This window comes from Dendrobates tinctorius, unplaced genomic scaffold (assembly GCF_039654945.1).
Source record: "Dendrobates tinctorius isolate UK_male_01 unplaced genomic scaffold, ASM3965494v1 ptg000125l, whole genome shotgun sequence".
Taxonomy (NCBI): Eukaryota; Metazoa; Chordata; class Amphibia; order Anura; family Dendrobatidae; genus Dendrobates; species Dendrobates tinctorius.
Genome location: NW_027361793.1, coordinates 3269682 through 3413860, shown reverse-complemented (window position 1 = coordinate 3413860; position 144179 = coordinate 3269682). Strand labels below are relative to the sequence as shown.

General features: G+C 44.3%; 1 long non-coding RNA gene across 1 annotated transcript; it reads right to left on the bottom strand.

Moving 5' to 3' along the window:
• Positions 1-27006: 27006 nt before the first annotated feature.
• On the bottom strand, positions 27007-132471 carry LOC141047015 (uncharacterized). The gene is made up of 2 exons (XR_012219727.1): positions 131991-132471; positions 27007-27367 (listed from the first exon to the last, which is right to left on the bottom strand). It is a non-coding gene; the product is annotated as an uncharacterized lncRNA (long non-coding RNA).
• Positions 132472-144179: the final 11708 nt, after the last annotated feature.

The following is a 144179-nucleotide window of genomic DNA, read 5'->3' as shown; positions in this document are numbered from 1 at the left end:
TGGGCCCCCCTTGCTTGGGCAGGGCCCCAGCATTTGCAATCTTTACCTCTCCCTGCTCCTCCACTGTGTAATCTGGGCCGTCAAATCCATACTGTGCCTGACACCGTCTGAGCCTGCCTCCTGATGTATAGACATATATTTTGAATGTGTACGCTATCCATACATGTTATCCGGGGATACGGTACCCTTTCTAACCTTTGTGCAATCACGTGCAATCCATACTGGGCCTAACACCGTCTGAGCCTGCCTCCTGAGACATATATTTTGAATGTGTACACTATCCATACATGTTATCTGGGGATACGGTACCCTTTCTAACCTTTGTGCAATCACGTGCAATCCATACTGGGCCTAACACCGTCTGAGCCTGCCTCCTGAGACATATATTTTGAATGTGTACGCTATCCATACATGTTATCTGGGGATACGGTACCCTTTCTAACCTTTGTGCAATCACGTGCAATCCATACTGGGCCTAACACCATCTGAGCCTGCCTCCTGAGACATATATTTTGAATGTGTACGCTATCCATACATGTTATCTGGGGATACGGTACCCTTTCTAACCTTTGTGCAATCACGTGCAATCCATACTGGGCCTAACACCATCTGAGCCTGCCTCCTGAGACATATATTTTGAATGTGTACGCTATCCATACATGTTATCTGGGGATACGGTACCCTTTCTAACCTTTGTGCAATCACGTGCAATCCATACTGGGCCTAACACCGTCTGAGCCTGCCTCCTGAGACATATATTTTGAATGTGTACGCTATCCATACATGTTATCCGGGGATACGGTACCCTTTCTAACCTTTGTGCAATCACATGCAATCCATACTGGGCCTAACACCGTCTGAGCCTGCCTCCTGAGACATATATTTTGAATGTGTACGCTATCCATACATGTTATCTGGGGATACGGTACCCTTTCTAACCTTTGTGCAATCACGTGCAATCCATACTGGGCCTAACACCATCTGAGCCTGCCTCCTGAGACATATATTTTGAATGTGTATGCTATCCATACATGTTATCTGGGGATACGGTACCCTTTCTAACCTTTGTGCAATCACGTGCAATCCATACTGGGCCTAACACCATCTGAGCCTGCCTCCTGAGACATATATTTTGAATGTGTACGCTATCCATACATGTTATCTGGGGATACGGTACCCTTTCTAACCTTTGTGCAATCACGTGCAATCCATACTGGGCCTAACACCGTCTGAGCCTGCCTCCTGAGACATATATTTTGAATGTGTACGCTATCCATACATGTTATCCGGGATACGGTACCCTTTCTAACCTTTGTGCAATCACGTGCAATCCATACTGGGCCTAACACCGTCTGAGCCTGCCTCCTGAGACATATATTTTGAATGTGTACGCTATCCATACATGTTATCTGGGGATACGGTACTCTTTCTAACCTTTGTGCAATCACGTGCAATCCATACTGGGCCTAACACCGTCTGAGAATGATAGATGGGGCCCACCATACACTGGAACATTCCAAAGGTGGACATCAGACACTGGAGCAGCATTTACAGGGCCCATTATACACTAGAGCATTAGAAATGGGGCCCATTATGTTTGGAGCATTATTTGGGCCCATAAGACAGTAGAGCTTCATCCATGGGGACCAACATATACTGTAGCATTATGTGGAGCTCATCATATAATGTTTCAAACATTATATGGGACCAATGATTCTGTATGGAGAAATAGATGGGGCTCGTCATGAGATGTAAAAAGTGAGGTATTTTTCATTGTACTATACCGCTATTTCTCTGCCGTATCGGAGCATGATGAGTTGTGGTATGTGTTAAAGGGGCGCTCTTTCGCCCAGGGCACATGAAAACCTGGAGCCAGCCCTCCCCCCCCACAGTCTGTAGCCAAATAACCCCCATTTTTCAGTGCGTAACTTGTATTATGAAGTTAATTAAGGTTGACAAGCTTAAGTAAGAAGAATTGATGCTTTTGGCATTCAAATGGGCACTGTTGGTGTGTTTCCTGTCCTCCTCTCACTGCCGACTTTTATTCCCCATTGACTTACATTGGGTTTCGTGTTTCGGGACGACCCCGACTTTTCCCTATAATCGGACGATCTTGCTCGACCCGACTTTTGGAAAAGTCGGGTTTCACGAAACGAAACGCGACCCTAAAAAACCAAAAGTCGCTCAACTGTATTGACTACTAATAATCTAGAATTACATTCATGATGGGGTTTAAAATGTTTAGGGATTGGTTTAAGCGTGGAATCATCTTCACAATTTTTTGCTTCATCAATATCCCTTACAGTTGTGGCCAAAAGTATTGACACCCCTGCAATTCTGTCAGATAATACTCAGCTTCTTCCTGAAAATGATTGCAAACACAAATTCTTTGGTATTATTATCTTCATTTAATTTGTCTTAAATGAAAAAACACAAAAGAGAATGAAGCAAAAAGCAAAACATTAATCGTTTCACACAAAACTCCAAAAATGGGCCAGACAAAAGTATTGGCACCCTCAGCTTAATACTTGGTTGCACAACCTTTAGCCAAAATAACTGCGACCAACCGCTTCCGGTAACCATCAATGAGTTTCTTACAGTGCTCTGCTGGAATTTTAGACCATTCCTCTTTGGCAAACTGCTCCAGGTCCCAGATATTTGCAGGGTGCCTTCTCCAAACTGCCATTTTTAGATCTCTCCACAGGTGTTCTATGGGATTCAGGTCTGGAATCATTGCTGGCCACCTTAGAAGTCTCCAGTGCTTTCTCTCAAACCATTTTCTAGTGCTTTTTGAAGTGTGTTTTGGGTCATTGTCCTGCTGGTAGACCCATGACCTCTGAGGGAGACCCAGCTTTCTCACACTGGGCCCTACATTATGCTGCAAAATTTGTTGGTAGTCTTCTGACTTCATAAAGCCATGCACACAGTCAAGCAGTCCAGTGCCAGAGGCAGCAAAGCAACCCCAAAACATCAGGGAACCTCCGCCATGTTTGACTGTAGGGACCGTGTTCTTTTCTTTGAATGCCTATTTTTTTCTCCTGTAAACTCTATGTTGATGCCTTTGCCCAAAAAGCTCTACTTTTGTCTCATCTGACCAGAGAACATTCTTCCAAAACGTTTTAGGCTTTTCAGGTAAGTTTTGGCAAACTCCAGCCTGGCTTTTTTATGTCTCGGGGTAAGAAGTGGGGTCTTCCTTGGTCTCCTACCATACAGTCCCTTTTCATTCAGACGCCGGCGGATAGTACGGGCTGACACTGTTATACCCCTGGACTGCAGGGCAGCTTGAACTTGTTTGGATGTTAGGCAAGGTTCTTTATCCAACATCCGCACAATCTTGCGTTGAAATCTCTTGTCAATTTTTATTTTCCGTCCACATCTAGGGAGGTTAGCCACAGTGCCATGGGCTTTAAACTTCTTGATGACGCTGCGAACAGTAGACACAGGAACATTCAGGTCTTTGGAGATGGACTTGTAGCCTTGAGATTGCTCAAGCTTCCTCACAATTTGGTTTCTCAAGTCCTCAGACAGTTCTTTGGTCTTCTTTCTTTTCTCCATGCTCAATGTGGTACACACAAGGACACAGGACAGAGGTTGAGTCAACTTTAATCCATGTCAACTGGCTGCAAGTGTGATTTAGTTATTGCCAACACCTGTTAGGTGCCACAGGTAAGTTACAGGTGCTGTTAATTACACAAATTAGAGAAGCATCACATGATTTTTTGAACAGTGCCAATACTTTTGTCCACCCTCTTTTTTTATGTATGGTGTGGAATTTTATCCAATTTGGCTTTAGGACAATTCTATTTGTGTTTTTTCATTTAAGACAAATGAAATGAAGATAATAATACCAAAGAATTTGTGTTTGCAATCATTTTCAGGAAGAAACTGAGTATTATCTGACAGAATTGCAGGGGTGTCAATACTTTTGGCCACAACTGTATATGCTCCCGTGTCCTTACCTTTAATTGTCTCGTTGTCATGCCAATATAAACTTTCTTGCAAGACACTGGGCATGATAAACCACATCCTGTGAGCTACATGTAAGATGTTTTCGTATAGTATATGAACGAGATCCATCATAGTTGGCAAATGTCCCTGATTTCACGTGGTTAAGGCAGGCTTTACAAAAACCGCAGGGAAAGAAACCTGGCAATCTAGGCTGTCTATTTCTTCCTGTAGCTTCGAAATGACTGTGGACCAATTGATCTCTCAAATTAGCGGATCTTTTTGTAACAAAAGAAGGTTGTGCTGGTAAAATCTGTTGTAGCATTGGATCAACTTTCAAAACCTCTCAATGCTTTCTGATGATAGATTTTAATTCATCCCACTGACTGTTGTCCGTGGAGATAAAACGTACCTCATTTGGGGAATCCTGCTTAAATGGCTGAGACGGTCCATATAGAAGCTGATTTCTTCAAGTTTTCTCCGCCCTAAGATAACCTCTCTTGATTGATCTTTTACTATAGCTTCTTTCCATAAGTCTTTATTGTTTGCTGGGTGATCCAAAAGTCACAACTAGCGATGAACGGGTATACTCGTTGCTTGGGTTTTTCAGAGCACGCTCGGGTGATCTCCGAGTATTTTGGCGTGCTCGGAGATTTAGTGTTTGTCAACACAGCTGCATAATTTGCAGCGGCTAGACAACCTGAATACATGTGTGGAATTCCAAGCAAACAGGCATTCCTCACATATATTCTGCCTGTCCAGCACCGCAAATCAAGCAGCTGCGTCACCAAACACTAAATCTCCGAGCACGCCAAAATACTCGGAGATCACCCGAGCGTGCTCGGGGAAACCTGAGCAATGAGTATACTTACTCATCACTAGTCACTCACAACTCAACGTAAATCTATGGGGTGTAAAACAAGGCCAGAAAGAGGCTCTCATAGATTTGCACCGCAAGCTTGTGACTGTTACTTCTGACTTCCGGTCAGTCAGAAGTTATGGTCACAAGATGGCACAGTGGGATGCCAGGAACAGCTCAGTACAGAAGATAGTAAGTATAACACCTGGCACAAGAACCTTTGTTTAGCAGCTCCACTCCAGGACTCCAATAATAAAAACAAATACTGGAGTGGTGCTTTAATGGCCTCTGTCAAATACTGTGTAAGGCTAGTTTCACACTAGCATTTGGAGGCACAGCAGACGCTCGCCATGAAGCTCCGCCCCCCTTCCACACCACCTCCGGTCAGCTCTGCCTATGGGCGCATGATGCTGCATGCGACCTGCGTACCCTATTTTTAGCATTGGGTATGCAGGCCATGCGCAGGTATGCTTTTGCCGGCGCATGCACCCTTTTGAAGGTGCGCCGACCTGCACCAAACGCATCATGTTGCATTTTGGTGCGGCCGGCACACCGTCAAAAGGACACATGCGCCGGCAAAAGCATACTTGCGCACGGCCTGCTAAAGTTAGGGTAAGCAGGTCGCATGCAGCGTCATGCTCCCATAGGCGGAGCTGACTGGAGGAGGCGTGGCAGGGGGTGGAGCTTCACAGCAAGCGTCCGCTGTGCCTCCAAACGCTAGTGTGAAACTAGCCTAAGTACATCAGCCAGGCAGTTTGGTAGGATTAAACTGTGCATTTGCTTGGTGACTTCCCTGACTAATCAGTCACAATGCTCAGATATGGTATGAAAGGCTACAGAGTCCTCAAGCAGCTGGCTCTCTCTGCTCCTGGGAAGTTGCTGTGAGTAAAACAATTGTTTGGTTGGGAGCTGTGCACTAGGCCAAGTTTTAGTGAAAAAGAACTTTAACTCATAACTTAGCAGCCAGCCTAGGATTTATTATGTGCCTTTTGCAATTTGTTTTGTTGTTGCATGGAAACAATAAAGCTGGTTGAGACCAGTTTTACCAAATTTGCCTGGTGTGAACGATGTCTTGGAGTGCGTTCTAGCCCAGAAGATGGTGATCCCATGAGCTAATTCTCTAACCCTTTCACACTATATATATATGTAATACTCACAAAAAAATGTATTAAAAGTAAAACTTTTAATCTGATTCAGAAGAATTTTTACGAGGGCTATGTGGAATATACGAAAGTTGAATAGTGTTATTTTTTTCTGTGGTATAGCATTTGCTGCTTTTTAGTTTTCTTTTATTGTATTAACCCCTTTGATACCTGAAACAATGTAATACATTTACTGCAATATCAATAGTGTGCATGCAATACAGGCAATTTTAAGTGTTCAAAATAACATCTAGTCTATACATGTGACTTTTTATGGCTTCATGCTTCAAATTGTTTTCTACAACCTCTTTACAGATCATCAGGATTGCCTATCTCTTAGATAGTCACTATTACACTAAACTAAGGTCTTGCACCTGACAGCCAATTAAGACAAAAATATGAAGCTACAATCCCGATATTAGAGGTGGAAAAACAAAATCTGTCTTCACATTCTGTTTTGACCTAAATTCTATATTGTTGGACAAATGTAGGCAGCAGAATAATTACAATTACTACTTCACATGAAAAGTATTAGTCAGTGTTATTTGCTGGAAGAACAAATACAATAACAAGACAGCTAATTTTACTAGCTGCGTGCTGCTGGAAAATGCTGAATTTGTTAAAGCATCATTATGGTTTCACAAGTGTGCACAAAGTGTGATTATTATGTTAGCAGCAAACTAGATCCTTTGTCAGCTCCTGACACATGAAGCTAACAGCAGCTAAGCAGGATGTATTTTTAAATAATGCCTGACACAGACAGAGATGTCAAGGTACCTTGAGCAGAATAAAATAGCATATTAAAATCATAATTAGGAGCGTTTGCTGAAACAATAAAGTGTTCCGCATAGCAGTTTATTTCTAAAGACTCTGTCACTGCAATTAGTCATCCTAGCACTTATAAAGACATACTAACTTCAGGAAGTTACAAGTTCAGAAATTTTGAGTTACTGTTGGTTTATACCATCGTTAAGCATTTTATGCCAGAGTAAGACAGAACGAAGATTTAGGCATCCATGAGGCATTTGGTCAGAATTAACATGTTAGTAAAAGTGGAGAGTTCTCATTCTGTTTACGGAAATCTGGAGGGAATTCCAGGGTTGCCAAATATCAAGAAATTCCTCAATAGTCCATGAAAATAGGGCACTTTTTTGCCTTATCCGTGAAAAACATTTAAGGCATCCATGATTCACAGAGACTCCGGCTGATGTCTTTAAATCAGAATTATGGGTTGTAGAAATGGATCACTTATAGTCATAATAGCTTTTTCATATGTGTCCTTAAAATATATTGTCTTTCTGTGATTTCTTTTGATAAGCTTTCCAGAAAAAATAAAAAGTCATGGGGAATGCTTCCTAGACAAAGTATGTCAAAATGGTGTTTTGGTTCTGCTCTTAGTTCTCTTTCATTGTCTCATTTACTAGCTTTCCTTCTCTCTTCTTTCCCTTACTGTGGAGGTTGCTCAGATTTCAGTCCAAGGTTCCCTCCTCTTTTCTCTACACAGCCACAATTGCACAAAATATCAGCAGATTTGGCTTTCAGTGCCATCTCTATGCTGATGACACCAAATTGTATACATCTTCCTCTTATATCACCCCCCCTCACTACTAAGAAATAATGAAATAATGTTGATTATCTGTCAGCTGATTTTTAGCATCATGTCCCCTGTCTGAAACTAAATCTGTCCAATTCAAAACTCCATGTGTTTCCTCCTTCTAAGCTACCTACATTTAAAGGGCAATAAAAAGAGAGAAGAGCCAGCACTGCCAGTGGTCAGAACGCATAACATGAGGTGCATATGCACATATCTTACTGCATTCAAAATGAGACATTTAGCAAAATATTGATCAATATATTGAGCCACCCTGCCATGCCAAGGCAATCTCATATGGGGGGTCCTACTCTACATTTTTATTTATTCACTGTGCCATTGCGGCCTCCTAAATGTTTTAAAAGCAAGACCATATCAAATGCAATCCATACCTGAAGCATATCTGCATCACTCCCGTGCAGCCAGATGGAGCAGGTGCAGATGAAGGCCAACCAGGTCTGAACACAGACATCTCAGGTTTGACCTCCACACACTGCCTGACCAGCAAACACAGATGAAGGGCAATGCAGGCTCAGACATGGATGCAAAAATAAATAAAGCCTGGGGCAGGGCGGGGCTGCCATGAGTGTGCACAGCAGCCTAGATCAATCACAATAAACACAGAAAAGATGGCGAACATGACCCAGCGTGCACAACAGTGGTGGTCAGCCACAAAACCAATTTGCAATAAAAAGAGAGAAGAGCCAGCACTGCCAGTGGTCAGAACGCATAACATATATGGTCTTGCTTTTAAAACATTTAGGAGGCCGCAATGGCACAGTGAATAATAAAAATGTAGAGTAGGACCCCCCATATGAGATTGCCTTGGCGTGGCGGTGTGGCTCAATATATTGATCAATATTTTGCTAAATGTCTCATTTTGAATGCAGTAAGATATGTGCATATGCACCTCATGTTATGCGCTCTGACTAGAGTTGAGCGATACCGTCCGATACTTCAAAGTATCGTATCGGATGGTATCGGCCGATCTTTAAAAAAAGTATCGGTATCGCCGATTCCGATACCGGAAGTCCCATTCAAGTCTATGGGACTTCCGGTATCGGAATAAGAAAAACCCTTTCCTGCCCTTGTACAGCCTCTCTGGGGTCTGTACGGGCCTTTCGGGGGGCTGTGCCGGCCTGCCAGGGGGTCTGTGCAGGCTCCGGTGGTCTGTGCCGGCCTGCCTGTGGTCTGTGCAGGCTCCGGGGGGCTGTGCCGGCCTGCCGGGGGGCTGTGCAGGCTCCGGGGGGCTGTGCCGGCCTGCCGGGGGGCTGTGCCGGCCTGCCGGGGGGCTGTGCCGGCCTGCCGGGGGGCTGTGCAGGCATCGTCCGATGGGACTACAAGTCCCATCGGGCGATGCCTGCTACCATGACAGTGATTGACACATTAGCCAATGATGGGACAGTAGTAGTCCCATCATCCGGCTAATGTGTTAAATGTAAAAAAAAAAAAAAAAAAAAAAAAATTACATGCTACATACATACAACATGCATACTACATACATGCTACATTCATACTACATAAATACTACATGCAACATACATACTACATGTATACTACATGCATGCTACATACATACTGCATGCTACATACATACCACATATATACTACATACATACTACATGCATGCTACATACATACAACATGCATACTACATACATGCTACATTCATACTACATACTACATACATGCTACATTCATACTACATAAATACTACATGCAACATACATACTACATATATACTACATGCATGCTACATACATACTACATGCTACATACATACTACATATATACTACATACATACTACATGCATGCTACATACATACTACATGCTACATACATACCATATACATACTACATGCATGCTACATACATACTACATGCATGCTACATACATACTACATGCTACATACATACTACATACATACTACATGCATGCTACATGCATGCTACATGCATGCTACATACATACTACATGCTACATACATACCACATACATACTACATACATACTACATGCTACATACATACCACATATATACTACATACATACTACATACAATACATTCATACAATACATACATAGACATACAGTACATATAACATAGAGTAACATACTTACCAATACTTGTCACATTGTTCCCCGAAGCCATTGTCGTCTACGGAATAAATATTAACATAACAAACCACAAAAATACTCACCCACGATCCGAAGCAGTCCACGAGTGTGTCCCACGACGATCTTGGGTAGAGAACTGCAGCATCAGCTGTTGCTGCCGTTCTCTATGGGCTGCAGGAATCCAATGACGGAAGGTAGGTATCCTTCCGCACTGTATTCCTCCGCCACTTAAAAAAAAAAAAAGTCCCTAGTCTCACTTTATGCCATTGCTGTGTGGGAATTTCCCACGCAGCAATGGCATAAAGTGAGACTAGGGACTTTTTTTTTTTTAAGTGGCGGAGGAATACAGTGCGGAAGGATACCTACCTTCCGTCATTGGATTCCTGCAGCCCGTAGAGAACGGCAGCATCATCTGATGCTGCAGTTCTCTACCCAAGATCGTCGTGGGACACACTCGTGGACTGCTTCGGATCGTGGGTGAGTATTTTTGTGGTTTGTTATGTTAATATTTATTCCGTAGATGACAATGGCTTCGGGGAACAATGTGACAAGTATTGGTAAGTATGTTACTCTATGTTATATGTACTGTATGTCTATGTATGTATTGTATGAATGTATTGTATGTATGTAGTATATATGTGGTATGTATGTAGCATGTAGTATGTATGTAGTATGTATGTAGCATGCATGTAGCATGCAGTATGTATGTAGCATGCATGTAGTATATATGTAGTATGTATGTAGCATGTAGTATGTATGTAGCATGTATGTAGTATGTATGTGGTATGTATGTAGCATGTAGTATGTATGTAGCATGCATGTAGTATATATGTAATATGTATGTAGCATGTAGTATGTATGTAGTATGTATGTGGTATGTATGTGGCATGTAGTATGTATGTAGCATGCATGTAGTATGTATGTAGCATGCATGTAGCATGTATGTAGTATGTAGCATGTATGTAGTATGTATGTGGTATGTATGTAGCATGTAGTATGTATGTAGCATGCATGTAGTATATATGTAGTATGTATGTAGTATGTATGTGGTATGTATGTAGCATGCATGTAGCATGCATGTAGTATGTATGTAGCATGCATGTAGTATGTATGTAGTATGTATGTAGCATGCAGTATGTATGTAGCATGTATGTAGTATGTATGTAGTATATATGTAGTATGTATGTAGTATATATGTAGTATGTATGTAGCATGTAGTATGTATGTAGCATGCATGTAGTATGTATGTAGCATGTATGTAGTATGTATGTAGCATGTATGTAGTATGTATGTAGCATGTAGTATGTATGTAGCATGTAGTATGTATGTAGTATGTAGTATGTATGTAGCATGCATGTAGTATGTATGTAGCATGTATGTAGTATGTAGCATGCATGTAGTATGTATGTAGCATGTAGTATGTATGTAGCATGCATGTAGTATGTATGTAGCATGTATGTAGTATGTATGTAGTATATATGTAGTATGTATGTAGTATGTAGTATGTATGTAGCATGCATGTAGTATGTATGTAGCATGTATGTAGTATGTATGTAGCATGCATGTAGTATGTATGTAGCATGTAGTATGTATGTAGCATGCATGTAGTATGTATGTATGTAGTATTTTTTTTTTTTTTTTAACATTTAACACATTAGCCGGATGATGGGACTACTACTGTCCCATCATTGGCTAATGTGTCAATCACTGTCATGGTAGCAGGCATCGCCCGATGGGACTTGTAGTCCCATCGGACGATGCTTGCACAGACCCCCGGACATCAGCACAGCCCCCCGGCAGGCCGGCACAGCCCCCCGGCAGGCCGGTACAGACCCCCACAGGGTGCACAGCCCCCCGGCAGGCCGGCACAGCCCCCCGGCAGGCCGGTACAGACCCCCACAGGGTGCACAGCCCCCCGGCAGGCCGGTACAGACCCCCACAGGGTGCACAGACCACCGGCAGGCCGGCACAGCCCCCCGGCAGGCCGGTACAGACCCCGGGCAGTCCACACAGCCCCCCGGCAGGCCGGCACAGCCCCCCGGCAGGCCGGCACAGCCCCCCGGCAGGCCGGTACAGACCCCCACAGGGTGCACAGACCACCGGCAGGCCGGCACAGCCCCCCGGCAGGCCGGTACAGACCCCCACAGGGTGCACAGCCCCCCGGCAGGCCGGTACAGACCCCAGGCAGTCCACACAGCCCCCCGGCAGGCCGGCAGAGACCCCCGGAAGGCCCGAAATGACGGCGCATCATGATGCGCACACACCGCGCATCATGATGACGTCAGTCTGTCAATCAACTTTGAACTTCCGATTCCGATGCCGAATTCCGATATTGAAAAAATATCGGAAGTCGGTATCGGAATTCCGATACTTGCGGTATCGGAATGCTCAACACTAGCTCTGACCACTGGCAGTGCTGGCTCTTCTCTCTTTTTATTGCTACATTTAAAGGGGTATTCCCATCTCCAAGATCCTATCCCCATATGTAGTAGGTGCAACAATAACAATATTAGCAAACACATCCAATTACATGTAGTATAGTTGTTCTGATTCTCTATGTCTCTTTCTTCATGTGCAGGCATCGCAGGACCTTATGTATCCATGGTTATGACTACTGATATGACAGTTAGTTAGCTAATTGCTAGTGGTCATAACCATGGATTCCTAAGGTCCTGCAAAGCCTGCACATGAGGAGAGAGACTGCCAATCAGAGAAACTCTGCTACAATTCTAATTGGAGATATTTTCTAATATTATTATTATTACTACTACACCAACTACATTATGGGATTGGATCTTGGAAATAGGAATACCCCTTTAATATTTCCATTTCTGTGTGTGATACTGCTATAATTATCAGGCTTGCCTTGGGGGGTTTAATTTACTAAGATCTTTTCTCCAATCCCTCTATCCAGGCAGTCACACACTCATCTCACCTGCACCACAAATCCATCTCCAGAATCTGGCATTTTATTATCATCAAAACTGCAAAATGTCTTACTTCCACACTGAGACTAATCTTGACTACTACAACTCACAACTAATCCGTCTTCCTTTCACTAAACTCTCCCCTCTCCAATGTATCCTGAGTGTAGCAGCCAGAGTCATACACTGTGTTCCAAATTATTATGCAAATTGGATTTATGTGTCATAAAGATGTAATTTTTTGTTTATCAAATAAACTCATAGATGGTATTGTGTATCAGGGCTCTTTGGATCACTGAAATCAATCTCAAATGCCTGTTATAATTAGTTTACCAGGTGAGCTCAATTAAAGGAAAGCTACTTAAGAATGATGTTCCACATTATTAAGCAGGGCACAGGTTTCAAGGAATTTAGGAAATAAAAAGGATCTCTCTGCTGCTGAAAAGCATCAAATAGTGCAATGCCTTGGTCAAGAGATGAAAACATTAGATATTTCCCAAAAACTTAAATGTGATCATTGTACTGTTACGAGATTTGTGGTTGATTCTGAGCACAGACATGTTTGTGCTGATAAAGGCAGAATGAGGAAGGTTTCTGCCAGGCAAGTTCATTGGATTAAGAGAGTGGCTGCTAAAAAGTCATTACAAACCAGCAAACAGATATTTAAAGCTGCTGGTGCCTCTGGAGTCCCTTGAACCTCAAGGTGTAGGATCCTTCAAAGGCTTGCTGTGGTGCATAAATCTACTATTCGGCCACCCCTAAACAGTGTTCACAAGCAGAAATGGTTGCAGTGGGCCCAGACATACATGAAGACTAATTTTCAAACAGTCTTGTTTACTGATGAGTGTCGAGCAACCCTGGATGGTCCAGATGGATGGAGTAGTGGATGGTTGGTGGATGGCCACTATGTCCCAACAAGGCTGCAACGTCAGCAAGGAGGTGGAAGAGTCATGTTTTGGGCCAGAATCATGGGAAAACAGCTGGTAGGGCCCTTTAAGGTTCAAAATGTTTAGAAATTCTACTGTGCCTAATAATTTGGAACAGTGCAATTTGAGTTTTTATTCATTTTGGAGATTATACTGTTATTATTGGGAGGTTTCTTCAATAAAATTTGATGTATACTCTAACCGGTGATGACTTTTATTAGACTGACTGTGATTTGTACTGACTATTTAGGAAAATCAGAGAAAAACATAATTTGCATAATAATTTGGAACACAGTGAATTTCTGTCCAATTGCTACGTTGATGCCTTCATCCTGTGCCAGTAATTGCAAGTAATTGCACTGGTTGCCCATTCACTATAGAATGCAATACATTTATCTTATACCCCCAGAAAGCTCACCATAGTGCTGCACTACTCTAAATCTCCTCCACCATCTCTGTCTATCACCCTACTCATGCATGTTAGTTCTGAAAATGATCTAAATCTAACATGCTCCATAATCTCAACCTTAGGATTCATTCTACAAGGCTTTACTTGTGCTGCATCAGTTGTCTGGAATGCACTATCCCAGTCAATCATGGTATTTCTCATTGTCCACTGATTTAAGTGTGCCATTAAATCACCTTTTTAGGTATATCTATTACACTACTTAACTAATTCAGCTTCTTTCAGTGTCTCTCTTTCTACGTTTTTCCTCAAAGTCTAGGCCTTTCATCAATTTCCCACAGACTTCATTCACTCAGTAGCATTTTCTATCTGTACATATACAGATACTGGCTGATGACTGGTTCATGTAGCTTTACATGAATACCTTTATAAATCATGAAAGATGACTGTTTTCTAAATTTTATCTTTCGGTTGAAAAAACTGTTACTTTGTTTCCCCAATGTTTTGCTGAGATAGACTAAGCTTCATATATTTATTGCTGTAAACCCAAAATTGAGTTCATTCATTATTAAATATGGCCATTAATTCACACTCCATTTATTTCAAATACTGAGGTACAGTGATGGAAGATGGATGAGGGAATGCTAGGCTGTGTAACCCTTTCAGGATCATAGTTCTTTGATGTGTTTTTGAATATTGCAATCTAAAGGATAATACTTTGATTTCCTATTCATAGAGTGGCAAATAATTTTGTATTCTGTAGTTTTTCGGATATTTTTTGAGGAAAAATTTAACTGTTCCACTTTAATGAGATTATAAAGTGATTATTAGACAAAACAAGTTTTATTTTCCAAAATTAGGTACACTCCATTTATCTATACTTGCACCCTTACTAGTTAAAATGACAGTTATTTGCTACTAAAAATGTTACTGTTTATATAAGCCTTTATTGCAATCTTCTGCAATATTTAAAATGGCATCCACAATTTTTTGGTGATTCAAGTGAATGAGTCACAGACTGCACAGGAGTCAACAGTGTGATACAGCAGCAAAAAATAGGCAAAAACAGTTTGGGGAAGTATTAAGAGAAGCATAGAGTCTAGATCACGTGAAGCAATTATCCCCCTGTACTACTTGGACAGATCTCATCTGGAATACTGAGTCCAGTTCTGGGCACTACATTTTAAAAAAGGCATAAAAAATTGGAGCAAATTCAGAAAAGAGCTACCAGGATGATAAGCGGACTGCAAAATATGTCCTACAAGGCAAGGATAAAGGATCTGGGAATGTTTAGCTTGCAAAAAAACAAGGCTAAAAGGAAACTTAAAAACTGTCTACAAATATCTGAAAGGATGTCACAGTGTAGAGGGATCAACCTTATTCTCATTAGCACATGCAAGCACAAGAAGCAATGGAAGGAAAATGAAGGAGAGAAAATACAGATTAGATCTTAGAAAAAAATTGACAGAGAGGGCGATCAATGAGTGGAACAGGCTGCCACGAGAGGTGGCGAGTTCTCCTTCAATGGAAGTCTTCAAACAGAGGCTGGACAGACATCTGTCTGAGATGGGTTAGTGAATTCTGTATTGAGCAGGGGGTTGGATATGATGACTCTTGAGGTCCCTTCCAACTCTAACATTCTACCATACTGTAGTTCTATGAACAGGCATCATGATCCTAAGCAGAGCCTAGCAAATTATCAGTAACAAAATAGGGAAAGCCTGAATGAGTATAATAAAGAAGCCTTTTTTGCACCAGAATTATGATCACAAATCCAGCGGTGTGATAAACTAAACTATCAGCATTATACAACCCTATGACCAGTAGCATATCTACCAGGAGAGCAGAGGGAGCGGTGGCCCCGGGCCCCGCGTTCTGAGAGGGCCCACCCAATAGCTATGCTATGTAACTGTATCAGCAAGCACATTGCGCCAATACAGTTACATTCTGCTGGCAGTGCAGGGAGAATCGATCTCCCTGCTCTGCCACCCAGCCGCTATGAGGCCCCTGAGGAGATGGAGGGGGGCCCTGTGCCAACAGTGGGCCCCCGCTCATCATCGCAGGGTCAACTGTATCGGCTATATGCCCATACAGCTGACCGCATTGATGAAAGAAGGAGCATTATGCTCCCTCTCTCATCATCCCCCTCTCAGCGTCTGACATCACCACAGCTGACACTGACGAGGGGATCGCCATCATGTCAGTACTCGGTGCCCACGGGCCGGAGATGTGCGGGCACTCAGAGCACTACGGGAACAACAAGGAGGAAGTGAGGTGAGTATTGGATTTATTTTTTTTATCTGGGTGCAATATACCATGCAGGCTGCCTATGGGGGTGTATTACACCATACAGGCTGGCTATGGGGGTGCAATATACCATACAGGTTGACTATGGGGATGCACTATACTATACAGGCTGCCTATGGGGGTGCATTTGTGGTGCCCCTGAGGGTCCAGTCGCCATAGAGGTACTGCACCTCATCCAGAAGTGTGGTATCCCACCCTCAAGTAAGGAGGGAGCACCACCCAGGACTCCTAACACTCGCACCCAACACACACTAATTTAGTCAGGGCATCTGGGTGTACCCTTTGGGAGGATGGCCTCATCCCAGGCTGGCTAGGAAAGGGTGTTGGGGAGTTTGTGGGGAAGGTAGGTAGAAGGGGAGGAGCTTAGGAAGTGGAGTGATTGAGAGTATCCAATCAGTGACTGTGAGGTGCCAGTTATTGTGAGGTAAACGGAAGATTGCTCTGGAAAGATCCAGTCAGTCAGTCGGTGGCAGGACAGCAGAAGAGCAGGACTGATGTGAGAGAAGTGAGGGTCAGAGAAGCGAGAAACATCTAGAAGAAGCTTCTAGGATAAAAGAAAGGGTCCTTGGGGCATGGGTAGTGCGATAGCCAATCGTGGGTGTTGTGAGTTCTCTCTCTGGCTTCACTCTGGTGATTACTGAAGGTAATGGAGCTGGTCAGATTGACAGAGGGGTTGTGAGTTCTCTTTCTGGACTCCCTCTGGTGGTTTCTGGATATAGTGGAGCTGATCTGATCGACAGAGGCTTGCCACCTGATAATGAGGAAGATGATTGGAGATCTGGGGTTTATAACTGGGATTTAAGACAGCTGACTCCCTCCATCCCTGCTGGTGATTTTCTTCCTGTGCCCTCTGAGGTCTGATGTCTCCTGCTCTTTCCTTGCAGTGTTCAGCTAAGTGGATCATTTGTTATTCTGTTTGCATTTGATCTGGTTTTGTTTATCTCTGCTTTGTGCGGGTCAGCCAGCTCCGGCTGGGGCTGTGCTGAATCACCGCCCATATTTTACTGCATGTGCCAGTTTGTTTTGTCCCCTTTTATATTGGTCTCTTTTTGCTTTGCTTTCAGAATATGCCAGAGTGCTGATATAGTGGGGGCGAAGTCGTGCGACTTCAGTGTTATTTGTGCATCAGACGTATTGCACTTTTTGCAGGGTTTTTTTGCGTGATTGAAGACAGTGTCTTTCCTTTCCTGTCCTGTCTAGTCAGTGTGGGCCCCATCGTTTGCTCAGTCTATTTTTCTGCCTGCGTTTGTGTTTTCATCTAGTCTTACCAACAATATATGTTTGGGGGCTATCTATTCCTTTGGAGTCTGCTCTGGGGCAGTTTAGATTCCCCTTTCTTGCTTTAAGCTTAGTTAGCTCTCCGGCTGTGCAGAGGCATCTAGAATCATCGTAGGCATGTTCCACGGCTACTGCTAGTTGTGTGGACAGGATCAAGGGTCTGCAATCCGCTTAGTTAGCAACCTCTCTGGTTTTCTGTGGCTTAGCTTGGGCCTGTTAGCCTCCTCGGTGCCCATTCATAACACGTGGGGTCCATATCCCGGAAGGGAAGGTCCAGGCTACAGTGGGGGAGCCGGCCTCTGAGGCTAGTGGAGAACTACAAGGCTCAGCTAGAAAGCCGGAGGCTGAGGTAACTTTAAGTGCCTCAGCCACAACCATAAACATTCCTCAAAAAGGCAGCCATAGAGATAAAGGACCCCGGGGCCTGGCCCACGTTGCTCTGCCCATGGAGAGCTTCATCATCTCTGCTGCCCTAACACCGTCCCAGAGGATCTGCATTGCAGCGTCGGCTACCCTAGCCGAATACTACGGGTGGTGTCACAATTCCCCTTTCCCTATAATTATCCTACCATCTTCCCCCTCATTGAACTTCCATCTTCACTGGACACCCAGGGCCACGGACCAGGTCACTATCACCACTGTGACACACTTCCTCTTTAAAAGAGCCTGACTGGCCCAGTACAGTACCGAGTATCCCCCAGCCCTGCAAGGCACTCCACATTATACCATACAGGCTGCCTATGGGGGTGCAATATACTGTACTGGCTGCCTATGGGGTTGTTTTATATTATCCTGGCTGCCTATGGGGGTGCAATATAAGGCTGCCTATAGGGGTGAATTATACCATACAGGTTGCCTATGGGGGTCCAATATAATATACAGGCTGTCTATGGGGGTGCATTATACTATAGAGGTCGCCTATGGGGGTGCATTATACTATATACGCTGCCTATGGGGAATGCATTAAACTATACAGGCTGTCTACGGGGAATACATTATACTATACAGGATTACTATGGGGAATGCATTATACTATACAGGCTGTCTGTGGGGGTGCATTATATAATACAGGCTGCCTATGGGGTGCATTATACTATAGAGGATACCTATGGGGGTTCATTATACTAGATAGGCTGTCTATGGGGTGCATTTTAGTATACTGGCTGCCTATGGGGGTGCATTATACTATAGAAGCTGCCTATGGGGAATGCATTATACTATACAGGCTGCCTATGGGGAATGCATTATACTATACAGGCTACCTATGGGGAATGCATTATACTATACAGGCTGCCTATGGGGAATGCATTATACTATACAGGGCTATGGGGTGTGTATTATACTATACAGGCCTATGTGGAGTGCATTATACTATGCAGGCCTATGGGGAGTGCATTATACTATATTAAGGACTATCTGGTACATTATACTATATGAAGGCTACCTAGGGGTCCATCATACAGAGTGGGGATTACAGTAAAGGGGTCATCAAACAGTTTGGGGGCTACTACGGGGTCAGTATGCTGTGTGGGAGTAAATTACAATGAGGAGGCATCATGTTATGTCATGTTATGTATAAGGGAGGATCATACTGTGTATAGGGGATCTGTATAGGGGAGATTTGGGACATTATTCAATGTTAAGTGGGCAATTATTGTTATAGGGGAACTCAGGTTACTGTCACAATTAGAGTTGATCGAAACGGGTCTGTCAAATTCAAAAGTTTCCGGCTTTAGCTAAAGTCGGGTTTCGCCGATTGAAACCCGACCATAGCGTGAGGTCAGCCGTGAGGTCGCCGACCCGAGCTCCAAAGTCGCATTTCAAATAATGCTTCCAGCGCCTTTTCTCATCCAATGATGGAGGACACACACTGTGGGCAACGCGATGACATGGGCAGCGGCTACCACGATCTTCGAGAAGGGCATTGAAGTGATTGGCTGGCTTTGTGTAGTGTCACAGTGGCTATAAAAGGCCGTAACCGCCGACCGCCATCTTACTTCTGCCGATCTTAGAATAGGGAGAGGTGCTGCTGCTGATTCTGAATAGGGAGAGCGTTAGGCAGGGAAGAAGAAAAAAAATTGCTTTTGCTGATAGCGCTTTTCACTGTACAGTTAGTGTGCAGTGAAAGGGGAGGATTTTTGTTGTGTGCAGCAGCTCTGGGGGTGATTAGGCTGCCTTTTTCCAGACCTACACCGTATAGAGCTGTCCGCTTTTCAAACAGTTTTGTATATCTGCTGTTTGATAACGGTCAAAACTATACAGAGACAGCTTGTGTCACTCAATATAAAAATAGACGGAGATTTAAAATTTTCCATACATGCACCGTATAGCGGTGTACGCTCCTCACACACTACCGTGTACCGGCTGGTATCACGGACAAATACAAGCTATCTGTGTGTGACTCTGGAAAAAAAAACAGAGGAGATTTTCCATTTTTCCAGATCTACACCGTATAGAGCTGTCCACTTTTCAAACAGTTTTGTATATCTGCTGTTTGATTACGGTCAAAACTATACAGAGACAGCGTGTGTCACTCCATATAAAATTAGACGGAGATTTACAATTTTCCATACAGACACCGTATAGAGCTGTCCGATTCTCAAGCAGTATAGTATATCTGCTGTTCACATTACGGTCACACCTATACAAAGTCATTGTGTGTGTGAGACACTCCGTAAATACATATATGGACATTTCCATTTCTCCATACACCGTATTGAGCTGTCCGATTCTCAAACAATATTGTATATCTGCTGTTCGCATTACAGTCACATCTATGCAGAGTAATAGCAAAAATCCCATATGAATAGCTAAAGTGCCCAGGGATGTTGCCAAAACCATTTGTTCACCCTGGGCAAAAGCCACATCTGCTCCAATAATTATTGAAACAGCAGAGAAAGAAAGGAGCAAAATGATGATTGCAAAAATATCATAATTTATTAGGTATATTACAAAAAGTGCACAAGATTGTAATGAGGTGTCAATATAAAACAGATGAATGCACATCCAACAAGCAACCCCTCACCCACCCAGATGGAAACAGTATCCTCCTGTATAAGATACTACTAACATGTCCATAATTAGGGGGCTTAGATATGGTGTCATCCTGCACAAATGGACTGATTGTATTGTCAGACAATGAATGACCAAAATTGTAGTTTCAAAATGAGATATAATAAAGTAATACAGTCCTAACATGCAGTAAAAATAGATATGCCCATGGACAGCTATCACAGAAGCAATGTAAGTGTGGTCAGAAGTCTTAGGCCTCTTTCACACATCAGGTTTTCTGCTTCAGGCGCGATCCGGCGCTTTTGACTAAAACCGGATCCGTCGAAATGCAATGCAGGATCCGGTTTCCCCCCCGTTGACTTGCATTAGAGCCGGATCGAGCCGGATGGCCATGCGTTTCATCCGATTTTCGCCGGATCCGGCAATGTGACGCGATCCGGCGTCTGGAAAAAACGGTGACTGTAACGTTTTTTGTATCCGTCGAAAAAGCCGGACACGCCGGATCCGGCGTGTCCGGCTTTTTCATACAATGAAAGCCTATGAGCGCCGCAATGCGCCGGATCCGGTTTCTTTGGTCTGAGCATGCTCAGTAGCTCTGCCCACAGGACATATATAAAAGCAAGACAATGGGACCCTCAGCCACACCCAACATGCCACCCAAGCCAAGAACCAGGAGCAGGAGAAGGCAGCAGACATCTGCAGCAGCAGCACCATCAGCACCACCCCAAATGGAGCAGCATGCTGAACAACGGGAGGGGAGTCCAGCAGCAGATGAGAGACGGTAATTATCAAATCCCCCATTCCTCCAAACTAGGGCTATGGAATATCAAGATATTCATTGGCCCTTTGTTTCTCTTTATTCAACAGCCGCCCAATAGATGCAGCAGCAGCAGCAGCAGCAGCAATGGCAGCAGCAGAAACACCACCCACAGCCATGGAGTCTGGCCATGAGGAAGACAGCACATCTTCTGGGAGCCCTCCCTCGCATCGTCAGCGTTTGACGGTAAGTTTTTATTTCCAAAATCCATCATCTCTGTAATATATGTGTATTCATTGCCTTTTATTTCAAAACAGGAATCACAAGATGAAGAGGAGCTCCCAGAAGAAGAAGGAAGGGGTGGACAGACACTTGGAGTGGGCTCACAATTGGTAAGTTTTTTGCATCAAACGCAGAAACACAACATCACACTACACACAACACATAGAAAACAATGTTCTGCAGACCACACACAGCAAACAAATGCCTACATCCAAAGACATAACATTTTTTGTTTTCTTCTCTAGTCTTCCCAATCTGGTGCTCGGCCAAGAGGTCCTCGCAGTGCCTCCCAGGGTCGTCGGCGACAGCAACGCGGCGGTCACCAGCGTGTAAGTATAAATATTTTTGCTTTGTTTTTTTTGCACTTTTTATTTCATTTCTTTTGTGGAGGCTAATTATGTTATTTTTGTCTTTTTCTTTAACAGCCTTCACAGCGTGCTCCCGACTCTGACGGTGAGGATGGAGGGATTGATGTGGACCGCCTCATCGATCTCGTCAGAGAAAGGGAGCCGCTCTGGAATATGGCTGACCGACGCCACGCTGACCTGATCGTTACCCGACGACTCTGGGAGGAAATCTGTTCGCTCCTTGTGGACCGCTGGGAGGACCTCGAAGCTCGGGCCCAGATTAAAGAGCGTAAGTATATACAGTACCGGTTGCTTGATTTAAACCAGTGTTTCCCGAACTCCAGTCCTCGTGGTCCCCACGGATCTTGTGTTCAGGATTTCTATTTACTTTGGAAATCCTGAAAACATGACCCCTGGGGACCATGAGGACTGGAGTTTGGGAAACACTGATGTTGTATACTAACCACTTTGTCCTTTCTCGTTTCAGGGGAGAGAATTGTGAAGCGGTGGCGGTCTGTGAGGGATCGTTTCAAGAAGGAGTTCAATAAAGAGATGCGGGCCCCGAGTGGATCTGGAGGACGCAGGAGCAAGTACAAGTACGCACGAGCCCTGTCGTTCCTCCGGGAGACCATGCTCACCAGAAGGTAAATATTACACACCACATGTGACAAAAAAATGTTTAGATGTAACTTTTTTTTTTCAGCCAGGGCCATACCATGTCACTATTTTAATTGTTTTTATTTCTCTTTATTCCACAGCACGGTGAGCAGCACTCAGGAGCCTGCACGATTGGACCCTTCTGAGGCGATCCCTGAGGAGACCGGCACCGAGGGACACTTCGACCGCCCCGGTACATCTGCACCTTCCCAGCCTTCCCACACATTCGACCCATCTGTCCCATCCACCAGCACAGGAGCATCGTGGCCGCCTACATTACATGAAGCTGCTGGTGAGGAGATCGCTTTCCCTTTACCCCACCCTTCTGCCCCTGCCACCTCTAGTACACCTGCGGGTACTGGGCGGCAGCGGCAGAGGGGTCAGGAAAAGACTTATGCGCCAGAGTTCTTGCATCTGAATGCATCTTTCCAGAACTGTCTCAAAGTCTTGTCAGAGCAAATCTCCGCAGGCTATCAGCAGATCAACTCCAGCATTCTGGAGGTGAAGACACTTCTGCAAACCATGCATTCAGAAGCAAGATCTTCGCCAAACCACACCTTTTTCAGGTCTGTTGTGGAGCGCATGGAAACGCTCTCTCCTGCCCAGCAGATGCATGTAATGCATTCATGCCACGCTGCTCTCCAGCAAGTTACCTCCCAACCTCCTCCTCCCACCACAGTAGTTCCTCCACCTGCACCCCCTCCAGCCACTTTCCATCCTCCCCCTCCTATTACATCTACACCCCCTCCAGCCACTTTCCATCCTCCCCCTCCTATTACATCTACACCCCCTCCAGCCACTTTCCATCCTCCCCCTCCAATTACATACCATCCACCTCCCCAGCACCATCCACCTCCCCAGCACCAGCAACCTCCCCAGTACCAGCAACCTCCCCAGTACCAGCAACCTCCCCAGTACCAGCAACCTCCCCAGTACCAGACATCTCCCCACTTCCAGCAACCTGCCCCGTACCAGACATCTCCCCACTTCCAGCAACCTGCCCCGTACCAGACATCTCCCCACTTCCAGCAACCTGCCCCGTACCAGACATCTCCCCACTTCCAGCAACCTGCCCCGTACCAGACATCTCCCCACTTCCAGCAACCTGCCCCTTACCAGACATCTCCCCACTTCCAGCAACCTGCCCCGTACCAAACTCCTTCCCCATACAACTTGCCATCAACATCATCTGCTCCTACAGTCCCTGCCCAACCCTCCACTCCACCACCCACCACCTCTTCTGCTTCCCACATGTCCACCCATTCTGTAGTTTTTTCCACACCTTCACCTCTAACTGTTCCTTCCCCACCACGATCCCAGTCCTCTCTCCATACTCCCAGTGTCGAAGTGTCCCGCAGCCCCTACAGCAGTATTTCCACCACACACTACACAGATTTATAATGTGTGTATTTAAATAAAAATGACCAGTTTTATGGTTTCAAAGCTTTATTAAACAAGTTTATTAAAATTTTAAAAAAGTTTACTAAAAAAAACATTTTTCAATAAAAGTTAAATTATTTTACACTGGTTGTCTGTCATTTCTTTCTGCGGCGAAAAAGGTTAAATACAGGGTATTTAAAAGGTGAAATGGTATTCAAAACTAGGTATATAACTGTGGGTAAATTTTAGCTTTTTGCCACAGTTGTGTTCCTGGTTGTGTTTGAAGCAAAGTATTTCACCTAAAAAGTTGTGTTTATTGTTGGTGATTTCATAACAATGTACACAACTTTTTTTAAAAGGTGAAATACTTTGCATAAAACACAACAAGGTACACACCTGTGGCCTAAAGCTTAAAATAGAGACCATGACAAGATAGCCAACTTTGGTTGGCAAAGGTATATACTGTTGGTACAGAAGGTACACAAGTTTGGTTGGGCACAAATCTTTCACACTCTGTCATCCTGCCAGTGTACTCTGCCTTGAGGTGACAAAGTATAGTGCAAAATTGTCCCTCATTACTGAAACCGTTACAGAACTTCTAGTGGTAATGTCATGGTAATCTTGCAAGGTGGTTTCTTCAGAAGTGTCCTCAATGGAAATGGGTTCCTTGCAGATAACAAAATTGTGGAGTACCACGCACGCTTTGATCACCTCGTCCACAGTTTCCGTCTTGAGGTTGATCGCAGTCAATAGGACCCGCCATTTGGCTGTCAGAATACCAAAGGTACATTCAACCATTCTTCTTGCTCTTGTGAGGCGGTAATTAAAAATGCATTTTGGTCTTGTCAATCCTCTGCTAGAGTACGGTTTCAAAAGGTGTTCTGACAGCTGGAAGGCTTCATCCCCTACACAGACAAATGGCATAGGTGGACCAGATGTTTGCGGCAGCGGTCTAGGTGGTGGGAACTGGAAGGTGTTTCCATACAGTTTACGCCCCATGGCAGACAGTTTGAAAACTTGAGAGTCATTGGAGCGGCCATAGGCCCCAATATCAACCGCAATAAATTTGTATTCCGCGTCAGCGATGGCCATGAGGACAATTGAAAAATATTTCTTGTAATTGAAATATTCCGATCCCGATCCAGCTGGCTTTACAATGCGGATATGTTTCCCATCCACAGCGCCCAAGCAGTTGGCAAACTGACATATCTGTTGAAACTTGTCAGCAATTTCAATCCACCTCTCTGTGGTGGGCTCTGGTAAAAACTCTTCAGCTAAGGAGTCCCACAGTGCACGGCATGTGTACTTCACTATTCCAGATATGGTGGAAATCCCGAGTCTGTACTGGAAATGCAGTGACGAAAGGGATTCTCCAGTTGCAAGAAATCTGTGGGGAATTAAAAAACAATAAATTAGTTTTAAATCACAGCATTACATACCAAAACTGAGCTATAACACTTGGAGATACAAACTACCACCAACAAGATTGCAGTGAAAGTGTGCTCTGATGCGATCACATCCAATAAATGTGGCTTACCTTAAAGTCACCATCAGACGCTCTGTGGGTGAAACAGAGAAGCGGCAATAGGTGTCCGCTTTTCTTATGAGGTGTGCAATGCGCTCCACCAAGTAATCAAAATTCTCCATTTTCATCCTAACATATCCAAAAAATGTATCCGGGTTTCGTCGAAGGTCCATGCAGAGTGTAGAATAGACCCCACGCGTCATTCTCTTGGCTGTGATGGGGTGGATCCACAAACGTCGTCTACGATGCCTGATGCGCTGCTGTCTTGCTCTCTCCTTCTCCAGAACAATCACCCTCAAACGATTCGCCTCCGCTATAAAATCCGCCAAATTCTTCAAAATATTTCCAATGACAACATCCATCTTCGCAAGTAACTTGCTCTTCTCTCCAACCTGCACTTTCTCCTCTACAATCTGTCAAAGAAGGGCTGTAGGAACATGCTATATATAGTTTTCCAGTAGCCAATCCCGTTCGGAAGGCCACAAGGGTCAATTTTAAAAACCGGATCCGGCGTAATCCGTCAAAAAACGGATAGAAAACCGGATGAACCGGATGAGACGGATCCGGTTTTGTCTGTCAAGAAAAAGACGGATCTGGCAGAAAACCGGATCCGTCACATCCGGTTTTACTAAACATTTGCCGGATCCGGCGTTCCGGCACGACGCCGGATCGCACCTGACGCCGAAAACCTGAAGTGTGAAAGTAGCCTTACCAGGGGATGCAGAAGGGGGAGGCGAGGGGGAGCGTCTGGCAGTGACCCCCAACGTGCGTTTCGCGGCACTGCAAGGCCGCTTTATCAAGGAGATGGTATTCATACCTCCACAGGACCTTGAAATACCCTATGACCGCAGTCACATGACCGGAATCGGACAATCAGCAGAGCATCGTCGGCGCATGCGCGCTGAGGTCGTCCAGCGCCGTCACACAGAAAAGGAGTCATGCTAAGAATAGATGCCGGTCAAAAAAGACACAGGCCTTCGTATGTAGCATAGAGTCACCCATCTGTCAACGGCGCAGTGCCCTCACAGAGCGACGCGCACAGCTCCCTGTGGTTCGATTCCCTATAGGTCTAGATAAATGTAAACATAAAAGTATACCGCCGTATAAGACGGACATGAAATGGCAGTATATATACAAGAAGTGATAGGGATTTCACATATTAAACCAGCGATAAAATAGTAATATATGGGCATAATATAATATAACTTTAAGGGGTTGCCCAAAGGGATCAACTAATACCCCACAATATAATTATGATTATATCGCCTATTTTTATGAAAGAAACCCCCCAGAATTGGTGCAGCTAGTACTCAGATATATGCAGGGATCACAGCCATAAGTCAATAATATATCCCACAATCAATGGTATATAAACCTAATACAAATGGCTATAATACCTACGCAATTAATATGCAATGGTATAATCACAATCTTGTCACATATCCATATTCAAAGATCCCCAAGAGTAATGTGAACAATGATCCAAATCCGAATAAATATTATCGCCGTATAGTCATATACACATACATGGAGAACAAAACAAGGGAAATTTTTCCCACATATCAAGTAGATTTAGTAAAGTAGTAAAATGTGGGCCTATTGAAGGCATAAGGTCATCAAAATCACATAGTGAGAGAAACGTATTATCATGACCATTACAGTTACCAAATACACAGGCACTACAAAAAATCCCCAAAATTGGTATAAATAATGCTCTAAATACATACAAAAACTATGGCCATAAAAGAAAACCTTATTCATATACACATATTACATTTAACAACAATAAAGAACTCCATGTGTATATGTATAGCGGCGATCTTCAACATCAGGGTGGTTATTGGGTTCAATTCCACATAGGCGCAAGTACAGGGCAAAGGTCCAAAGGAGATGTGGAGTCCTCAAGGTCACTAAATGAAAATAATAACCAACAAGACAAATTAGTGCAAAAATTAAAAAGAAAAATAAAAACAATAAAAACAACACACTGCCAGACCACACAAATTGAGTGTGATACGGGCATGAGGAGGAACAACAACAGGAGAGACTAATCATAATATATAGATATTCCCGCGCATCCAAAGGAGGATACACTCTAGAGGGAGAGTATATTGTCAAAGAAATGCACAAACGCATTTATCCCATGATGGAAAGGTCAAATAATCAAATCAATATACAGCTATAAAGTCCACTGAAGTTATAAAAATGGGGCGAAGCTCAATGTTTCATTGAGTCCATTAGGGGTCATGGTGTCCAATCGGACAATCCATTTGACTTCCATCTGTGATAAAGTTTTTTTATTATCACCACCACCCCTAATCCCCATATGTAAAACATCAATCCCTCTAATCTTCAGTAGAGTAGCGTCACTATCATGGCATAATCTGAAGTGTCGGGGAAGAGTCTTTAAATCCCCAATATCGGACACTGTCTTGGCCGCGCCAATGTCCCGCACATGCTCACGCACCCGTATCCTAAGTTCTCTTGTTGTAAGACCCACATATATCTTGGGACAAGGGCACATGGCATAGTAAATCACGTTTGAGGTTCCACAAGAGATCCTCTGTCTTTCTGCATCCCCTGGTAAGACTTCTGACCACACTTACGTTGTTTCTGTGATAGCTGTCCGCGGGCATATCTATTTTTACTGCATCTTAGGACTGTATTACTTTATTATATCTAATTTTGAAACTACAATTTGGGTCATTCATTGTCTGACAATACAATCAATCCATTTGTGCAGGATGACACCCTATCTAAGCCCCCTAATTATGGACATGTTAGTAGTATCTTATACAGGAGGATACTGTTTCCATCTGGGAGGGTGAGGGGTTGCTTGTTGGGTGTGCATTCATCTGTTTTATATTGACACCTCATTACAATCTTGTGCACTTCTTGTAATACATCTATACAGTCAGCGTGTGTGTGTGACACTCCATAAATACATATACGGAGATTGTTAGTTACGCAAAAAACGTATACAGCTGTACACTTGTGATACAGTACCGTATATCTGCTTGTTAGATTATGGTCAAATACATACTGGAAGAGTGTCTGTGACTAACAAAATATATACGTAGATTTAATTTTTTTAATACACCTTACACAGCTGGACGCTCCTCATACAGTACCATCTCTCTTCTGGTATTTTTGGTACATTTTCCCAAACATGAGGAAGTATGGTGGAAGAGGCCGCGGACGTGGGCAGGGGGACGCGGCTGGTATTGATGGTGGTGGTGCATTGGCTGGTTCTAGCAGCTAAGGCAGGAGGTGTTGAGCCTGCATCATCCTCTGGCTCAAGAAGGCCTGTAAGGTTCCCTTTTCTTCGAGTAGGAAAACCGCTTTTAAAGCCGGAGCATCAGGAACAGGTTTTGGCGTACATTGCAGAAACAGCCACCAGCTCTATTGCCTCCTCTTCTGAACGTTCGAAACCTGCAAGCACGGAGTCGTCAGTGCAGGGTTCTGGTCAGGAAAAACACCTTTCCTTGTGTCCTTTACCCCCACCAAAAGTTAAGGATGCGGCAGCCCACACTTCAGATTACTCTTTGGAGCTCTTTTCCCATACCATGCCTGGGTTATCTAGTCAAATCCTTAATTCCCCAGTCCAAGATGAATCTAACATGGAGTGCACTGATGCACAGCCACTGCTAGATGATTCTGCTGGTACATTGACCCAGAGCACTACATTGCCCTCGCAGTCTACTGAGCCAGAATCTGACCCTGATGAAACTCAGGTGCCCCTTCCCGCATACTATACCACCTTACACGGTGACACAGAGGAAGGTAAAGAGGAAGGTGCAGATGACTTTGAAGAGGAGGTGATGGATGACCCAGTTCTTGACCCGGATTGGCATCCATCGGGGGAGGAGGGTGGCGCTTGCTATAGTTCAGATAAGGAGAAGGATCCTCAGCAGGCATTGACATCGCAGCAATGGTTATCTGGCAGGCCTGTAGCTGTCCAAAAACGTAGAACTAAAGTAAAAGAGTTGCAGGACAGCTTGACCAGACGGTCAATTTAGCACAGCGTGCAAGGCCAGAAAATGTATACCATAGTAGGAAGAGTGCAGTGTGGCACTTCTTTGTCCAAAAACCTACTGATGAGGCAAAGGTTACCTGTAAGAAGTGCGGAAGGACCTTTAGCCGAGTTAAACAACTCAGAAATTTGAATACCAGTTGCATGCGTAGACATTTAATCAACATGCACTTGCAAGCGTGGACGGAGTACAAAACCTCAGATAGCACATGTGCACCTGCACCGACTGAAGGTAGTCAGCAAAGCTCCATCGCTTCCCCCACTGTAAGACCACCGCCACCATTAAGCACACCACTAGCACTAAATGTTGAGGTGTCGTCGCAAGGCCAATCTCATTAGAGATGATGCCCTACCGTTTGGTTGAAAGCGATGCTTTCCGCGAGCTCAAGGCCTACGCAGTCCCACGCTATGACCTACCCAATCGGTACTTCTTTTCTCTAAAAGCCATCCCAGCCCTCCACCTGCATGTGAAAGACCGCATTGTCCATGCACTCAAGCAATCAGTGAGTGGAAAGGTGCACCTCACAACAGATGCATGGTCCAGTAGGCATGGCCAGGGCCGTTACGTGTCCATCACTGTGCACTGGGTTAATGTGGTGGATACAGGCTTCACAGGGGACAGCGGCGGTGGAACAGTGCTGCCTAGCCCACGGTATAGGAAACAGTTGGCTGTAGGCTTTCGACCCTCCTCCTCCTCCATAAGCGAAAGCTCGTCCACAGAGCGCAGTCACATGAGCACTCCATCCGCAGCTGGCAGTGTTGCACACGAGGTGTCCCACTATCGAACAGCTAGTGGTAAGCATCAGCAGGCTGTGTTAAGGATGATGTCTTTGGGCGACAACAGACACACCGCGGAGGTACTGGCTGACTACTTGCAGCGACAAACTGAGTCATGGCTGGGCAGTCTACATTTTGAGCCAGGCAAGGTAGTCAGTGATAACGGCCGTAATTTTGTGGCAGCCATAGCCTTTGCAAAACTCACACACATACCTTGCCTGGCTCACACTTTGAACCTGGTGGTGCAGTGCTTCCTTAATAATTATCCGGAGTTAACATCCCTGCTCCATAAGGTGCGAAGACTGTGCTCGCACATCCGTTGCTCGCCCGTATACTCCAGTCGTATGCAGAAGCTGCAGCGATTGCTCCACCTCCTCAAGCACCGCCTGATCATAGACGTTGCAACAAGGTGGAACTCCACCCTGAACATGGTTGAGAGGCTGTGCGAACAGAGGCAGGCTGTAATGCATTTGTGGGAGGATTCACAAGCAGGCAGTTTGAGGGAAGACATGGAATTGTCGGGTGTGCAGTGGTCAAAGCTGAAGTACCTCTGCAAAGTCCTTCAGTGGTTTGAGGAATGCACACGGCAGGTAAGCGTAGACGATGCCATCATAAGCATGAGCATCCCACTTATGCGTCTGCTCATGCAAAGTTTGATGCACATTAAGGACCTGGCATCTGCAGCGGAGGAGGAACAAGAGGAGGAGGAGGAGGGAAGCCTTGCTGACAGTCAGCCATTGTCTGGTCAGGGAACTGTCCTGGACAAGGTGGAGGAAGAAGAGGAAGAGGAGGAGGAGGAGGATTATTTTGGGCAGGAGGATGCTTCTCAGGGGGCAAGAGAAAATGTTGGCGTTCCAAGGTCAGGTACAGGGTTTGTGCGTGACTGTAGGTATGTGGATTTGCCAGAAAGTGCTCCTCCACCCACCAGTGGCAGTGCATTATTGACACCTGGAACATTGGCCCACATGTGCGATTATGCCTTGTGGATCCTAAATAGGGACCCCCGCATTGCCAAAATGATGAAGGATGACGACTACTGGCTGGCCAGCATCCTCGATCCACGCTACATAGGCAAATTATACAACATCATGCCACAGGAGAACCTAGAGATAATATTGGCTAACAAATATGCAACTCTGGTAAACCGTTTGTTTGAGGCTTTCCCAGCACACAGCAGTGGTGCTGGTTCTCCCACGAGCCGTAGTGGGCACAATGGAAGAGGTGTTCGTGGTACACATAGCCGAAGTGCCGTTGGAGACAGGGATTTCATGACCATGTTGTGGACTGATTTCTCAAGTACCGCTCACACGACTGCTAATACTGCATCGATTAAAAGTGACAGGAGACAGCAGTTGTCAACTATGGTTACAGACTACTTCTCCCATATCAATGTTCTCCCTCACAGGTCATTCCCCTTTGACTATTGGGCCTCTAAACTGGACACCTGGCCTGAACTTTATTTTCATTTTTACCACATAAATACCACACAACTTTCCCCTATTTTATTACTGGACGCCTCTGGGCCACGGACCGTGTCGCCGCTGCCGTGACACTGTCTCCCATGGAATACGACGGGCCCGGTACCAAGTACCCACAGGTCCCGCGGGGTGCCCCAACTGGCATCATGAACAGGATTTAGCGAGCGTAGCAAAGTTGGGTACAAGGAGTCTGGCAAAGCTGGGTACTGTGCGCCATAGACTTTATTAAATTGAGTGCTAAAGACTTTAATGAGCTTTCAAATAACCGCCATAACTGTGTCACAGTGCGTGCGAGCAGAGAGGGGCATGCCAGTGAAGCTGGTGCTGCGCTCTTTTGTGAGCAAGTGAAAAACAGGAAGAAAATGCCCAACGCGGGTGAAGATTCAGCGGCGGTCACAGCCGCAGCCTCCATAATACCGCTATAAATGCCATATATACCAGGAGCAGCCTAGTTACCACAGTACTCAGGGGAGTCGCACACCCTGAGCGATTTTAAAGAAAGACTATGTAGTTTGTTCAAAATGTACCCCCTGTCAGAGAGCCAAAAAGTCAGTATCCTCATTGGCCAGTTAACTGATGCGGCCCAGAGGGAAATATAGTCCTGGTCGGACACTGATAAAGGGACTGTCCAGGAAATCTTGGCCAGATTGAAGAACACTTTTGGTACCCGCACTGCAACAGAGATAAAAATCAGATTCTTTGGGTGCAAACAGTGAGTACAGGACAGTATACGGGACTATGCCCTTAATCTTCAGGAGGCACTATGGGCCGTAAAGCAGGTTGACCCTGAGAGCGTGCAAGATGAAGATAGATTACTAGCAGAGCAGTTCTTAGTGGGACTCCAGTCTAACAATCAAAGGGCACAGTTGCGCATAATGGCCCTACAAAATCCTGAATTGGACTTTGCACACTTCAAGGATAGAGCCATCCGAGTGCTGCGTGAACTGAACCCTAGCAGCACAGAGCCCTCTAAGCATCCTGCAATTACATACCAGCAGGAGGCAGCATCCTTTCCAAAGACCTCTATTGAGACTGACAAGCAGTCCAAAGATGATGACTCTGCTGCAGACTTACGTCTCCAAGTCAAGGAACTAACCAAAAGTGTGGCTGCACTCACAAAAACTGTGCAGTCCCTGCAAGTGACGCCAAAGAAAAAGATCCAGCTGGCCTCCAGTCCAGATGATGTCCCGTGGCGACAGCAGAAGAGGATCCCACCGACCAGAGGGATAGACAGCGATCGTTACGACGAGGACGGACAGTCCCTCTTTCGCCGCTGCAACAAGGCGGGACACCAAACCAGATCCTGTCATTTAAACAAGCAACCCCTGGGGCAAAGGGCCAACCCCCAGGAGTAAGACGACCAGGCCCACCATATTGGCGAGACAAGTACATAGGAGAACGGCCAGTCCTGCCTGTCGTGATTGACGGTTTTCCGATGAACGCTTGACAACGATGCCATATGTTCTTTTTAAGCAGTACTGGGCTGATTCAGACATTACTCATAGCCCAGATAAAGACCTTGCCATTCTTGCCAGCAATGGTCAGCCCTTGCGTCAGATTGGATACAAAGAGATGACCATCAAGTTTGGCCGAGTAGAATTGCAATCGCAAGGTTTGATCATAGTAGTTATTGACAAACGAGAATGCCATCCTATGATCACTTTAGGCACTAATGTAATTGAAAGTTGTCTTGGAGAAATTATTGCTTTGTTACAACAGGTAGCCGAGACCGCCATCTCCAGTCAGCAACGGGTTCTGCAAAAGGAGATCAGAGCCCTGATGCAGAGACAACAGGTAGAGTTGTCTGGTGTAGAAGTCAGCAGTGTCAGAGTAAGTAATCCTTTCCCCATTGCAGTACCTCCCAGAAGTGAAATGTTAATTTGGTGTCGGACAACAATAGGCCTAAGGGGTCAAGATTACCAAGCCATGGTAGAACCCATGTACTCTGATAGTAAGCCCACTATCCTGACAGCCAGAGGGGTAGATGATGTCCGCAAGGGGAGAGTACCAATACGCATCTTAAATTGTGGGGAGAGAGAGGTCCAGTAACCCCGGTATGCCACCCTTGCTAAGCTGTTCACTGTCAGCAACAATGCAATAGAGGCACTAGAACCCTTGCTTCCATTTGACAAGGTGGAAGAGAATGGCTCTGAAGGGCAGCAGGAGGATTGGTGTCAGCAGCTACACGTAGGCACTGACTCCACCCCTTCGCATCAAAAACATGTGGCTTACCGGGTGGCTCGACAATTTGAACGGGTCTTCAGCAAGCATACTCTAGACTTTGGGCAGGCAAAAGGGGTTCAACATCATATCCCCACTGGGGATTATCCACCCATTAAAGAGAGACACCGGCCTGTGCCCCCAGCACACTATCAATGTGCCAAGAGTATGTTACGGGAGATGAAGGAGGTGGGGGTAATCAGAGATAGTTGTAGCCCCTGGGCAGCTCCATTAGTCCTCGTTAAGAAGAAAGATGGTACTATGAGAATGTGTGTAGACTACAGGCGGATTAACAGCATTACACATAAAGACGCTTACCCATTACCTAGAATTGAGGAATCACTAGCTGCACTAAGAACTGCTAACTATTTCTCTACCTTAGATCTCACCAGTGGGTATTGGCAGGTTCCTGTTGCAGTGGCAGACAAAGAGAAGACAGCGTTTACAACATCAATGGGCCTCTGCGAGTTTAACTACATGCCGTTCGGGCTCAGCAATGCGCCAGGAACATTTCAGCGGTTAATGGAATGCTGCCTTGGCCATAAAAACTTTGAAACCGTTCTGCTGTACCTGGATGACATCATAGTCTTCTCCAAAACCTACGAAGACCATTTGAAGCACCTAGCCGAGGTATTCGAAGCCCTGTCGAACTTTGGCTTGAAAGTAGAGCCGTCCAAATGTCACCTTTTGAAACCCAAGGTGCAATACCTAGGCCATATGGTGAGTGCGAAAGGTGTGGCACCCAACCCCGACAAAGTCACCGTTATCCGGGACTGGAAAAGACCCAGCACTATTCATGAAGTGAGGCAATTTCTTGGGTTAGTAGGCTACTACCGAAGATTTATCAAGGACGTCACCAAGATAGCAGCACCACTGCAAGATCTTCTAGTGGGCCAATCCAAGAAGGCCAAGAACAAGAGTCTTCTGTTTGAGTGGAACAAAAGGATAGAAGAGTCCTTCACCAAGTTGAAACTGGCCCTCACGGGAGATGAGGTCCTGGCCTACCCTGACTATGACCAAACATTTGTACTTTACACTCACGCCAGCAACGTGGGATTGCGAGCAGTGCTGTCACAAGTGCAGAAAGGCAGAGAGAGAGTGATTGCCTACACCAGCAGTAAGCTTCGTCCCACTGAGAGGAACCCAGACAACTACAGTTCCTTTAAGCTGGAGTTCCTTGCCATAGTCTGAGCGGTAGCAGAGCGCATCAAGCACTACTTGGCTTCAGCAAAGTTCCCCATCTAGACGGACAAAAATCCGCTAGCCCACCTTGAAACGGCAAAGCTCGGGGCACTTGAGCAGCAATGGATGGCCCGGCTGTCCAACTACGCGTTCACCATCAAGTGCCGAGCAGGACATAAGAACGCTAATGCGGATGCGTTGTCCAGGATGCCCAATTCACCAGACGGGGGAGAAGATCCAAAAGAACTCGAAGAAATTGAGTTACGAGCCTTCCACCGTCCAATTGCAGCCCAGCACTCCCAAGGAGTAAGGAATAAGTGCTTTATCATATGAGAGGTAACGTTGAACCCATTACCCCATCATGAGTGGGCAGAGACACAAGATAGTTACCCAGCTGTTCGCCTAGTAAACGAGTGGCTGGCACAAGCTGATGCACACCCTGGTCCAGATAACCCACAGGAAGCACAGCAGTTATGGAAGGAGAGAGGCAAGCTGTTCATCTACGAGGGTAAGCTGTCGGAGGAACATCAACTCGCGCACACACGCAGATGGTAGTCCCAAAGAGGGATACACCAATAGACTTGGAGGCGTACCACAATGGAGCAGGACACATTGGTTGGAAGAAGTTGGAGGTCCTACTTCGTGAAAGGTTCTACTGGGTTGGCATGAGGAGTTCCATTGAGAAGTGGTGCCGAGAATGTGGCCCATGCAACCTGCGCAGAAAAGACCGTAACAGCCAGCGAGCCCCATTACAGTCGATCATCACAAAACAGCCACTTGAGCTGGTAGCCTTGGATTACGTGAAGTTAACTCTGAGTAGGAATAGCTACACTTATGCTTTGACCATCATGGACCATTACTCTAGGTTCTTGGTAGTCAGGGCCGGCCCGAACATATAGGCGAACTAGGCGGCCGCCTAGGGCGCCGACCCAAAGGGGGCGCCAGAGAAAAAATAGAAAAAATTATAAAAAATCTTTTCAAAAGGCAAAACAAAGAAATATCTGCAATCATTAAGAAGCGATGAAGAGTTTGAGAAGCTGTTAGTTGATGCGAGGGAAATCGCAGAAGAGCTTGGCATACCAGCTAATTTTGAGTCAAGTTCTGCGCCAAAACGTTTAAAGAAAAAAAACAGACAGTTCTCTTATGAAGGGAAAGATGAGCCCATAAGAGATGAGAAACAGAGTTTCAAAATTAACTTTTACGTTGCGATCTTAGATACTGCTATAAATTCAGTTGATGAGCGGTTCACTCAGCTGAAAGAAATGGAATTGAAATTTGGATTTTTGTACCACATCCGTTCACTTGAGGGAAAACCAAGCAAATTTGTTCTGGATAAGTGTAAAGCTCTGGAAAAGTCTCTTACACACAAAGAAGTAAAAGACATCGATGCCATAGAGCTATGTGGTGAACTGCAGGCAATGTCAAGACGTGTTCCAGAAGATTCATCACCAAAAGACGTTCTTGAACTTTTGCTTAAATCTGACTTGAAAGAAAGTGTCCCCAACCTGGTGGTGGCTCTAAGAATTCTTTTAACTCTACCTGTTTCCGTGGCCTCAGGAGAGAAAAGCTTCTCAAAACTAACGCTAATTTAAACATATTTAAGGGCAAATATGACGCAAGAGAGGTTGGTTGGGTTGGCAACAATTTCGATAGAATCTGAAGTTGCTAAACAAATTAATCTCGGTGACTTAGTGTCATCCTTTTCAAAAAAAAGGCAAGGAAACAAAAATTTTAATTACCTATGGTCGTTTTTGTTTTGTGTTATTGATTACTTTGTATATATTTGTCCTATACAACTTCTCAGAAGATTAAAGAGTTAGGAGAGAGTTAATTAATCATTGTTGTTATGGTTTATTTTGCTCCTAAATTTATATCCCAAGTTTTCATCTACTGCCAAGAATAGTAGGGGCGCAACAAAATAGTTTCGCCTAGGGCGCCGTAATCTCTCGGGCCGGCCCTGTTGGTAGTCGTACCTGTTAAAGACCAAACAGCGAAGACAGCAGCCAAGACATTTCAGCAACACTTTTGTCAACCGCATGGATACCCTGAACAAGTGCTCACCGATCAAGTTCCAGCCTTTAAGGCAGAAGTGTTTCAGTTCTGTAACATGTACGGTTGCAAGAAAATCAGAACGACGCCATACCATCCACAGACAAATGGCATGTGTGAGAATATGAACCAGGTGGTAATTGACTTATTGAAGACCTTACCTCTGGAAGAACGAAACCAGTGGCCAGAGAAGTTGCCAGATCTGGTAGATCTATATAATGATATACGGGTAAACTCCACAAACTTCACTCCGGCCTACTTGATGAGAGCGAGACCTGGCAAGTTACCCATTGATTTGGACATGGGAGTCTTAACACCAGAGACAACATCACCAGATGCGGACTGGGATACAGAGCGGCAGCAACAATACTGCAAAGTACAAGAATGTGTGGAGAAAAGTTTGTCCCAAGTAAGACAGAGGCAGGAAAGAAATTACAACCAACACGCCCCTGCAGTTCCCTTGACACCAGGAGAACAAGTACTCAAAAGAAAGACGAGTTCACAAACTAGATGACCAGTGGGAGGCAGAGCCATACACTGTAATACCTTCAGACTTTAATAACACCAAGGTATGCCTCATCAGCAAAGATGGAGGAGAAAACTTAGAAGCAGTCTCAAGAGATCATCTAAAGGTGTGCCCTGATCAGTTGAAGGACACGAAAGAAGGCCAAGACACTCCACAGCCCATAGTAGAGTGGAAGAAAAGATTCAAACTATGCTTGGAGAATTTCCTCGGACGTGGACACAAGTAAATCATGCAATAGTAGTGTCAATCCTTACCTTTCATCAGCCTACCTTTCATCAGCCTACTGCACCAGATGTAGAGACTCTAAATGAAATGGCTCCAATAACAGATGCCACATCTGCAGAGGAATGCGGAAATCTGTCCTCTGCTAACAGAGAATCTGTCAATCTTATGGTGAGTCTAGGAGTCAAGAGAAGGCAGTCTAGAATACCAATCTTACACAAGTCTACTTATAGCATAGTGACTAGTGCACCAACAGTAGTCATCAGAGAACAGGTCAGGTCATCGGAAATACCTATACTGCATAGATCCACTCATAGTACTAGAGGTCAGATCCCTGCCCGTTATAGAGATTACATAATGTAAATAACGTAATAAGAATGTATAGTTGTAACCGTTAAGCATGAGAGCCTACAGAGACTTACTTTATGAACCTTTTTAAGTATTTGTAATAACCAGTTAAAGGACAATTGGGCCACAGGACTATGTGTGGTCAGAACTTTTCTTTGTAAATAGTTACCTCAACTAGGCCTTGAAAATAAGCCGCCGGCATGGCCGAACAAACAGGTCCATTACAGAGTGCCCTCTAGTCACGCCCAGGGATGACACACAAAGTGGGTTAAGGTGGTTCCCACCAACCAAACTCCAGGTACAAGCACAAAGACAATTCCTGGACAGCAGCGTAAGGACTAGTCGCTGCAGTGACTGTGCTATTGTTTCTTTTTCTTGTATGGTTTTTGATCATTTTTACATTTTTAAGACTTTGTAGATTTTCATTAATTGTTGTTGTTAACAATTCTTGTTATGTTTTCCTCACTCCAGGAGTACTGAACTTAACTGGGGGGGATGTGACACCCCAGAGCCCGGTTGTCACAGTGACATTGCCTCCCTCTAAGAGGTGAAGTCATGTTTGGAGGCAGAAAGGGGACCCCCATGCCAGGTAACATAGATTAAATCACAATTCCTGCTGCAGGTCTGAAAAGGGAGCTGCCTTACAAATTCTCGCCAGCAGAGGGGGTTGGTGAGTCAGCTAGAAGTGAGCTGAGGGAATTGTCATGGAAACGAGAGCAGCTGTGAGGAAAGGACAAGACAGTTAAACGTGAGGTAAAAAGATCTTTCTGGAAGATCCAGTCAGTTCAAGACAGAGAGGCTCTGGGGAAGCTAAAAAACTGCCTATAGCAGACCCCAGAGAGAAGCGCTAATAGAGAGAAAGGGACGCCAGAGTCCTGGGTGGGCAGGAGCTGTATGCCCTGCCGCCAAATCTGGAAGTACAGGGGATTTTAAACTCCTGAGCGACATTGAATACCTGAGGGCACGGCAGCAGATAAGGAGCCCAGGGCTGATGGTGAAAAGGATGGTACCCGTGGAATAGGCTCATGCTGACAGCCGTACAGGTTAGTGAAATCATCACACAAATAGAGGGTCTCAGCTTCGTTATAAACAGCAGAGACTCACACACAAAGCGCAGAAGGAAGGTCCTAAATCAACACCTCGCAGGGTGGATCCCCTGAATGCCTTCAGGCAAGCCGGTCTCAAGCCATCACCTATATGTGGTACTCAGGATTGCAACCAATTACCAGTAAAAGGTAAAGAAACTGCACCTCTCTGTGTCCTTCTCTCTTTTCTCTGCACCCCAACGTTCACAGCCATCTTAACTATTAATCAAACATCTTTGCCCTGGGACTACTGCTCTACCTGTGGAGAGCTATTTTCACCTAAGCAGTCTCAGGGGAACAACATCGCAGCTCTGGTCACCTCTGACCAGAATGCCACAGGTGGCGTCACATATTTAATCATCTATAAACTTTATCTTCATTTTTACCACATCTAACAACATCACCAACAACTCCTTCCCCTTTCATCATTTTATTTAATGGATGCCCCAGGGCCACGGACCGGGTCACCGCCGCCATGACACCGTCCCCCATTGAAGTCGACGGGCCTGGTACCGAGTACCCCACGGCCCTGCGCCTCGCACTCACGTGCCAGGGAGCTCCATCTGCAGTTTGTAGAATGAAAAAAAACAAATATTCTTCAGCGATTGACTAAATTTGCAATTGGAAAATGTGCCATATCTATTATATGTGAATGGTGGGAAAAACAGATGTAAAGCCAGTTGATTGATGATCTAATTTGAGAAGCAAAGTTATTTCACATTGCTAATACAAATGATTTCTACCACCCAACAGTCAGTCAGGATTTAGGAAAATGCTTATTGCCACAGCTAGGCTGGAGTAACACACAACGTAGAAAAATACGGACCGTATTGTACGTCCGTAATACGCAAAAATGGTCCCTAAACAGTGCTCCGTATGTCTTCCGTTGTCAGGGTGTGGCCGCGTATTTTTCTCATGTAAGCATCCGTATGTAATCCGTATGGCATCCGCATACCGTTTTTTTCTCGCAGGCTTGCAAAACGGATATTTAACGGTTTTGAGGCCTGCACATAATTTAAATCATCAGAACCAACCCTATTTATTGCCTCAACATCAGGTGGCAGCCTCCAATTTGCCCATTTTGGTGCTCTGCTTGTGTGGGGGTCTTGCTGGTTGTTAGCAAACATGTCTGACACACTTCAGTTCACCCCAACTGACCGTGTTCTATTCTTATGGGTTTTGTCCTTGTGCTTTGGCCAGCCTTACCCAGTGATTGTGGATCCGTGGAGGAGGCGACGTATGTGGGTCCATCCACTTTTGAGGCAACGACTCACAAGAGGTAATTTTCAGCCCCTCTATTCTTCTCTGCGGGATCACTCGGAAAAATTTTACAAATACTGTCGCATGAGCCTTGCAACATTTGATCTACTCTTGGAGACAGTGCGCCCTGGGATCCTGGGATAACCTTTCAGGACACAAGGATGCGCCAAGCTAGATCTGCAGAGGAGCGACTTCTACTCACATTACGGTATGTACTAAACAACCACATTCTCTATGTTCATGATGTGTTGCCCAAACTCTGTTTTTTATTTGGTCCGAAGTTTACTGCCCTCAACTTATTCCAGATATATATAAACTTACAGACCAGAATGTTATGTGTAATATGTACTGAATATCACGTAGTGATTGTGCAACCAAATATATGTGTGTTAGTAGATATGAATCACTAACAAGTTTGGTATTTATGTACCTGGGGTTTTGTTAATTTGTGCATTCTAAAATGTTCCATTTCTGTTGTTCTTCAGCTTCCTGCCCACTGGCCTGTCTTCTACCGCCCTCCACCATGATTTTCTCATTGGAAGATCTACTATTTCTGGCATAGTCAGGTCGACATGTAGTCAAATATGGTCAACACTACATCAACTCATCATGCCTCAGCCCAGGATGGAAGACTGGTTGAGGATATCAAGGGACTTTGAGGAGGAATGCCACTTTACTAATTGTATTGGGGCCCTTGATGGGAAACATATCCGGGTGCGTAAGCTGCCGAACTCTGGCTCACAATTCTTCAATTAGAAACAATACTTTTCTGTTGTATTGTTGGCTCTGGCCGACCCTCAATACAAGTTTATAATTGTTGACATTGGGGCCTATGGAAGGACGGGAGACTCTGGAGTCTTCAATACTTCCATTATGGGTCAGCAGCTACGCAACAACCAGTTGGATCTACCACCACCACGCCAGCTACCAGGATCCACTCAAGAATCAGTCCCTTATGTCCTTGTCGCAGATGAGGCTTTTCAGTTAACGCGCAATGTCACGAGGCCATATCCCTGGCGCAACCTGAACCACCGGCACTGAATTTGTAACTTGCGCCTATCACGTGCTCGGCGACTGGTGGAGTGTTCCTTTGGCATTCATTGGCCAAAATGGCGGGTCCTCCAGTCTGCCATTCAGCTGAGTGAACAAAATGTAAATGAAGTAATTAAAGCATGTGGCATTGGCCATAACTTCACCAGGATAACTGATTGTCTTCCTCTGCTGGTGTTGTGCGTGGGTCAGACAATGTACGTAGGGCAAGACCACCTATCAACCATCAACGTGGAACGTTCTCTAGGCTCAAAGTGCCTGATATTTTCACAAATTACTTTATGTCACCTGAGGGGGAAACTTCTTGGCAAGAGCATGCTGTGTCTATGTTTTAAATGTTTCTTTTTGGCCTTTGGGAATCTATATACAGTGGGGCAAAAAAGTATTTAGTCAGTCAGCAATAGTGCAAGTTCCACCACTTAAAAAGATGAGAGGCGTCTGTAATTTACATCATAGGTAGACCTCAACTATGGGAGACAAACTGAGAAAAAAAAATCCAGAAAATCACATTGTCTGTTTTTTTTTCATTTTATTTGCATATTATGGTGGAAAATAAGTATTTGGTCAGAAACAAGCAATCAAGATTTCTGGCTCTCACAGACCTGTAACTTCTTCTTTAAGAGTCTCCTCTTTCCTCCACTCATTACCTGTAGTAATGGCACCTGTTTAAACTTGTTATCAGTATAAAAAGACACCTGTGCACACCCTCAAACAGTCTGACTCCAAACTCCACTATGGTGAAGACCAAAGAGCTGTCAAAGGACACCAGAAACAAAATTGTAGCCCTGCACCAGGCTGGGAAGACTGAATCTGCAATAGCCAACCAGCTTGGAGTGAAGAAATCAACTGTGGGAGCAATAATTAGAAAATGGAAGACATACAAGACCACTGATAATCTCCCTCGATCTGGTGCTCCATGCAAAATCCCACCCCGTGGGGTCAGAATGATCACAAGAACGGTGAGCAAAAATCCCAGAACCACGCGGGGGGACCTAGTGAATGAACTGCAGAGAGCTGGGACCAATGTAACAAGGCCTACCATAAGTAACACACTACGCCACCATGGACTCAGATCCTGCAGTGCCAGACGTGTCCCACTGCTTAAGCCTGTACATGTCCGGGCCCGTCTGAAGTTTGCTAGAGAGCATTTGGATGATCCAGAGGAGTTTTGGGAGAATGTCCTATGGTCTGATGAAACCAAGCTGGAACTGTTTGGTAGAAACACAACTTGTCGTGTTTGGAGGAAAAAGAATACTGAGTTGCATCCATCAAACACCATACCTACTGTAAAGCATGGTGGTGGAAACATCATGCTTTGGGGCTGTTTCTCTGCAAAGGGGCCAGGACGACTGATCCGGGTACATGAAAGAATGAATGGGGCCATGTATCGTGAGATTTTGAGTGCAAACCTCCTTCCATCAGCAAGGGCATTGAATATGAAACGTGGCTGGGTCTTTCAACATGACAATGATCCAAAGCACACCGCCAGGGCAATGAAGGAGTGGCTTCGTAAGAAGCATTTCAAGGTCCTGGAGTGGCCTAGCCAGTCTCCAGATCTCAACCCTATAGAAAACCTTTGGAGGGAGTTGAAAGTCCGTGTTGCCAAGCGAAAAGCCAAAAACATCACTGCTCTAGAGGAGATCTGCATGGAGGAATGGGCCAACATACCAACAACAGTGTGTGGCAACCTTGTGAAGACTTACAGAAAACGTTTGACCTCTGTCATTGCCAACAAAGGATATATATCACAAAGTATTGAGATGAAATTTTGTTTCTGACCAAATACTTATTTTCCACCATAATATGCAAATAAAATGAAAAAAAAAACAGACAATGTGATTTTCTGGATTTTTTTTTCTCAGTTTGTCTCCCATAGTTGAGGTCTACCTATGATGTAAATTACAGACGCCTCTCATCTTTTTAAGTGGTGGAACTTGCACTATTGCTGACTGACTAAATACTTTTTTGCCCCACTGTATATTACAACCCCTTATGTGTTTTCTCTGTTTAGAAATCAATGTGTAAGCATATGGCAGCATGTCATGATGTAAGTGCATCATTGATAAACACAACAACAATTGAAAGTGAAAACTTTTTATGAATCCTTTTTTTAAAGTCCTTCTGAAGCCTTATGTTATTTATCAAAATAACCAGAATTGGCCTTAGAACACAAACACATTTTTCCTATGTTAAAATACAGCATTTAACCACAAAGACACACACAAAGTTATAAATTGTAGTATGTAGGGGGTGGAGAAGGCGGCAGCCCAGCCTGTGTTGCGTGATGGCTAGTGTGTCCACCTTGCCCTCGGCCTGTGTGGGAGCATCATCTTGCCCATGATGGAGGTAGTGGGCCGGCTCATGGGCTTGAGGTGGATACTGGGCACTATATTGGAGACGACTCTCCTGTTGAGGCTGGTAGGGCGTGAGTCTAAACCACCAAAATGGCCATGTCGTCCCCAACCAGATTGGGACCAGCCTCCAACATTGGCTGGGAACAAGTGGCCATACTGGTGTGCTGGGTTATACCCTGACATTTGGGAATGATGTTGCCAATGTTGGGTAGGGGGGGAAAGGGGTGAGGTGTAGGCCCACATGAAGGAGGATCCTCAGACCCTGATTGAGCAAGCACTTGGGGGTGTGGGTTAAGATGCATGAGATTCCAGGATGACAGCTGCCATCTCTCCAGAAACTCAAACAGCTCATAAGGGGTATTGGGGTGTGTGCTTGCATCAATTAGGATCTGAATGGATCCTCGCACACGTAGCCGCACCTCACGGGGAAGGGAACGTAGATAATGGGCAAGGCTGCGTGAGTACTCCTCCCCATCATCAGTGGCAACTCTGTTCCGAGAATTTTGGGCCCCTGTATCCACATTGGTCATGGCATCAGTGGCAGGGATATGGCGCATTCGTCTACATCACCTGGATGGCACAGCAGGCTGGGGGGAGCCCTCTAGGCAAACAGTTGGGCTGCTGATGTTGCCCTGTTCATCATGGATGTCGGGTGGTGATGCAGCTGACAGTCCTTGTTGTGGCTCTGTTCCTGGTGGTGGTGTTTCTGGTGGTGGCCCAGGTTCTAGGGCAGGATCAGGTCGAGCTGGAGAAGTGTCTTGGGCCTGGCTCCTTGGAAGCTCACAAGATGGTCGAGACAGCTCAACCCCTCCACCTACAGGATCGGTGGCCTCTGATTCAGACCCTGTCTCCCTTTCAGTGATGTTAGAGTGAGTTCTGTGATTAAATATAAAATGTAGAAAAAGGAAATTTTTGATCGGGTCCTGTAAAGCATTTGTGTCATGTGGTGTTTTTGTGTCATGCGGTGTCTGAGATCCATAATTGGAGCGAGGAATGAGAGGTGGTCGAAATAAACATATTTCCGCTTTGTGTGGGCCCCTGAACCACTTCTTGCCCGCTGTTGGCGCTCACGACAATACTGGTCACGGATGCTGCGCCAGCGTCTCATCACATCTTCGACTGCAATGTGACATAAAAGAATGAAAACTTAAAATTTGCGTAAAAAAAGTTTTTGAACTAGTATCAAAGTCATGTGGCCTACTAGGGTGTGAGTTCTACCCAGGGTGGCATATAGCATTGGTGCAACCAGGCCAGATGCACAGGGTCACAGTAGCTCATGTGGCAATTAGCAACTCTTTAAACTGTTTTTGCATGGCATTATGAGGAGCTTGGGTACAGGATAACATTCTCTCAGGGTCAAACAGTGTGCCCAAAAATAATTTACAAAGCACAAGAGCCCAATATCAGACGCACAGGATGTGGGGGGGGCCTACTTATAGCATTTTTTTGGTATGGCTGGTAATTTGACATACATAATTTATGTTCATGTACTTATGTTCTGCTGCTCCTCACGTGGCCGATCACCAAAATCAGGGAACATTTTACGACATATGCGCCTCCATGCAGCCTCCTTTTTTGTCCGGTCGGATAATGTGCATCCCGTTGGTCCCATAATTCCGGGCGATCATGCACAAGAACAATTAGCAGCTCCACATTGAGATTCTGGTAGGGTGCCATGATGCTGTACTCCGTGGAGGCGTACTTCCTGTATGTCTGGAGCGCTTTTTGAGCTAATTTGCATGTCTAAGCTTCCTGATGATGGATTGGCCCATTTCCTGTCACCAGGAAAAGTCTGGCGTATTCCTCGCAAGTCACACGGGTGGTCCGTGTGTAATGCAATGTTTTTGCGCACCCATAGACTTGCATTGGCATACTACGGTCGTAATACGCTGACAATCGCAGCATGCTGCAATTGGCACGGACCGTAGAAAATACAAGAGAAAAATACGGCTGATGGGTGCTACCCCATAGAGAATCATTGGTCCGTGTGCAATGCGTTGTTTTATCGCCTCTTACTCGTCCGTATTTCTCTCTAGTGTGACACCGGCCCTATGGTAAATGTTATCAACCTGATAATTACACATTCTAGATGCCAGAGAACTAAATTATTTAAAATTATTGTTCAGAAAATTATTTAAAAATTTAAATCAGAAATATTGCTGACTCTGGTTTTATGCTTCAACTATTTCACTTTTTTTTGTAAGAAAAATACTCTGGAAATACACAAAATGATGCAGTCATTTCTTCTTACAGTAATCTGATGGCTTGAATATGCATTTCGCAGAAGCATGGTGATGACTAGAATATGTATTTCACTGAAGTATGATGAGTGGAATATGTATTCAGTGATTTACTTATTGGCTTGCTAGAATCAGCATGATATGAAATGTAATACTGCCTGCATAAAGATGCAATTCAGAAGATGTTTGAATTGCAAAGTGAGTCTGCTAAAGTCAGTCAAAGTTACCTATGCTATATCCATGCATGTATGCAGAGAACTGTATTTATGTACATGTTCAGAAAATGGAAAGAAATCAGGGTGTTACTTTGCATTTTTATACCTTTCTTAATTAGACTCTTTTCATTCTTTAAGTTTCCGTCCCGACAGGTTGTCACTTGATCAGTACTTGGGAGCTGATTGCAGCATTTACACCTGGATTTAGCCTGATTGAACTGCAGCTGTTCCTCCAGAAATATAATACTTGTTCTTGGAGCTCAAAGCAAAATTTAACATGCGTCTGCTGTGTACCTGATTATAATACATAATTCTGAGATCACATTGCTGATGTTTTATAGAAATGTGCCTTTTTTTATCATGATATTGGCATTGAAGTGATCCTACCAAATGTAGATAGGAAAACAACATCGGTGAGCTCATTATTTATGCATTAATATCCAGAGGATTATTATTATTTTCATTGCATAAAATTAAAATAATGCAAAAATGAAAATTTTATGGCTTTTATTGCATTAACAACCTACAAGACCAAGACAGTTTTTGCTTTAAAAGAATGGTCCGGCATCTAAAATGCATTTTCTAAATTTCTATCCTTACACCCTAATCACTTTTGTAATTTCCTTTATTTCACAATGCCTTACATTTCTCCCTACCTATTTAATCCCAAAATGTGTTTATTTACTGCACTTTATGTGATGTTTTGTTTGAGAGGAGATGTCTCAGGAGGCTGGTGCTGCACCCACTGCCCGCATCGTTCATCGCCCCTCCTGGAACAAGATGTAAAAGGAATAGAGCTGCAGTTGCTCACTTGTTTGCAACCTTCTCTGAAGATGCCTTGAATCCTGGGTGATGGATTCTGTGGCTGATGTGAGTGCAGTGTCGGGACTCTACTTTTTTTATACACCGAAGCTGAAGGCAGTGCTAGAAGTTGTGGGGCAGCGCTGGTGTCACTCACTGCTTCTATTTTAGCCACCTGATGATGTCTTTTTGACATAAGCTAAAGGTAATCTGTCACCCCATTTTAGCCCTATCAGCTGCCGGCACCGTCTTCAGGGGCTAATCTACAGCATTCTGTAATGCTGTAGATAAGCCCCAGATGTAACCTGAAAGATAAGAAAAAAAGAGTTAGATTATACTCACCCTGGCGTACGGTCCGGTCCGATGGGTGTCTCAGTCCCGTCCGGCGCCTCCCATCTTCATACAATGATGTCCTCCTCCTTGCTTCTCCCTCAGTTCCTGCACAGGCATACTTTACTCTGCCCTCAACAGTGCAGATAAAGTACTGCAGTGCGTAGGCACCGGACCTCTCTGACCTTTCCCGGCATCTGCGCACTGCAGTACTTTACTCTGCCCTCAACAGGGCAGATAAAGTATGCCTACGCCGGAGCCGAGGGAGAAGCAAGGAGGAGGACATCATCGTATGAAGATGGGAGGTGCCGGACCAGACCACGAAACCCACCGCACCCGACTAAGCCCCCCGTTGAGTATAATCTAACGTGTTTTTCTTATGTTTCATCAGGGGCTTATCTACAGCATTACAGAATACTACAGATAAGCCCCTGATGGCGGTGGCTGCAGCTTATAGGTCGAAAATGGGGTGACAGATTCCCTTTAAGGAGATGGCAGAGACTAAAGCAGAAAGCCAGTGCTGCACTTACATCATCCACAATGTATATGACACAGGATCCAGAACATCTTTAGAGGTGTTATGCGCAGGAATAACTACTCTGTAGCGACTTGCATCGGACAAACAAAACTACAGTCACATATGCACTTTGTGCAAGACACCATTGTCAGGAAAGTCCTTAAGGGTCATACAGCGGGGCTTTACAGAGCCCTTCCCAGACTGCTGTTGCATGATGGCTGGCGTCTTGTGATGCAGCTGATGTAGAGTCAGGTAGCAAGAGTAAATCCAAAGCTTGCAGCATAAAACTCAAATGAAAATTAAATGGAAACCCCTAGACAAGAGATAATGAAGAACTAGTCAAGATCATTGGCAACTGCTGAAAAGAAACCAGAACCCAACCATTAAGCACTCACCATACCACTACTCAAGGTAACTGAATAAACAGCACTAGACTGGATAAGAGGCAGGCCTTAAATAGCCATCCCAAATCTAAAGATATCAGATGATGCATTCCTCCCAGTCATCTCCAGGGAGCCACTCCCCGCTCACATGTATTGCAGAATGCACACATTCCAACCATTGGCTAACACCAGGCAAGGCAGCATCCTGTGTTGTTTCACAGCCTGGAAGACATGGGACGCTGTGTATCCCACTTGTCAGGCAAGGTGGAAGCATGGCATCTCATTTTCCAACATCACTCTCCACTTCCCAACATAAGGCATCACTGTGAGTAGTCACACCACCAAAGTTTGTGATTAATGATGAGCAAGCACTAAAATGCTCAGGTGCTCATTGCTCGGGTTGAGCAAATTGGAATACTCGGGGACTCGGACAGAACAACGAGTCCAATGTAAGTCTATGTGAGACCCCAGCATTTTTTACGCGATCCCCCCAGGGGTCCCTTTGAGGTCTAAAAACATTTGAAAATGATAGAACCACTGCTCAAATGACATGGGGACATCATGTGGATCGCCCCTGGAAGCATTCCTGACTCCTAGTTCACAGCTTTAAACATTTTTCCCGGTGCAACAAAAAAAACACCAAAACAAAACCAAAATGGATTTTGCTGGGAAATATGTTAAGGAACATCCTTTGCAGGTTAATGACTTGCTTGTAAGGCAAAATAATTAACCCCAGACCAAAATGTTCTTCCCCCACTTTGGTTTCGTTCAGACGCAGCGTTTTTTAAGTGTTTTTCAACTTTAACTTTGCTTTCAACCACTACAAATGCATTCACTGGGAAATGTCATTGTAACATTTACCAACTCTAGCTGGCCATGTGGTGTTTGACACATAAGCAGGCCCATCTTGTTTCATTCAAGAAGGAGGGACTCTTAAAGTCACAGAGCCTATTTTTACTGGTGCATCAGGCGGCATTAATCTTCTTAAAGGGCCATTATTATACAGTGGGTCTCCTAATCTGTTGTAGACTATGCTGTGAATGGATGGGCTGCCAAGAATTATGATGCACCCCAATACCCCTTTCATAAGCTGTCAAGGAGTGCCTCTATAAAAAGGTAGCATTGAATGCAAGGCCTGCTACCAATTCATATGCACCCCAATAAGCCTTTGAACTCACATACTGGATGGTCCCATGAAAATCCACTTCACCATATTCAATTGGTACTCCCGTACTCTTTTGTTTACTCAGTGACAGCAATGTCTGCCCTGCTGCATAGTCATATGCGCCCCATTACGCCTTGGAACCCACATACAGTATGGACCCAGGAACATCAAGTTCACAATATTCATTTTGTAATCTTGTACTCTTTGTTTTACACATTGGCAGCAAGGCCAGCCCTGCTGCATAGTCATATGCACCCCATTACACCTTGGTACCCACATACTGGATGGGCCAAGGAAAATCAACTTCACCATATTCATTTGGCACTGCCGTACTCTCTTGTTTATACATTGACAGCAATGTCTGCCCTGTTGCATAGTCATATGCACCCCATTACGCCTTTGTACCCACATACTGGATGGGCCCAGGAAAATCCACTTCACGATATTCATTTTCTACTCCAGTACTCTTTGTTTTGCACATTGGCAGCAAGGCCAGCCCTGCAGCATAGTCATATGCTCCCCATTATACCTTGGTACCCACATACTGGATGGGCCCATGAAAATCTCCACTTCACAATATTCATTTGGTACTCCCGTACTCTTTTGTTTACACATTGACAGCAAGGCCAGCCCTGCTGCATAGTCATATGCACCCCATTACACCTTGGTACCCTAATACTGGATGGGCCCAGGAAAATCCACTTCACCATATTCATTTGGCATGCCCGTACTCTTTTGTTTGCACAGTGACAGCAATGTCTGCCCTGCTGCATAGTCATATGCACCCCATCACAGCTTGGTACCCACATACAGTATGGACCCAGGAAAATCCACTTCACCATATTCATTTTGTACTCCTGTACTCTTTGTTTTACACGTTGGCAGCAAGGCCAGCCTTACTGCATAGTCATATGCACCCCATTACACCTTGATATCCACATACTTGATGGGCCCATGAAAATCCACTTCACAATATTCATTTGGTACATCCACAAGTCGCCAATGATAGACATAAAAGGTCTAAGTTAATCTACCCAAGTGATGATTAATGGGCCATCAGTGCAAGATTTCCAACATATCAAAGTAAATGGCATTTCCACGCCAAAAAAAATTACTTACACTTCCATGCAAAGTGTGCGTTTTCTCCACAGAAACCCTTTAAAATCATTATTTTTTTTGACAGTTATTGTATCAGATAAAGAAAATAATGTTCCTTCCCTGAAATCGTCTTCTGATGGCAAAGAAAAGCATTCAGTGAACTGTGAAACTAGGCAAAGATCGTACATTGCAAAATGGTGGACGTTAAACAAGGCATGGTTCCTAAAGATTTTTTTCAAATGTCAGAAAAGTGCGTTTTTCCCCTACCAAATCCATTTCTCAATGTTCAAATAAAAAAATCACATAAAAAAATCACATGGAATTAAGGAGAACTGACTGCAAGGCAAAAAAAGGAAAGAATCTGCATCTCTTCCTAAAAAATTGCTAACACTTCAGAGTTGTGGCAGATTAAAATCTCATGAATTACTCCTAAAGCAAGTGAAATAGATTACTTAAAATCCTTTCAAGACTATAAAGTTTAATAATGTGACACAAAATGATGTCTGTTTTCAGTACAGTTTTTGAGAATAACCAACAATGCAGTCTGAATGACGTGATTGGAAATAGGAGACTGTCAGTTAAAAACAAAAAAAAAGGTACCATGACACCTGAAGCTGTCAAACCCTTTCTTTTTTTCAAATGGTAATGGAATTCTGACAATATGTTGAGAGCAGGATGCACAACATTGAAGGACGATCAAATTTGTGTATTTTTTAATGGTATGATGGCTCCCTCTTTGCAGAATTATTTACGGGCAAATTAGGCTATGTGATTTGACAAGTTTTTAACACTAAGGTTCAGGTACGGCTTTAAAGATGGCTAATACTTCAAATATAATGCAATTTTATTTCAAATTACAAAATTCAAGAAATAGTATGATTGAATAGTATGAATGTGTACACTTTTGTATATTTTAATATACAAAGGTTAAGTACATATAATGTTTACATACATCTAATGATTAAGTATACATAAAGATTAACTACATACAGTATACTTACATCATCACCAAGAGGCTTTTAAACATCATCCGTCTGGAATATCAAAGAATCAACACCAAGTCTGAGAACCCCTGGGAGATTCACTACACTGCATGGGCGTCCCCAATTATGCAGGTATGAACACACTGTACATGTACAGGTAACTCAGTTTTTGCTTCTGTCTTAGTCATGTTTCTCTGTTGATATATAGTGATTTATACTACGTACAGTTGTGGCCAAAAGTATTGACACCCCTGCTATTCTGTCAGATAATACTCAGTTTCTTCCTGAAAATGATTGCAAACACAAATTCTTTGGTATTATTATCTTCATTTAATTTGTCTTAAATGAAAAAAACACAAAAGAGAATAAAGCAAAAAGCAAAACATTGATCATTTCACACAAAACTCCAAAAATGGGCCAGACAAAAGTATTGGCACCCTCAGCTTAATACTTGGTTGCACAACGTTTAGCCAAAATAACTGCGACCAACCGCTTCCGGTAACCATCAATGAGTTTCTTACAATGCTCTGCTGGAATTTTAGACCATTCTTCTTTGGCAAACTGCTCCAGGTCCCTGATATTTGAAGGATGCCTTCTCCAAACTGCCATTTTTAGATCTCTCCACAGGTGTTCTATGGGATTCAGGTCTGGACTCATTGCTGGCCACCTTAGAAGTCTCCAGTGCTTTCTCTCAAACCATTTTCTAGTGCTTTTTGAAGTGTGTTTTGGGTCATTGTCCTGCTGGAAGACCCATGACCTCTGAGGGAGACCCAGCTTTCTCACACTGGGCCCTACATTATGCTGCAAAATTTGTTGGTAGTCTTCTGACTTCATAATGCCATGCACACGGTCAAGCAGTCCAGTGCCAGAGGCTGCAAAGCAACCCCAAAACATCAGGGAACCTCCACCATGTTTGACTGTAGGGACCGTGTTCTTTTCTTTGAATGCCTCTTTTTTTCTCCTGTAAACTCTATGTTGATGCCTTTGCCCAAAAAGCTCTACTTTTGTCTCATCTGACCAGAGAACATTCTTCCAAAACGTTTTAGGCTTTTTCATGTAAGCTTTGGCAAACTCCAGTCTGGCTTTTTTATGTCTCGGGGTAAAAGTGGGGTCTTCCTTGGTCTCCTACCATACAGTCCCTTTTCATTCAGACGCCGATGGATAGTACGGGTTGACACTGTTGTAACCTCGGACTGCAGGGCAGATTGAACTTGTTTGGATGTAAGTCGAGGTTCTTTATCCAACATCCGCACAATCTTGTGTTGAAATCTCTTGTCAATTTTTCTTTTCCGTCCACATCTAGGGAGGTTAGCCACAGTGCCATGGGCTTTAAACTTCTTGATGACACTGCGCACGGTAGACACAGGAACATTCAGGTCTTTGGAGATGGACTTGTAGCCTTGAGATTGCTCATGCTTCCTCACAATTTGGTTTCTCAAGTCCTCAGACAGTTCTTTGGTCTTCTTTCTTTTCTCCATGCTCAATGTGGTACACACAAGGACACAGGACAGAGGTTGAGTCAACTTTAATCCATGTCAACTGGCTGCAAGTGTGATTTAGTTATTGCCAACACCTGTTAGGTGCCACCGGTAAGTTACAGGTGCTGTTAATTACACAAATTAGAGAAGCATCACATGATTTTTCGAACCGTGCCAATACTTTTGTTCCACCCTCTTTTTTATGTTTGGTGCGGAATTATATCCAATTTGGCTTTAGGACAATTCTTTTTGTGGTTTTTCATTTAAGACAAATTAAATGAAGATAATAATACCAAAGAATTTGTGTTTGCAATCATTTTCAGGAAGAAACTAAGTATTATCTGACAGAATTGCAGGGGTGTCAATACTTTTGGCCACAACTGTAGTAACTCTAGTTTCATCCAGCCCTTCAAGTGGCCAGCTTACAAGGCCAGATGAAACTGGGATATCATGGAGTCATCAGACGAGGGGCCTTAAACCCTTAGAATATAAAAGCCACAAGTATTTAGATAAAATCACCAGAGATAGAGGTTAAATAAACCTTAATGGTAAACGTATAGAAGCTTAGACCTGTTTATGAATAGAATAAAAAAAACAGTTCTCAAGATTGTGTCACTGTGAGCATTGTCTGTCACATCTGTAAATGTTTGACCAGAAGCGTAGCTATGTAATTGTCTGAATGCATTCTGCATATTTCAATATGGACTAAAAATAGCCATTTGTATATTCGCACTACACTATTATCACCAATCATATCTTTATTCAGGCTTTCTAGAAAAACTTAAGCGTAATCTATTGAGTACTAAGGATAATCATGACAATGTTCTTGACCATTATCTATAGGTAAGTAATGTTAAAACTAGCTGCTACTATGTATTACAGAAATAAAAGAGAGAACTGCAAGAATATGAAGATGTTCTAAAACATATCTGTGACCATGCTCAATTTTCCATAACAGTTCCGTTGTGCTGTGTAGTAAATACTGGAGACACAATAGATGATCTGACATCCTTTCCAAAAAATACTGAACAGATAAAAAAAGCATTTATTATTATTACAGTTTATTATCCAGGAAAGAAGGAACATGCAGTCTCCCTCATAGAACTTATCTCAGCCAAAATTGATTACATTACGTACTCTGCATCTACAAGCATTCAGCTGTCACTTTTTGCTATTGAACAATTACCATTTAATGCAGCCAAAGTTATGGCTTTCAATAAGAGAAAACATATAGTGGCAAAAGGTATATTTCTTTCGAGGTACTGAGCCAAATTAACAGCATTGCTTTATCAAAGTTATAAGCGGTATATTGTGTCCAATGTGATTGACCAGTCAACAAAAAACGTAGCTTTACAAGTGAGGTCTTTACAGCATGCAAATGTTTTGAAGTCTTTTCAAAAAAGGATGTGGTTTACACATGGGGGGTACGTTTGTTAAAAATATACTCTTGTCACACTTGTCCAAAATTGTACTGCCTATAACAGCACAGAACACGTTCACCCTGGTCATCTATTGGCTATTAAGGAGGAGACAGTGATGAAGGCCTCAGTAACAAGTCGGCCAAATGTAAAGAACCGGGTCTCCTAGACTAGTAATGGCTGTTGGATTTCTGTAGCTGCACAGCGAGAATCCCAAGCCTTACTTCCAGCGGTCTCTCATTCCTCTCTAGCCACAGAGGAGGTTGCTCAGCAAACTCGTCAGTCCAGGCGCTCTGCCCAGACCAGCGCCATGGGTTTGCTTGCTGCTGCCACCTCTGGCGCAGCTATGACAATACATGCTGCTCAGCAGCGAGATTCTCCAGGGACTAAGTCCCCATGTTGGGCCACTGAGCATGCCCGTGGAGTGATCTCCCATTGGAAGGTCACGTGCTCAGGTCCTGCTCCTGTTCGGATTGGCCAATCCGAGAAGCCAGGAAGGTCCCGGACGTTTGCGGCTATAAAAGGTTCACATGGCCGCTCTGCCATGCGCTAGGATAAGACTGTATTTACAGACTATGTTGAGTGAGTGATGTATGCACGCATGAATGTCTCTGGTGAATGACTCATTAAGAAACCCCTACCCTTGGTGTGCATGTTTTGTGTAGCCTAGCCTGCTAGCGCCCAGGCTTAGGCGTAGGTAGGACAGAGGTTGAGTCAGGCATCAGTCCTCACCAGGGACTCAGCACGCCTCAGTGCCCGTGCTCCATAGCCAGCGTGTATAGCAGCATTCGCAGCAGCGACGCCGCACATTCAGTGGGCCTAGATGGACTCTAACCCCGTGTCCTTGGGGTAGAGTTCTGTGGCTGTACACTGTGCGCTCTTTTGGCTGGGCTCTGTGAGCTTAACAGGCTCCGGCATCTACGTTCAGCAGTTGTGCGGCTCTGTGCATTAACAGAGTTCGCCCCTGTTCACATTGGGTGACATAACCCACGTGTGACTGGTTTCACACCGCTTAATTCTTCCGCCATTACTTAGCAGCAGTGTACCACCTCTGCACGGTGGACCCCGGGCTGCGAACACACCTATTATTTTATAATTTGGTGCGTTCCGCCAGCCCTAACATTATCCTAGCGCCAGGGTCTGGCTAATAATGGCAGATGAACAACGACTGCATAGATGCATCCAGCATCTGGAGGGTAGGTTGGCAGCGCTAGAGCGTTTCACCTCAGCTGTGGATGTTACTTCGGTCGCTGTTCAAGCAGCTACAGAGGCTGTCGCCCGTGTCTCCATGGCTAGTCCTGCCCCGACCTTGTCTCGCCTCCCTCTGCCCGAAAAGTTTGCGGGTGATAGTGCTTCATGCAGGGGTTTCGTGAGTCAGTGCTCCATTCACCTGGAGTTGCTGGCCACACGATTTCCCTCTGAGCAGGCCAAGGTGGGATTTATCATCTCTCTTCTGTCGGGCAGGGCCTTGGAGTGGGCCACCCCGCTGTGGGAGCGTGGGGATCCCCTGGTACAGAGTGCCACCCATTTTCTGGTCACTTTGAAGCAGGTGTTCCTGGGGCCTTGGGTCACGCATGACACCGCACTACAGTTGCTGGCCCTAATCCAGGGTTCGTCTCTGGTCAGTCAGTATGCCATCCTCTTCAGAACTCTTGCCTCAGAGCTTGAGTGGCTGGATAAGGTACCCATTTTCTGGAGAGGCCTGGCTGATCATGTCAAATACGCCCTGGCCACCAGGGAGGTGCCCACCACCTTGGAGGAGCTCATTATGGTCTCCACCCGGATTAATATTCGCTTCACTGAGCGAGGGCTGGAGCGCCCCAAGTCCCGCCAACAATTTAGATTGGCTCCAAACTTTGTTAGGCCGCTGGAACCCCTCAGTCAGCCGCCTGAGCCTCCAGAGGTCATGGAGGTGTCTCGCACGGGGTCCAGGGCCCGGTCTGCGCGGGTACCTTCAGTTTGCTTCCATTGTCGGCAGACTGGGCACCTAGCTAACCAATGCCCACAGCGCCCGGGAAACACTCCCGTCTAGTGGTGATCGGAGGGGACCTACTAGACACAGTGACTTTCTCCTCCAATCTCCTGTTTAAAGGGGCGTTAGAATTTAATTCTTCCACTCTGGTGGTGGAGGTTTGTGTGGACTCTGGAGTGGAGGACAATTTCATGTTATCTGCTTTTGCCCTACAACACGCAATCCCCCTGGTCCTGCTACCTCAGCCAGTCACTATCAGAGTGGTGAATGGTGCGACACTTCCTTCCCAAATCACCCACCAGACGGCTCCACTGAGACTCTCACTGTCTCCTTCCCATCAGGAGATGCTGTCTCTTCTGGTCATGCCCGAAGGTATCGACCAGGTCCTCCTAGGAGTTCCCTGGTTACGAGTTCACTCTCCTTACATAGAGTGGGCCTCGGGAAAAATCCTCTGTTGGAGCAAGTCCTGCGAGGATAGGTGTTTGAGGGACTGCATACAGGTCGCTACATCTGAGGTTCCTGAAGATCTCTCCTCGCTTCCCAAGCCTTACCAGCAGTATGCAGACGTTTTCTCCAAGAAGGCGGCGGAGACCCTTCCGCCGCACCGCCCTTACAACTGTCCTATTGACCTCTTGCCCGGTGCTGAGCCTCCCCGGGGTCGAGTCTACCCCCTATCTCTCCCATAGACAGAAGCCATGTCTCAGTATATCAGGGAGAATCTGGCAAGAGGATTCATTAGGAAGTCGGTGTCTCCGGCGGGAGCGGGATTCCTCTTTGTCCAGAAGAAGAATAGAGAATTACGTCCGTGCATCGACTACAGGGGTCTTAACGCCATAACCGTTAAGAACAAGTATCCTCTACCCCTGATATTGGAACTGTTCGATAGGCTACGGGGAGCGAGAGTGTTTACTAAGCTTGATCTGCGAGGAGCCTATAACCTGATTCGCATCCGTGAGGGGGACGAATGGAAGACGGCATTTAACACCAGAGATGTGCACTATGAATACCTGGTGATGCCCTTCGGGCTATGTATTGCGCCAGCCGTCTTCCAAGACTTTGTGAACAATATCTTCCAGGATATGCTTACCACCTCGATAGTAGTCTATCTGGACGATATTCTCATTTACTCTCCAGATATTGACCCCCACCGGAGAGATGTTCGCAATGTTTTCGATCTCCTGCGGGCAAACTCCCTTTACGCCAAGTTGGAGAAATGTGTGTTTGAGCAGGAGCCTTTCCTGGGCTAAATCATCTCGGCCCAGGGGTTGGCCATGGATCCCGCCAAACTACAGGCGGTGATGGATTGGCAGGAGCCCCATTCTCTCAAAGCGGTGCAGCGCTTTATGGGGTTCATAAATTGCTATCACCAATTCATCCCCCATTTCTCAACTTTGGTAGCGCCCCTGGTAGCCCTCACCCAGAAGGGTGCAAACCCCAAACTGTGGTCGGAAACTGTCTCCAAGGCCTTCGCCACTATTAAATCCCACTTCGCTAGGGCTCCCATTCTACATTGCCCCGATGTAGATAAGCTCTTCATTCTGAAGGTGGATGCCTCGTCCGTCGGTGCTGGAGCGATCCTGTTCCAGAAGGACTAGCAAGGTAGGAAGCATCCATGCTTCTTCTTCTCTAAGACCTTCTCACCGGCAGAGAGGAATTATTCCATCGGGGACAGGGAGTTGCTAGCAATGAAGCTGGCCTTCTCAGAGTGGAGACACCTCCTGGAGGGGGCTCGCCATCCTTTCCAGGTGTTCACTGACCACAAAAAATTGGTCTATCTACAGACTGCCCAGCGGCTGAATTCTCGCCAGGCCAGATGGTCCTTGTTCTTCTCCCGGTTCCATTTCACCCTGCATTTTCTCTCTGGGGAGAAGAACGTCCGGGCCAACGCTCTTTCTCGCTCAGTGGTGTCATCAGAGGAGGAGGAGCCTTTCCTTATAGTTCCTTCAGAGAGTCTGAGGACCGTGGATCCGGTTGCTCTCGAGTCGGTACCTCCAGGCAAGACTTTTGTCCCTGCCCATCTGTGACCAGAGGTCCTCTCTTGGGCTCATTTGTCCAGGGTGGGGGGACATTTTGGGACCAAACGAACCTCTGATCTCCTGGCGAGGACGTACTGGTGGCTGCATATGGCTCGTGACGTCAGGGTCTATATTCAGGCGTGCGTCTCTTGCGGCCAGAATCGGTCCTCTCGGCAGCGGCCCGCTGGGTTATTCTTTCCCCTGCCGGTTGCGGGCAGGCCCTGGGAGATTGTCGGTATGGACTTTGTGGTGGGTCTGCCCAAGTCCATTGGCAGCACCGTCATTTGGGTGGTCACCGATCATTTCTCCAAGATGGTACATCTGGTACCACTCTCTCGGCTACCTTCGGCATGGGGCCAGGCAGCGTTGTTTATTAAACATGTTTTCCGCCTACACGGCATGCCGGATAAGATTGTCAGCGACGGGGTCCTCAGTCTGCATCTCGGTTCTGGTGAGAGCTCTGTTCTCTGCTCAGCATTGAGCTAAATCTCTCCTCGGCCTATCATCCCGAGACGAATGGGCTGGTTGAGAGCCAACCAGACCCTGGTGACATACCTGCGACATTTTGTCTCGGCCAGGCAGGATGATTGGGCATCTTTGCTGCCATGGGCGGAGTTCGCCTTGAACAACGCTGTGGCCGACTACACTGGTCAAACCCCATTCCTCCTAAATTACGGTCAGCATCCGTGCGTCCCCGTGCCCATTCCCGTGTCGTCCACCGACTCTAGGGTGGCAGACTGGGCGGCGACGGTGGAGGCACGTGACATATGGGATCGCGCGCAGGATGCTATCCGGGCCTCCAAGGAGAGAATGAGGTCCTCCACTGATACTCGCCGGCGCCCTGCTCTGACCTTCGCCCCTGGCGACTTAGTGTGGCTCTCCGCTCGAAACATCAGGCTGCGGGCGGAATCCGCTAAGTTCGCACCGCGCTATATCGGCCCTTTCAAGGTCCTCGAGCAGATTAACCCTGTGGTCTTCCGTCTGGCCTTTCCACCACACTTGGCTATTTCGGACACGTTTCAAGTGTCTCTCCTTAAGCCGGTTCACATGTCACGGTTTTCTAAGCCATCTGCCTGGACATCAGACCTGTCGTCTGACGAGTTTGAGGCCACAATGCCATTGTGGGATGAAAGGTGATGCGGGGCAAAAAGTTTTACTTGTTGGATTGGAAGGGTCATGGTCCTGAGGCTCAAACCTGGGAGCTGGTGGAGAACATCCACATTCCTCTTCTCATTGTGGAGTTTGAGCGGAGCAAGGCTCAGAGGGTAGGGGGCCCTAGGAGGGGGGGTAATGTTAGGCATTGGATTTCTGTCGAGAGAATCCCGAGCCTTACTTCCAGCGGTCTCCCATTCCTCACCAGCCGCAGAGGAGGTTGCTCAGCAAACTCGTCGGTCCAGGCGCTTTGCTCAGACCAGCTTCATGGGTTTGCTTGCTGCTGCCACCTCTGGTGCAGCTATAACAATACATGTTGCTCAGCAGCGAGATTCTCCAGGGACTAAGTCCCCATGTCGGGCCGCTGAGCATGCCCGTGGAGTGATCTCCCATTGGAGATCTAAGGTCACGTGCTCAGGTCCTGCTCCTGTTCGGATTGGCCCATCTGAGAAGCCAGGAAGGTCCCGGATGCTCGCGGCTATAAAAGGTTTGCATGGCCGCTCGGCCATGCGCTAGGATAAGACTGTATTTACAGACTATGTGGAGTGAGTGATGTATGCACCCATGAATGTCTCTGGTGAATGACTCATTAAGAAACCCCTACCCTTGGTACGCATGTGTTGTGCAGCCTAACCTGCTAGCTCCCAGGCTTAGGCGTAGGTAGGACAGAGGTTGAGTCAGGCATCAGTCCTCACCAGGGACTCAGCACGCCTCAGTGCCCGTGCTCCATAGCCAGCGTCTATAGTGGCGTTTGCGGCAGCGACACCACGCATTCAGTGGGCCTAGAAGGACTCTAACCATGTCCTTGGGGTAGAGTTCTGTGGCCATACACTGTGCGCTCTTTTGGCCGGGCTCTGTGAGCTTAACAGGCTCCGGCATCTACGTTCAGCGGTTGTGCGGCTCTGTGCATTAACAGAGTTCGCCCCTGTTCACATTGGGTGACGTAACCCACGTGTGACTGGTTTCACACCGCTTAATCCTTCCGCCATTACTTAGCAGCAGTGTACCACCTCTGCACGGTGGACCCCAGGCTGCGAACGCACCTACTATTATTTTATAATTTGGTGCGTTCCGCCAGCCCTAACAATGCCCATGCATGCAGTGCATGGGCTGACAAACATTTCCACATGGTGGGAAACTTTTTAAAACAAATATTATTGCAATCATAGACACCCTTGCCCAAAATTGTACTTCCATAAACAGCACAGAACACGTTTACCATGGTCATGTAGTCACAGATAAGAGGTAGACATTGAAAAGGGCTCAGTAAAAAATGGGCTCAAGGTAAAGGACAAGCATTTCACCAATGGGGAGTACCTTTTTTTAAAAAAATAGACTATGGGCCTCATGTACACCCTTGCCAAAAATTGGACTGCCTGTAGCAACACAGAACACATTAACCCTGGTCATGTAGCTGTGGACAATGAGGAGACATAATGAAAAACCATACTGAAATTAAACAACTAACTTACAAACGTGAAGTCATGTATGAAAGAAAATAACAAAGGGGAGGGGCGAACACAGGCTCATAGACATGAAGCCACAATGTGTTCGATGAGATATGTTTGTCCCTAGCAACAGCTCAGAGACAGTGATATAAATAAGATTATATAATATCCTTGCCAAAAATTGAGTTATTTTTGCATCATGCAATCCCTTTGCCCTGGTGTTCTACTAAAAAAGTAAATTAATGTGCATGCAAAATGTAAATTCATATAAACACATGACCTTTACACAGAGAAAACCAAAAACAGAAAACAAATATCCTAAAATAAAAAAGTAAAAAATAAATTGCAAAAATAGCATGAAGGTAGTAATAATAATAAGGGTATTTAGTAAACATAAGTGGAAAGGATTTAAATACAAGAGTTAGGACTGTCCCACAAGGGTTGCCTTGACGTGATGGGATGGCTTGTACATTCTTTTGATCAAAATTATGTTTACTAAATACCCTTATTATTATTACTACCTTCATGTAATTTTTGCAATGTATTTTTTACTTTTTTATTTTAAGATATTTGGTTTCTGTTTTTGGTTTTCTCTGTGTAAAGGTCATGTGTTTATATGCATTTACATTTTGCTGACACATTAATTTACTTTTTCAGCTCAGACCTAGATTCTCATTTAGTTCAATGTGTATTCTGTGCATATAAGGGTGTGACCACCCTACTTCTGAGTTGGAAAATCCATCCTGTCTGTCGTATGCTTTACTGGTGGTTCGGTCGCTCAGTCCTTGTTCACATTTACATCACTTGACAAGTGGAAAGGTTTTAAATACAAGAGTTAGGACTGTCCCACAAGGGTTGCCTTGATGTGGCGGGATGGCTTGTACATTTTTTTGATCAAAATTATGTTTACTAAATACCCTTATTATTATTACTACCTTCATGCAATTTTTGCAATTTATTTTTTACTTTTTTATTTTAGGACATTTGTTTTCGGTTTTTGGTTTTCTCTGGTGTCCTACTGGTTGTGGATGATGAGGATAAGGAGGAGGCTAACAGCAAACAGACCAACTCAGGAAGTGGATACCCATGTGTGGTTGTGAAGAAGTGCCTGAGAATACACCTCCCCAAAAAAGACAATGCATTTAAGGTTATATTTTGGTGTTTTCATTTGGAGGTGTACAGAAGTCTTGCCCAATCCAGCCCTTGTTCATTTTCATAAGGGTCAGCCTGTCAGCATTGTCAGTTGACAGGCGGATGCGCTTATCTTTTATAATTCCCCCAGCGGCACTAAAAACCCACTCTGACAGAACGCTAGCAGCAGGGCAGACTAGGACCTCCAAGGAGTAGAGAGTCAGTTCATGCCACGTGTCCAGCTTGGATACCCGATAATTAAAAGGCACAGAGGAATCCCGGAGGACATTTGTACGATCTGCAAGGTACTCCCTCACCATCTTCCCAAACTTTGAACTTCTTGTGACAGCACCCCTTGCCTCTATGGTGGCATGATGGGAGGGTCGGAGAAAATTTTCCCAGGACTTAGCCATTGTTCCCCTGCCTGACCTGGATTGTATTTCTGTGTCTATCGCTTGGACTCCTTGGCAGTACAACAAACTCTGACGTCTGCTGCCAGCGTTCTAACATGGGAATTTTTTCACTAATTCTGATACAAGGGCCCTATAGTACTGCACCCTTTTCAGACCCCTGTCTTACTCTGGAATAAGAGATTGAACATTTTCCTTGCAGCGTGGGTCTAAAAGTGTCACCAACCAGTAATGAGTGTCACCGAAAATTTTTATAATGCAAGGGTCACGGGAAACGCAGCGCAACATAAAGTCAGCCATAGGTGCCAGACTACTAACAGGCATGCCTCCCATGTCCTCACCAACAGGACGAATGACCATGGTGTCCTCCTCATCCTCATACTCCTCCCTGTCCTCAGGTCATCCACGGTGAACAGACGGTATGACAGTTTTGCTTGTAGTACCATCTACAGCGCATGAAAGTAGCTCCTGTTCTTCCTCCTCCTCCTGTCACGGGGCAGAAGTGGGAAAACAGGGGATGAGGAAACTGGGCCCCTGAACTGCCCCTCAGGCTAAGGGGCAGCCCTGACTTTCCTTAACTTGGGGGTACCCTTGATGGTAGTGAGGCCCAAGTCACCAACCTGTCCCTATCTCCTGTTTAGCCCTGAGCTAAACCCCCAACCCCCTCCCCAGGAGGTGAGACAGGGAAAAAGTGAACTGCACCAAAAACCAAAGGAAAGATAAGACAGACACCTAGGGGTTAAATCAACTAAAAAACAAAACTTAGCTTTATCTGCTGCAATGCACCACACAGCAAAGTTAGGCACCAGAGCAGATAATAGCTGAAGCTCCACTGCACACAGCCAGCTCCTGACTCCAGCTTGGTTGGTCTCCAAAGAGGAAGAGTATCACCAATAGTTAGTTGCAGCACCTGGTGACCTTTTAAAGGAAAGTGGAGTGGTCACCACCTGCATAGCAAACAGACCTGCCATGCAATTACACCAGCGGCCACTGGGGGCAAAAACTGATATTAACCCCCAATGGCCTGAAAGGAAAAAAGGTTTAAAATGCAAAGCAAAATCTGGAATAGATCCAAAAATGAATTGCGACACTCCTCTTCATTGTCTACCAATCCACGTTGCGATGGCATGAGGCTGAGCTGAGTGTTATGATTAGGTCACCAGGGAGGATAGCCGGGGAATAAGCTAGGCCACCAGATAACCAGAAAAGTTGGTAACTTAGCGGATTGCAGACCCCTAAAACTAACAACACAACTAGAATTAGCCGTGGGATGTATCTACGATGCCCTAGATGCCACGGCACAGCCAAATAATTAACTAAGCCTAAAGCAAGAAAGGGGAAAGCTAAACTGCCCCAGAGTAGAACCCCAAAGGAATAGATAGCTCCCAAAAATATATTGCCGGTGAGACAAGATGAGGCACAAGCACAGGCAGAAAACAAAGTAAGCAAATGATGGGGCTCAAACTGTCTAGATAGAACAGGACAGGAAAGATACTGTCTGCAATCACGCAAAAAAATGTAAGAAAAATCCAACATGTCTGATATGCAAAAATACTGAGGCTACATGACCTCTCCCCCACTAGATCAGAATTCTGGTGTGAACTGGAAGCAAAACAAAAGATACTGATATAGCAGGGGATTAGCAATACTAAACAGACTGACATAAGCTGTGGCATATGGAATGGGGTCCAGCACCGGTACCAGCAGGGAACAATGCTGAACCCACCCAGCAAAGCAGAAAGCAGAGAAAGGCAAAAACTGGATCAAATGTAAAAAGATTCCAGCAAATAGCTTCTCTGAACGATACAGGACCAAGCAGGGGGCAAGTGGACTTCAAAATGCACAGGAAGAATACCAATTCACCAGCAACAACTGAGGGAAACTTGCGCACTTAAATCCTCCCAGTCTGTAACACCTGACCTCAAATCATCCTTTTCAGGTGATTGACTTCTGTCAACCTGACCAGCTCCATCACCTGCAGCAACCACCAGAGGGAGCCCACACTCAGAAGTCAGGTCCAAAGTGTTCACTACAGCTGAGTGTAATCAATTGGTGTGTTTCCTGGTTAAATGTCCTTGTGCTCTTCCTGCTATGCATCCACTTTTATTGTGAGCAGAGAGATTTTCACAATGTTGAGGAGCTGGATGGTGACGCTAATTATGGCATCATAGCCGCTCACCATTTTGGTGCAGTCCTCAAAGTTCTGGAGGATGGTACATATGTCTGACATCCATGTCCACTCCTGAGGACTTATATGTAGAGTCTGACCTGAATATCAATGGCCTTGTTGAAGCTGGTACTCAACAACTGCCCTCTTCTGCTCACAAATCCTTTGCAACATATGCAGTATAGAGTTCTAATGCGTGGGGACATCAGACACCATTCAGTGAGGCGGAAGCTGCAAAGCACAGCAAGGGCGGCCGAAGCTGTGGCTGACTTTCGAAAATGTGCAGACATACAGTGTACACAGCAGATCCAGCAGCTCCGGGTAGCTTTTGAGAAAACATTGAACCAAGAGGTTAAGCACATGGGCCAGGCAAGTTATGTGTGTGAGCTGACCTTGCCTCAGTGCCCCCACCAGGTTCCAGCCATTGTCACACATGACCATGCCTGGCTGTAGGTTCAGCTGTATCAGGCAAATATCTGATTGCTCCTTCAGCGCTGTCCACAACTCTTCTGCATTGTGCTGTTTGTCACCAATGCAGATTAGCTTCAGCACAGTATGTTGCTGCATGGCTGAGGCAGTGCTGCAGTGCTTCCAGCTTCTGACTAATGTGTTCACTTCAGACATGGAGGCTGAAGAAGAGGAGGAGGAGGAGGTGGTGCAGGAGCTTTTGACTGTGGGGGCAACCATGACTGACGTAGGGCCCGCAATCATCGGCATGGGGAGGATGTATTCCATCCCAAGGTCCGACAGAGTGCCGGCTTCCACTATATTAACCCAGTGTGCCATGAGATGTACCATTCCTGCCCAATGGCACTTGTCCACGTGTCCGTGGTTAGGTAGACTTTACCAGTAACAGCTGGGCTGGGACAAGGACGTGGATGGGCTTGATGATGGTGCTGGTTGACTGTGGGTAACAACAGGTGCAGGGCCTGAGGCGTCTTCAAAGGCACGTGGAACTGCGGATTGGCATGTATGCAAAACAGTCGAAGAAGTGTTGTCACATACAGACAGTATTCCTGGAGTCTGGGGTTCTGACCACAAAGCCGGGTGCTTGGCTGCCATGTGCCTAATCATTCTAGTGGTGGTTAGGCTGGTAGTTTTACTACCCCTGCTGATGCAGACATGGCAAGTGCTGCAAATAGCTTGTTTGGGGTTATCGGCAGATTCCTTAAAAAATAACCAGACTCGGGAAGATCTAACAGTTGGAGTGGCAACTTCTGGCTTGTTGTTGTTATGGGGAACGGATGCACGCCTTCTGTCTGAGGCCACCACACTACTCTTACTGCCTGTTGCTGTAAAATTCCTCCTTCCCCATGTGTGTTGCTGTCCTCGCTCTCCATGTCCTCCTGCCAGGTTTGGTCAGTATCTATGTCATCCACCACCTCGTCTTCAACGTCAATTTCCGGCAATTGGGTCTCATCATCGTCCACCTCTTGCGCCCGTGGCTGCTCAAAGATTTGGCCATTGGTACATGGAATATCATCTTGCCCCGCTTCAAGTGGAGCAGGTGAGAGGCTAGAATCTGCAAATGGAACACTGAACAGCTCATCGGAGTGTCCAAGTGTGGGATCTGTTGTTTCAGGGCACTCGGCATGGTGTGAGGAAGGAGGATCAGGATTGGTAATATCCAGTCCACACTCACAGCTACTAAGACTTGACCATGTTCAAGACATGGTGGGGGTGGTGGCTAAGTGACTGGAAGCATTATCCGCTATCCAACCAACAACCATTTCACTCTGCTCTGGCTTCAATAGTGGTGTCCCCTAGAAACCTGTACAGGAATTTTGAGTGCGAAGATGTGGGTCTTTGCTGTGGCACACTGTCAGCTTGGCCATGGCCTCGTCCTCTGCATGCACCATCACCATCATGTCCACTTCCCTGTCTCTTGCCCCTTGCCTTGCCCATTTTAAATGAACTAATGAAATATGTGAAAAGTTGCCTACAAATGGATGTCTTTGGAGAAAAATTAGATGTTTTAAGTAGGCCTGCAAAGCGAAGATGTTTCCAACACAGATGCACCAGGCCTCAGCCCGAGATAACAGACTGTAATACTTAATTTTTTTTGGGGGGGGATACAAAAGACTGCTGGATATAACAACAGTGACAGCCAGGCCAAAAAAAAATAAGCTGTAAACTACCCAAACTTTGAGCACACACAGATAGGAGATAGCACGGAGAGAGCGCAACAAACAATGTTTGGCCTGTATGTTTTTCTTTTGCCGAAATAATACTGTATTTCGACAAAAATGAGAGCCAGGAAAAAGTGAAAAATAAGCCGTAAACTGGCCTAAATTGCTGCACGCACAGATATGAGCTACACGGTGATACCACTACAACAAATGTGTGGGGCTTTTTATTTTGTGGGCTAAATATGCTGCATTTAAACAAAAGTTACAGCTAGCCCAAAAAAATGAAAGTCGTAAACTGGCTATAGTTTGAGTACACACAGATATGAGCTGGCACCGAGATACCACTACAATAAATGTGTGCAATTTTTTAAATTTTGGGGGGGCTAAATACTGCTGTATTTATAAAAAAAAGGTACAGCTAGCCCAAAAAAATGAAAGAGCTGTAAACTGGCTATAGTTTGAGCAGACACAGATATGAGCTGGCACCGAGATACCACTACAATGAACATGTGGCGCTTTTTGGGGGAGGGGCTAAATACTGCTGTATTTATAAAAGTTACAGCTAACCCCCAAAAAATGAAAGAGCCATAAGCTGGCTATAGTTTGAGTATGCACAGATATGAGCTGGCACCGAGATACCACTACAATGAATGTGTACAAATGTTTTAAATTTTTTGGGGGCTAAATACTGCTGTATTTAAAAAAGGTACAGCTAGCCAAAAAAAATGAAAGAGCTGTAAACTGGCTATAGTTTGATCAGACTCAGATATGAGCTGGAACCGAGATACCACTACAATGAATGTGTGGCATTTTTTTATTTCTTTGGGCTAAATACTGCTGTATTTAAAAAAGGTACAGCTAGCCCCAAATAATGAAAGAGCCATAAACTGGCTATAGTTTGAGCACGCACAGATATGAGCTGGCACTTAGATACCACTACAATGAATGTGTGGCTTTTTTAATTTTTTAGGGGCTAAATACTGCAGTATTTAATAAAGGTACAGCTAGCCAAAAAAAATGAAAGAGCTGTAAACTGGCTATAGTTTGAGCATGCACAGATAGGTGCTGGCACCAAGATACCACTACAGTGAATGTGTGGCATTTTTGGGGGGCTAAATACTGCTGTATTTAAAAAAGGTACAGCTAGCCCAAAAAAATGAAAGAGCTGTAAACTGGCTATAGTTTGAGCACTCACAGATATGAGCTGGCACCGAGATACCACTACAATGAATGTGTGGCTTTTTTAAAACAAAAATTGGGCTAAATACTGCTGTATTTAATTTAGGTACAGATAGTCCAAAAAAATGAAAGAGCCATAAACTGGCTATAGTTTGAGCATGCACAGATATGAGCTGGCACAGAGATACCACTGCAATGAATGTGTGGCCTGTATTCCAATTACACCTCGGGCTAGCTATAACGGCTAATATAGCCCACAGGTAGCAGCAGCAGCACCAGAACACAGGAAGGGAATGGACCCTCTTGATGTATGCAATGCTGTATATACACACATACAGTGCCTGCAGGCCTTGCACTGATGTGTATAGAGCGACGTTCACTACCCTGCCTAATACTGGAACCTATATACTCCGGAATTAGTCCTTTGAAGGACTGTTGGTTTAGCTGGATGTGAGGATATAGGATGTTATACCCCACACTACCTAATAAAGCACCAATTCTGACAATATATCGGCTGCAGCTCTCCCTACGCTCTCTGATTCCAGACGTGACTGCGCCGAGCAGGGCGGTGTCCGGTCTCTTATATCCCCCATGATGCTGTGCGGCCAGCCAATCACTGCACTACCACAACAAAGATGGCTGTGGTGTTTCATAGCCTGGCAGAAAATCCCTGCAGCGTGATTGGGTCTCTAAAGTCCGCCATAAATGTTGGGTGGAGACCCGAGTTCTCACCGAGCAATCCCGGAAATGCTCGCCAAGTACACAAAGCACACTAATACTCGGGCGAGTAATGAGTAGTGGCTAAGACGTTCGCTCATCACTATTCATGATAGCTCCACCCCCAGGGTGGACAGAGCAGTGAAGCAGTCTGGAAACCTGAGGAGGACACTTGCATCCATGGCAGATATTCCTAACAAGAGGGGGGCAATGCAAGAAACTAGTGAGTAAGGAGGGATGATGGATGCTGCGGCTGCTGGATGCTGTGGGGAGTGAATGCAGCCCCATCCTCCTGTAACTTCATGTTTGAGACTGATCTCAAACAAAACATCACGGTTGTTGTATTACAGTGGAATCATGCCTTAACCCCTTCCCGACATGTGCCGTACTAGTACAGCTCTCCCGCAAACAGCAGTACTAGTATGGCGGCACAGTCGCGTGCAGGTGTCAGCTGTATGTGACAGCTGACACCTGGCAGCAATGCCCACAATTGGTGCTAGCACAGATCATGGGCATTTAACCCCCCTGCTGCCACTGTTAGTACCGACAGTGGTATAGAGAAGAATCGCGCAGGGAGGGGGCTCCCTGCGCTCGTCCATCCGAACAACGCGATGTAATTGCATTGTTCCAGTGGTCTCCATGGAGACCCCCAGATTGAAGATGGCCACGGGGTCCTTCCAGGTTCTGCAGGAAGATGTCTTTTCAGTGCCTGCTGAGAACATGCGCCAGCAAGCCACCTTCACTGCCTGTCAGATTGCTGATCTGACACTGTGCTATGCTCAGTGTCAGAGCAGCGATTTGACATGATATAGTGATGTCCCAACTTGGGGCAATCTTATAAAGTAAAAAAAATTAGAATGTGTAAAAAGATTTTTTTTTTAAATCTCCCCAAAGAAAAATAAATAAATATTTTTCCCAATAAATCCAATTATGTAAATTAAAAAACCCAATAAAAGTACACATATTTGGTATCGCCACATCTGTAATGCCCCACTCTGTAATACTGTCCCACTTGTTAACCCCTTCAGTAAACATTGTAACAAAATTAAATAAAATATGAGGCAAAAAACAATGCTTTATCATCATACCGCCGAACAAAAAGTGCAATTAAATGTGATCAAAAAGACTGTTGTAAATAAAAATGGTACCGCTGAAAAGGTCATCTTGTCCTGCAAAAAAACAAGCCACCATGCAGTGCCATCAGCAGAAAAATAAAAAGTTATAGCTCTCAAAATGTGATGATGCAAAAAATATTTTTTTAAAATAAAAAGCATCTTTTAGTGTGTGATACCTGCCAAACATAAAACCGCGCTATAAAAGCCCACTATAAATAGTAAATAAAAACCCCCTTTATCACCCCCTTAGTTATGGAAAATAATAAAAAAATGTATTTATTTCCATTTTCCCATTAGGATTAGGGTTAGCGCTAGGGTTAGGGTTGAGGCCAAAGATAGGGTTAGGGTTGGGACAAAAGTTAGGGTTGAGGTTGGAATTAGGGTTAGTGTTGAAATTAGGGTAAGGGTTGGAGTTAGGGTTAGAGTTGGCATTAGGGTTAGGGGTGTTTTAGGGTTAGATTTGTAGTTAGGGTTATGGTTAGGGTTGGGATAAGGGTTAGGGGTGTGTTGGGGTTAGGGTTGGAGTTAGAATTAGGGGGTTTCCACTATTTAGGCACATCAGGGGCTCTCTAAATGCAACATGGCGTCAGATCTCAATTCCAGCCAATTTAGCATTGAAAAGTCAAATGGAGCTCATTCCTTTCCGAGCTCTATCATGCGCCCAAACAGTGGTTTACCCCCACATATGGGGTATCAGCATACTCAGGACAAATTGAACAACAACATTTGGTGTCTAATTTCTCCTGATACCCTTCAGAAAATAAAAAATTGGAGGAGAAAAGATCACTTTTGTGAAAAGAATATGATTTTTTTATTTTTTCGGTTCTATATTATAAACTTCTGTGAAAGTTCAAAGTGCTCATCACACATCGAGAAAAGTTCCTTAAGGGGGTCTACTTTCCAAAATGGTGTCACTTGTGTGGGGTTTCCACTGTTAGGCACATCAGGGTCTCTTCAAATGCGACATGGCATCCGATCTCAATTCCAGCCAATTTTGCATTGAAAAGTCAAACGGTACTCCTTCCCTTCCGAGCTCTGCCATGTGCCCAAACAATGGTTTACCCCTACATATGGGGTATCAGAGTACTCCTGACAAATTGTACAACATCTTTTGGGGTCCAATTTCTCATGTTACCCTTAGTAAAATAAAACAAGTTGGATTTGAAGTAAATTTTTTGTGAAAAAAAGTTAAATGTTCATTTTTTTACACATTCCAAAAATTCCTGTGAAGCACCTGAAGGGTTAATAAACATCTTGAATGGGGTTTTGAGTACCTTGAGGGGTGCAGTTTTTAGAATGGTGTCAATTTGGGCATTTTCTGTCATATAGGCCCCTCAAAGTCACTTCAAGTGTGGTCCCTAAAAAAAGGTTTTGTAAATTTTGTTGCAAAAATGAGAAATCGCTGGTCAACTTTTAACCCTTATAACTTCCTAACAAAATGTTTTTTCCAAAATTGTGCTGATGTAAGGCAGGCATGTGGGAAATGTTATTTATTAACCATTTTGCTTGATATGACTCTCTAATTTATGGGCATAAAAATTAAAATTTGAAAATTGTAAAATTTTAAAATTTTTTGCCAAATTTCCATTTTTTTCACAAATAAACGCAAGTCGTATCAAAGAAATTTTACCACAGTCATAACATACAATATGTCACTAGAAAACAGTCTTAGAATAACCAGGATCCGTTGAAGCGTTTCAGCGTTATGACCTCATAAAGTGACAGTCACAAGAGTTGTAAAAATCTGCCTGGTCATTAAGGTGAAAACAGGCTTCGAGTGAAGGGGTTAAAATTGCAGCTGGGAATGGCCAGGAATGAGTTGACTATGATGACTAGTTGCAGAGATATTTCCCTGCAAACTGTTACCCACCCTGTTCAGCTATGTGTGTAGAGGGAAATATCTGTCAATCTAGCTGAGCTGAACAAGTGGAAGCCAGGGGGAACATACCTCCATGATTGTAGTCAAGTTGTTCCTAACCCTCATAATTAAGCATGCTTTCTCTGAAACACTGTAGCACTTCAGAGCTGAAAATTCAAATTTACAATAATGGAGTTCGTCTTTGATTCATCTGGAAAACTGGAAGCTTTTTGAATTTTAGTTACTCCCCTGAAAGTAGGCCTCCTTTGTGAGAGGATACAACAAGATTTTTTATCTACATATATAATTGCCAGTTGACCGCTGTCATCGAATACCATAAGTCACCGCGGCAGTGTCACTTGCGCCTGCGCAAGTGACACACAGTATATACTCGAGTATAAGCCAGCAGGCCAGAGGGGGAGGGGGAGCGGCAGGGGAGAGCAGCTGTGACAGCATACACACCCACTCCTGGAGGCATGGAGCGCATACTCAATACTTTAATGAGCGGTATCAGCTGACCGCTGAATACAGGAAGTGCTGATGGAAGTCAAGAACACAGAGAGAGATGCAAGAATGTTGCAGCCACCATGTGAGGAGGACCGGAGAGGACAGGGGATAATGAATGAGAGGGGGGAGGGGGGAGCCACACATACCAGGACAGGGACGGGGGAGCCACACATACCAGGACAGGGAGGGGGGAGCCACACATAGCAGGACAAGGACAGGGGGAGCCACACATACCAGGTCAGGATGGGGGGACAATGCATGCCTGGCTTAAACTCGAGTCAATAAGCTTACCCAGTTTTCCGTGGCAAAATTAGGTGCTTCGGCTTATACTCGAGTATATATGGTGCACGTCTCCGCTATTCTCACGCAGCCGCAGTAACAGCCACGTCGTTACTACGCATGCTGGGAATAGCGGCGACGTGTATGTCACTTGCGCATGTGCAGTTCATGGTCGCAAATCCCGTGCATGCGCAGTAACAGCCACAACTGTGAGCTCTACCCGCGCTGCTCCTGTCAGTACCACTAAGTATACACAGATGTTAATTTCACCGCACTCCCCATGGCCTATTTCTAGTATAATAATAAACAGCAAATATTACCATATTTGTATTGTCTAATTTATTATAAAGAAGCAGTATTTACATTTCAAAGAAATGTGATCTTTCTTTAAAAGGGTTGCCCCATTTCACCTATTTTGTGTAATGGATAAAATAAACAAAGCTAGCTTGTTTTATTCTACCTGGGATACAGCACTATCTCTCTGCTGTTGTGTTATAGAGCTCACTTTGTGAGGTGTACCTTCTAAAGGGCCTGTCACACTAAGCGATATCGCTAGCAGTATCGCTATAACTTGTGACATTATAGCGATATTGCTAGCGATATCGCTATGTGTGATACTTACCTCCGACCGCTCCCCCGCTGGTTATCGCTGATCGCACGAGAACGTCCTGGACTGTTTCTCGTCGTCAGCTTCCTGCGGCGCTTCCTGTGGAGAGACGAGCAATGAGCGTGGAGCCGGGCGGGAGGACGCAGTATCGCCTAGTGTGACAGGTAAGTAGCGACCCCCGTCCCCAGCGGTGAGATCTGCCTGTGTGGCAGCTCACTAGCGACCACTTAGCGATGTACCAGCGATCCTGACTGCGTCATATCGCTGGTCGGGATCGCTGGTACATCGCTAAGTGTGACAGTACCTTTAGTCTAGGTCCAGGTGGGCATAAAGTTACACAGTTCTTGGGAGATGATGCAGCAGCAGGAAGGCAAGTATGGAGTGAGTGCTTGAAGCACTGGAGGCTGCAGGCAAACAGGACAAAGGAAAGTAGGTATGAAGCAAGGACTTTAAGCGTTAAAGGTCACAGGCAGATAGGACACAGGAAAGTCCAAGACAATGCAGGCAGAGGCAGGCCAGGAGCAGGTAGTGGTGCACAGTGAAATAAACAGAACTAAGAGTCTTAATAGAAAGACAAAAGCGTGTGTCTTAAAAAGCGGGTTTTATATAGGTTTAGGCAGTTGATAACATGGGAGTACTTGTAAAACTCAGCGTGGAGGACAGCAGATGGCAACGGCCATAGGGGCAGATGATGAAGCCCTGTCAAGATGAGGCAGATGCATAACACGTTACGCTAAACTTTGTTCATCAGCTGCAGCTGTGTCATTACGTTGACAGCACCGCAGACAATCGATGAGCTGAGTGGATGGAGTTGTCTACACAGGCTGATAAAAAAAACCACAATAAAATATTTTAGTTTTGTAAAATATAGCATTTAAAGCTCATAATGGGTTAAAAGAAGTTGAAATAGTTTAAAGCCCTACTTATTTAATGCAAACAGAATAAAACCTGCCTTTATGTCAAAAATAAATGTGAAAGTAATCCTGGTGTGTCATTACACTTGTATCCCAATTTTCAGCAAATCATTTCACCCCGTCAGTCTGGGTGGAAATGATTTTGCTTCCAGTAAATAGGATCATATACCTGCAATTACATTTTTATCAATTTTCATTATGTCATCCATTTGCAGATTTGAACTCACATTTCCTTCCAATCTGCAGGGAAACATGACACAAATTACAAGTGGACAAGAAGGATGGCTGGGAAATGGATGAGGAACTTGAACTAAAAATCTGCGAGGATGGTATAATTCTTTCCTCGTTCCCTATGTTACTTGACAGTGATGCTAATACGTAACAACAGATAAACAGAATTACCGCAAACATTCCTAGCAACTGTAAATAATTCTTAGTTTTCTTAAACTAGAATAAACAATAGTAGATTCTGATTTTTTTTTAAACAAAAGTTACAAAACAATAAACATTTAGTTATACAGCAACAATATTTGAGAGATGTCAAAGACAGAAAATCACACATGTATATAAACTCCTTTCCTGGGAAAAAGGAACTCATCAAGGTGCACACCATTTCAGGCAGCATGGTGGCTCAAAATATTAGCAATTTCCAATGTATATATATATATAGAATGGGCACTTCAACAACCACTATATGACCTGCATTCTGAAGACTGTAATCAACAGAAAAAAATGAAGAAATCCAGATAATAAAATGCAATTTTTATTTATAATAATTAAAAAAGAAATACTATCATAAAAGAGAAATGTCTCATCATGAGAGATGCCACACCATTATAAAGATAATGTTCAAATAACTGATAAAAACTCAGGTATAAATAAATGGTTTCTCAGCATTACTGCAAAATAACAACCTCATAAAATGGCCCTACAAAAAATCCATGTCATATTAAAAACTGACACTTCATGTGAAGGGGGAACGCTAGTAAAGTATTATTCAAAGAGGCATAACAATAAGATTCAAATGAAAGGTTTTCCTGACGGTGATAGTGGCGACTCCCCACCCCTTTTTTCTCTTTTATGATAGTATTTCTTTTTTAATTATTATAAATAAAAATAGCGTTTTATTATTATCTGGAATTCTTCATTTTTTCTGTTGATTACAGTCTTCAGAATGTTTGTCATAGCATGGTGGCTCAGTGGTTAGCACTGTAGCTTTCTTGTGCGCGGGTCCTGGGTACAAATTTCGCCAAGAACAACATCTGCAAGGAGTTTGTATGTTCTTCTCGTGTTTGCGTGGGTTTCCACCAAAACTCCAAAAGCATACTGAAAGTGAATTTAGATTGTGAGCCCCAGTGGGGACAGGAATCATAATGTCTATAAAGTTCTGTGGAATTAATGGCATAAGTTAAATAAATACATTTAGCATTCTGTTAGATACAGTTCTGCTCAAAAGTTTACATAACCTGGCAGAATTTTTGCTTTCTTGGCATTTTTTCAGAGAATATGAATAACACCAAAACTTTTTCTCCACTTATGGTTATTGGTTGGGTGAAGTCATTTATTGTCAAATTGCTGTGTTTTTTTTTTAAATCATAATGACAACCCAAAATATCCAAATGACCCTGATCAAAAGTTCATATACCCCATTTCTTAATACCGTGTATTGCTTCCTCTAACATCAAAGACAGCTTGAAGTCTTTTGTGGTAGTTGTGGATGAGGTTCTTTATTTTCTCAGATGGTAAAGCTGCCCACTCTTCTTGGCAAAAAGCCTCCAGTTCCTTTAAATTCCTGGGCTGCCTAGCATGAACTGCGTGCTTGAGATCTCACCAGAGTGACTCAGTGATATTAAGGTCAGGAGACTGAGCTGGCCATTCCAGAGTCTTCACTTTGTTCTGCTGTAGCCAATGACAAGTCGACTTGTCCTTGTGTTTTGGATCGTTGTCATGTTGGAACGTCCCATGCGCAGCTTCCGGGCTGATGATTGCAAATTTGCCTCCAGTATTTGCTGATAACGTTCTGCATTCATCTTTCCTTCAACTTTGACCAAGCTTCCTGTGCTTTTGTAGCTCACACTTCCCCAAATCATCAGCGATCCACCTCCGTACTTTACAGTAGGAATGGTGTTCCTTTCATCATAGGCCTTGTTGACCTCTCTCCAAATGTATTGTGTATGGTTGTGACCAAAATGTTTATTTTTGGTCTCATCGCTCCAAACTACCTGTTTCCAGAAGTTTTGAGGCTTGTCACTGTGCTGTTTTGCGTATTGTAGGTGAGATACTTTGTGGCATTTGTGCAGAAATGGCTTTCTTCTGGCGACTCGACCATGCAGTCCATTTTTCTTCAAGTGCCTCTTTATTGTGCATCTTGAAACAGCCACAACATTAGCTTTCAGAGAGTCCAGAATTTCAGCTGATGTTATTTATGGGTTTTTCTTTGCATCCCCAACAATTTTACAGGAAATTTTTGCTGGTCTACCTGACCGTAGATTTGTTTTTACAGAGCCCCTGATTTTCCATTTGTTAACCCCTTTGTGACCTTGGATGTACTATTCCGTCCAGGTGCCCTGGGCCCCAATGACCCTGGATGGAATAGTACATCATAAGCGATCAGCAGTGCTCATGGGGGGAGCACGGCTGATCGTGGCCGGGTGTCAGCTGATTCTCTCGGCCCATTAACCCCCAGCACCCTGCGATCAAACATGATCGCAGCATTCTGGGAGCAGGCAGATGGGTTGTTAGCTGTGACAGACCCTCTGACTTTGGATGGGAGACCCCGCAGCATTACGCAGGCTCCCAATCACTCCCATGGTAACCCGATGTCATCATTATGACTTCCGGGTTACCTGAGCTCAGAGACTTCCTGTCATGCACAGTGCATGTCAGGAAGTCTCTGATGTCAGTGTACAGAAACTGTAGCATTGACAGCTTATATGGTATGCAGATCTGCATGCCATATAAGGGATCAGCCTGCACAAAATGAGTGTCCCATAGTGGGACAGTGTTAAAGTAAGAATGAAATAAAAAAAATGTAAAATAATTGTAAAAATAAAAAAAAACAAAAAAAAGTAAATAGATCAATATTTGTTCTATCATTAAATCAATATTTGAAGAAAAAATCTAAACAATAAAAGTACACATGTTTAGTATTGCCGTGTCAGTAATGACCCGACCTATAAACCTTTCCCACTAGTTAACCCCTTTATTGAACACCATGAAAAAAACAAGGCAAAAAAACAATGCTTTATCATCATACCACCAAACAAAAAGTGCAGTAACACAAGATCAAAAAGACGGATATAAATAAACGTGGTACTGCTGATAATGACATCTTGCCCCGCAAAAAACGAGCTGCCATACAGCTCCATCACCGGAAAAATAAAAAAGTTATAGCTCTCAGAATAAAGCGATGCAAAAATAATTATTTTTCTATAAAATAACTTTTATTGTATAAAAGTGCCGAAACATAAAAAAATTATATAAATGAGGTATTGCTGTAATCGTACAGACACCAAGAATACTGCTTTATCAGTTTTTGCACATGTGGAACAGTATAAACTCCCCCCTCAAAGAAACTCATGAATTTTTTTTTTCGTTCATTCTGCCTCCCAAAAATCGGAATAAAAAGCAATCAAAAAATGTCATGCACCTGAAAATGGTGACAATAAAAACATCAACTCGTCCCGCAAAAAGCAAGACCTCATACGACTCTGTGAGCCAAAATATGGAAAAACTATAGTTCTCAAAATGTGGTGATGCAAAAACTATTTTTTGCAATAAAAAGTGTCTTTTAGTGGGTGACAGCTGCCAAACATAAACACCTGCTATAAATAGTAAATCAAACCCCTCCTTATCACTTAGTTAGGGAAAAATAATAAAATAAAAAAGTATTTATTTCCATTTGTCCATTAGAGTTAGGGTTAGGACTAAAGCTAGGGTTAGGGTTAGTGTTGGGATTAGGGTTAGGGGTGTGTTAGGGTTAGGTTTGTGGTTAGCGTTATGGGTAGGGATGAGGTTAGGGTTAAGGTTGTGTTGGGGTTAGGGTTGGAGTTAGAATTGGGGTTTTTCCATTGCTTCAGCACATCAGGGGCTCTCCAAATGCGACATGCATCTGATTTCAATTCCAGTCAATTCTGAGTTGAAAAAGTCAAACGGTGCTCCTTCCCTTCCGAGCTCTGCAATGTGCCCAAACAGTGCTTTACCCCCACATATGGGGTATCAGCATACTCAGGACAAATTGCAAAACAATTTTGGGGTCCAATTTCTCCTGTTACAATTGGGAAAATAAAAAATTGGGGGCGAAAAGAGCATTTTTATGAAAAAAATAAGATTTTTTATTTTTATGTCTCTACTTTATAAACTTCTGTGAAGCACTTGGAGGTTCAAAATGCTCACCACACATCTATATAAGTTCTTTAGGGGGTCTACTTTCCAAAATGTTGTCACTTGTGGGGGGTTTCCACTATTTAGGCACATCAGGGGCTCTCCAAAGGCGAAATGGTGTCCGATCTCAATTCCAGCCAATTTTACATTGAAAAGTCAAAAGGCGCTTCTTCGCTCTGCCGTGCACCCAAACAGTGGTTTACCTGCATATGTGGGGTATCATCATATCTAGGACAAATTGTACAACAACTTTTGGGATACAATTTCTCCTGTTACACTTTGTAAAATAAAACAAATTGGATCCGAAGTAAATTTTTTATGAAAAAAGTTAAATGTTCACTTTTTTATCATTCCAAAAATTCCAGTGAAGCACTTGATTGGTTAATAAACTTCTTGATTGCAGTTTTGAACACCTTCAGGGGTGCAGGTTTTTGAATGGTGCCTCTTTTGGGTATTTTCTATCATATAGACCCCTCAAAGTGACTTCAAATGTGATGTGGTCCCTAAAAAATGGTGTTGTAAAAATCAGAAATCACTGGTCAACTTTTAAACCTTATAACTTCCTAACAAAAAGAAAATTAGGTTCCAAAATTCTGCTGATATAAAGTAAACATATGGGAAATGTTACTTATTAACTATTTTGTGTGACACATTTCTCTGTTTTAAGGGCATGAAAATTCAAATTTGGAAAATTGCAAAATTTTCAAAATTTTCGCCAAAGTTCTGTTTTTGTTTTTTTTTACAAATAAACGCAAGTCATATCAATGAAATTTTACTACTATCATGAAGTACAATATGTCATGAGTAGTGTTGAGCATTCCGATACTGCAATATCGGGTATCATCTGATATTCGCGGTATCGGAATTCCGATACTGATTTCTGATACTTTTAGTATATCGAATACCGGAATCGGAAGTTCCCATAATGCAATGAGCCAGTTTCATTTTATTCAGCCAATCAGGATCCTAAGAAGTGTGGGCACATCCTGTTAGAGCATGTTTGGCATGTAACTACTGGCATGGCTGTGATTGGCTACTGAAATGATGTCATGATGCACTATAAAAGCCGCCGCCGTCATTTTGGGTTCACTCTGCTGTGAATTCAATTAGGGATAGGACGCTGCTGTTCTGAGGGACAGTGTGACCTAGGGATTTGCTATATTGTGCTTTACCCAGGCTACTTTATCAACCACTGTAGCTTTCTTTTGCCTTGCATCGCTGTTCACGGCTGTCTGCGAGGTCTCTGTGTGTGAATGCAGCTCATGCTGTAGTGTGTTCTGCAGCCAGCCACCTCCGGTTATAGTCCACTCAGCGTGCGTCACTGCCTCATACATTGTCCTTTTTTGCATTAGTGCTGCTCATTTTTCCTGATTTCTCCTATTAGTGTGGTTCCATCCGTATCCAGCTAGAATATTTGCAAACACTATATAGGAGTAGATAGAGGAGCTTTTCTGCTGGCTTGTGCCCTGCAGCCCCAGCCAGATTAGTATTAGCCTATTTTTTGGAGCCTCATCTATTGCATTGTAGGTTACCTTCCTGCATTGTAATAGCTACAAAAAGTTTGTGATACTATCGGTTTTACATCTTTGGGCACATCCAGTGTCTTTTTGTGAAAAAAAAAAAAGTTAAGTTGACCAAACACTCCACAGTTCGTAGGCCACATTAGCTCATATTAAAGTCTAGTCCACACTTTATAAAATTAGTGTTTCTTATACCTGTTAGAAGCTGTTCAGGAATAAGCACACTAAGCCCTTAGTACTTTTCTGCCTATCTTTATTAGTCAACCAAGATGAAGAAGGCAGGTAGTAAGGCACGTGGTCGTGGGTGTGGAGTTTCTGCAGGGAGAGGACGTGGGGATTCTGTGCCTGCTGCAGGCACCAGTGACTCAGCATCCCCCAGTTTTCCCAGGGAACAGTCCTTTATGCGCAGCTTTGTAGGAGCTCGCCGTACCCCACTGCTGCGGGACAAACAAATTGAAGCCGTTGTCGGATGGATGGCAGCTAACGCATCAACTTCAATTAGTTCCAGATCCTCTCAGGTCCAGAGCACTGAAGAGCACCCATCTGTCTCTTCACCACCTGTCAAATTGCCCAGGCAGTCAGAGAGCCCTGGACAGGAGCCATCTCTACTTATGTTCTCTGAATCTGTTGGTTTGGAAAGAGGGGTCCAGCCAAGCAGCATTCGAGAATTTGAAGAAGAGGTAGTATGCAGTGATGCGCAACAGCTTTGTCTCACTGAATCTGAAGAGGTGGGTGGGCCAGTGCCTATGGTCAGCACACCTCAGTACGCATCTGATGGTGAGACTCAGGTGCCACTTTCTGGTGCGTACTGTGCTGTTGAGACTACCCAGGAGAAGCAGTCGTTTGAAGAGGGTAGTGTAGATGATGAGGTCCTTGACCCATCATGGCAGGAAGGTGGTGGGAGCAGCTCTGAGGAAGAGATTCCCCGAATGGCCAAAAAAGGAGGGAGAGGGAGGGGGCAGACTCAGTTGCCTGTAGCCTCCACTTCGGCACCCATTAGGAGCATGCCTCTTCCAAAACCCAAAACGGGCGCTCCCAAGATTTGCAGTGCCTGGTCCTTTTTGGACACAGTTGCAGATGAGATTTGCTTTGTCAAATGCAAGCTGTGTAATCAGAAAGTGAAAAGAGGGAAAAGTGTCAGCAACCTCAATACCACAAATATGTGGAAACATGTGCGGACCAAGCACGTGGTGGAGTTACAAAGACACACTGAAGACCTAGGCCAACCTACAGCGCCACCTACCACCTCTTCAGCTCGTGTTGTAGCCTCTTCCTCCAGCTCACACACAGCTGGTTCAGCTTCCTCACAGGATCGCCATGGAAGAACCTCTTGCACTGTTGTACAGAGACAGTGTCATTCCACCCACAGCACCATGTTCCCTGTCATCCTCACACTCCCAGGCCAGTCTACAGCCATCGGTAGCACAGGCATGGGAGAAAAGGCGCCCATACTCGGCAAACCACCCCCGAGCACAGGCTCTGAATGCTGGCATTGCAAAACTACTGTCCCTTGAAATGCTCTCATTCAGGCTGGTGGAGACTGACACCTTCCGTAACTTCATGGCACTGGCAGTCCCACAATACAACGTGCCCAGCCGCTTTTATTTCAGCAGGCAAGCCATCCCTGCCCTGCAAAAGCATGTGGAGGGAAAAATTAAACATGCGCTACTAAACGCCGTCAGTAGCAAGGTCCACCTGACCACTGATGCTTGGACCAGTAACCATGGACAGGGACGATATCTTTCCCTCACTGCCCATCGGGTAAATGTTGTGGAGCCGGGTGCACATCTTGAGAGTGGCGCTGTACGTGTTCTGCCAACTCCAAGGATTGCAGGAATCAAGTCTGTACACATTGACTCCTCCTCATACTCCAGTTCCTCTGAATCAGCGCTGCAGGAGCCGTCACAGTCTACCTCCACATGGACCCGTGAACGCTTACCTGTTACGACCGATATGACCACAGCCATGGCCAAACGTCAACAGGCCGTACTGAAATTAGTTTCTTTGGGGAATAGAAGCCACACAGCACAGGAGCTCTGGAATGCCATCAAGCAGGAGAGCGACGTGTGGTTTGTGGCAACGAATCTCCAGTCTTGCATGGTAGTGTGTGACAATGGCTGAAATCTGGTGGCAGCTCTGGGCCTAGGCAACCTCACTCACATCCCATGTCTGGAACATGTGCTTAACTTGGTCGTGCAGAGTTTTTTGAGGGACTATCCGGATCTTGATGCACTGCTGCAAAAGGTCCGCATAGAGTGTGCTCACTTGCAGCATTCTAGCATGGCAAGATCACGCATTGCAGCTCTGCAGCACCGATTCTGCCTTCTGGAACATCGCATCATATGTGACCTACCCACCAGGTGGAATTCAACGTTACATATGTTGGAGAGGTTGTGTGAGCAGCAGGCAGCAGTAATGGAGTACCAGTTGCATCAGGCGCAAACAAGTCGCACTGCGTGTCGTTCACACTTCACCACCACTGAGTGGGCCTCTATGAAGGACATCTGCCACGTTTTGCGTGCCTTCGATGATTCCACGCGGACGGCGAGTGCAGATGACGCACTAGTCAGCATGACTATCCCCCTTATCTGCCTGCTTGAAAAACCACTGCAAGCACTAAGGGAGGAGGTTGTGGAAGAGGTGGAGGATGAGGAGTCACAAATGCCATCTGCTTCTGGACAGTCTGCCAACATGGTTCCTCACAAAGGCCTAGGCATGGGACACTTTGTGAGGAGGATGAGGAGGAGTTAATGGAGGAGGAAGACATCTGTCCAGAGGAGGGAGGTACACAATGCTCTAGTAGTCAGTATGTAGAGCGAGGGTGGGGTGATGCAGAGCAGGCAGAGATGACGCCTCATGCAGGGGACAGCGTTTCTTGGCCAGTTGGCAGTCTGCAGCATATGGTTGATTTCTTGCTGCAGTGGCTGAGAAACGACCGCCGTATCGCCCACATTCTCAACACGGCTGATTATTGGGTGTACACCCTCCTAGATCCTCACTACCGGGACAACTTACAAAGCCTCATAACACCGTTGAACCGGTAGCGTAAAATGCGGGAGTACCAAGACACACTAGTGCATTCCATCATGTTCTCCATTCCACCCGAGAGCAGTGATGCTAGTGCTTTAGAAAGCAGCTCAGTGCATCGAGGCAGTGGAGGAAGCTCTGCACAAAGAGGGAGCAGAAGCAACGCCTCAGCACAAGGCAAGACCAGTATGGCCCAAATGTGGCAAAGTTTTGAGTCCCACCACAAATGTCTACACCATCACAGATGGCTCCAGTCTGCAGGAGGCAACGTTTCTGTCAGATGGTGACAGACTACATGTCTTCTCTCAGTGTTCTCCCACACGGCTCTTCCCCCTTCAAATTTTTGGTCTCTAAGCTGGATACATGACCAGAGCTTAGCCAGTATGCATTGGAGGTGCTGCTTGCCCTGCTGCTAGTGTATTATCGGAACGCGTCTTTAGTGCCCCTGTTGGTGTACTAACTGACCGTCGCATGCGACTATCCTCCGATAACGTTGACCGGCTTACTTTTCTGAAAATGAACAAGGCCTGGATCTCACAGGAATTTGCCAGTCCTCTTCCAGATTAAATAATTGGTTGGCAACAGTATCCAGGTCTGCTGTTGTGTTCATGTTTCTACCACCTGAACTGTAATCACTGGGCTCCAACACCGCCAGTTGCTGCTCATAAGTGCCGTCTGTACAGTCAACACATGCTCCAGTGTTATTGGGGTTCAGTAACTTCAGCTGATCCCCTGCTGTGTGTACGGCAATTTCTCCTGCTCTGTCCACATTCACACTACTACAGATATTAAACTTGCTCCAATTAGGCCTCTGGCTACACTCTGTTTCTACTGTAATCCCTGGGCTCCAACACTGCCAGTTGCTGCTCAGAAGTGTCTTTGGCACGGGCACTCCCTCCTGCCCAGCCTGGTTCCAGCACGCCAGCTGTTTCCGGGTAGTGTCAATGTCACTTTGCCTCCAATACGTTGTACTGTCGTGTAGCGGTCGGGTTAGTCAACTCTATGGTGCCTGCAGTTTAGATGCTTCCTATGTGGGCTGTGGGATCTGGCAATGAAGGCTGGTTCGGTAGTGCCAATAGGACAAGCTCCCCCTGTAGGACTGTGGGTTTCGGTAACTCCGGCCGGCTCGCGGCCTTGCAACTTTTTTTTTCATGTGTACCTTCTGCTGCCTATCTGAGTTCCAGTACCACTAGCTGGTTCTTTGAAAGTCAATCTTGAATATGTCCCCCTGGGTTCCAGTAGCGTCAGCTGGTTTCAGGCAGAGCCTTTGGCTTAGGTGCCTCGTGCTTTCTGGCACAGGTACCTCCTGCTTAATAACCGGGTTCCAGTACCATCAGCTGGTCCTCGGTAGTTCCATTGGCTCTTGTACCTTCGGCTACCCATCCAGGTTCCAGTACCGTCAGCTGGTTCTCAGCAGTTCCTCAGGCTTCTTGTACCTTCTGCTACATTTCCAAGTTCAAGCTTTTTGAAATGGTTTTTGGTAATCACTCTGGATCTCCCTGACGATGACCCTAAAGACGACGACCCTGGAGACCACCCCGAAGAAGACGACGACCCCGAAAACGACGACCCTGGAGACGACGACCCTGAAGACCACCCCGAAGAAGACCAAGAAGATGACCCTGAAGAGGATGATGAAAGAGAAAGTGTGGGAGAAGTAAAAAAGAAGGTGAAGAGCATGGAAGTAGTGAAACATAAACATCTGTCAAAATATAAAAAAGCTTAACATAGTCAATATCTTTGTAACTCCGAATGTCTTAAAAAAAAAATTAATTCCTGCTATTCCATTTGAATGGGCTAAACCTCTATGCATTTAATGTCTCCTCCACCTCCCCCAATACATTCTACATTATTCTTAGTTGTTTTCCTTCATGTAGAATTAACCTACAAGGAAAGTAAGGGTTTATTTTCATTACGATATTTGTGTCCCCTTGACTTGCATTGGTTTCCGGTATCGGAATCGGCGATATCCGATATTTTTGGGGTATCGGTCCGATCCGATCCGATATTTCCCGATATTGGAAGGTATCGCTCAACACTAGTCATGAGAAAACAGTGTCATAATCACCGGGATCCATGGAAGTGTTCCAGAGTTATTACCTCATAAAGGGACAGTGGTCAGAATTGTAAAAATTGGCCTGGTCATTAAAATGCAAACCACCCTTGAGGGAAAAGGGGTTAATTACAGTTTGAACACTGCTGACTGGCATTATCAAGTCGTTGGATATCTTTTTGTTTTCCTTTCCTGTTTTATGCAGTTCATCTACCTTTTCCCATAGATCCATTTACATCTCTTTTGCTTTTCTCATGACTCACAATTCAGAAATGTCAGTGGCTGGAGGAAAGATGCAAGAATCTGTCTGGATCCCAGAAACTCACTCAGCTTTTGTGCACACACTGGTTACAGTACAAGCAAAAAGGTCACAGGTGAGGATGTTACCTTTAGTAGCCTTTCAAACCCATTTGTGTCAACTTCTGTGCATGTCATCAGGCCAAAATCATCAGGGTGCGTAAACTTTTGATCAGAGTAACTTGGATGTTTTGGGTTGTCATTATGATGTAAAAAGAGTAAACACAGTAGTTTGCCAATAAATGGCTTCACCCAACCACTAACCATGAGTTGAGAAAAAGTTTTGGTGTTATCATTCATATTCTCTGAAAAAAGGCCAAGAAAGCAAAAATTCTACCGGGGTATGTAAATTTTTGAGCACAACTGTACATCAGTAGCCATTTTTTTACAGCAAAATGCACCTGGAAAGCAGAATGCAACAGGATGCTGTCGTAGCTGTTTTTGTTCTGACCAAAGTCAGGTCTGCCAGATCACCAGTGAGTCCGAATTAGGAGTTTACGCCCTTAATTTACAAGCGCTTGGAGACAAAAGAGACTGCACACGGGCCATGGGCAAATCACTTTATCTGACGTTATGAAACACAAGGCAATATTTTATACCATTTACAACAAATGTAACTCTATGTGGCTCATGTAGCCCCCCACCCCTCAGGGTCATACCTTGTTTACCATGTACCCAGAACATGTTGTTACTGACTATTGAGAATATATAATTTCTCTGATAATAACCTGTTCCTTAATGGCATACAAGAGCAGGAAATTCATCCATAGCACTCCACTACCGTGGAGCTTTATTGTGGAAAATTTACCCATGATGCTACATCTGGATTTGAGGATGGATATCTGTGTCTAGAGATAGATGTAAATAAAGTGTGGCCTAAGCAAAATTAAAATTGGAGCATTAAGAGAGTGGGGGAGTTTTGTCATCCTCCTGTTTGTCTTGAATTGGGGCATTGAATTTGGAGTAATGCACTGTTATCTATGCGCACCATGTACTGTTTACATTAAAAAAATCTCCATTCAGAATAGGGCGCTTGTGGGGTTATTTAAGCATTGTTTTGGTTCCAAAAATGGAGTGTTGTTTGTTCAAGCGGCGATGGAGGGTGGAGCGACTTGAGGATGTAATTGCACCAGGACGCTGACATCCTGTTCGTGCCACTTTGGTCCGCTGTCACGATTCATTTTTGTATTCGTGGCAGCTCTGGTTATGCTATAATTTAAATGTAGCTTTTCTTCTTTCAGGCCAGCAAGGGTTGATGTCAGTTATATATACAAATAGAAAGATAGTGAGGAAACACTTAGCTAACCTAAATGAAGTCTCCAGGTCCAGATGAATTACACCCCAGAGTACTGAAGGAGATAGCAGAAGAAATTTTTGAACCCCTCTCCATAATCTTTGAAAATTCTTGGAGAACAGGAGAAGTCCCAGAAGATTGGAGAAGAGCAAATGTTGTTCCTATCTTCAAAAAGGGGAAGAAGGTGGACCCAGGCAACTATAGGCCGGTGAGTCTGACTTCTATACCAGGAAAGATCTTTGAACAAATTATTAAACAACATGTATGTCAGTACCTGGATAAGAATGAAGTGATTAAACAGAGTCAGCATGGGTTTGTAACTAATAAGTCATGTCAGACTATCTTAGTTTCCTTCTATGATGGAATCACTGATTGGGTGGATCAAGGAAATGCTGTATATATAGTATATCTTGCTTCAGCAAAGCATTTGACAAAGTATCTCATACAATCCTTATTGAAAAAATGACTAAGTATGGAATGGACAAGGCAACTGTTAGGTGGATTCATAACTGGCTTAGTGATCGGACCCAAAGAGTGGTCGTAAATGGCTGCACATCCAGTTGGAAGAATGTCTCAAGTGGGGTACCACAGGGCTCTGTCCTGGGCCCTGTATGGTTCAACATCTTTATCAATGATTTAGATGAAGGAATTGAGGGATTGAGGGTAAACTGATTAAATTTGCTGATGACACAAAACTAGGAGGGATAGCTAATACTAGAGAAGAGAGAGAGAGGATTCAAAAAGATATAAATAAACTGGAGCAGTGGGCAGTAACTAACAGAATGGTTTTTAACAAGGAAAAATGCAAAATACCACATCTGGGCAATAAAAATGAAAAAAGCATATACAGAATGGGAAGAATAGGGCTAAGCAACAGCACATGTGAAAAAGACTTGGGTATACTAATAGATCACAGACTGAATATGAGTCAACAGTGTGTTGTTGCAGCAGCAAAAAAGGCAAATGCAATTCTAGGATGTATTAACAGAAGCATACAGTCAAGATCATGTGAAGTCATTATTGCCCTCTACTCCTCTTTGGTCAGAACTTTATTCTTGTTGTGCTTTTTTATAATATCACCATAGGGTTTGTAATGAGGGTGTCTTGTAAACTCCTCTCCATTACTAACCTGGGGGCTTCATGTCACCTGAAAATACAAAAGTGACATCAACCCCCCCAACCATTACCCCACTTACCACCGCTACAGAGCAAGTGGGAAGAGCGAGGCTAAGTGCCAGATTTAACGCATCTTACAGATGCGACTTTTCTTGGGCAGCTGAGAGCTGATGTTTTTTGTCTGGGAGAGGGCAAAAATCCATGGACCCTTCCTAGGCTTTTAATATCAGCCCACAGCTGTCTGCCTAGTCTTTGCTAGTTAGATTTTATAGGTGGACCCTATGTAAAAAATTTTCTGGGGTCCCATGGTAAACTAGCCAGTAAATGCTAATCAAACAGCTGTGAGCTGATATCAATAGCCTGGGAACCTTTATGGCTATTAGATCCTTCCCAGCATATTAACATCATCCCTCAGCTGTTGGCTTTCCTTCTGCTGGTTATAAAAATTCACGCAATTTTTTTTTTTTGTAAAAATTAACAGTTGCTGTTTGGTTACAGCCTATGTAGGTTCATTCTGTTAAAGCTCCAAAATAGGATGGTTACTGTGTGTGCATGTGTGCACATGTGTGTGTGTGTGTTTACGTACGGATTAGTACTAAGGGTGTCCGGCAGACATCTTTTCATTAATAAACCAATGGCTCGGTGTCAATGACAGCTGCTGACACAAAGCCTTAATCCCATTACCTTGATGACACTGCATCAGAATGAAAATGGTGTTGAACAAAGAAATTACATCACCAAACTTTTTTAATATCTTTATTTAGCTCAACAAAGCCTTCATTGCTATTCAATGTGCATTTTTGCCACAACATTTTTGTTGCCAAGAGATGCAGAAACATTACAGAAATTTCTGCAAGCAAAAACTCAACGTGCACATACACTCACTGGCCACTTTATTAGGTACACCTGTCCAACTGTGTGTTAAGACTTAATTTCTAATCTGCCAATCACATGGCGGCAACTCAGTGCATTTAGGCATGTAGACATGGTCAAGACAATCTCCTGCAGTTCAAACCGAGCATCAGTATGGGGAAGAAAGGTGATTTGAGTGCCTTTGAACGTGGCATGATTGTTGGTGCCAGAAGGGCTGGTCTGAGTATTTCAGAAACTGCTGATCTCCTGGGATTTTCACGCACAACCATCTCTAGGGTTTACAGAGAATGGTCCGAAAAAGAAAAAAAATCCAGTGAGCGGCAGTTCTGTGGCCGGAAATGCCTTGTTGATGCCAGAGGTCAGAGGAGAATGGGCAGACTGGTTCGAGCTGATAGAAAGGCAACAGTGACTCAAATTGCCACCCGTTACAACCAAGGTAGGCAGAAGAGCATCTCTGAACGCACAGTGCGTCGAACTTTGAGGCAGATGGGCTACAGCAGCAGAAGACCACACCGGGTACCACTCCTCTCAGCTAAGAACAGGAAACTGAGGCTACAATTTGCACAAGCTCATCGAAATTGGACAGTAGAAGATTGGAAAAACGTTGCCTGGTCTGATGAGTCTCGATTTCTGCTGCGACATTCGGATGGTAGGGTCAGAATTTGGCGTAAACAACATGAAAGCATGGATCCATCCTGCCTTGTATCAACGGTTCAGGCTGGTGGTGGTGGTGTCATGGTGTGGGGAATTTTTTCTTGGCACTCTTTGGGCCCCTTGGTACCAATTGAGCATCGTTGCAACGCCACAGCCTACCTGAGTATTGTTGCTGACCATGTCCATCCCTTTATGACCACAATGTACCCAACATCTGATGGCTACTTTCAGCAGGATAATGCGCCATGTCATAAAGCTCGAATCATCTCAGATTGGTTTCTTGAACATGACAATGAGTTCACTGTACTCAAATGGCCTCCTCAGTCACCAGATCTCAATCCAATAGAGCATCTTTGGGATGTGGTGGAACGGGAGATTCGCATCAGGGATGTGCAGCCGACAAATCTGCGCCAACTGTGTGATGCCATCATGTCAATATGGTCCAAAATCTCTGAGGAATGCTTCCAGCACCTTGTTGAATCTCTGCCACGAAGAATTGAGGCAGTTCTGAAGGCAAAAGGGGGTCCAACCCGTTACTAGCATGGTGTACCTAATAAAGTGGCCAGTGAGTGTATATTCTAAGGCTGGAGTCACACTAGCGATTTTAAAATCAGTCCAATTTTGTTCCTGAAAGTCGAACTAGTGTAATGGAAGTGTCATGCATTTTTCATGCTAGTACAATCCGATTTTTATGCCTAGCATCCGATTAACATCCTAAGGGCTCATACTCACTGATGTGAAATTCAGATGAGTGCAATCCGATTAAAAATCGGATTGCACTCTGACCAATGATATTCAATGCATGACATGTCATTTGCAATTTTTTTTCTCTGCCGAAATCGGACTGAGAAAAAAACGCAGCATGCTGTGATTTGCTGCGATATTCAGGTGAAAATCACCAATGCAAGTCAATGGGTGCGTGTAAAAATCTGACACCATGCGAGTGCTGTCCGATTTATATGCACCTGTGTCCTTTGAAAAAAGCCGGCAATTCATGTCCGGCTACTGTATAATCACACTGACATCTCAGAAAAGATTAGATAGAATTGATATATACACATAGAATACACAGATATATACATGTCAGTGATACCAACACATATATATGTATTTAGATAGATAGATAGATAGATAGAAGAAAAGCCGGTAATCCATATGAGGCTATACAGTAAAATCACACTGACATGTTAGAATACAAAAGATGTAAGGCTAGTTTCACACTAGCATTTAAACGACGCGCGCACGGCGCCGCTAAGCCACGCCCCCTGCCGGCTCCCTGCCCGCCCCTTCCTGTTATCGCCTCCTCCGAGCGCAGAGGGCTGCATGCGTTATGCGCACCCTATCTTTAGCATAGGGTGCGCAGGCCGTGCGCAACTATGAATATAGCGTGCGCTGCGCATTTTTGGAGGTGCGCCGTGCGCGCCGAACGCAGCATGTTGCATTTTGGCGCGCACGGCGCACATTCAAAAATGCACAGCGCACGCTATGTTCATAGTTGCGCACGGCCTGCGCACCCTATGCTAAAGATAGGGTGCGCATAACGCATGCAGCCCTCTGCGCTCGGAGGAGGCGATAACAGGAAGGGGCGGGCAGGGAGCCGGCAGGGGGCATGGCTTAGCGGCGCCGTGCGCGCGTCGTTTAAACGCTAGTGTGAAACTAGCCTAATACATGTATACACACACAGAGCGGCGGGGCACTCGGTACCAGACCCGCGGATCTCCACGAGTGGGGTTGTTGTCACGGCAGCTATGACCTGGTCTGTGGCCCTGGGCGCCCATTGTAAATAGCAGAAATGTTCATTGAATGATTTGTGACGCCACCTGTGGTGTTCGGCAAGTAAGGTATTAAGCTCTGGGACAGGTGGTGTAGTGCAGCAATGATGTTGTGGCCCTCCACAGGTAGGGCAGTAGTCCCAGGGCAGTGTAGGTGAGGAGATAGGGGAGAGATGTAGATGGTGCAGTGTCAGGACAGAGATGTAGCAGTGCTGAGGGTGTTGGCGCAGGAATAAGTGGAGGACGCCAGGGCATGTAGTTCCAAAGCTTTACTCACAGTCTGTTGAGCATACAGGTGCCCGCATCTTTGCCGTGACCTCCGGGTAAGGAGCTCAGCCAACTTCCAGGCAAGATGAAGTACTCCGTTCCAACACTCCGCCAATATATGTGCCTTTTCTGAACGTCTCCCTTTTGCGCCTATAGTGGAGTACTCTCAGTACTGAGTAACACTGGAGTTCCTCCTGTCAGATGTTCCTATGAACTCTACTTGTTCAGCAGACAGCTGTAGCCTGCTTCGGGGACTCCTTGCTACCAAGTCCCGGCTCACTCACGTTGCTCTTGTGCCCCCAAGTCTTGTGTGGGAATAAAGTGGTGACATCTTCTATTCCTCCGGTGTCTGCTGCAGGACCATTAGTATCCATACAACCTCGGGGACCGGACCCCGGCCTTGCGCTGTGAACTTGGGAAGGGTTCTGCTCTAAACGTAATCCTCAGTCCTCCTTTTCTCCTTACGTTCCGTTCAAATCTATCTTTCTTATAAAGAGTTAGGCTTTCCATCAATGTCTCTTTCCTGTGCCAGCAGACCCAGGTTACTGAGGTCTGCTGCAGCACTTCCCTCGTCCATCCCTCTCTGGGGATCTTCTCTCACTGACTCCCTGAGTCAGACTTACTCACCCAAATCCTAAACTCTTCCCAATCTTTTTGTGCAGACTAAGCTCCACACACCTCCCAGCACTTTTCGTGTTCCAAACAGGGAGCCACCAAAGCGTTCTTCGCTACACTACTATGTTGTGTGGGATGCAGGTGTTGGAGTGTGGTCAGGTGTCTTCACCTTACCTGAATGGTGGGGCACCACACCTCAGGAGGGGGTGCAGTACCTCTGTGGCAACTGAACCCTCAGGGGCGCCACACATATACACTCACTGGCCACTTTATTAGGTACACCATGCTAGTAAGGGGTTGGACCCCCTTTTGCCTTCAGAACTGCCTCAATTCTTCGTGGCAGAGATTCAACAAGGTGCTGGAAGCATTCCTCAGAGATTTTGGACCATATTGACATGATGGCATCACACAGTTGGCGCAGATTTGTCGGCTGCACATCCCTGATGCGAATCTCCCGTTCCACCACATCCCAAAGATGCTCTATTGGATTGAGATCTGGTGACTGAGGAGGCCATTTGAGTACAGTAAACTCATTGTCATGTTCAAGAAACCAATCTGGGATGATTCGAGCTTTATGACATGGCGCATTATCCTGCTGAAAGTAGCCATCAGATGTTGGGTACATTGTGGTCATAAAGGGATGGACATGGTCAGCAACAATACTCAGGTAGACTGTGGCGTTGCAACGATGCTCAATTGGTACCAAGGGGCCCAAAGAGTGCCCAGAAAAAATTCCCCACACCATGACACCACCACCACCAGCCTGAACCGTTGATACAAGGCAGGATGGATCCATGCTTTCATGTTGTTTACGCCAAATTCTGACCCTACCATCCGAATGTCGCAGCAGAAATCGAGACTCATCAGACCAGGCAACGTTTTTCCAATCTTCTACTGTCCAATTTCGATGAGCTTGTGCAAATTGTAGCCTCAGTTTCCTGTTCTTAGCTGAGAGGAGTGGTACCCAGTGTGGTCTTCTGCTGCTGTAGCCCATCTGCCTCAAAGTTCGACGCACTGTGCGTTCAGAGATGCTCTTCTGCCTACCTTGGTTGTAACGGGTGGCAATTTGAGTCACTGTTGCCTTTCTATCAGCTCGAACCAGTCTGCCCATTCTCCTCTGACCTCTGGCATCAACATGGCATTTCCGGCCACAGAACTGCCGCTCACTGGATTTTTTTTCTTTTTCGGACCATTCTCTGTAAACCCTAGAGATGGTTGTGCGTGAAAATCCCAGTAGATCAGCAGTTTCTGAAATTCTCAGACCAGCCCTTCTAGCACCAACAATCATGCCACGTTCAAAGGCACTCAAATCACCTTTCTTCCCCATACTGATGCTCGGTTTGAACTGCAGGAGATTGTCTTGACCATGTCTACATGCCTAAATGCACTGAGTTGCCGCCATGTGATTGGCTGATTAGAAATTAAGTCTTAACACACAGTTGGACAGGTGTACCTAATAAAGTGGCCAGTGAGTGTATATATACTAGCTGAAGAGCCCGATGCTGCCCGGGCATAGTAACTAACTGTGGTTAGTTATAGCAAATTATAATTATACTCCATCCCATAGTCCTGTGCCCATATACCCATCGTACATATCCACGATCCCATAGACCCGTGCCCATAAACCCATCATTTGTGATGAGCATTCCGATACCGCAAATATCGGGTATCGGCCGATATTCGCGGTATCGGAATTCCGATACCGAGTACCGATATTTTTACAATATCGAATACCGGAATCGGAAGTTCCCATAATGCTATCAGTCAGTTGTGTTAGCCATGTTAACTAATGGCATGGCTGTGATTGGCTGCTGAAATGAAGTCATCATGATGCGCGGTCTGTGCGGGCCTGCCGGGGGTCTGTGCGGGCCTGCCGGGGGTCTGTGCGGGCCTGCCGGGGGTTGTGTGTGCGCGCGCAGGCATTGTCCGATGGAACTACAAGTCCCATCGGGCTATGCCTGCTACAATGACAGTGATTGACACATTAGCCAATGATGGGACAGTAGTAGTTCCATCATCCGGCTAATGTGTTGAATGTAAAAAAAAAAAAAACCATGCATACTACATATATACTACATTCATACAACATACATACTACATACATACTTCATATATACTACATTCATACAACATACATACTACATGCATACTACATGCATACATACTACATACATACTACATACATACAGCATACATACAGCATACATACAGCATACATACATATATACATACTACATACATACTACATACATATATACTACATAATACATACATACCACATTCATACAACAGACATACATACTACATATATAAAACATTCATACAGCATACATACTACATAATACATACATACTGCATATATACTACATTCATACAACATACATACTACATACTTACTACGTACATACAACATACATACTACATACTTACTACATACATACAACATACATACAACATGCTACATACATGCAACATACATGCTACATACATACTACATACAATACATTCATACAATACATACATATAGACATACAGTACATATAACAGAGTACATACTCACCATCAATTGTCACTTTGATCCCCGAAGCCAGTGTCATCTCACTGTAAAAAATATTAAAACAACAAACAAGCAATATACTCCTTGATCCGCAGAAATCCACGAGTGTCGCACGACGATCTCCTGCCGTGCATCACTGAGAGGTTACTATAGTTCACTGGTCTCACTTTATGGCAAAAGCTGCGTGGAAACTTTCTCACACAGCAATGCCAAAAGTGAGACTAGGGACTATTTTTTTACAGTGGTGGAGGAATACAGTGCGGAAGGATACCTACCTCCCGTCATTGTATTCCTGGTGCCCCTAGAGAGCGGTCGCATCAGCTGATGCTGCTGTTCTCCACGGGAGATCGTCGTGGGACACTCGTGGATTTCTGCGGATCAGGGAGTATATTGCTCGCTTGTTATTTTAATATTTTTTACAGATGACACTGGCTTCGGGGATCAAAGTGACAAGTGATGGTGAGTATGTAGTCTATGTTATATGTACTGTATGTCTATATGTACATATTGTATGAATGTATGAATGTATTGTATGTAGTATGTATGTAGTATGTCTGTAGCATGTTTTATGTATGTTGCATGTCTGTAGTATGTATGGAGTATGTACTATGTATGTTGTATGAATGTAGTATGTATGTAGTATGTACGTATGTTGTATGAATGTAGTATGTAGTATGAATGTATGTATGTTGTATGAATGTAGTATGTATGTAGTATGTATGTATGTTGTATGAATGTAGTATATATGTATGTTGTATGAATGTAGTATATATGTAGTGTGTATGTATGTATGTTGTATGAATGTAGTATATATGTAGTGTGTATGTATGTATGTTGTATGAATGCAGTATATATGTAGTATGTATGTAGTATGAATGTAGTATGAATGTAGTATGTATGTATGTTGTATGAATGTAGTATATATGTAGTATGTATGTATGTATGTTGCATGAATGTATTATATCTATAGTATGTATGTAGTATGTATGTATGTTGTATGAATGTAGCATATACATAGTATGTATGCATGTTGTATGAATGTAGTATGTAATATGTATGTTGTATGAATGTAGTATATATGTATTATGTAGTATATATGTAGTATGTTTGTATGTTGCATGAATGTAGTATATATGTAGTATGTATGTAGTATGCATGTATGTATGTATGTTGTATGAATGTACTATATATGTAGTATGTATGTAGTATGTATGTATGTTGTATGAATGTAGTATATATGTAGTATGTATGTATTATGTAATATGTATGTATGTTATATGAATGTAGTATATATGTAGTATGTATGTAGTATGTATGTTTGTTGCATGAATGTAGTATATATGTAGTATGTATGTATGTTGTATGAATGTAGCATGTATGTTGTATGAATGTAGCATATACACTCACTGGCCACTTTATTAGGTACACCTCTCCAACTGTGTGTTAAGACTTAATTTCTAATCAGCCAATCACATGGCGGCAACTCAGTGCATTTAGGCATGTAGACATGGTCAAGACAATCTCCTGCAGTTCAAACCGAGCATCAGTATGGGGAAGAAAGGTGATTTGAGTGCCTTTGAACGTGGCATGATTGTTGGTGCCAGAAGGGCTGGTCTGAGAATTTCAGAAACTGCTGATCTACTGGGATTTTCACGCACAACCATCTCTAGGGTTTACAGAGAATGGTCCGAAAAAGAAAAAAAATCCAGTGAGCGGCAGTTCTGTGGCCGGAAATGCCATGTTGATGCCAGAGGTCAGAGGAGAATGGGCAGACTGGTTCGAGCTGATAGAAAGGCAACAGTGACTCAAATTGCCACCCGTTACAACCAAGGTAGGCAGAAGAGCATCTCTGAACGCACAGTGCGTCGAACTTTGAGGCAGATGGGCTACAGCAGCAGAAGACCACACTGGGTACCACTCCTCTCAGCTAAGAACAGGAAACTGAGGCTACAATTTGCACAAGCTCATCGAAATTGGACAGTAGAAGATTGGAAAAACGTTGCCTGGTCTGATGAGTCTCGATTTCTGCTGCGACATTCGGATGGTAGGGTCAGAATTTGGCGTAAACAACATGAAAGCATGGATCCATCCTGCCTTGTATCAACGGTTCAGGCTGGTGGTGGTGGTTTCATGGTGTGGGGAATTTTTTCTTGGCACTCTTTGGGCCCCTTGGTACCAATTGAGCATCGTTGCAACGCCACAGCCTACCTGAGTATTGTTGCTGACCATGTCCATCCCTTTATGACCACAATGTACCCAACATCTGATGGCTACTTTCAGCAGGATAATGCGCCATGTCATAAAGCTCGAATCATCTCAGATTGGTTTCTTGAACATGACAATGAGTTCACTGTACTCAAATGGCCTCCTCAGTCACCAGATCTCAATCCAATAGAGCATCTTTGGGATGTGGTGGAACGGGAGATTCGCATCAGGGATGTGCAGCCGACAAATCTGCGCCAACTGTGTGATGCCATCATGTCAATATGGTCCAAAATCTCTGAGGAATGCTTCCAGCACCTTGTTGAATCTCTGCCACGAAGAATTGAGGCAGTTCTGAAGGCAAAAGGGGGTCCAACCCCTTACTAGCATGGTGTACCTAATAAAGTGGCCAGTGAGTGTACATAGTATGTATGTATGTTGTATGAATGTAGTATGTATGTAGTATGTATGTAGTATGTATGTATGTATTATGGATGTTGTATATGTGTAGCATGTTTGTATGTTGCATGAATGTAGTATATATGTAGTATGTATGTAGTATGCATGTATGTATGTATGTATGTTGTATGAATGTAGTATATATGTAGTATGTATGTAGTATGTATGTAGTATGTATGAATGTAGTATATATGTAGTATGTATGTATTATGTAGTATGTATGTATGTTGTATGAATGTAGTATATATGTAGTATGTATGTAGTATGTATGTTTGTTGCATGAATGTAGTATATATGTAGTATGTATGTATGTTGTATGAATGTAGTATATATGTATGTAGTATGAATGCAGTATATGTGTAGTATGTATGTAGTATGTATGTATGTTGTATGAGTGTAGTATATATGTAGTGTGTATGTATTATGTAGTATGTATGTTGTATGAATGCAGTATATATGTAGTATGTATGTTGTATGAATGTAGTATATATGTAGTATGTATGTTGTATGAATGTAGTATATATGTAGTATGTATGTAGTATGTATGAATGTAGTATATATGTAGTATGTATGTAGTATGTAGTATGAATGTAGTATATATGTAGTATGTATGTATTATGTAGTATGTTTGTATGTAGTATATATGTAGTATGAATGTAGTATGTATGTGGTATGTATGTATGTATGTTGTATGAATGTAGTATATATGTAGTATGTATGTAGTATGTATGTTGTATGAATGTAGTATATATGTAGTATATATGTATGTTGCATGAATGTAGTATATATGTAGTATGTATGTATGTATGTTGTATGAATGTAGTATATATGTAGTATGTATGTATGTATGTATGTTGTATGAATGTAGTATATATGTAGCATGTATGTAGTATGTATGTAGTATGAATGCAGTATATGTGTAGTATGTATGTAGTATGAGTATAGTATATATGTAGTATGTATGCATGTTGTATGAATGTAGTATATATGTAGTGTGTATGTATTATGTAGTATGTATGTATGTTGTATGAATGCAGTATATATGTAGTATGTATGTAGTATGAATGTAATAGATATGTATTATGTATGTAGTATCTATGTATGTATGTTGTATGAATGTAGTATATATGTAATATGTATGTATGTGTTTTGTATGAATGTAGTATATATGTATGTATGTTGTATGAATGTAGTATATATGTAGTATGTATGTTGTATGAATGTAGTATATATGTAGTATGTATGTTGTATGAATGTAGTACATATGTAGTATGTATGTATGTATGTTGTATGAATGTAGTATATATGTAGTATGTATGTAGTATGCAGTATGAATGTAGTATATATGTAGTATGTATGTATTATGTAGTATGTTTGTATGTAGTATATATGTAGTATGTATGTTGTATGAATGTAGTATGTACAGTCATATGTTAAAGTTTGGGCACCCCACATTAATGTTAACCTTTTTTCTTTATAACAATTTTGGTTTTTGCAACAGCTATTTTAGGTTCATATATCTAATAACTGATGGACTCAGTTATATTTCTGGATTCAAATGAGGTTTTTTGTACTAACAGAAAATGTGCAATCTGCATTTAAACAAAATTTGACCGGTGCAAAAGTACGGGCACCCTTATCATTTTCTTAATTTGAACACTCCTAACTACTTTTTACTGACTTCCTGAAGCACTTAATTGGTTTTGTAACCTCAGTGAGCTTTGAACTTCATAGCCAGGAGTATCAAATCATGAGAAAAGGTATTTAAGGTGGCCACTTGCAAGTAGTTCTCCTATTTGATTCTCCTATGAAGAGTGGCATCATGGGCTCCTCAAAACAACTCTCACATGATCTGAAAACAAAGATTATTCAACATAGCTTTTCAGGGGAAGGATACAAAAAGTTATCTCAGAGATTTAACCTGTCAGTTTCCACTGTGAGGAACATAGTAAGGAAATGGAAGAACACAGGTACAGTTCTTGTTAAGCCCAGAAGTGGCAGGCCAAGAAAAATATCAGAAAGGCAGAGAAGAAGAATGGTGAGAACAGTCAAGGACAATCCACAGACCACCTCCAAAGACCTGCAGCATCATCTGGCTGCAGATGGTGTCTCTGTGCATCGGTCAACAATACAGCGCACTTTGCACAAGGAGAAGCTGTATGGGAGAGTGATGCGAAAGAAGCCGTTTCTGCAAGCACGCCACAAACAGAGTCGCCTGAGGTATGCAAAAGCACATTTGGACAAGCCAGTTACATTTTGGAAGAAGGTCCTGTGGACTGATGAAACAAAGATTGAGTTGTTTGGTCATACAAAAAGGCACTATGCATGGAGGCTAAAAAACACAGCATTCCAAGAAAAACACTTGCTACCCATAGTAAAATTTGGTGGAGGTTCCATCATGCTTTGGGGCTGTGTGGCCAATGCCGGCACCGGGAATCTTTTAAAGTTGAGGATCACATGGATTCAACTCAGTATCAGCAGATTCTTGACAATAATGTGCAAGAATCAGTGACAAAGTTGAAGTTACGCAGGGGATGGATATTTCAGCAAGACAATGATCCAAAACACCGCTCCAAATCTACTCAGGCATTCATGCAGAGGAACAATTACAATGTTCTGGAATGGCCATCCCAGTCCCCAGACCTGAATATCATTGAACATCTGTGGGATGATTTGAAGCGGGCTGTCCATGCTCGGCGACCTTCAAACTTAACTGAACTGGAATTGTTTTGTAAACAGGAATGGTCACAAATACCTTCATCCAGGATCCAGGAACTCATTAATAGCTACAGGAAGCGACTAGAGGCTGTTATTTTTGCAAAAGGAGGATCTATGAAATATTAATGTCACTTTTATGCTGAGGTGCCCATACTTTTGCACCGGTCAAATTTTGTTAAAATGCAGATTGCACATTTTCTGTTAGTACAATAAACCTCATTTGAATCCAGAAATATAACTGAGTCCATCAGTTATTAGATATATGAAACTGAAATAGCTGTTGCAAAAACCAAAATTGTTATAAAGAAAAAAGGTTAACATTAATAGTGGTGCCCAAACTTTAACATATGACTGTATGTGGTATGTATGTATGTATGTTGTATGAATGTAGTATATATGTAGTATGTATGTAGTATGTATGTAGTATGAATGTAGTATGCATGTAATATGTATGTATGTTGTATAAATGTGGTATATATGTAGTATGTTTGTATGTATGTATGTTGTATGAATGTAGTGTATATGTAGTATGTATGTAGTATGTATGTTTTTTTTTACATTCAACACACTAGCCGGATGATGGGACTACTACTGTCCCATCATTGGCTAATGTGTCAATCACTGTCATTGTAGCAGGCATAGCCCGATGGGACTTGTAGTCCCATCGGACGATGCCTGCACACACACAACCCCCGGCAGGCCCGCCCAGACCGCCAGCAGCCCGCACAGACCCCCGGCAGGCCCGCACAGACCCTCGGCAGGCTCGCACAGACCCCTGGCAGGCCCGCACAGACCCCCGGCAGGCCCGCACAGACCCTCGGCAGGCCCGCACAGACCCCCGGCAGGCCCGCACAGACCCCCGAGAGGCCCGTACAGACCCCCGAGAGGCCCGTACAGACCCCGCCCGCACACACAGACATGCACAGTGTCCGCCCATGCACCGCCCACACTCTTCCCCCTCCCGAACTGGATGTGCAAGTAAAGAAAGGGTTTATTTTCATTCCGATATTTGTGCCCCATTGACTTGCATGGGTTTCCAGTATCGGAATCGGCGATACCCGATACTTTTTGGGTATCGGTCCGGTCCAATACTTCACGATACCGGATGGTATCGCTCAACACTACCCATCATACATATCCTCCATCCCATAGTCGAGTGCCCATATACCAATCACACATCCTCCATCCCATAGTCCCATACCCATCACACATCCTCCATCCCATAGTCCCATGCCCATATACCCATCACACATTTGCCATCCCATAGTCGAGTGCCCATATACCTATCACACATCCTTCATCTCATAGTCCCATGCCCATATACCCATCATACATATCCTCCATCCAATAGTCCCGTGCCAATATACACATCATACATATCCGCCATCCCATAGTCCCGTGCCCATATACCCATCACATATCCTCCATCCCATAGTCAACCATTATGACATCATAATGAGCGGCAGGGCTTGCAACCTATGATGACATCAGCTTCGCCATGGCAACCATTAAGACATCATAATGAGGGGCGGGGCTTGATACACGCACACTTTTTCCCCATTATGTAGATAGGGGCAAAATTGTTTGGTGAATTGGAATGCGCTGGGTTAAAATTTCACCTCACAACATAGCCTAGGACACTCTCGGGGTCCAGACGTGTGATTGTGCCAAATTTTGTGGCTGTAGCTGCGACAGTGCGGATGCCAATCACGGACATAGACACACACACATACACACACTGGAGCTTTATATATTAGATATATATACTGTATATCTATAATATATATTATTTATGTATATGATATATATATATATATATATATATATATATATATATATATATATATATATAGACAGAGAGAATAAATATACATAAGATATATATTATATATATATATATATATATATATATATACTGTATATATATATATATATATACACACACACACACACACACACACACATATATATGTATATTTATATATATATATATATATATATATATATATATATATATATATATAGACACAAAGAATACAGCAGCACGTGTGCATGAATCTAGGCCATGTGAAAACACAGAAAAACATTAAAAACATTCAATTTAGATAATAATCCTCAAAAATATTTTTTTCAAAAAAAAATTTTAAACTTAGAGTAAGATGACAATGAAGGTTCTTAGTGCACAAATTGGCCATTTCATGTAAGCCCATCAACCATGGCAAGGTGACCTCCCCCTGATGGGTCCCTGCTCTACGGTACATAAGCCACTTCTGGGTCACCAGCCTACAATTTTGAACAAACATGTCACTACCGGGCTAAGCCTACAATTTATGGGCAGGTAGAGCTGATTGCGGCCACCTGCAAGGCCAATGGGAGGGGTGCAAGATCAGACTGGAGGCAGCTAGCATCTAGCAACTAAATAGACAAAAAAACGACCAGCACCTCTTAGTGTGAATACATGCAAGCTGCAAATACTGCACGATATAGACAAAAAGCAGCACATGTGCATGAATCTAGGCCATGTGAAAACACAGAAAAACATTAATAACATTCAATTTAGATAATAATTAAGGATGTGCGAGCATAATCGTGGGTTTTCGGTACTCGGCGAGTAATGCGATACTCGCGGTACTCGGAACATAGCGAGTATTTCACTATTCGCCTCGCACTACTCGGATCCCCCCCCCCCAGCAGTTGCCAATCACAGTAATGCCGTAGCCTTCTTGGTTGTGGGCAGAGGTGTATCCAGGGGGGGCAGCTTGGGCATTTTCCCCGGGCGCAGCCAGCAGTGGGGCGCAGTCAGGTCGCCTAATGCGGTGGTCCACACTGTCTCCCCCAGCGGCTGCATTCTGCCGCGCCCCTGCATGAGAGTCTGCGGTTCTCTGTGTCAGCTGTCAAGCTGACAGCTGGCACAGGGAAGCTACGTGCGCCGGCTCCCAGGGAAGAATTGTACTGGTGTCTATACAGACGCCAGTACAATTGAAGCTCTGACCGCCGGGTCGGAGCAACTTCAGCAGCGTGATCAGGTCATGTGATCACGCTGCTGACGTCACTCCCTGGCACCCAGAGCAAACGTTGGTGGTAAGTGTGCTCCAATATGGAGCTGAAGAACCACCGAAGATGGGAGATGGGGGGGTGTTAATGATTGTGGAAGGGGGTTAATGAGTGGGGGGGTTATTTAGTGGGGATGGGGATACTTAATGTGTGGGGGGATTTGGAGTGGGGATCGGGATAATGAGTAGGTATAGGGGTTAATGAGTGGGTATGGGGTTAATGTGTGGGGGATTTGGAACATAATGAGTGGGGGTATTTGGAGTGGGGGGTACATAATGTGTGTGGGGATTTGGGAGTAGGGACAGGGGGTTATTGAGTGGGGATGGGGGATACTTAACGTGTGTGGGGATTTAGAGTGGGGATGGGGGGTTATTTAATTTGTGGGGGGATTTGGAGTGGGGATGGGGGTTATTTAATGTGTGTAGGGGGATTTGTAGTGGGGATGGGGGCTACTTGATGTGTGTGGGGGATTGGGGGGATTTGGAGTGGGGATGGGTGGATTTAATGTGTGTGTGGGGATTTGGAGTGGGGATGGGGAGTACTTAATGTGTATGGGGGATTGGGGATGGGGGATTTGGAGTGGGGATGGGTGGATTTAATGTGTGTGGGGAGATTTGAGGACACAAAATGAAGACTATGTATGTATGAGGGCATGTATGAGGAAACAGTATGGGGATCAAACGGGTGAATGCATGTGGACACAGTATGGGGAGTGAGCGTGATGGGATGTGTGCAGACACAGTATGGGGAGTCAGGGTATGTGTGAGCAGGCAGTATAGAGAGTGAGGGGGTAAATATATGAGGAGACAGTATGGTGACCAGGTGGGATGTTAGAGGAGACAGTATGAGGAGGGAGGGAAATAGTGTGAGGCGACAGTATATTGCAGAAATTTGAATTTAGGAGCATTATAATGACACTTCTATCTTTAAGGGCATCGTGTGGAGATTTGCTGCAGAAGACCGGAGAAGATGGAAGTCTGCAGAGACGAGATGTGGATGAGAAAACTCATCATGGGGTCTGGACAAGAAGAAGAGAAGAAGGAGAACGACTCCAGAGACTAAGTCATCTCTAAGGTACCTGGATGTAAATATTATTTGTGATACTGACTAATTCTCATGTTTTTTTTTCTTAGGAACATTAAAGGAGTTCTCCATGTTTGTGCTGAGTCTGCAGTCATTCTATGTGACGGCAGACTTCTGAATTTTCACAGTGCTCACTGAACGCTGTTAGGATTCTCTCGTGCCGGTAATGTACATACATGCAGTCACATGCTGACTAGACATGCGTGGCCTCACTCAATGAAAATGAATGGAGCGAGGCCGGGCACATCTAGTTGGAATGTGGCCAGAAATATACAAATCACATACTTGTGCTGACATGACTGTACATCAGCAAGGGAGAATCCTAAATGTGTGCAGTGCATTAGTTGTGAGAATTCAGAAGCCTGCAATGTCAGGATTCAGCTCTGCAGGTTCCAGTAGTCATCACATGGACACTTCACTCACATGCGATTTTCATAGTTATGATCTTGTGACAACGAGCGTTTCTCCTTTTCTTCCTGCTTCTTTCAGTTTTTTACTGAACATTGAGAGCATTAGGGAGAGCAGTTCGTCGGTACATGACCAAGTGTGCAAGTCGCATATGTACTTGGGGGGGGGCACCGAACCAAATTCTTGCCCCAGGTGCCAGAAAGCCTAGATACGCCTCTGGTTGTGGGCAGCATTACTATGATTGGCTGGCCGCCCAGCGTCATCATAGGCTATGAGTCATCATAGCCTGGCTCTAAGCCCTACCGCCGCCATTTTCCGCACATCACATGCAGAACACAGCAAGTGTAGGGAGAGTGTGAGTAGGTGCTAGGAAGAATTGTGTTTTTTTGTGTAAATCATCCAGAAATCCTCTGTAAAACCCAAAAGCCCTTTTCAGAACTGAAAGTATAAAGTCAGGGACTGAGTAGTGATAGTTTTCCCAGCTATTTTTGGGGTCTCATTTACCCCTGCAGGGCGGTTTTTTGTGCTGTTGCGGTGCTGCTGCTGTTTTCACAGCGAATAGGATGCACGCACTGTACTGCACAACTGACACCGCAGCCAGCACCACTGTCTTCTGTGGTGACTGGGGTGCGTATTCTCACCTTAAACCTCAGGGCAATTTTTATGTGCTGTTGAGGTGCTGTGTTCACAGCGAATAGGACGCACGCACGGTACTGCACAACTGACATGCAGCCAGCACTGCTGTATTGTGTGGTGACTGTGGTGTGTAATCTCGCCTTAAACCTCAGGGAAATTTTTTTGTGCTGTTGCGGTGCTGTGTTCACAGTGAATAGAACGCACGCTCGGTACTGCACAACTGACACTCAGCCAGCACCGCTGTCTTGTGTGGTGACTGGGGTGCGTAATCTCGCCTTAAACCTCATGGCAATTTTTTAGTGGCAGCATCCCTATCTTGTGTGGTTACTGGGGTGCGTAATCTCACCTTGAACCTCAGGGCAAGTTTTTTCTGCTGCTGCGGTGCTGTTTGTAAAATACAAAGCAGTACTAGGCTGTAGTGCTACCTTCCACAAAGCACTAACTGCTCCTTGTTTCCCAATATCTGCATCTGAACATCTGCAACTATGGCAGAAAAATCCAAAATTCCTAAAAAGTCTGTTGTGAAGGGACAGGGATGTGGACGTGGGGTCGTTGGTGCCCAACAGGCGCAGAGTCTGGGAGACCGAAGAAGGTTGATGATCTAGGTTCCAGGCAAAATTTCCTGGTCTGGAACATAAACGGGTCTGGAAGCCAGAAGAACAAGAGCAGATACTGTCTTGGATGGCTGATAAGGCCTCAATGAAATGTTCTAGCAGCACCCAATCGTCCATGACAAAACAGACTACTGTCCATACAGATAACGCTAGGTCATCCTATTCTCAACCTGTTTCTAGTTCATCACCCGGTCAAGAGTCACAGGAAACATTTGAATGCAACCTTGGTCACTTCGAGGATCTGTTTGATCCATTTCCTTGCATTGTCTCTGGCCTCTCACAGCACAACATTGAAGAAGAACATGAGGGGGTATCGTCTGTTGATGATAGCCAAATATTTGAAACCCTTCGGCCAGAAGAAAACCACTTTCATCCACGTGATATACCAGGTGAAGAGGTGGAGGCTGATGGTGATGACACACAGTTGCCATCTGGCCAGTCACCAATATCAACACGGAAGGAGGATGACGAGGTGGTCGATGATGAGACCACCGATCCGACCTGGACCATTGGCACGCATAGCCAGCACAGCAGCACAGAGGATGAAGGTGGATACGTAGCACCAACAAAGGCACAAAGGGCTACTGGTTTGAGCAGAGAGGGAATTGTGTCAACTGTTGCCAAGAGCAATCCCTCTGTGCCCCCAGTCAAGGCAAGGGTGCGTTTAGCCGCTGTCTGGAAATTTTTTGCCGATTGTACTTCTGAACCAAATGTTGTCGTCATCTGTAGCATCTGCCATAGGAAGCTGAGCAGAGGCCAGGGCAAAGGTAACCAAAGCACCACCAGTATGCGGAAACACATGGCAGCCAAGCACCCTAGTCGGTGGGCTGAACAACAGGGTACCATATCAGTGTCTGCGACTGCGGGTCAATCCGCTGCCATGTGATACGTCCTTTCCAATCTGCTGGGCAGGAAGCAGGTGATCATCATACCTCTTGCTCACAAGCTGCGGTTTCACAGACACAGGCCACAACAAGCTCATCCACTTGTTTGTCCCAGGAAAGCATCCAATTGTCCGTGCCCCAGATGTATTAAAGGTGTAAATACCAAGCCACGCACCCAAAAGCACAAATACTGAACTCTCACATTGCCAAGTTGCTAGCCATGGAGATGTTGTCGTTTAGGCTTGTGGGGACACAGTCTTTCTGTGACCTTTTGGCTGTGACTGCCCCACAATACTCGGTTCCCAGCCGGCACTATTTTTCCCAGTGAGCCGTCCCCGCGTTACACCAGCACGTCTTAAACAATCTAAAGCGTGCTCTCACTAACGCCGTAACCGGGAAGGTCCATCTTACAACATACACGTGGACAAGTCCTTGTGGCCAGGGACGATACATCTCTGTCATGGCACACTTGCTCAACCTGGTGGAGGGTGGGTCAATGTCTCAAACTGGACCATCAACACATATCCTACCCATGCCACTAATCGCCGGGCCAACCTCAGTTAGGGTTTCCGCCTCATCATATACGTCTAGTCTCCCCTCCTCCTCCTCCGCCTTGTCATCCTATGCTGAATTACCCTCCACATCACACCCAAGTTGGGGGCTGTGCAGCAGCGCATCGGCAAAGCAGCAAAAAGCTCAGCTGAAGCTTATCTGCTTAGGTGAAACACCACACACTGCAGCAGAGCTGTGACAAGGAATAAATCAAAAGACCGATCAGTGGCTCTCCCCACTGCAACTCCAACCTGGTCTGTTGTCTGCGACAGTGGGCATAACCTGGTGGTGGCTTTAAAGCTCGGGAAGCTGGTACATGTGCCATGAATGGCTCACGTGCTGAACCTAGTGGTGCAGAAATTTCTAAAAACATACCCTGACTTGCCGAACCTACTTGAGAAGGTGCGCCGCATTTGCGCCCATTTCTGCCACTCCTCAACCGCTGTTGCCGGTCTTGCAGCGCTTCAAAAGCAATTTAATTTGCCAAACCACAGACTCATTTGCGACCTGCCAACACGGTGGAACTCAACATATAATATGTTAGCAAAGGTAAGTGAGCAGCAGAGGGCACTTTCTGAATACCAGCTTAAACATGCGCATCACACTGAGATTCAGCCAAGACACATAACAACTGTCGAGTGGGTGTGGATCGCTGATATTCGTGAGGTGCTTGATAACTTTGAGTACTGCACCAAGCTTGTGAGCGGTGATCAGGCTATTATTAGCGTAACCATCCCTATGCTATGTCTGCTGAAAAAAAATCGCTGCAGAATCAAAAAATGGAATATTTGCATGCCCAGCAGCTGGGTATGAAGCAAGATTTCACAATGGGTGATCCTACCCAGCCCAGCCAATATCATCAGGTAACATTGGGGGATGAAGAGGATGATGAAAATGAGGAGGGAGAGGACTTCTTTTTCAGTGGTACCGAGGGGACACCTCATGCTACAGAGGGGAATCCCAACCCCAGCATCATGTCTGTCCAGCATGGGAGGAGGAGGTGGAGGAGGAGAGTCGGTGATATCCCCTGAGGAAGAAGAAAATGTATACTTCGAAACGCGTTGGGAAATAAATGGTTAATCTTTCAACTTAACCTGGATTTATCATTTGGTCGAGCAGCGCACTAAAGTCCATAAACTAGTTCCATAAGAAGTTGATACTTTGGCAGTCTCTGACCTTTGGACATGCAGCAAATTGACCTCGGATCTTACATGCTTTATTCTCTCCTGGAAAGGGTGAATGTATCTTTTTTGATTCTTTCATTGTCAACCCAGATAAGACCCTATTGCGCTTTACTTATTCCTACAGTATTTATACATTTTCAATAGCAACCTACACTGGTTGGCCACCTTTCTAGACCCACAGTACAAGGACAAATTTCCTTCGCTACTGTTGCAGTCACCAAGAGGTTTCACAATGGAATCCTTCAAGAAGGCCGTTGTCGATCATTTGATGGCAACAGCACCCTCAGACACCACTGCTAGCAGAGATACCAGCTCTGTGCAACAGCATGCATTAATGGGGAGAGATACGCAAAGCAGGTCCAAAAAAGGTGGTGGTAAAATGTCCACAAACTGGGCCATCTTCAATAAACCGGCTCATCACCAAGGACTAGCTGGAACAGTAGCAATGTCAAGGAGGGAGAAGTTGAACAAGATGGTCAACGACTATCTAAGTGATCATACCTGCGTCCTTCCTGATGCTTCTGTACCGTTTATTTACTGGGTATCCAAGCTGCATGGTTGGCCCGACCTCTCCTCCTTGCCTTGGAGGTGCTGGCCTGCCCTGCTGCTAGTGTGATGTCAGAGCGTGTTTTCAGTGCTGCTAGGGCAATCATCATAGATTCACGCACACGGTTGACTACAGAGAATGCAGACAGGCTGACTCTGATAAAATTTAACAAGGACTGGATTTCGCAACAGTATTTAAGCCCTCCAAATGACAGTATCCCAACCTAAAGTCACCCAAAACTTTATTTTTTTTTAAATTGGTGATCAGGTCCATCCCTTCCCATACAAGCCCCTTTTCTTCTTATACATGTTTTCAAAACCTGCTTCTGACACATGTACCTCATAGTCAATAACAAGCTAAAAACAATGTTACGTAAATTAATATTTCCCATCGGAGGCACTTGTGATGAGAGTGAGACCCTTCTTCCTTCATCAACCATGGTATCATGCCCCTTGGGCTAATTTTTGGAGACACTATGGCTATGCCTGGACACTGGGCACTGCAACCTCTATGCTAGTAGTCCTAGCTACATTATAATTGTTTGGCTCTTCAGACCTATCTTGCTTCCTTCATCAACTATGATACAGCCCCTTGGGCTAATTTTTGGACACACTATGGCTATACCTGGACACTGGGCACTGCAACCTCTGTGCTAGTAGTCCTAGCTTCATCATAATTGTTTGGCCCTTCAGACCTGTCTTGCTTCCTTCATCAACCATGATACAGCCCCTTGGGCTAATTTTTGGAGACACTATGGCTTATGCCTGTACACTGGGCACTGTAACCTCTATGCTAGTAGTCCTAGCTACGTCATAATTGTTTGGCTCTTCTGACCTGTATTGCTTCCTTCATCAACCATGATACAGCCCCTAGGGTTAATGTTTTGAAGACACTATGTCTATGCCTACACATTGGGCAGTGGCACAACAAGGACAGAAGTCCAAGCTTTATAATTGTGAATCCCTTGTGATGAAGATGATGATGGATGGCTTCTTCCTGCGTTAGCCATAACACAGCCCCTAGGGCAGATTGCTCTCCTTACACAACTTAAGGCCCTTTTACATTTAGCGATGCACCAGCGATCCAACCAGCGATCCGACCCGGTCAGGATCGCTGGTGCATCGCTAAATGATCGCTAGTGAGCTTTCATACAGAAAGATCTCATAGCGAAGCAGCAGCGACGCAGCGCACGATACTTACCATTCACACACAGCGATCCTGCGTCCTCCCGCCCGCCTCCACGCGTCGCTGGACGTCACAGCAGGAAGTCTCAGCAGGAAGCGCCCGACGAGAAATGGAGCCGGACATTCTCGCGCGATCAGCGATGAGCAGCGGGGGAGCCGGTCGCTGGTAAGTATCACACATAGCGATATCGCTAGTAATATCGCTATAACGTCACAAAACCAGTGACGTTTTAGCGATATTGCTAGCGATATTGCTTAGTGTAAAACCCCCTTTACACACTTAGCTGTCAGAAGATTGCCTCCATCATCACTCGCTCTTACGGCACTTCTGATATATCTCTGGCACTGCGTAAGTGGTGTACGAGTCCCGCTCTGCCGGCAAAAAAAAACACAGGACTTCAAATAGTGTTTGTACATTCTAGTGAAGCAGTGATGTAAAACCACTCGTGCAGCCCCTGACCAGTTGCCCCCATGTTATATACATTTGTTTACAGCATACATTTTTTTTTAACATTTACACATTTTTTAGCCTTTTCCTCAGCCCCCAGACCACTTTGTAGAGTCCAGCTGACAATTACTCGCATTTTCCATTGACTATCATTGGACTCGCTACTCATACCGAATACCCGAGTATTATAGTATACTCGGTACCAGTACAGCGAGTCCGAATACTTCACTATTTGCTCATCCCTATTAATAATCCTCAAAAATATTTTTTTCAAAAATTTTTTTTAAACTTATAGTAAGATGACAATGAAGGTTCTTAGTGCAAAAATTTGCCAATTCATGTAAGCCCATCAATCACGGCAAGGTGAACTCCCCCTGATGGGTCCCTGCTCTACCATACATAAGCCACTTCTGGGCCACCAGCCTACAATTTTGGACAAACATGTCACTACTGGGCTAAGCCTACAATTTATGGGCAGGTAGAGCTGATTGCGGCCACCTGCAAGGCCAATGGGAGGGGTGTAAGATCAAACTGGAGGCAGATAGCATCCAGCAACTAAATATGCAACACATGACCTAGATTCATGCACATGTGCTGCTGTATTCTTTTTGTCTATATGGGGCAATTTTTGCAGCTTGCACGTGTTCACACTAAGAGGTGCTGGTCGTTTTTTTTGTCTAGGTTTGGACCGTGAAGAAGGCGGATTAGGCCGCCGAAACGCGTAGTCCCATTTGCGCTAATTTCTGCCATGCACTCTGGTTTCTGATTCTTGTGGGTTGTTTTTATACCTTGTTGAAGAAATAAAGAAAATCATCATTTTACTCCAATCCTGGTTTGCTGAGTTCTTGCTGGATTTCCTTTTTGTTCTCATAATAAATATATTATATATACTGTACATACATATTATATATATAATATAAATATAATCAAAGTATAATATATCAAATATATATATATATATATATATATATATATATATATATATTAGCTGAAGAGCCCGGCGCTGCCCGGGCATGGTAACTAACTGTGGTTAGTTATAGCTAGTGTTGAGCATTCCGATACCGCAAGTATCGGGTATCGGCCGATACTTGCTGTATCGGAATTCCGATACCGACTTCCGATATTTTTTCAATATCGGAATTCGGCATCGGAATCGGAAGTTCAGTTGATTGACGGCCTGACGTCATCATGATGCGCGGTGTGTGCGCATCATGATGCGCCGTCATTTCGGGCCTTCCGGGGGTCTCTGCCGGCCTGCCGGGGGGGGCTGTGCCGGCCTGCCGGGGGGCTGTGCCGGCCTGCCGGGGGGCTGTGTGGACTGCCCGGGGTCTCTGCCGGCCTGCCGGGGGGCTGTGCCGGCCTGCCGGGGGGCTGTGCACCCTGTGGGGGTCTGTACCGGCCTGCCGGGGGGCTGTGCTGATGTCCGGGGGTCTGTGCAAGCATCGTCCGATGGGACTACAAGTCCCATCGGGCGATGCCTGCTACCATGACAGTGATTGACACATTAGCCAATGATGGGACAGTAGTAGTCCCATCATCCGGCTAATGTGTTAAATGTTAAAAAAAAAAAAAAAATACTACATACATACTACATGCTACATACATACTACATATATACTACATACATACTACATACATACTACATACATACTACATGCATGCTACATACATACTACATATATACTACATACATACTACATACATACTGCATGCTACATACATACTACATACATACTACATACATACTACATGCATGCTACATATATACTACATGCTACATACATACTACATATATACTACATGCATGCTACATACATACTACATGCTACATACATACTACATATATACTACATACATACTACATACATACTGCATGCTACATACATACTACATACATACTACATACATACTACATGCATGCTACATACATACTACATATATACTACATACATACTACATACATACTGCATGCTACATACATACTACATACATACTACATACATACTACATGCATGCTACATATATACTACATGCTACATACATACTACATATATACTACATGCATGCTACATATATACTACATGCTACATACATACTACATATATACTACATGCATGCTACATACATACTACATATATACTACATGCATGCTACATACATACTACATGCTACATGCATGCTACATACATACTACATATATACTACATACATACTACATATATACTACATGCATGCTACATACATACTACATATATACTACATGCATGCTACATACATACTACATGCTACATACATACTACATACATGCTACATATATACTACATACATACTACATATATACTACATACATACTACATATATACTACATACATACTACATATATACTACATGCATGCTACATATATACTACATACATACTACATATATACTACATACATACTACATATATACTACATGCATGCTACATATATACTACATACATACTACATATATACTACATACATACTACATATATACTACATGCATGCTACATATATACTACATACATACTACATATATACTACATACATGCTACATATATACTACATACATACTACATATATACTACATACATGCTACATACATACTACATATATACTACATGCATGCTACATATATACTACATGCTACATACATACCACATACATACTACATACATGCTACATATATACTACATATATACTACATGCATACTACATATATACTACATGCATGCTACATATATACTACATGCTACATACATACCACATACATACTACATACATGCTACATATATACTACATATATACTACATGCATACCACATACATACTACATATATACTACATACTACATGCTACATACATACTACATATATACTACATGCATGCTACATACATACTACATGCTACATGCATGCTACATACATACTACATACATACTACATGCTACATACATACCACATATATACTACATACATACAATACATTCATACAATACATACATAGACATACAGTACATATAACATAGAGTAACATACTTACCAATACTTGTCACATTGTTCCCCGAAGCCATTGTCTTTCCGGAATAAATATTAACATAACAAACCACAAAAATACTCACCCACGATCCGAAGCAGTCCACGAGTGTGTCCCACGACGATCTTGGGTAGAGAACTGCAGCATCAGATGATGCTGCCGTTCTCTACGGGCTGCAGGAATCCAATGACGGAAGGTAGGTATCCTTCCGCACTGTATTCCTCCGCCACTTAAAAAAAAAAAAGTCCCTAGTCTCACTTTATGCCATTGCTGTGTGGGAAATTCCCACGCAGCAATGGCATAAAGTGAGACTAGGGACTTTTTTTTTTTTTAAGTGGCGGAGGAATACAGTGCGGAAGGATACCTACCTTCCGTCATTGGATTCCTGCAGCCCGTAGAGAACGGCAGCAACAGCTGATGCTGCAGTTCTCTACCCAAGATCGTCGTGGGACACACTCGTGGACTGCTTCGGATCGTGGGTGAGTATTTTTGTGGTTTGTTATGTTAATATTTATTCCGTAGACGACAATGGCTTCGGGGAACAATGTGACAAGTATTGGTAAGTATGTTACTCTATGTTATATGTACTGTATGTCTATGTATGTATTGTATGAATGTATTGTATGTATGTAGTATATATGTGGTATGTATGTAGCATGTAGTATGTATGTAGCATGCATGTAGCATGTAGTATATATGTAGTATGTATGTTGCATGTAGTATGAATGTAGCATGTATGTAGTATGTAGTATGAATGTAGCATGTATGTAGTATGTAGTATGAATGTAGCATGTAATTTTTTTTTTTTTTTTTTTTTTTACATTTAACACATTAGCCGGATGATGGGACTACTACTGTCCCATCATTGGCTAATGTGTCAATCACTGTCATGGTAGCAGGCATCGCCCGATGGGACTTGTAGTCCCATCGGACGATGCCTGCACAGACCACCGGCAGGCCGGCACAGCCCCCCGGCAGGCCGGCACAGCCCCCCGGCAGGCCGGCACAGCCCCCCGGCAGGCCGGCACAGCCCCCCGGAGCCTGCACAGACCACCGGCAGGCCGGCACAGACCACCGGAGCCTGCACAGACCCCCTGGCAGGCCGGCACAGCCCCCCGGCAGGCCGGCACAGCCCCCCGGCAGGCCGGCACAGCCCCCCGGAGCCTGCACAGACCACCGGCAGGCCGGCACAGACCACCGGAGCCTGCACAGACCCCCTGGCAGGCCGGCACAGCCCCCCGAAAGGCCCGTACAGACCCCAGAGAGGCTGTACAAGGGCAGGAAAGGGTTTTTCTTATTCCGATACCGGAAGTCCCATAGACTTGAATGGGACTTCCGGTATCGGAATCGGCGATACCGATACTTTTTTTAAAGATCGGCCGATACCATCCGATACGATACTTTGAAGTATCGGATGGTATCGCTCAACTCTAGTTATAGCAAATTATAATTATCCTCCATACCATAGTCCCGTGCCCATATACCCATCATACATATCCACGATCCCAAAGTCGAGTGCCCATATACCCATCACACATCCTCCATCCCATAGTCCCATGCCCATATACCCATCACACATCCTCCATCTCAGTCCCATTTTCATATACCCATCATACATATTCGCCATCCCATAGTCCCGTGCCCATATACCCATCACACATCCTTCATCTCATAGTCCCATGCATATATACCCATCATACATATCCTCCATCCCATAGTCCCGTGCCCATATACCCATCATACATATCTGCCATCCCATAGTCCCGTGCCCATATACCCATCATACATATCCTTCATCCAATAGTCCCATGCCCATATACCCATCACACATCCTCCATCCCATAGTCCCGTTCCCATATACCCATCATACATATCCTCCATCCCATAGTCCAGTGCCCATATACCCATCACACATCCTCCATCCCATAGTCAACCATTATGACATCATAATGAGTGGCGGGGCTTGATACACACACACACTTTTTCCCCAATATGTAGATAGAGGCAAAATTGTTTGGTGAATTGGAACGCGCAGGGTTAAAATTTCGCCTCACAACATAGTCTAGGACACTCTCGGGGTCCAGACGTGTGACTGTGCCAAATTTTGTGGCTGTAGCTGCGATGGTGCGGATGCCAATCCTGGACATACACACATTTGAGCTTTATATATTATATATATATATATATATATATATATATATATATATATGTTAGTGACAAATACAATTAGTCTAGTGTTGTTTCTAAATTGTGGACATGTATTTAATTAATAAATGATTTTTTCAAGGAACAAAATGGCGTGGGGTCCCTCTATAATTTAGAGACAGCAACACTATACCAATTGTATTTGTAAATGACATCTCTTTCTCTCTCATATATATACTAGCTGAAGAGCCCGGCGCTGCCCGGGCATAGTAACTAACTGTGGTTAGTTAAAACAAATTATAATTATCCTCCATCCCATAGTCCCGTGCCCATATACCCATCATACATATCCACGATCCCATAGGCCCGTGCCCATATACCCAACATACATATCCTCCATCCCATAGTCCCATGCCCATATACCCATCATACATATCCTCCATCCCATAGTCCTGTGCCCATATACCCGTCATACATATCCTCCATCCCATAGTCCAATGCCCATATACCCATCACACATCCTCCATCCCATAGTCAACCATTATGACATCATAATGAGCGGCGGGGCTTGCAACCTATGTTGACATCAGCATCGCCATGGCAACCATTATAACATCATAACATCATAATGAGGGGCGGGGCTTGATGCACACACACTTTTTCCCCCATTATGTAGATAGGGGCAAAATTGTTTGGTGAATTGGAACGCGCGGGGTTAAAATTTCACCTCCCAACATAGCCTGGGACACTCTCGGGGTCCAGACGTGTGACTTTGCCAAATTTTGTGGCTGTAGCTGCGACGGTGCGGATATAAGCTAATTTTGGCATGTGAAGGAATTAACATGACAGCCCTGACACAGCTTGACACTAGATGCCATAATGTGACACATCAGCCATGAAATCACAGTAACCAGAGCATCTGTATTACCAGGAAAGAGCACAATAGGCTTGAAACTGACAAGAATTAAAATCCTTATGTGAGCAAAGCATGACTTACTAAATGCATATAAAGATAACTCCAGTATTAAAAATGCAGGTGAATCTTACATGGAAAGTGTTTGGCTTCACTTACACTTTGCATTCTGCAGCAAATTCACAAGTAATGCACACAGTTGTATCATGCTTTCACTGTGATTGGCAAACAGAGTTCTACTTGAAAAAAAATACAAACAAAAAAAAAATAACATTTTAGAAAGCACCATTATGGAAAGTCCATAAGGCTGTGTGCACGCAGAGGTTTTTCGAAGAGTTCAAAAACTGTGGATTTTTCAAGTTCAGACCATATCAGGAAATTTGGTAGGACATTTTTCTGAAGAATTTCCAGAATTTTTCTGAAGCAGTTTTCAACAGTTTTTGTTTATTCCGAAGAGTTTTTTGCTGCCTTTTCATTTGGCAGTGTCTAATTTTCCACCAGGAGTCGCTTCTTTGTGTTTTGTTAACCATTTTTCTAACTTGAGGTGGAAACAAATGCTCCAAACACTAAACATACTGTACAAAGAGCGAAAGAAATGAATACTAAGCATGTTTAAACACTTTTTGAAGTACATCTTCTGTAAACTAAAAAACACGGCCTAATATAGCTTAAATTTACAGTAGTATCGCACCTGCATCTATCTTGAGAGCAGGGGCCATGTTGCGCGCTACTCTCAGTTGGAAGTCAACTCTATTTTTATGGGAGCTCTGAAAATTGCTGAGTTCTTTTCCTCTATAATTTTAAGAGCACATAAGGCAGGTGCAGACTAGTGTATTTTTGGGTCAAGTGCGATCTAACAAAACATCAGAACCCACCAGAATCAATAGTATAGTATAAGAAATTCCGGCACTCAAAAGAAGTATATACAGAAGAAATTTATTTGTACAACAGATTCTCCCAAAATCATGTGACGTTTCAGTCTACAACTCAGACCTTCCGCAGACTAGAGGTATGGAGATATGTGTGAGCATGGAAAGTCCATGGAAGGCAGCCATGATAAGTAGCAATATTCTCCTTTTTAGGGGGGGAGAGAGAGATCAAGGTCTTGGGACAAAGGGAGAAAGTCCCTGTGGGCACATAGTCAGGCGTGCACGCAGCGCTGGCAGGAGGGCTGGGTCTCCCCGTGGTTAAGCCCGTGGTTCCCACACCCAAATCAATGTTATACTATGGGGCCATGCACTTCAGTTTCACTGTATACCCAGGTTTGATCATTTCAAATGACTCGACCATGCAAGTCAATGAATCCGTGGCAACCATTGGACTCAACTTGGATGACAATTGAGTACAGTTTGATTATTACAGACTGACAGAGTGGAGAAGATAGAGAAAAATATTTCTCTATCTCCTCAGAGAGAGAATCTGATCACACTATGCTGACACTATTATCTCTGATCAACCTCTGATCATAGTTTGACCACAATGTGATTTGCATAATCGACCCAATTCTCTCGGATGAAAAAATACACGGTTATTTGCATCTGCACCTGCCCTAATACAAATTAAATTGAACCTGTCACGTCAGTTCAAGCATCTAAACTGTTCCAAGTGCGTTGTTAGTGATTCAATGTGCATCACTAACGCTTTTTTGTTTAAATTAAAAACAGTGCAGTTATGATGTCCAAAAAGCGCTTCATATGGTTAGGTCATACCTGCTCCTTTAGTCATAAAGGTCTGCTGCATTTTCTGTTCAGTCATGGTCGTCACCACCCACTCAATTTAATTGATTTTCCTGGTTGTGCCAACATTACTGGAATCCCGCACTTGCGCAGTGTGGCGCTTGGAGCCGCATGTCAAACCGCGCTTGCACAGTGACCTGTGTTATGAATGAGTCACCGTAGGAGGCAAAAGCAGAAATACAAGCTAAGTCCAGAAAACCAGAAAAGTTGGCAACTATCAGATTGCAGACCCCTGAACATATCAACACAACTAGCAGTAGCCGTGGGGGGTTCCTACGAAGCCCTAGACCCCTCAATCACAGCCGGAGAATTACATAGGCCTAAAGAAAGAAAGGGGAAATCTAAACTGCCCCAGAGCAGACCCCAAAGCAATAGGCAGCCCCCAACATATAATGACGGTGAAGCAAGATGAAAATACTAACACAGACAGAAAGATAGACTGAGCAAAGACGGGGCCCGCAACTATCTAGATAGGAAAGGACAGGAGGGCTGCTGTCTGCAATCTGCCAAAACCCTATCAAAGACATAAGCCAACAAGCTGATATGAAAAAGGCCCTGAAGCAGCTAGGCTTCAAAAACTAAATCAGCACTCAGGTATTTTCAGAAGACAGAGCTAAATGAATTCAGCACACCCCAGCAGGGAATGGCAGAAATCCAGAAAAACAAAGCAAAACAAAGTCAGAGCACAAAAGCAAAAGGCCGAGCAGCAAACTTAGCTTTAGAGGAGCAGGAATTCAGACTGGTCTCCAAGGATCCCACAGAGAAATCACCCGCAGGGCAGAAGGGCGTCGGCAGCCTTATATCCAGTCTGTAACTCCACTCAGCCAGTCATCATCATCAGCCTCAGGTGTTTGATAATCAGGCTCACTACCTTTCTTTACCAGAAGAGGGAGTTCCTCGGGCCTCAGTAATAAAGGGGAAAATGAACTCACAACAGTACCTCCCCCTTGAGGAGGGGTCACTGAACCCTCAACTACGCCACCAGGGCGATCAGGGTGAGCCCGATGAAAGGCACGCACCAATCTTTTGGCATGAATATCAGAGGCAGAGACCCAGGAATTATCCTCCTGACCATAACCCTTCCACTTAACCAAATACTGGAGTCTCCGTCTAGCCAGACGGGAATCCAGTACTTTCTCTACCTCATATTCCATGTTACCTTCAACCAATACAGGGTCTGGAGGTGCCACCCCCGGAACAACAGGTTCAACAAACCTCTTCAACAAAGATTTATGGAACACTATATGGATTTTAAATGTGACAGAAAGAGCCAAACAAAAAGAGACCGGATTAATAATCTCCACAATCTTGTAAGGTCCAATAAATCTAGGCTTAAACTTAGGAGAAGCCACCTTCATAGCAATATTTTTTGATGATAACCACACCATATCACCAACCTTAAACTGGGGACCAATGGTCCTATGTCGGTTGGAAAACCGCTGGGCCTTTTCCTGGGAGAGAGATAACTTATCCACCACTTGGTCACAGATCTGGTGCATTCTCTCCACCACAGTGTCAACACCTGGGCAGGCAGAGGGCTCCACCTGCCCTGAAGAAAATCGAGGATGAAACCCAAAGTTACAAAAAAAAGGAGACATCAAAGTGGCAGAACTAGCTCTATTATTTAAAGCAAATTCGGCCAAGGGCAAAAATGAAACCCAATCATCCTGATCAGCAGAAATAAAATATCTCAAATATGACTCCAAGGTCTGGTTTGTTCTCTCTGTCTGCCCATTGGTCTGAGGGTGAAAAGCAGAAGAGAAGGACAACTGAATTCCCAGCCTGGAACAGAAAGTTCTCCAAAATCTAGACACAAACTGGACTCCTCTGTCAGATACAATGTTCTCAGGAATCCCGTGCAAACGAACCACCTGTTGTAAAAACAGGGGCACCAACTCAGAGGAAGACGGCAACTTAGGGAGTGGTACAAGATGAACCATCTTAGAGAACCTATCACAAATCACCCAAATAACAGTCATCCTCTGAGAGACAGGCATATCAGAGATGAAATCCATTGAAATATGGGTCCATGGCCTCTTGGGGACAGGCAAAGGCATCAACAACCCACTAGAGCGAGAACACGATTTAGACCGGGAGCACGTCCCACAGGACTGCACAAAATTCCTGACATCACGAGACAAGGAGGGCCACCAAAAAAACCGACTCACCAGATCTCTAGTACCAAAAATACCTGGATGACCAGCCAAAGCAGAGCAATGAACTTCAGACATCATTCTCTTCTTCCACTGGTCAGGAACATACAACTTTCCACTGGGACAACGCTCAGGTTTGTCCTCCTGGAACTCTTCCAGAGCACGTCTCAAATCGGGCGAGATGGCAGAAAGAACTACCCCTTCGCCTAAGATGGTAGCAGGCTTGGTCACCACAGGAGAATCAGCAAAGAAGCTCCTAGAGAGGGCGTCTGCCTTGACATTCTTTGTTCCAGGAAGAAAAGAAACCACAAAATCAAAACGTGTAAAAAACAAGGCCCACCTAGCCTGTCTAGGGTTCAAGCGCTTAGCCGACTCTAGGTAAATCAAATTCTTGTGGTCAGTGAGGACCAAGACTTGATGCTTAGCTCCCTCCATCCAATGTCTCCACTCCTCAAATGCCCATTTCATGGCCAACAGTTCCCTATTCCCCACATCATAGTTACGTTCAGATGGAGAGAACTTTCGGGAAAAGAAAGCACAGGGATTCATTTTAGATGTTACAGGATCCTTTTGGGACAAAACAGCTCCTGCACCAATCTCAGAAGCATCCACCTCTACCTGGAATGGAAGTGAGACATCAGGTTGCCGCAAAACCGGGGCGGAGGTGAATCTTCGCTTTAGCTCCTGAAAGGAAGAAACAGCCTCCGGAGACCAATTTAACACATCAGCACCCTTTTTAGTCAAATCAGTCAATGGCTTGGCAATACTAGAAAATTTTGCTATAAATTTCCGATAAAAATTAGCAAAACCCAAAAACTTCTGGAGGGCCTTCAAAGAAGTGGGCTGAACCCAATCGTGAATGGCCTGTACCTTGGCCGGGTCCATTTCAATAGTTGACGGGGACAAAATAAATCCCAAAAAAGAAATCCTCTGTACTCCAAAAAGGCATTTAGATCCTTTGACATACAGGAAATTCTCCCTCAAGATCCGGAACACAGTCCGAATATGTTCCACATGAGAATCCCAATCCTTGGAGAAGATCAAAATATCATCCAGATAGATAATCAAAAATTTATCGACAAAATCTTGGAAAATATCGTTCATGAAGCACTGGAAGACAGAAGGGGCATTAGTGAGCCCAAAAGGCATCACCAGGTACTCAAAATGTCCCTCCGGAGTATTAAACGCCGTCTTCCATTCATCCCCATGCTTAATGCGAATAAGATTATACGCCCCCCTGAGGTCAAGCTTGGTAAACCAGCAAGCACCTTTAACTCTGGAGAATAGATCAGAAATCAGGGGTAACGGATACTGATATTTAACAGTAATTTTGTTGAGGGCACGATAATCAATACAAGGTCTTAATGATCCATCCTTTTTTGCTACAAAAAAAAAACCGGCACCTAAGGGGGACGAGGATGGTCTAATATGACCCTTTTCCAATGCCTCCTTATTAGAGGATCGCATAGCCTCGTGCTCGGGTACAGATAAATTGAAGAGCCGACCCTTGGGAAATTTACACCCCGGGCTCAGTTCAATTGCACAGTCATAACTCCTATGAGGAGGTAGAGACGCAGACTCATTCTCACTAAATACATCATAAAAGTCCGCCAAATAATCAGGAACATCATGCGACTGAGGAGAGGTGGAAAACACCGGAGCCTCACTAAAGGCACACCGACAACCCCAACTCACCACAGACACAGATTTCCAATCCAAAACTGGATTATGAATCTGTAACCAGGGAAACCCCAGAACAATAGTATCATGCAGATTATGCAACACCAAAAATCTGCAATTTTCTTGATGGTCTGGGGCGACCCGCATTACCACCTGGGTCCAAAACTGGGGTTTATTTTTAGCCAAAGGAGTAGCATCAATCCCCCTCAAAGGGATAGGCGTCTGCAGAGGTGTCATCGGAAATCCACAACGTTTAGCAAAATCCAAGTCCATTAGGTTTAGGGCTGCTCCCGAATCCACAAAAGCCTTGGCGGAAAATGTGGACAGGGAGCAGATCAGAGTAATAGCCAGAAGAAACTTAAGTTGAACACCCCCAACAGAAAACATGTGTGCAAAGCGTTTCTCTCATTTAGGACAGACAGAAATAATATGCGAGGCATCTTCACAGAAAAAACACAACTTATTACGCCTTCTGAACTCCTGACGCTGCTCTCTGGAAAAAACTCTATCACATTGCATACGCGCAAACGCCGATCAACCTGAATGGCTAGTGACATAGAATCGTCAAGACCAGAGGGAACAGGAAATCCCACCATAGTATCTTTTACGGCTTCTGACAACCCCTTCCGAAAGAGAACAGCCAAGGCATTATCATTCCAGGTAGTAAGTATTGCCCACTTTCGGAATTTTTGACAGTACAATTCAGCAGAATCACGACCCTGGCTCAATGCCAGCAGGGTCTTTTCAGCCTGATCAATGGCATTAGGTTCATCATACAACAACCCCAAAGCTTGAAAGAATGCGTTCACATTAGTCAGAATAGGATCATCTGGTTTCAAAGAAAACGCCCAATCCTGGGGATCGCCACGCAGCAAAGAGATGACAATTTTAACCTGCTGCGCGGAGCTCCCTGACGAGTTAGGCTTCAAGGCAAAAAATAATTTACAATTATTTTTGAAATTCAAAAATTTAGACCGATCCCCAAAAAATACATCAGGTGTAGGAATCTTTGGTTCAGCAGCATGTGAATGAGCAAGGTAGGCGGAAATTCCCCGCACTTCCGCAGCGAGCTGCTCCACACGATCAGACAATTGCTTTATCTCCATTGAGAGAAAAAAAAAATTCCCCCTACGGCCTCAGAGATATAGAGGAAAAAATATACACACCCTTTTTTTTTTTTTTTTTTTTTTACAATTCTTTCCTGCTATTGAGTACCCTAGAATCTGCGGTATGGCGGGTGATTCTGTTATGAATGAGTCACCGTAGGAGGCAAAAGCAGAAATACAAGCTAAGTCCAGAAAACCAGAGAAGTTGGCAACTATCAGATTGCAGACCCCAGAACCTATCAACACAACTAGCAGTAGCCATGGGGGGTGCCTACGAAGCCCTAGACCCCTCGATCATAGCCGGAGAATTACATAGGCCTAAAGAAGGAAAGGGGAAATCTAAACTGCCCCAGAGCAGACCCCAAAGCAATAGGCAGCCCCCAACATATAATGACGGTGAAGCAAGATGAAAATACTAACACAGACAGAAAGATAGACTGAGCAAAGACGGGGCCCGCAACTATCTAGATAGGAAAGGACAGGAAGGCTGCTGTCTGCAATCTGCCAAAACCCTATCAAAGACATAAGCCAACAAGCTGATATGAAAAAGGCCCTGAAGCAGCTAGGCTTCAAAAACTAAATCAGCACTCAGGTATTTTCAGAAGACAGAGCTAAATGAATTCAGCACACCTCAGCAGGGAATGGCAGAAATCCAGAAAAACAAAGCAAAACAAAGTCAAAGCACAAAAGCAAAAGGCCGAGCAGCAAACTTAGCTTTAGAGGAGCAGGAATTCAGACTGGTTCCCAAGGATCCCACAGAGAAATCACCCGCAGGGCAGAAGGGCGTCGGCAGCCTTATATCCAGTCCGTAACTCCACTCAGCCAGTCATCATCATCAGCCTCAGGTGTTTGATAATCAGGCTCACTACCTTTCTTTACCAGAAGAGGGAGTTCCTCGGGCCTCAGTAATGAAGGGGGAAAAATAAACTCACAACAGACCTGTTGAAAAAGCTAATGTGAAATGAGCTTTGGGCCTGTCCCATGGGAATTCTGCACTTGCATTTTACTATGGGTGAGTGTTTTAGATTGTGACTTGTGTATGCACATGTACCTTTTCGGTATTTCTTTCCACTTATTACTCTTGTCAATTGGTAACATTAAGAGAGTAAACAAGTGAGCCACAATCTCAGCACAAGCACTTTATTACTCTCATTTGTGATATACACATACAATCAGGTGGTTCATGTGAGTCGTGTATTTAACTTTTCTATACATGAATTTTCTCTCTATGAATTATGCCAATTTTTGATTTATGCATTTGTCACTAATAACTCTCTGCATCTAGTCCCTTTATTTCCAGGTTGACTTTGCATTCTTTTTTGTTCACCTTGTTTTTCACCTATTTTTATGAGTGTAATTAATTTATTTAAACAAAATGATACTCGCGCTATAAATCAATGGAGAATAATATATATATATATATATATATATATATATATATATATAGTTACCTTGGAATTTGGCTCAAGCAGCACTCTTGTTATCAGACATCACGTGATTGCGCGTCTCTCGTGATCTGGATTATCATCGCAGGTCCTGCCAGATTCACACCACGCTGACCGTGGGTGTCTACAATCTATAATGTGGCTGGTATGCTGACCGCCGTTGGACTGTGTCTACTTTGGTGAGCGATCATTTATGCTCTTTTCCCTGCTCTCACGCCATTCACGCGGGATCTATCACCATCGGAGAATTATCGGACGTTTGCCAGCACCTGGAGCCTGTTACCGGCCGGAACAGAGCTCAGTGTTTTATTTGTTTTTTTCTACTGATTGAGAGACTTCCTAAACGATTAGCAAGTATATGCCGCTGGCTTCTACCGCTCAAAAGCAAAAGTCCGCTCACAGCGGTGAATCTACTGTTTAAAAGTCTGTTCACATTAGTGAACCATCGGGCGTTTCCCACTGCACTCCTATTCAGAGTTTGATCCATCAATACTCAGTATCCTCTAACATCTAATGCTTATGAGTTTGCTACCTTGATCCTACAGGTAAATATATATATATATATATATATATATATATATATATATATATATATATATATATATATATATATTTTTGATTCATAGCACGAGTATCATTTTGTTTAAATTGTTTATTTTCACCCCTGGTGGTGTGGGGGTTCCTTACTCGCTGCTGAATCAACCCTGCACACTAGCGCCGTTGGTATATTGTATATGTAATTAATTTATGTATAATTAATAAAGTATAGTTATGGTGTATACATATGAAGTCAGCTTTTCATGGATGGGTGTCTCAGTTCGGGCCCTGTCCTGCTCTGTCTTTATTCTTATTGACATTATTTGACACATCATAAGGTTACTAGATGCAGGTTAGGATTGTCCCAATGGGTACACTTTGTCGCGGTGGGATAGTTTTTATGATTTTTTTGATCAAAATGTTGCTGAAAAGTACCTTATGTTATTGACATATACCATTACTATTTACTTACTTGGTGTAGGGTATATGTTCAATTTTTTTCTTGGGTTTTGTATATGAAGTGGCCACAATGTGAACATGTTCTTACATTTTGCATGTATATCAGCTTATAGTCCAGCTTATTTATTTAGTTTGTCATAGAGGTAAGACTGAAGTCAAGGTGTGTAAGTAAAAATCTGTTACTTATTTTATGAAACACTGAGTCTATGGGCTAAAACTAGAAGAAATGGGAAAAAAACATTTAATTACCTAATAATGTATATGAAAATGGATTTTCTAGACTTGAGGTAAAAGGTAGAAATCTCCTGTAATTCTAAATGGCTGTTAGGTAAATGTATAATAACAGTTAAATGTTCCGTTTCCGCTTTTCTTTTTAAATATATGACTTCATCCATTACAATCACACTGGAAAGACATTTGCATGACATTCAGGCGAAAAACATATTCATTTCTGTCTTGCATTTATTCCTTAGAAAGAACCGTAATTTGATCAACAGCTCCCTAGTGACGAGCTTATTCCACTAATTGCCTCCTTGCTCATCTGCAAGAAATTAAATGTGGAATATCTTGAGCTTCAAAAAGTGTATAAGATTATATTTGGTTTTTATACATTAAAAATTCCTTAATGCTTCAAGGGCTGAAATTAGAGTCAAATTAATAAATGACTCCTATGTTGCAAAGGTGTTAATAATTGCTTTTTCCGCTTACAGCTATAAATGCTGTAGAAAACACACAATGCACTTAATGAAATTAAAATCATTTTTTACGAATTTTGAAACTGCATTTTTTCTATTATTTCTTATCTTTTAGAAGAAGTCACTTAGGAATGATAACTTAGTATGTGCTGGCTTTCTCTAGTTTACAGAAAAAAAATCAGTTCCTGAATGTCTCTGGATCTTAGTTTTACTTCCTTGCTATCAAAGCTGTTGCATAATGCATTCTAAGTATTTAAGATGTTTGGTGGGAGTTCAGCCATACAAATCATTCTAACATTAAATTCTCAGTTATTTCTTTTAAAGCATTCTTCTATATAAGCAATCTTTACATTCTTAACTGATATTGCTGACCCTTGACTTGAGGTCAAGCGCCAGCAGAGCCAGAGTAATGTTTGCGCACAAATTACCCTGGGAAATGCACTGATTGAGGGATTCTTCAAGGGTACCTGGCTCCAAGTGCTACTATAATAGCAGGATTGAATCATTTAATTATACCGAGCCACCGATGTGGGCTAATGTTTGGAGATGAATGAAGAGTGAGAGCGGACCAGGCAGAAGGACATATGGATGCTGTTGGTGCTGGTGGAGCAGGACTATGGCTACTGAATGGCATCAATAAATGTGATCTGGGATTGTGAATTAATCGGTAGCTGGCTTAATTACAATATATTACTTAATGTCTATTGATGTCACCTATCAGTCCATAACATTGAGGGTGTCAGAATCTACTGCTATCTTCAAATTTCCACATAGTGAAAACTTTAAAGATATGGAGAACCTGAGGAGTAAACATCTTGTTACTGGGGCAGGTCATAGAAGTATAGCCAGTCCACCTGCCCAAAGCTTTAGTCTGCTCTCACATAACAATCAGAAGTGGAGACCATAGAGAGTAGAAAATCTTCAATTTTGGCAGCTAAAGATACAACTTGGACTCAAGGAGCCTGGAGGAACTTTCCCTGCAGACCTCCTTTTCTGCTACACCATGCAGATGATGCGGTCACCTGGTCCTTGGCTCCATCCTATCTTGTGTGAGTGGTTCAGACTCCGTATTATCCCAGTCCATCCGTTATCTAATTGTCACTTACATTAAGAAAAGGCCCCATATCACCCAGAACATGTAATCTCCAATAGGAACGCTGTCTGGAAAGCTGAAGAATTATTTATTTTCTTATAGTTAAATGATCACTGAATCGGGATATGTTGCTGTTTGAACCTGTTCTATGAAATTGAGGAGTGTGCTGCCTCTTATTCTTACTGTTTGATTTAGGGAATGGCTTACTCCTGGAACTGGTCTTAGTGTAAAGCATCATTGATTAAAAAAAAGGTTTTGAAGCATTTTTTTTTTAGAAGAAAATTACATAAATATTAATGTACATGTGTAAAATACTTTCATTTCCTTAGTATTGCACAGGTGATGAAAGTATCAGCAAGGCATCAGAAATTCTCTAACCTGTGCAACACTATACAAATCCTGAAAACATGACCTGTGGGTTTTGTGAGGAGAGAAGATGGGAAACAATGGTCTAGTCAATAAACTCTTGAGTTCAGGAGAAAAAAAAAACATGTTTTTAAGGCAAACTGGATCATGTATTATGGATGCCCCCATACTCCTTTCCCAAACCTCATTTGCACTTGATGGATATGTTTTTTGTTGATCGTACTAAAAAGCGCTTCTAGACCTTCGCCGTACTAGTACTGCTCTGTGGGAACTGCATTTCTGCCCAGAGCACTACTAGTATGCTGCCGCGATCGCTGCAGCCTCACACTGAGCACTGAGGCGACCGGGTATGGGTGCCAGCTGTATGTGACAGCTGACACCATGCCGCAATGTCCCCTCTGATGCCACTGTCAGTAGTAACAGCGGTATAACAAATCATCGCACAAGGAGGGGACTCCCTGCACACTCCCACCAGGACATCATGAAGTGATCGTGATGTTGTGATGCTCTCCATGGAGACCCCCAGCTCCAAGATGGCCACGGGGTCCTTCCAGGTCCTGCAGGGAGAGGTGGCTTATGAATGCCTGCTGAGAGCTGGTGCCGGTATGCTTCCTTCACTGCCTGTCAGATCCTGATCTGACACTCTACTGTGCAGTGTCAGATCAGCGTTCTGACATTATAAAGTAATGTCCCATACAGGAACAATGTAATAAAGTTAAAAAAAATATTATAAAGTGTAAAATTTTTTTTAAAAATCCCCAAATAAAGAAAACAAATAAATATTTTACCATTAAATACATTTATTAATATAAATAAAAAAAAAAATAAAAGTACACATATTTGGTATTGTCGTGTCCGTAACAACCCGCCCTACACAACTGTCCCATTACTTAACCCCTTCAGTGAACACCGCAAAAAAATAAATAAAAACGAGGCAGAAAACAATACCCTATCAGCATACCGCTGAACAAAAATAAAATGTGATCAAAAGGACAGATGTGAATAAGAATTGTACCACTGAAAATGTCATCTTGTCCCGCAAAAAATAAGCCGCCATATGGCTCCATCAGCAGAAAAATAAAAAAGTTATAGCTCTCAGAATAAAGCGATACAAAAATAATTATTTTTTTCTATCAAATAGATTTTAGTGTGTAAAAGCGCCAAAGCATAAAAAAAGATATAAATGAGGTATCGCTGTAATTATACTGGGCCTGAAGAAAAAAGCTGCCTTATGAATTTTACCACAGTCAGAACGTTATAAGGGCTCATGCTCACTTGCGATGAAAACAGACTAATTCAATCCGATAAAAAATCGAATTGAATTCGTACCAATGTTAATCTATGATGGTGTTTTCATCAGCATATTTTTTCCAGCTCAGATCTGATCAAGATCGGGCTGGAAAAAAAAAATCACAGCATGCTGCGATTGTAATCGCAAATCGGATCGCATCCTGCAATAGAAGTCAATGGGTTAGATGAAAAAAATCGGACAGCACTCGGACCATGCGAGTGCTGTCCGATTTATACGCATCAGTGTCCTTTGAAAAGCCGGCAATTCATATGCAGCTACTGTAAAATAACACTGACAGCTCAGAAATGAATAGATAGAATAGATATATACACATAGAATACATAGTACGTGTGTTCAAAGGCTTATTGGGGTGTGTGTAACTTTGGTGCAGGGCAGGCCTTGCATTCAATGCATAAGCAAACAGTATGGGAGTACCAAGTGAATACTGGGAACTATGGTTGCATGTGGTCATCCATGATGTCTGTTCAATGGGTTGTTGGGGTGCGCCAAATTTTGGGCAGCCCTGCCACTCACTACATATGCAATAACAGTATAAGACACCCAATGTTTAATAATGGGAACAACAAAGCATAGCCAGCTGATGGCTCCCTAAGAATAGTGAGGGCAGACTGCTGGCCCTCTAAGAATAGACTTTGTGACTCTCAGAGTCCCTCCTTCATAAATGAAACAGGGTGTTTCTCATGATGTGTCACACACCACATGGCCAAATAAGGTTGTAAACTGTTAAAGTGACATTTCCCAGTGAATGCATTTTTCTTGGTTGAAAGCAATGGTAAAGTTGAAAAACACATCAAAAATGCTACGTGTGAGCATAGCCCAAGTGGTGAAGGAACATTTTTGCTTTGCGTTATTCATTTTGCCTTATATAAAAGTAATTACCCTGGAAAGGATGTTCCTTAACATATCTCGCTGGAAAATTCATTTTGGTTTTTTTTGTATGTTTTAGTGTGCGTCGGTAAAAGTGGCGTCACACTCCGACAACATTGGTCACAGCAGTGACCTGGAAGTCAGAAATGCTTCCAGGGGTTTTCACCATGATATTCCCATGTCATTTGAGCACTGTTTCTATCATTTTCTGATATTTTTAGACTTTCAAAGAACCCCCGGGGGGGTTATGATAAAAATACTCGGTTTTCCCACAGACTTACATTGGGCTCGTTGCTCGGATCAAGTATCGGAGTATTCCAATTTGCTCGACCCGAGCAACAAGCACCAGTGCATTTTAGTGCTCGCTCATCACTATTATCGAGAGAATCTGTCTTCAAATTGCTCCAGATTGTCCTCAGTCCCTTGTACCAGGACGGTGCCACTGTTGTGAGAGTGATGATAAGTGAGCTACACTCATCATCCTCATGGTTTCTGACTCTAATCTGCTGGCCATTATTGGTAGCAGACTTGGGTGTATATTGATATTGCTTGCACAGGGCACAATTATAAAAATATACACATAAAATAACATATATAATTTTATAATTTATATGTTATATATATATATATATATATATACTGTATATATATACACACACACACACAAAATAATATATATAGAATATATTATGTTGAAGACATAGAGAATATATATATATATCTATAATAATAAATGCCCTAAGCAGCTTCCGGTTGTAACAACTTCTGTCCAGTTGCAACCGGTGACGTCACCGCACACCTCTTTCCATGTTAACCCTCAACACACCACTCCTCCTCAACACACACAATCCTCTCAGCTTTCACCATCTCCACTCACTCTTTCACTCCACATACGACCCTTTCTCTCACTCCGTCTTTCATACTCACACCGTCATCGCCGCTGATCCACGATCCCCGACATCTTCTTCCGCCGGCGCCATCCTGGATCCAGACGTCCTCCACGCCGGCGACATGTTCTTGTGGCGACGCCATTTTGGATTGGCGAAATCCCACGAGAGTCAAGATGGCGTCGCCGCAAGAACATGTCGCCGGCGTGGAGGACGTCGGGATCCAAAATGGCGTCAGCGAAATGTCGCGAGATTTCGCCGACGCCATTTTGGATCCTGACGGCATCCACGCCGGCTACATGTTCCTGCGGCAACGCTATTTTGGATCGGCGAAATCCCGCGATACTCAAGACAGCGTCGCCGCAAGAATATGTCGCCGGCGAAGACGACGTCGGGATCCAAAATGGTGTCGGCGAAAACTCGCGAGATTTCGCCGACGCCATTTTGGATCCCGACGTCGTCCACGCCGGCGACATGTTCTTCCGGCGACGCCATCTTGAGTATCGCGGGATTTCACGATACTCAAGATGGCGTCGCCGCAAGAACATGTCGCTGGCGTGGACAACGTCTGGATCCAGGATGGCGCCGGCGGAAGAAGATGTCGGGGATCGTGGAGCAGCGGCGATGACGGCGTGAGTATGAGAGACGGAGTGAGAGAAGGGGTCGTATGTGGAGTGAAAGAGTGAGTGGAGATGGTGAAAGGAGTGTGTGTGTTGAGGGTTAACATGGCAAGAGGTGTGATGCTATCGCATCCTCCCGATGCGATAGCATCGGGCCATAATCTAGTATATAATATATATATATATATATATAGCAAAACAACACATAGACCATCTAACCTCCGAGCTCTGGATGGTAAATTAGAACATACCTATTTCCTCTGTGCTGCACGGACCAAGACTGGGAACAAGTCCAACAATGTAGAAATCAAGGCAGAAAAGTCCAGCAAGCGGAAACTTCACGTGGTATAATAAAATCCAAGAATTTTTATTGCAGATAATTTAAATAATCCAGAGTTCAGTAACAAGATGCAGACATAATGCTGAACAGACTACGCATTTCAGCGGTAACAACTGCCGCCTTCTTCACGGTCTCAAACTGCTTCTGGAATACTCCAACATTCTTAAGTAAAAAAACATTTCTTAACCTCATAATCAAGAAGTAGTAACAGGTGTGGATAACATCCTTCAATGTTAACTCTATAGCTTCCGGAAACAAGTAGAGAAAAAAAGCATCAGTGTGAACAGTACCTGCGCTAACAAAGTTATCTGACCAGGATAAAGAAATAATTAAAAACACACATTATTACATTAATACAACGGTGTTATATAATGAAAACATTATGACTGAGATATAATAACACTACTTGGAAAAACATGATATCAGAAATTATTTATAATGTATTGCTAGATCCATTCTATTAATGAATTCATGCGGTAACCTTGTATCTAAAAGAAACATCCATTTGTTTCTCTTGCAAGAATTTTTTTGGGATAATTCCCCCCTCTTTCTGGTTTTTTAACCTGTTCAATGCCTATAAAATAAAAACCCTTAACATCACCCCCATGTATTTGTGAAAAATGTCAGGAAACTACAGAGGCTCCTACTGGTGGCAAATTAACTGCATCAAATGTTTTCTGATCCTTTTTTTAAAGTATTCATAGTGCAACCTACATACTGTTTGTTGCAAATTTCACAATTAATTAAATTTTCTGGACTTGACTCTAACAGGTGATTTGATCACACATCAGATTAATATTTAGTGTTGTTCTAAATTAGGGACATATATTTAATAAATAAATGATGATTTCCAGGAATAAAATGGCGTGAGGTCCCCCTATAATTTATAGACAGCAACACTATACTAATTGCATTTGTCACTGACATATATATATATATATATTTACAATATATATTTTATATGTCTAGATTATATATATATATATATATATATATATATATATATATATTACTAGATGGTGGCCCGATTCTAATGCTTCGGGTATTCTAGAATCTCTCTCTGTCTCTCTCTCTCCCTCTTTCTCTCTCTCTCTCCCCATGCCGCAGATCTCCCGATGGAAGCGTGCGTATGATTATATAGTAGATATGTTTATATATGATATGTATGTATATTATATATATATATATTTTACATGTATATATGTATATGTATATATATTTATATTGCACAATATGATTGAACAAAAGCCGTTAATTCATTTGTCGGCTTGTGTGAAATCATTACAGAACCCGACATGAAATGACACATGGTTTACATACAGTATACCATATTATTTCATTTAGTTTTTTATATGTCTTTAACTAATAATTAGATTAGGGTATGTGTGTAAAATTTGGGACATGTAGGTGTTAAATTAAGGGGTTAATTCTTTGAAAAAAATTGAGTGTCAGGCTATTGTGTCAGGACATTGTGGGTATTTCCTGTGCCCTGATTGGTTAGCTGCAATGTACTCACATAAAGTTAGGAAAAAAATTGACTGCTGTGCTGTGCTTACAAGAACGCTGCGCCTCAGAGCTCTGCAAATCCCCTCCCCTCATCAAACTAGTGCCAAATGCTCATAACAGAAAACAGCCAAAACAGTCAAAATTTTGCTACAATTGCAGATAGAAAACACTAGAGTTTACTTTGTGTACAATATAATCTCATCACAGGAAAATTATCAAAGTAGCGAGGGAAACGTGGTAACGTTTTGACCCAGATCCGGGTCTTTATCAAACCTCACTTAAGAAGTAGAGAAAGTCACCAATAAGTTGTACTAGACAAATAGAAAACAGAAGTCCCAGCTGGGGTTTGGTACTGTGTGGGGTCTAGTGTCATCTGTGGTAGTGTACCACCACCTCATCATCCACTTCCGCACTCTGGTCCTCCTCACATGTGATAGTACAAATTGATCAAGGTATAGGAACATGTGGTGTGCATGTTGAACATCTCCCCTGGTTTGTTCATTCCCTTTCGAGTGTCAAGGCTGTCATACCAGCAGGGAAGCCTATTGATACCTGAACTAATGTCCTGGCTGGATTGCTATTGACAGTGGAATTTAAGGGGTTAATAGTAATAGTTAACAGCAGGCATATCAATCACTGCTGTTAGAGCCAATTGATAGCTATATAATATACCGTAATCAGAAATTGCCTTGAGTGAAGCAGGTTCTGATTCTCAGACTCCTCCAATGTCCCTGACACCTAATTTCTTAAAGTCCCCTGTATCCATCATGGGGTTTTAAGGGTTAAAACAGTTTGTTGGTTACTACCGCTTACCATCCACTTACCAATACATGGCTATGTTTATACTGTATTAAAAACCTTCAAAGGGGTTCAATACAGTCCTCATGTACTCAGTGTTATATATATATGTTTTCTGGGCAATTAGGAGGCTTTGCAGTGTTAAGATTCTTGGAGAATTGATTTGCCTTTGCCTTAAATCAAATTTGAATATATTTGGCCTCTCCTAATGGCTGCAAATCCCAAGTGTTCTAATTATCAGCTTCTTAGATAATTGCATAACTCGTACTCACACCACCAGGTGTTTGCAGACAGTTTAACTTAACCGCCATTGCAACTGTAGAAAGACCAGGAGAAACTATGCTGTTTTCTTCCAAAATCTTGTATTTCTTACAATGATCAGTAGGTAAAAAGGAGCAATCTGTACAAGACACATGAGTCTTGAGCAGAGTTGAGCGAAACAGGTCGGTCAGATTCAAAAATCGTCGACTTTCGCCAAAGTCTGGTTTCGCCGATCGAAATCCGACCATAGCGCGAGGTCGGCCATGAGGTCGCCGATCAGCGCGCCAAAGTCACGTTTCAAATGATGCTTTCAGCGCCTTTTCTCAGCCAATGATGGAGGGCACACACTGTGGGCAACGCGATGACATGCGCAGCGGCCACCACCATCTTAGAGAAGGGCATTGAGGTGATTGGCTGGCTTTGTGAGGCGTCGCAGTGGGTATAAAAGGCTGTGACCGCCGACCGCCATCTTACAATAGGGAAAGGTGCGGCTGCTGATTCTGAACAGGGAGAGCGTTAGGCAGGGAAGAAGAAAAAAAACTGCTTCTGCTGATAGCGCTTTTCACTGTACAGTTAGAGTGCAGTGAAAGGGGAGGATTTTTGTTGTGTGCAGCAGCGCCGGTGGTGATTAGGCTGCCTTTTAAGGCTACCTGCTAGCTGCATTGCAGTGTGCACACTGCTGTTCAAACTGCTTTTTTCAAAGCACTCCAACTTTTATTATTTTGTCCTGGTGAGTTACTGAGCGTTCATTTTTTCACACACCGTATAGCGGTGTGCGCTCCTCACACACTACCATGTACCAGCTGGTATCACGGACAAATAGAAGCTATCTGGGTGGGACTCTGGAAGAACAAGCAGAGGAGTTTTTCCATTTTTCCAGACCTACACCTTAGTGTGCTGTTCGTTTTTCAAACAGTTTCGCATATCTGCTGTCTGATAACGGTCAAAACTAGACAGAGACAGCATGTGTCAGTCCGTATACAAATATACGAAGATTGACAATTTTCCATACAGACACTGTATAGTGGTGTACGCTCCTCACACACTACCGTGTACCAGTTGGTATCACGTACAAATAGAAGCTACCTGTGTGTGACTCTGGAAAAAAAAGCCGAGGAGTTTTTCCATTTTTCCAGACCTACACCTTAGAATGCTGTCCGTTTTTCAAACAGTTTCGTATATCTGCTGTTTGATGATGGTCAAAACTAGACAGAGACAGCGTGTGTCAGTCCATATACAAATACACGGAGCTTGACAATTTTCCATACACACACCATATAGAGCTGTCCGATTCTCAAACAGTATTGTATATCTGCCGTTCGCATTACAGTCACATTTATACAGAGTCAGCGTGTGTGTGTGACACTCCATAAATACATATACGGAAATTGCAAGTTACACAAAAAACGTATACAGCTGTACACTTCTGATACAGTTCCGTATATCTGCTTGTTGGATTACGGTCCAATACATACTGTAGGAGCGTCTGTGACTAACATAATATATACGTTGATTTAATTCTTTTAATACACCTTACACAGCTGGACGCTCCTGATACAGTACCATCTCTCTGCTGGTATTTTTGGTACATTTTCCCAAATATGAGGAAGTATGGTGGAAGAGGCTGCGGATGTGGGCAGGGGGGCGCAGCTGGTACTGATGGTGGTGGTGCATCGGCTGGTTCTGACAAATGCACAATAGCAGCTAAGGCAGGAGGTGTTGAGCCTGCGTCACCCTCTGGCTCAAGAAGGCCTGTAAGGTTGCCTTTTCTTGGAGTAGGAAGACCGCTTTTAAAGCCAGAGCATCAGGAACAGGTTTTGGCATACATTGCCAAAACAGCCACCAGCTCTATTGCCTCCTGTTCTGAACATTTGAAACCTGCAAGCACGGAGTCGTCAGTGCAGGGTTCTGGTCAGAAAAAACACCTTTCTTTGTGTCCTTCACCCCCACCAAAAGTTACGGATGCGGCAGCCAACACTTCAGATTACTCTATGGAGCTCTTTTCACATACCATGCCTGGGTTATCCAGTCAAATCCTGAATTCCCCAGTCCAAGATGAATCTGACATGGAGTGCACTGATGCACAGCCACTGCTAGATGATTCTGCTGGTACATTAACCCACAGCACTACATTGCTCTCGCAGTCTATTAAGCCAAAATCTGACCCTGATGAAACTCAGGTGCCCCTTCCCGCATACTATACCACCTTACACAGTGACACAGAGGAAGGTAAAGAGGAAGGTGCAGATGACTTTGAAGAGGAGGTGATGGATGACCCTGTTCTGGACCCGGATTGGCATCCATTGGGGGAGGAGAGGGTGGCGCTGGCAATAGTTCAGATAAGGAGAAGGATCCGCAGCAGGCATTGACATCGCAGCAGCGGTTATGTGGCAGGCCCGTAGCTGTCCTAAAACGTGGAACAAAAACTAAAAGAGTTGCAGGACAGCTTGACCAGACGGTCAACTTAGCACAGCATGCAAGGCCAGAAAATGTTTACCATAGTAGGAAGAGTGCAGTGTGGCACTTCTTTGTCCAAAATTCTACTGATGAGGCAAAGGTTACCTGTAAGAAGTGCGGAAGGACCTTTAGCCAAAGTAAACAACTCAGAAATTTGAATACCAGTTGCATGCTTAGACATTTAATCAACATGCACTTGCAAGCGTGGACAGACTACAAAACCTCAGGTAGCACATGTGCACCTGCTCCGACTGAAGGTAGACAACAACGCTCCATCTCTACCCCCACTGTAAGACCACCGCCACCGTTAAGCACACCACCAGCACTAAATTTGGAGGTGTCGTCGCAAGGCCAAAGCACTCAGGGAATCACAAAGGTTTTGCAACACAACACTGAATATAGGCCATCACCACCAATACCAACACCCTCTCACTCCATTTGGTCCATCGCTACTTCCCCCATATGCAGCTCTCAAGTCCAGCTCACCCTACCAGACACTCTGAGTAGGACAAGAAAGTACTCATCCTCTCATCCGCATACATTTTGTTTGAACGCCTACATTGCCAATCTAATCTCATTAGAGATGATGCCCTACCATTTGGTTGAAAGCAAAGCTTTCCGTGACCTCATGGCCTATGCTGTCCCACGATTTGACCTACCCAGTCGGCACTTCTTTTCTCGAAAAGCCATCCCTGCCCTCCACCGGCAAGTGAAAGACCGCATTGTCCATGCACTAAAACTGTCAGTGAGTGGAAAGGTGCACCTCACAACACATGCATGGACCAGTAGGCATGGCCAGGGCCGTTACGTGTCCATCACTGCACACTGGGTTAATGTGGTGAATTCAGGCTCCACTGAGTACACCGGTGGTGGAACAGTGCTGCCGAGCCCACGGTATAGGAAACAGTTGGCTGTAGGCTTTCGCTCCTCCTCATCCTCTATCAGCAAAAGCTCATCCACAGAGCGCAGTCACACGAGCATTACATCCGCAGCTGGCAGTGTTGCACACGAGGTGTCCCACTATCGAACAGCTAGTGGTAAGTGTCAGCAGGCTGTGTTAAAGATGATGTCTTTGGGTGACAACAGACACACCGCAGAGGTACTGGCCGACTACTTGCAGTGACAAACAGAGTCATGGCTGGGCAGTCTACATCTTGAGGCAGGCAAGGTAGTCAGTGATAATGGCCGGAATTTTGTGGCAGCCATAGCCCTTGCAAAACTCACACACATACCTTGCCTGGCTCACACTTTGAACCTGGTGTTGCAGTGCTTCCTTAATAATTATCCGGAGTTAACATCCCTGCTCCATAAGGTGCGAAGATTGTGCTCACACATCCGTCGCTCAGCCATACACTCCAGCTGTATGCAGAAGCTGCAGCGATTGCTCCACCTCCCCAAGCACCGCCTAATCATAGACGTTGCAACAAGGTGGAACTCCTCCCTGTACATGGTTGACAGCCTGTGTGAACAAAGGCAGGCTGTAATGCATTTGTGGGAGGATACACGGGCAGGCAGTTTGAGGGAAGACATGGAATTGTCGCGTGTGCAGTGGTTAAAGGAGAAAGACCTCTGTAAAGTCCTTCAGTGTTTTGAGGAATGCACACAGCTGGTAAGCGCAGATGACGCCTTCATAAGCATGAGCATCCCACTTATGCGTCTGCTCATGCAAAGTTTGACGCACATTAAGGATCAGGCGTCTGCAGAGGAGGAGGAGGGAAGCCTTGCTGACAGTCAGCCATTGTCTGCTCAGGGAACTGTCCTGGACGAGGGGGAGAAAGAAGAGGAAGAGGAGGAGGAGGAGGAGGATTATTTTGGGCAGGAGGATGTTTCTCAGGGGGCAAGAGAAAATGTTGGTGTTCCAAGGTCAGGTACAGTGTTTGTGCGTGACTGTAGGGATGTGGATTTGCCAGAAAGTGCTCCTCCACCCATCACTGGCAGTGCATCATTGACACCTGGAACATTGGCCCATATGTGCGATTATGCCTTGCGGATCCTAAAAAGGGACCCCCGCATTGCCAAAATGATGAAGGATGATGACTACTGGCTGGCAAGCATCATCAATCCACGCTACAAAGGCAAATTACACAACATCATGCCACAGGAGAACCTAGAGATAATATTGGCTAACAAACAAGCAACTCTGGTAAACCGTTTGAGGCTTTCCCAGCACACAGCAGCGGTCAGGCCCAGATTGGCAATATAACCAACAGGGCATTTTCCCGCTGGGCCGCTGTCATGTGGGCCGCGGGTGGCAGCGCCCGATCATCTGGCCGCTTGCCAGCTGCTGCGGCCACTGTTGCTCCTGCCGCCGGCCGGAGGGCCGGCGGTGATAGTTTCCAAGTTCCTCCCGAACTACAGGGAGATAAGCTACCACGCCCCCCCACGCACCCCATCCTCGCCGTAGCATGAGACACCCCCCCGCAGCCACTCACAGTGTCGCTTGCCTTCTCTGTTCGCAGGACCTGTGATGAGGTCACAGTAGGGGAGGAGTCAGGGGTCACATGATCAGGAGCCTTTGTCCAGACCCCTGATCATGTGACCCCTGACTCCGCCCCTCATGTGACCTCATCACAGGTCCTGTGCGCTCAGCCTTGCCTCTTGGTGTCTGCGGTGCTGTTGGCTGTTGTCATGGTGCTGGATGAGATAAGTATGTGTGGGGTCAGGACGGGTTTACAGGGTAGATGTAGCAGAGCTGTATGTGTATGGGGTGTACTGAGCGGAGCCGTGTGTGTATGAGGTGTACGGAGTGGAGCCGCGTGTGTACGAGGTGTACGGAGCGGAGCCGCGTGTGTACGAGGTGTACGGAGCGGAGCCGCGTGTGTACGAGGTGTACGGAGCAGAGCCGTGTGTGTACGAGGTGTACGGAGCAGAGCCGTGTGTGTACGAGGTGTACGGAGCAGCGCCGTGTGTGTACGAGGTGTACGGAGCAGAGCCGCGTGTGTACGAGGTGTAAGGAGAGGAGCCGTGTGTGTATGAGGTGTATGGAACGGAGCCGCATGTACGAGGCGTACGGAGCGGAGCTGCGTGTGTACTTGGTGTACGGAGCGGAGCCGCATGTGTATGGGGTATACGGAGCGGAGCCGTGTGTGTGCGGCGTGGAGACATATGTGTACGGGATGTACGGAGCTGAGCCAAGTGTGTACGAAGCATAGAAAGCGTGCTTTTCCCACGGACACAGGAGACACGGCGGAGCCCCGAGGAGCATTTTAAAACACACACATGACGTTCCACCTGAAGTGATGTGCTTGAAGCTGACCGGAAATGAGATAATTTCTTGAGGAGATTGTAACAGAACCAGGAATGCTTCAGATCCATCACCGTGTCCTCCGACAGCATAGACAGCAGGATCGCCTTGGAATCAGGGATGCCGGCCATGTGAGCTGATCATGATATGTATTGCATGGGGAGGCTCAGGTGGGCACTACAATGGGAGCCGGGCTGCTATAGTATCTTTATAGAATCTTTCTTTATTTCTTTCTCTCTTTTTCTTTCTCTGTTCTTTCTTTCTCATTCTCTGTTCTGCCTTTCCCTCATTTTTTTTCTCTCTCTCTGTTCTTTCTCTCTCTAATCTTTCTTTTTTCTTTCTCTCTCTCTCTGTTCTTTCTTTCCCCTCTTTCTTTCTTTTTCTTTCCTCTCTTTCTTTCTCTCTGTTCTTTCTTTCTCTCTCTATTCTTTCTCTGTCTCTCTCTGTTCTTTCTTTCTTTCCCCTCTTTCTTTCTCTCTCTGTCTCTCTCTTTTCTTTCTTTCTTTCTTTTTTTCTTTTTTCTCTCTCTCTCTCTCTCTGTTTTCTCTCTTCCTTAGTGCCAGTCAGTGTGCCCATAATGCCAGCCACTGTGCCCTCAGTGCAAGTCAGTGTGATCAGCAGTGCTAAATGGGTGCAATTAGGCGTGGACATGGGTGTGACTAGTTGCGGAATGGGTGTGGCCTAAAATTTGCAGCGGCGCGCTGCGCGCGCCGTAGTCTTTGTCCCTCTTTCCCTTCCTCAAAAGTTGGGAGGTATGATAGGGGCAGCTATGACCAGGGGGTCTGGTTGCCCAATGGATAGCAGTTCTACCAGGAATTCTGTCACCATGCGTACAAAAGGGGACAGAGCTTTGGGAGGAGTACTGTACATAAAAGCAATAAATAGGACTGAGCTGAAATACTGGGCGCAGCTCTGACTACATGTTATATAGTCGTGTTAATCTCCTCTCACTTCTTGTAACCTACAAGTGTACAAAGATATTATATAGTCACCATGTGACTAGTGGGCCTGTGTAACTTCAAATGCCAGGGCTGAATTTTAGTCCCAGTCCGGCCCTGGCAGCGGTGCTGGTTCTCCCACGATCCATAGTGGGCACAATGGAAGAGGTGTTGGTGGTGCACACAGCCGAAGTGGAGTTGGAGACAGGGGTTTAATGACCATGTTGCGGAATGATTTCTCAAGTACTGCTCGCACGACTGTTAATACAGCATAAATTAAAAGTGACAGGAGGCAGCAGTTGTCTGCTATGGTTACAAACTACTTCTCCTCCCATATCGATGTTCTCCCTCACAAGTCATTCCCCTTTGACTATTGAGCCTCTAAACTGGACGCCTGGCCTGAATTGGCACATTATGCCTTACAGGAGCTCGCTTGCCCTGCTGCTAGTGTGTTATCTGCGCACTGCATCATAGCAATACAGCATATCTCTGTCAGTGCTTTGTTCCTCCTCCTGCTCTCCTCACAGTTCCACATGAGCAGCTTGCCTATGCTGCTACACACTATTCTGAACCCACATTGTCATGTTTTTGGAACATTAACAGGTTTTGCCATTGTCTGAAGAAGGTCCATGATAGTGACCGAAATGTAACAAATGGAATGTACACCGTGTGGATTATTAAGCTGTGAATAAAACAAAACAATTTTTTCTGCATTTGGGAGTGCTGGATTTCTTTTTCTGTATGATGGGTATATGGGCATGGGACTATGGGATGGAGGATAATCATTATAATTTGTTATAATCAACCACAGTTAGTTACTATGCCCGGGCAATGCCAGGCTCTTCTGCTAGTCGTAAATAAAGCTGTCAGGTTCCCTTGGATAGCTGATCTAATTGTTAAGTTAATAAATATAGAACAAGACTTAAAATAGATCAGAGTTCAATAAAACATTCATGTGGTCCTTTCTAAATTGGCATAAATATACACCTACTTTCTATATTTGTAAAAAAAAAATAATAATAATAATAACTTTTATTTCTATAGCGCCAGCATATTCTGCAGCACTTTACATTTTAGAGGGGTATTGTACAGACAAAAGACATTACAAAACAACACAACTCAAGAGATATGAAAAAGAGTGAGGTTCCTGCTCTCAAACTTACAATCAATGAGGAAATAGGCGAGACACGAAAGTTGAATGGTAAAAAATGCTTGATGTCAATGGTCCAGCCATCAATTTACCGTATATACTCATGTATAAGCCGAGATTTTCAGCCCATTTTCTTCACCCTTCTCTGCAGCTCCCCTGCTTGTTCCATGTTGTCAGCGCTGCTCTCTTCCTGCTTCAGCTGTCAAATGGTACCCGCTCATTAAATATGCGCATATTTAATGAGCGGTACCACGTGACCGCTGAAGCAGGAAGAGAGCAGTGCCGACAACTTGGAACAAGCAAGGGAGCTGCAGAGACAAGCACCAGGACCGGGTGAGTATGAACGGGGGGAAGGCATATTCACCTGTCCCTGCGCTCTGCTGTCTTGCGTCCTCTGCAGTGACTTTCAGGTCAGAGGGCGCGATTGTGCCCTCTGACAGCACAGTCACTGCAGAGCCCGCAACGCTGACGAGCAGGGGCAGCGACGGAGGTGAGTATACAGTTTTATTTTTTGTAATGGAGGCAGCGACAGCAGCAGCAATATGATGGGGCCACACACTGTGCAGATAACTGGGGCCACTCACTGTGCAGATAACTGGGGCCACTCACTGTGCAACAAAGCTGGGGCCACTCACTGTGCAACAAAGCTGGGGCCACTCACTGTGCAGATAACTGGGGCCACTCACTGTTCATCATAACTGGGGCCACACACTGTGCAGCATTATCTGGGGCCACTCACTGTGCAGCATAACTGGGTCTACTCACTGTGCAGATAACTGGGGCCACTCACTATGCAGCATTATCTGGGGCCACTCACTATGCAGAATTATCTGGGGCCACTCACTGTGCAGCATTATCTGGGGCCACTCACTGTGCAGCATAACTTAGCCCACACACTGTGCAGATAACTGGGGCCACTCACTGTGCTGCAAAGCTGGGGCCACTCACTCTGCAGCACTATCTGGGGCCACTCACTGTGCAGCATTATCTGGGGCCACTCACTGTGCAACATTATCTGGGGCCACTCACTGTGCACCCTCGGCTTATACACGAGTCAATAAGTTTTCCCATTTTTTGTGACAAAATTAGGGCGGTCAGCTTATACACGGGTCGGCTTATACAAGAGTATATACGATAATAAATAAGGTATTCTCAAAATGCTGCATGAACTGGTCACCTGCCAGTATGTGTATAAGTACAGACACAGAGGGCTATTAAGTTCATGGAGGGTATGTGAACAAATGCTACGAGGATCCCGATTTTGAAGAAAATTTTGTTTTAGCAAAAGGTTAGATAAGTGAGGTGAGGTGATAGGCCAGTCTAAACAAATTAGTTTTTAGGCCACTATTAAAACTGTGGATTTGAGGAATTAATCAAATTGTCCTGGGTAGTGCATTCCAAAGAATTGTCGCAGCACTTGAGAAGACTTGGAAATCGGAGTGGGAGGTTCAAATTATTGAGAATGTTAATCTTATGTAATCAGTGGAACGAAGGGCACAGGTAGACTTAATGGTACAGTATATTGAGATGAAGGAAGAGATATAGGGTGTTGGTGAACCGTGGAGCACTTTGTGAGTTAGAATGATACATTTATATTGAATTCTATAAAAGATGGGGAAGCAGGGCAACAACTGGCCCAGGCTAGAGGCATCAGTGTAGCAGTTGGAAAGGAATATGATCCTAGCTTCTGCATTCAGGATGGATTAGTTAGCGAGAGACTGATTAATAGAGAGGTGAAACAGTCCA